The 144,179-nt window shown below is 39.0% G+C and overlaps 2 protein-coding genes across 3 annotated transcripts; one reads left to right on the plus strand and one right to left on the minus strand.

The window, feature by feature from the left end:
* The first annotated feature begins 34,876 nt into the window (after positions 1–34,876).
* On the plus strand, positions 34,877–44,267 carry CCNH (cyclin H). Of its 2 annotated transcripts, none has more exons than XM_063423863.1 (9): positions 34,877–35,052; positions 35,130–35,252; positions 36,423–36,496; positions 36,699–36,909; positions 37,216–37,379; positions 39,096–39,166; positions 41,501–41,612; positions 42,168–42,214; positions 44,085–44,267. In XM_063423863.1, exons 1-9 carry the CDS (start codon positions 34,936–34,938, stop codon positions 44,096–44,098), a joined length of 933 nt encoding a protein of 310 aa, XP_063279933.1. In that variant the 5' UTR covers positions 34,877–34,935; the 3' UTR covers positions 44,099–44,267. The 2 variants fall into 2 exon arrangements, with proteins under 2 accessions (XP_063279933.1, XP_063279932.1); XM_063423862.1 differs by having other exon boundaries at positions 34,879–35,052; positions 42,168–42,228.
* Positions 44,268–45,448: 1,181 nt separating this feature from the next.
* On the minus strand, positions 45,449–99,154 carry RASA1 (RAS p21 protein activator 1). Its single transcript, XM_063423861.1, has 25 exons — positions 98,551–99,154; positions 82,998–83,147; positions 81,529–81,664; positions 80,701–80,771; positions 77,748–77,865; positions 76,852–76,883; positions 74,487–74,539; positions 73,701–73,851; positions 70,662–70,740; positions 67,573–67,693; positions 65,377–65,533; positions 63,670–63,757; positions 61,572–61,649; positions 60,262–60,419; positions 59,899–59,975; positions 55,780–55,952; positions 55,410–55,569; positions 55,096–55,238; positions 54,243–54,358; positions 52,978–53,064; positions 50,926–50,993; positions 49,211–49,299; positions 48,322–48,399; positions 47,034–47,168; positions 45,449–46,432 (listed from the first exon to the last, which is right to left on the minus strand). The coding sequence occupies exons 1-25, from the start codon at positions 98,946–98,948 to the stop codon at positions 46,349–46,351; spliced, it is 3,000 nt and encodes a 999-aa protein (XP_063279931.1). The 5' UTR covers positions 98,949–99,154; the 3' UTR covers positions 45,449–46,348.
* Between the last annotated feature and the right edge of the window lie 45,025 nt (positions 99,155–144,179).

The following is a 144,179-nucleotide window of genomic DNA, read 5'->3' on the forward strand; positions in this document are numbered from 1 at the left end:
GTGAAAATAATACAGAAAATATATAAAAGAAAAAAGGCAAAAATCAATTCTACATCAAAACATTATCATATTTTTGATAAGACCCAATATATATAAATAGAAACACAACTTCTAAATTGTAGTCTTTTGCATTTATTCCCATCAACAAATTACACTTTCAAGAGAGGTTCCCATTTGTAGATAATAATTTATTAACAGTGTCATTGTAATTCAAGAGTTAAGAAGGATCAGATGAAAGCGTTTCATATACGACATTTGAATTGTGTATCCATAGGTACATCTGGCTTTTTTGTGTGATTTTCACTGATATATCGTCTGCTGTTAGCAGATAATTCTTCATCTGAAATGAAGCAACAACCTCCACAACAAAACCCAATGGCTCCTCCATGGGCATGCATGAACTGGGATCGGTGGTTTTTATAGGAAACTCATGGTAAGGTGAATTGAGAACAAATGAGCCTTCTCAGAAAGCAGAATGATGGACCCACAGGAGGAAACTGAGGTCCACCCCTGGCATCATCACTGCTGAGGCTTCACTGCCAGTTTTGTTTGGCTTGTGAAGACCAACCATTCCATTGTACATTTTCTCTAGTCCTAGAGGGAACTGGGGATTTTGCCATACCAGCTTATGACTTGTGAGCTCTTGCTTATGAGATTTACTGGCTGCAAAGTGCCGGTAGATATGTTACCACAGGATCACAGAATGGGTCAGGTTGAAAAGTGACATGGTGGGTCATCTGGTCCAATCTCCTTGCTCTTGCAGGGTCATCCCAGAGCACATGGCACAGAATTGTGTCCAGACAGCTCTAGAATATCTCCACTGAGGGAAGAGAGGGGATATAATCGCTAAAGGGTCCAAATAGAAAGTCTGAACTTTTTAGATGCATGAGCACTGTCTTCTGTACACACTACCAAAATGGATGTATCTTCTGAGAGCAGCAGTAGTTTTACAAGGCACGAGGGTTATTTTGCTCTTCTCATTAAAAGAGACAATGTTCCTCATCCAAGCTGTGTAAAACACTTCCCTAACACAATGAATAAAGGGAGTTTTTGTTTAATTTTCTTTTTTTTTTTTTTTTGGTGGGGGGGGGGGGCGGCGGGGGGAGGGGTTGTGACCTGAGGAAAAAAACGCTGAAGTATGTCGAGTCTTCATTTTCTTTGGAAATAAAATGCAATACTGTCTCTCTTCTCTTATCATACACATGGAAGGGTTGATGTTCTGATGAACAGCCAGCTATGACAACAAAACTGAGACATTTTATACCAAAAACTCTAACAAAGTACAAAGTATTCTCAGATTTCAGATACTTGTCTTGTTTGGTTCTCAAAGAAATTTTTTTCACAGCTAAAGCAAAGTGATAGAAAAAAAAAATCTTTATCTTATACAGAGTATATAATAGAACAAAATCATCTATCCGTTCAGAATAATTTTTCAAAATGCAATGTCCCCTGAATGATGGAGCCATTCAGAAAAAGCCATCAGAAACCACTACACTTTTATATAATTCTTTTTTTTGTTTCTTTACTGAGCTGTGCCTGAAGATAATTCTTCCAAGGAAGATGTATTTCCCATTTTGCCACAGGAGGTGAGTTGAGAGGAGTTGTAGCTCCCTCTTTCCATAGACAGATTAACAACAACAAGGAGAAAGTGTGTAATAAGTCACTTGACAGCAGGTGGATGCCTCAGCCAACAAGCCTCAGATACTGTATGCACCATGAGCAGGCTACTCCACAAGACATGGTGGTGACAAAGGTCACAGTGGAGGCCTGGCTGACATAAGCAGACAGATCTTAGTCTCTTGAGGAAGCTTTCAGGGGAAGGCAGCAAACTGGCCAGAAGAACATATCCAATTAATGCTTAAATAGTCGTGTGATTAATGCACTGCTGATTCAATACCAATACGTCACTGTGTGTAATACCCATAAAATGATGTTGACAACCATACTTCTGAGAAAATCTTGCAAAAAAGGAAATCGATTGTGTAACACCTGTCAACTAACATGCCTTTGATAACAGTCAAAAAGGACACAAATGATAAAACAAATTTTTGTGTCTGAAACAGATGAAAAACAGTAGCGCCTGGAGAAACTGAAGGTGGTGTTCATAGGCAGAGCTGTGCAGTGAGAGCAGGTTGGATGTATGTTTCTTAAATAGTTTATCCCTGACCAGTGTTTGAAACTCTAGGAACCACAGACCTAATAGACAGCTGTGAAGGTCTCAGGCTCTGGTGCTTAGTCACCACAGCTATCAATGACACAGAACAATTTTAATGAATAAATTACCTTTACTACTTCAGTGACAAGAACAGAGAAGTGAACTTTCATGACCATAAAATGGGAAAAAAAAATTGAGTGGTGAACAAAGAAACCTGCGAAGATTTTTGTAATCTATGAACATTATGCACAGATTTAAATGCTGTCTGTAGGTGTGTTGGATCCTTCACATCCATCAGAACTGAAGTTAAAGGTACTAACTATGTGTCAGAGTTCAGTAGGTAAAAATAACAGCATTATTAGTTAAAGGAGTGAATCCATTATAATGTCTAATTTGGGAATTATTTTAACACTGGGAGTTTGCAAAGTGCATTTGAATATTTCAGAGTTCGTATCCTCTGTAGGAAAGATTAGAAAAGAATAGAGTGTGAAGGAGAGAAGAGAAAAAGGTGTGCAAAGGAGCCTTTAAAAGAAAAGAAAGTCTTCAAGTCACCATGATGTGTCAAGGGCAGGGAAGCCACATACACACACGTGAAGGTGGTGAAGCAACAGCCCACATTACTGAGACCTCCTTATATAGGTGAGAAAGCACCTGCAGTTAACCTGCACTGGTCGAGCTATTTGCCCCCCAGCCAACCAGCCAAGAGCAGCCTGAACCCTCAGGGGCCTGGGCCTGCTCTTCCAGTAAGGGGCCTTACTGGTCAAGTTACCTAATCAAGGTAATTATATAATCAACCACATTTCAGTTATAAAGTTGGAATTATTTATAACTGTGAAGCCTCCAGGCCAGCTGCAGGCCACAACAGTGTAAAACATAAACAAGATTTTTTTTTTGGCATAAGCAAATAAGAATTTTTTACTCAGCCAAGAGGCTTTCTCTTCTGTTATGATAGCTTTACCTGCATGCTTATGACCAAAAAATGCTTTGGAGTAAAACAATAGCTGAAATAAATTAATTTTAATCTAGCTTTTGAACATTTTCCAGGCTTTTGTAGGAACTTACTCTGTTTGCAATGGTGTAAAATAACTCAATAAATGCCCTATTTGCAAATGGCATTCACAAATGAAGAAGGGGAATTCATGCTGTTTCGGTGTTAAATAATGCTGAAACGAGTCCGACTCACCAATCCCAAAGTTAAACATCCTGATAGTGAGATGAAGATGTGGTAGATGTTATAAAGGACCCAATAAAGGAAAAAAAACCAAGTGTTACTAATAATAACTTATCTATAGCTACAGAACTGGCACGGCTGATCTGGAGGCATCTGACAGACAGTCAATCACTTTATACTATACAACCCAGTCCTGTATTTTGACAGCCACAGCTGGTCTGAAGCCGCACAGATAAATTTGGCCATAACAGAACCCCAGCTTGACCAGCAGTTCATTAAAGAGTAGAAGTAAACAAGTCCCTGGATGAGACAGTGATAGGTTGGATTTGAACTCAAGCAGGGGGCCCTAGCCTGAATTTAATCCCGAATGCAGACATCTAGCTGGCCAGTAAGCTGGGTGGTGTTGAGACCCCGACCAGTCAGGTGCTCAAGCGTGGTAATTCTGAAGCCCCTGTAAAAGGGAGTGTCCATCAGCAAACATCGGCTGTTGTTGCACGGCCTGCGGTGTGTTTTGTCATGTCTCCAAAACTGTGCCCAAACGAAATACTGAATTTTAACATCAGGGTCTTCTAACAAATCACTTCTTGGAGTGTGTGTGGAGATTTCTCCCTTGACCATGGACACCCCTCAAGGTTAGTACTCAAGCCTAAGTGAATGAGATTTGTCCACAGTTGTTGGTATGGGTGAGTAACACCAGTCTCTATTTAATGATTGTTTTTGTTGGTTTTGTTACAATTGCTTTAATACACTTTTTTCAATATTGCTTCAAAATAGTGCACTATACTAGTAGTTATACCTCCTATACTGTGTAATAAGAAATTCTGAATATTTCCTCTTGTCTAATCATTATCTTAATAAATCATATATATTTGCATAAATATATATGGTTTGCCATCCTTAACCCTGCAGGACAAAATTGTATAAACGTTCAATTGCACCTGTATAATCCTTTAAACATAAACCATTCACAAAATTTGGGGCTAGGATTAGATCCTGCTGCACCTTGACTCCTCTCTGTGAAGGAGTTCACAAAGCAAGGGGGTTCTTTCTTCACCTTCACCTTTCTTCACCCTTCCACCTCAGTGGAAGGGATTCTCTAATAAACTTTGTCTGAATCTCCCACTGTCCCCAGGACAGCTACTTTCCAGAAATCTTGCCTCATAACATCGAGGAAAGAAATTGCATTTTTTATAAGACAAGAGTCAGTAACAAGATGGAAATGTCTTTTCAAATGGGAAGACTGGAGTCAATAAGATACAACTACTGGCAAGGCAGGTGGAGCTCCAGGCCAAGAGCACAACACATGCACAGCAACACTTGGGAATGTGCCTGGAAAGTACCTTTCTTTTCTGATGACAATTTACGTGTCATACAAAACTCTTCACAGCTCCATTCACAGACAATTTTAAGTAAAGGGCAAGGAAGTAGTAGTCTGTCTTGAAATGGAGTGCCAGTGGAAAATGTGCTTTTTCAGCCCAAGTTCTATTCCATTTTCATTTACACAGAACTGGAGTGAAGGAAAGGATGCAGAAAAATAAGCAAGTTATTACTTAACAGCATTAGTAGCATTAGGGAAACAACCTCAGCTTCAAAAACTTGAGCTAAACTTACAGTTAAACCTCTGAGATTAAAGGGGAAGGAATGACTGTGAACAAAGGAATGTTTTAAGTATTTGGCTTTACAAGGAGAAGTTTCAGAGAAGGGACGATTCCTTGGCCATATAGTGTAAATACCAAGAGCAGTCTGGATGTCTAAGACATCTGCCACAAAAAGATAAAATGCAAAGAAAATACACTATTCTTCTCCCATTCTTGCACAAAGAATAGGGAAAAGGGTATATGTATTGGAAAGCACAGTGTAGGCCAACACAGATGTAACATATAATCTTTCAGCTTCCTGCTCGGATGTGGTAAGACCCTTCATAATCAACAAATTTCATTTATGCCAAGGAAAAGAGGAAGCCTGAGCACACCAGTAGTTTCTTAAGACTATGTAAACAGCAAACGAATGACTCAGTAAGTCATTAACCACATGATCCTAGATTTCTTCCAAGTTGTGCTACCCATCTGCTTGACAAGGCAGGATCACAGTGATGCTGATGATGACAGCTTCTGCACTGCATTTTTTTACAGGGCTGGACTGAGATTGTCCATAACTCAGAGTTCTGGTACTAAACCAGACATGACCTGCAGGAACACAGCAAACGACAAACCTCCATGTCTTAATACGACTTCAGACCCTCTGCTAATCTTTGGCTGGAGAGTGTGAACAATCAGATTAATCTGCTGATAGTTCCAATAGCCCGGAGCAACTGTAAAATTTCACTTCAGACTCTATCTCTTATGTATTCTAGCTGGTTTTTGGAGGTTTTTTTGGGTTGTTGTTGTTGTTGTTGTTGATAATGTAAAATCTGCTATTGCTTCTGTATAATGAGTCTCCTTTTCCCCACAGCAGTCCCAGCCAACAAGGGCACCACACAAAAGCCAATGGATTAAAATAATAATGTGAAGTGGCTGCAATTTTCTGTTTATCATATGAATAGAAGCACCCCTGATCGCAATAAGCAGGGCCTTCACAGGAGGACATAAAGAGCACACATTCACACACAGCTTTGTGTCAGTGTGCTATGAGCTGTGCAGAAACTGAGTGGAAATAATTGCATCATATGTGTCAAAAAAACAGCAAGCCTGGGAATTATGCAGATTTCTAGTAGTTTCACAGCCACAGCTTCAGGGCAAATAGGGAAAATATGCACGTTTATGAGGAAATTATCCTCTGTAGATTAAGAAATTTTAAAATCAAAAGGAATTCCCTCATCATCATCCCTTTATGGGAAATCATATTCAGATCAAGAAAATGTTTATGCAGCAAACACAGCCAGCAGATAGAGAGCTGACTTCGGTTCAGACTACAGCAGTCATAAAAATGGATCAAGGTGAGCTGCAACCCATGTAGCTGAAACATAAGATCTTGAGAATTGTGGATCAATATTCTCCTGGACATCACCATGGCCCAAACAATTTCATGATTCTATTATTTTATCATGCTTGACACCCTCTTTATTAACTTGAATCAGCATACCTGAACCAGCACTGGTTATATTTTCTGCTTTGTTCTGCTGCAATGCATAATTCTCAAATTAATATCAACAAGGTCAGGTTCCACCAAGGAAAGTCCTTGTCATCTCTTTGCATTAGCACAATGACAGATAAAATACATGGAGGTGGCTGGGGCAAACCCCTCCTATCCACTGCAAGAGGACATGAACTTTCTACTGTGATGTAGTTCAAAGGTCATCACACAGTCAGACAAGGTTTCCTCAGTGGTTCAGCCTCAGGTTTCCCACAGCAGAGTCTGAGACACATCCTTAAAGCAATTTATTCACAGCACAGTAACATGGAAACAGCTGGAGTGAATGCCTCAAAGGAGGGCCCCCCAACCAAGGAGCCCTTGGGCTTTTATACCCTCACAGTCTATACATGAGGTAGCCTGGAGTTTTTCTGGTGAGTCATCCTCTCCTTATCCCATGGCTCATGCCAGAAGTTGCACCCCTTTGCTGTGCAATTGTCTTTGCACTTTTTTGTCTTTGTCAGGATAGAAGCAAGAAAAATAAAGTTTTGCTCAGGCTACCTATCAGAAATGGGCTGCCAAGGACTTGAAATACTAAATGTTTGATATCACCTGTTGATGTTACAAAAAGACATTTCAGCATTGTGTTTTAGTTGCTTAGATGTGATGTGCAATCAGCAGATAAAACTAAAAATTTACAGAATTATTTGTATGGGTAGCAGATGGTTATACAACAGTATCCTCAGCTGTTAAAAACATTAATCAAACCTAATTCTGAGAGCTTGTACATGACCTCATCTTCTACAGCTACAATTAAGCATGTTGTGAAACTGTTTGCTACAGCAACTTTAGGTACTCCCCTATAATATTGAAAGAAAGCAGAAAAAAAATTCAAGTTATTTACAGATACAAAAATACCTAAAAGAAACATTTTTTGTACATCTGACTAAAAGTTAATGATGTTTATGGGTGAATAGTTAGGCTGGCACACTGACCTTCATTATATTTCAGGAAAAAAACTCATGTTTGTCAGCATGCCTGAAAAGCTTGGAAAATTATTCTTCAAATCACAAACTGCAATAGCTTTCTCCAGTCTGGTTAATATATGAAAGTTGTTTGAGGGGATAAGAAGAATAGGAAAAAAACTCCTATTTTCTTTCTGCATAACTATATAGACTAAGATATTGCTAAAACAAAAGTAAAACCTTTGTGTATCTTGGTTAACTAACACTATCCTTGTTCTCTATTAAAAATACGTGTTTAATGTAAGGATAATCTACATGCTATAATAGCATCAACAGACTTGAATGAAAATGATGAATGTACATTTCAGAAGCCATTTCATTCTCCCGGCAAAAAACCCAAAAGAATCTAAAATCTCTGAACTAAACTAAAATCAAAAGTAAAATCTCTATATTTTAACTTTCTAAAGTCAATATATTTAAACTTCTTCAAGTGTTTGTTAGCACTGTCTTTTTACTTTCATTGAGAAACCCTGAGAATCTAATGGTTCTTTACTTAGTTGTAGAACATGCTCTCGTTTATGCAAATAGGAAAAAAGTCCACCAGTATCCTCAAAAAAAAAAAACCCCAAAAACCCAAACAAACAAAAAACAAACAAACAAATAAAAAAAATAAAAATAAATAAAAAACCAAACAAGCAAAAAAAACCCCCCACAGATCTGACTCAATCTACAGGTGAATAGTCACAGACCTTCTTTTAATGCACTCTTTGGAGGGAAAAAAATCAAGGAGCAATAATTTTACACAAAACTTTGCAATACAATTGCCTTGAAAAGACTATGAATATTTCTCACAAAATGAATACTGTCCATTCCTGACAGCCTTTTCAGCCTCTGTTGTGTTCCCAGAAATTATCAGTAAAGAAAACAGAGCAGAGCAAATCATATTGTTGTATAGACTACTGCACTGTGGGAGCCAGGAGCCTTGCATTTAAAATAAGTCTTACGCATTATTCACATGCTATGTATTTTTATGTAAATTATGAAAAGCAGAAGAGTATACAAAAGCAGAATAAGAAGCAAAACAGTGATGTTAAAAATATGTTAAGGGTTACATTATGTAGAGAGAGAGAGAGAGAGAAAGAGTGAGAAAGAGAGAGATGTGTATATATATATATGTATATGTATATACATATATATAAAAATATAAATACCCCTTCTAGGCCTCTTAGTTAAAAGAGTGCAGACACATGTTATATCCTGTACAGAACACATACTCCCTGGCTTCCAGGACCAGACATATTTCTCAACAAGTATATAAATATAAAACAAGGTATGTTACCATTTCATTCATTCAGAAAGGCACTGGGAAGGTTTGGTAGTGCTATTTCTAGAGAAGATATATAGGTATTTAAAACTACATAAGGGAATGTGCAGGAACAGTCACCTGCAACTTTACAAAAATTGAAAAAAATCTTAAACTTACTCTTTCCAACAAACCCAGAACATCTCCAGGTAAAAGCTGCTTTTCCTGTCTATTTACACTTGCTATTATCAAAGTACATATCCCATCTGCTGAAAGGAAGAGTGTTAAAAAAGATCACATTCAGTACCTAAATGCAGGCAAAGATTAAAATAGTAATTTCATTCAGACATTTTGAGCCACAAAAGGAGAAGGAGCATTTACATAAAAGGCCTTTCTACTTAGATGTCAACCCTGCAGCCCTCTGCAGCTAAGTAGCACACATGGCAGAAATACATTGATGCTCTTGTATTCACATATTTGCATGCAAAATATAGTATCTTCCTTCTAAGGCATGTAAATTTTACATTATATTATTTAAAAATATACATATATAGGTTATCTCCATGCTATCTATTATATATATTAAGCAATATAAATGAATATAACACATAATATGTTAAGTGAATGTTATATTACATAGATCATTCTCCTTTTCATTCTTTAAATAAAACTATTGCTTCTCCTAAGCTCAGAGTATAGTTTAGTGAGTGACTACAGCTACAGAATTAAACATTTAGCATGAGCAGGAAATTGTTTTTCTCATCTGTATTGCAATTTTCCCTCAATGCTTTATAACAAAACCACTGTTCAGAATACTGCAGATTTGTAACTTGCACCTCAAATAATCTCAATAATCTCTTGCAACTCAAATAATCTGAGTTCCTTTAAAAACATGGGTATTCTGAGTAATGAGTTACTCCACACAATCCAGAGGCAGAGCAGGAAACTTGGGCTCAAGAGGACTGATCAGAAAAGTAGAGTTTTGAGAGACATTTTTCCATTCTACCACAGTGCTGATTTTTGAAAGTTAATATCAGGATTATAATGTGGCGGTATCACCAAAACTTTATTGCTGATCTTATTTTAGCATGTAGAGAATACTGAGGGAGGCAGCTGGACCCATAATCCTGCAGGACCAAAAACCACTTGGTGAATAACTTCCTTCTGATGCCAAATGTCTCCCTCCAAAACACTGCACCATACACTTTTTTTCTACTTGTACTTATAGGTGAAGATCCTCTCCATCACCATTTTCCTAGAAGTGCATTAAAGAGGTCATTTGAAAATGCCAATAATGAAACATGTAAGTAAAGGCTGTTATCTATGCATTAGCATAAAAAATCCCTCAGGGAAAAAGGACCTGAGTCACTATGTCAGTTTTCATGTCTCAGGGTTGTAGACAGAAATGCTCAATGCCATTAAGTCTGAGAATAGAGCACTGTAATTAGTTTTTACTGTTAACCCAGTGATAAGCAGAATCCACTCAAAAGACTCTTCCAGAGAAGAATCTTCTGCCTTCAGACCTCTCTGAAAAGACTTCGTATCTTTGAGGAATATGTTGTACCAAACAAGCCTTGATCTCAGAGAGCAATTATTTGATACAAGCATCTTACAATATTTCAGTGACACTGAACTGGACATCTCTGATCCTAGGATATAAAATGGTTGGCTACAGACTTTACCTGGTATTTCCTGAATATAATATATAGAAACATCAAATCTATCTACATCAGATGTGTGATATTGTGTAATACATTGTGTAATAGAAGATAGAAGATTAACCTATACAGCTTCCTGATAATATTGTGTCTATAAAAGGATCTATTAAGTAAGGAGATCAAACTATATTATCCATTTTTAGGAAGAAACATGGATATTTAATCCTCTGCTGGGGCTGACCTAAGAAAAAGAAGCACAGTAAAAGTTTTCTTTTGACTAGAGTGTGCAAAGTTTCTTAAAGAAAAATTATCAGTATAACTCTTAAGAGGTAGAAAATCCATACTGATATCTAGAATTTTTCAACCTTTGCTCTTCTTACTGGGTTTAGTTAATTGGTATTTAAATTTATGATTGTGTTTCTTTTATGTTTCTGCTATAAATGCCAATCCAATTCTAATTAATAAAATTGAATTTTATTATTTAAAGAATTACAGGACAAAAATTTTGGGCAAACCAACAATCGGAAGCACAGTGCCGATGCCCGGGATCGACACTGGGTGAACCTCAGTTACGGCCTCTATCACACCGTAAGCCCCTCATTCACGAATTGGGCTTTTTCGGGATCCCCTTTTCATACAGTTTATTTGGCCAGCAGCAGAGGATTTCCCAAAGTTCTTTGGTTTTGAGTTGGTTTCTTCATACTCATTTCTGCCGTCTGGTCTGCTGAATGGGGTTCCCCGCGGAAAGATGAATGTTAAGTTCATTCCTCCGGTGTATGAATGGGAGGTGAAGTCCTGAATGGGAGGCGTTCTCCTGATGCGTATCTCCCGCGAAGGCTGGGCACTTCACAGTTCCACCGCCCCCGGAGGACTGATTCCTATCACCGTGGAGGCCCAACCAGGAACACAGACTGGGGACACAGGTCTGGGTGCAACAACAGCAGCAGGGCAGAAGACCCTGCCCTTAGTTTATTTTTCCATTATATATCTGTGGCAAGGTGACCATGGATTGGAGAAGGGTATCGCCACCTCTCCTGTCACATTGGTCCAGGAGGCTGTCATTCAACCTCCCCTTGTCTTGGAGAAAGTATTCATAACATTGCCAATATTTACAAAACATGGTCCTGTGTTTACAATTCACCAGCGTGAGAAACTGCACGTTTCTCCTTTAATATGAACGCTCAGCAAACCAGGAAAATTCATGGCAACATCTCACCCTTTTAAGTATATTAAAAAGAAAACAGAAAAAGAAAAATGAACAATTCTATGACAGGAAAAAAGAAAGAAAAAAAAACCTGTATAAAGTTCACCGACCTTCATTTAGGTGACGGTGTGAGGGCTACATGTTGGTCTGATTCTGCCTTTGCTACCCAGGGTTTCACCCTGAACCCCTTGCAATAACCTGCTCAAAATATCTCGAGCATAGTCTAACATAATTCAACCAACACCCTCATATTTTTAAATTTTTATAAGATACAAGGGAATATACGGTGCAAAAGGCAGGAGCATTCCAAGAAAAATTAATCACTCAATTGAAAATTCTGAACCCCAAAAGTTCTGTCCCAAAACCACAACCCCCAAACAACGTGCCCTTTCCCCACAGAGGTCACAATGGCTACCATACATAAAACTGAACCAAAGCAAACAATTCCTCTGAGTCCGTGATTAACAGTCTGCTGGCTCTCAGCATCACACTGCTTCAGTCTGTCCTTGTCCAGCAGCTCCACAGGATCCAAAGTCTCTATGGAGGCCATATAGGAAAAGAGAGGATGCCAGTCCATGTCCATGTTAATCAGATCTCGAAGAGGCTTCTGTGATGGGTGGCACTAGGGTGGCACAGGGTGCACAAGGTTTCAGGATCAGTCCAATGCACCTGAGGCAGCTCAGCAGACTTTCAGTGGCCGCCTTCTTAGCATGGATCGCAGAACCTGAGGATAGAGAACTTAGAAAACACAAATTGAGCAATTGACTTTTTCTCAAAGAATGCATGCAACATAGGATGTGGACGTAGAAACCCACTGCAAGGTCCAAGGAAAACTGACCATAGCTATGTGGCAACATCAACACTTCCTACACTTGAGATGATGGCTGTACACCAGCCAGAGAATTTTGCTCTTGTTCTAGAGCTTGGGAAACTGTTTCGTCCCCCTGACGTCTTCGTCTTTTTCTTCGCCTCCGAATTTTCGGGCTTGGCGTGGGCTCAGCATGACCCACTGCCTCGCATGTTTCTGCAGTATGGTCTGGACCCACACCTTGTGCGCAGAAAAACAAGGGAGTCACTTTCTGTGCCTCCTTTTCCTGTTCTCCACTAGGCTGAATATCTGCCTCTGTCTCTGTCTCATGTCCATCATTCTGCCTCTGTTCTGCCGGCTGTGAAGCAGCCGTTGGGGTCATCACCATAGAATCACAGGTGTTTAGAACTGCACAGGTCTGGACCATCTCCAGGATATTAGAAGTCTCCGGAATGGTTTCCAGGAGCCTCTGGCAAGCAGAATTAGCATGGCTTCTTGCTAATTGCTCCAAAATTATCATTGTCAAAGTTATATCCTCGACTCTCGTCTTTAAAAAATGCATCAGACGCGATATAAATTCATTAAAAGCTTCCTCTGGCTTCTGTGCTATGTCTAAGAAGTCTTCCTTTGGGGAGAAGGATAACTTGGTTTTTATCAATGCAGATATCCCTATGTATCTGCACGAATCTAAAACCCTGAAAGAAAGGCCAGCTTGCACATCAGGGCAAGCATATTGACTCCTCCCCATAAGTAGGTCAACTCCGACCCCAAACAAGCGATCATCTCGAGGCAGGTGGCTATTTTCGACAGCCATTTGTCCAGCTAGGAATTTCCAATTTCTTTCAAAGGTAAAAACCTGTTGAGGTTCAAGCATCATTGTTGCAAGACCTCTTATTACATAAGGAAAGATCAGATTCTCAAATTCTGCACTGATCCATTGAATTGCCTCAGTGAAGCTTGTATTATCTTCTGCCACGTCCCTTGATAAGGGAAGCGGGACTGCCCATGATGGGTCATCATGGCTATGATGCTGCGGACCCACGTCCACAGGTCCCTGAACTGGCTCGGGCAAAGCTGCATCTTCAGGCAGCAGCTCTCTTAGGTCAGCAGCCTGGTTCATCTGCGGACTAAAAGCCTCATCCGATTTCACGACAGGGAAAGCGTGCACATCAGACAACGCTTTTTCCCCGTTATCATCTCCCACAGCCGACCCGGCCCCGTAGGGGGGGTGGGCGGGGGACAGTGACTCGCTCAGACTCCTCTCTGAGCGGGGGGGGCGATTGTCGCGCTGGGCAGGGAGGCGTGGCCGATCGGCCACAGCCTTCAGCTCCTGCCCCATCAGCCGATGGGTCGGTGGCCGGGGCCAGAGCCGGCAGCAGCTCTGCGGCTCCAGCGCTCGGCCCCGTCCCCTCTGAACGGAGGGGGCATGCGGCGGGGCCGCGCGGCGGCGCGGGGGGGCTGTCCAGCGCGGGTGGCCCCGCAGCAGCGGGCAGCGTTGCGCCCAGCCCTCCCCCCGCGGCGCCGGACCGGCACCGGACGCGTGGGGCGGGGCGCGGCGCGGTGGGCGGCGGCGGCGGCTCCGCTGCGGGCACCGCACGGACCGCCGGCGGCGGCGACCCCGCGCACAGCATTTGGCGCGGCGGGGGGACGGGGCAAGGAGGGGCCGTCCCCGCCGCTCTCGCCTGCCGAATCCTGCGCGGAGCAGGTCGCGGCGGGGCGGGGCGGGCCGGGGAGGCGGCGGCAGGGGGCGGCGCCGGCAGCGCCAGGGGCGGCGTGCACGGCGGCCCCCCCGGCTCCCCGCAGGGGGCCCGAGGCCGCGCGGCTCCGCGCGGCAGCTGCAGGGCGGACCCCGCAGCGGTGGCGGGCAGCGGGGGGGTCGCCGCGGCACGGCGGCCCGGGGCGGCGCGGGCGATCCCCCGCGCTCGGCGTGGGACCCGATGCCGAGCGCTCCGCCCCCTCGGCACCCCAGCTCCCCGCCCGGCAAACCGCGCGGGGAGCGGACCGAAAAAAGCTTCCCCGCCCTTCCAAAAACCCCGCTGGGCGCGCCCAACCCCCGACATGGGGGTGGGGGTCTCCTGCATCGGCTCTAACCCTGCATCAGAGCAATCCTCGTCAGAAGCGACGGAGCTCACAGGGGAGCCAGTCCTGCTTCCTGTCGAAAGCCCAGAATCAACTTCAAAGTCCTCTCCAGCCTCTTTTAGAAGTGGGAAGACTGTTGTCCATGCCCGTAAAAGAGTGCCTGCCTTAGAGTTTCCGTCAAGGACGGCAGAGAAAAGGCTTTTTCCCAGGGTTCTCCATGGGCCAATATAAAGTGCCTTTTCAGCACTATAAAAAATTCCAAGTTTCTTTCCCCAGCTAAATAGTTCTCTCACGTGTTTCCTGGTCAAGTCAGCGTCACAGGACAACAAAAAGGAGTGGAGCAGTTCCATCATCAATCGTTCCTCTGAGAACATCGTGGGTTTCTTCTTTTTGCAGCTGTAGAAGGCAGATTTTTTTTTTTCTTTCTTCTTTTTTCTTTCCTCACTAGCTTGCAACTTGACCACGTATAGGCGCCAGTTATCACCGTGGAGGCCCAACCAGGAACACAGACTGGGGACACAGGTCTGGGTGCAACAACAGCAGCAGGGCAGAAGACCCTGCCCTTAGTTTATTTTTCCATTATATATCTGTGGCAAGGTGACCATGGATTGGAGAAGGGTATCGCCACCTCTCCTGTCACATTGGTCCAGGAGGCTGTCATTCAACCTCCCCTTGTCTTGGAGAAAGTATTCATAACATTGCCAATATTTACAAAACATGGTCCTGTGTTTACAATTCACCAGCGTGAGAAACTGCACGTTTCTCCTTTAATATGAACGCTCAGCAAACCAGGAAAATTCATGGCAACAGATTCCAATCTTGATTTACCCTTTATTCTGGTGTTAAGAGTGGGCTTCCTGATTTCCCGCAGGGGTATTGTCTTTCCCGGAATCGCAGCCTCTGGGTGTTGCCTGTCCTGAAATTAGCCAGTTTTATGCCTGACCTACTTGGGCATTTCATTTTACAAAACATATTCACATTTTATATATACCATAACATGAATTAATAGACAATATTTATTACATTTCTAATCTCTCAAGTAGTGTTATAAACGCCAGGACAAATTTATTGCCAAATTCAATAATTTGGTTTATTAAAATTGAAATCACAAAATTTGGAATCAAATTATAACAATTTTAAACAATAAAAACAAAACAATACGAACCCCACAAACAGCGACACTTGCTTGACAGAAGTTCTCCCGGGAAAAGTTGAGCCAAGGGTGACCCCAGAGACACAGGACCTGGCAGTCGGTGTCTCTAGCTGGGTTCACGAATTTGCCATGTTCGAGGCTTGGTTTTTATACTCTTTATTCTGCCTCTGGCAATATTTCCCCATACTTCCCTTTGTTTCTTGGTTAGTTATTCAAACCCAAATTCGTCTCCGGTCGGATTGAAAAAGAGCTCCCCTCCCAAGTCCATGTGTTAATGTTCAGTTTCTATGGATCCTTATAGTTGATGAATGTTCGAGATATGGGTGATATTGCTTGATGGTCTGTGAAAGTGGCTCCCGAGGTGTGAGTTGCTGATACGGGCTCATCTCAACAGGTCCCCTCCCAATACTTGAGAAGGCTGCAAAGTCTTTTGTTCCCTTCTGAATGGAGACGCCTGATTTTCAGGGTGCTCAGTTTCACTATCTGCTGCAGAAACCTCCTGAAACATAGACTTTTACCTGATATAAATTTATACAGCTTTATAATTTTCCAGTTTATCATAAGAACATGAATTAATCATCTCACGTTTTTCACAAGTAGCAACACTAGCATACTCATCATGGTTCAAAAAGGCAGTCTTCTGTCTGTCTTCAAATATAACATTCTTCCTAGTGCTGAACGTCCTCACTGAAAACACTATGACCTGTCAAATTAAAAAAAGAAGTTCTGTTCTTTCAGAAAATCCTCCCTGGTATCCAGTCTGTAGCTTGGGAAGACTGCAATAGTTCACTACAAAGCAGAGGCATTTAAATTAGTGTTATTTAGTACAGAAATAATGTAACAATTACTGTGCACTGATCCTCTTTCAATTTATGGTGAGTTTAGTTCCACTGAATACTCTCCAGAGGCAGGCATCTCAGAGGATGGTTATTAGTACAAGGCACACTCTGTGGGGCTGTACGGGGCTCAACAGCTCTTCAATAAAATTACCTCCATACTCAGTAGTAAGTGATGTAATCTAAAGGTACTTGGACAGGTATTCTATGTACAATTTCTCATCTTAATTTTCAAAAGATTTGTAGAAGTACCAGTCTTGGAGGTTTTATTTGGACCACTGCAAGACATTGCATTTAAAATAAGTTATTCTTAGTTATAAAATAAGTTATTCATAGTTATTCTGCTATCAATGCAGAATAACGAGTCTCTAATGCTGCTCTTTCAGGTGCCCAAATGGGGTAGCAAAGCAAGACACTGTAAAAATATAAATGTGTTGGGGGTTAGATTTGGGTTTTTTTTCTTCTCACAGAACTTTTTCCCATAAGTTTCCAAGAGGCCTTGATGACTACTTAGTCAAAACAAAAAGGAGTACTTGAGGCACATGGCAGCACAAGGCTACACCTATTGTTTCTGAGTCCCTGGGAGTGTCCCTCAGAGGGGAGAGATGATGAGCTTTGGGAAAGGCAAAAAGACAGATCTGGAGGAAGAGAACTCACTCTCGGTCTCAGCGCCGAAGAAGACCGTCAGGCTGCCCCCTGCTACAGGAAGAGTTCGCGGCCCTCACTCTGCCTCTGCCTCGTCCTGGGAAATCTACCCTCATCTGCTCCTGTACCCGGGAATCCCGAGCTCGCTTTCTCCAGCCCTCCCCGCACTGCTGCTGCTTCTTCAGAGCTTTGGGGCTCTCCTGCTACTTTGTAGCCCTGCCCTGCCCAGCCCTGCCGGGACACCCCTGCTGTTCCAGCTGCCAGCGCAGAGCTCCTCATCTCATCCACCAGCCTGGGACTTTCCTCCCTTCCAGTTCGGCCTCTCGGAGCCCTGCAGGGGCACCAAGATCAAACTGCTCTGGGCTTTTGTAAAAGAAAGCCCTCAAGGTTCTTGATTCTGTTTATTATTGATGCTGTAGTTGTTGTTTGTTTGTTGTTTTGTCATATATACTAGTAAAGAACTGTTATTCCTATCCCCATACCTCTGTCTGAAAGCCCCTTTAATTTTTTTTTTTATTAGAATAGTTTGGAGGGAGTGGATTTGAATTCTCCACCTCTAGAGAGGTCCTGCCCCCTTCCTAGCAGATTTCTGTCTTCCAAATCAAGACAAAATGCTAGACAAAGGGACAGCACTTGGCACCTGTCACTTGAAACTCCCGATGACACAGCCAGCTCAAGTAAAAAGGATTGCCATCTTGTAGTTACAGGAAAAGGGGTGCCCTTATGGGTACAATCAAATTATGTCTTCTACTTCCATCTACATCATGAGCTGTTAACAGCGAGTCATTTGCAATAGCTGGCCCGGTACACGCTCCACCACTCAGACTGGAAGCTGGGTGTTTGAGACAAGGCCAAAAAAGAGCCTACCCTGAGAGACAGGATAATGACTCAGACCTGATAGTTCTCTGTCACCGTTGAGGTGGCCAGGACACACAGAGGGATGCAGTAAAACTTCAGAAGTCTTCTTCTCTATTTTGGCAGCATGCTGTCTTTTATACATTTCTTAACAAAGTTTATACTTATTCATTGGTTACAATAAATTAACACAGTGTTCATTAGTACAAAGCAGTCTCCACCACTGCTTTCAGTTAGCATTCACAAAACTTTTCTAAAAATATTTTTTCTAGCTCTGTGTTTCTTCTGCTTATCTTTTTCTTCTCAGTTTCCATGTCAACTGTCTTGATAAAATTCCTTTCAGGGGTAAACACGGATCTCATTAATAAATGCCTTCTGGCTCACAGACCAACTGTCAGCCCCTTCCACAGTCCTCTCCGAGGATACACAGTCACATCCCTTTTGAGCAGGTCATCCCTGTTAATGGGACATCGAAACCTCAGGGCTACAGTGATCATCAAGAACTCCAAAAATATCCTATGACTCCTAGGATTACATCATTCCACTGTGAAACTCCCTGCCCTGGGTGAGTACCACCTGAATCTGACCACAATAATCTTGATGTTTGAGGATGTGGCACACCACCACAACTGAACATCCATAGGTGGACCCAAACTTCCACAGGAGGACCAGACCTTTCCACAGGACAGCTGCTTTCGACAAGACCACAACCATCACTCCAGTGGGAATGTAACCACTGCTTAAGTGGACTGTGACCACCACCCTGACCCACAGGGTGTCAGGTTGTACTCTGACTTTGTTGGTTTAAGCCAGTGTTTCTGCACTGTTGCATTTATTGTAATCAGTCAAGTTGGAAATGAAGCAATGTGACACGCAAGACTTCAGAAACATCAGACAACCTCACTATAAATTCTACTGGCACCAATAAATAAATGCTGCCACTTATGGATCAAAGGCAGCACTGCAATTGTTATGTGTTCACTGTACAACTCTAAAAACCCTTGGCTTTCTTTTTAATGAGATTAGAACTGGGAACTCCAAGATGATAGCAAGGCAATAATTTTTCAAATAAACTAAAGGAACATGCTTTTCAGTTTATCTTGGGAAGATGCACATAATTTCAATTAGACTGCCAGGATTTTTTGGAACAATAAATTGTGCAGTGAAAGTGATATAGGGAACTTACAAATTAATTTAAATAGATTATAATTTGCTGTGTAATCAAGTGTGTTAAAAACAGATAATCCTTTGCCTTACAAAAACAAGACCTTGCTCATTTGTTTAAAACTTGTAAGAAGAAACCAGTGCTCAAAAAACGTGAAAAAGTTAGATTTGCAGTTTAGACTATGCCCATGAAAGAGCCTTGGAGGACAGTGAGAGGCCAAGAGAGCCTGTGCACAGACCAAGTTCATCCACGGGACATCTGAGGAAGACTATTTTACTTCATCCAGCAGTAATCCCCGGCCAGAGACCACCAGGAGATAATGAGCAAGCGAAGACCAACAAAAGCTGATTAAAATATGGAACGAGAGTAAGCAGGGATAGGTTCTGAATATGTATAGGTGATGTTGAAACTTTCATAAATATGTGTGAGTTTAAATGCATTTCAACAAGAGCACCTGCTCTGTTCAGTGCACAAGTCTTTGGCACCTGGCTGCGGAGTAACTTCATGACCTTTGGTTGTGGAGTCTTAGTTCTGCTTCAAAAGGATAAAAAGTCTTCAGGAACTGGATACTCTGAGCAAACAACATGTACATCATCTCATAATGCCATATAAACAGCATTACTATAATAACAGCTTCATCCTGAATTGAAGGATTGTGATGAAATCACAAGGTTTTGTACAGAAGTGTCCTGTTTTAAATATGCTGAAATTTGTATACGAAACAGTGGCTGTTCCAAATCATGCATTAGGAAAGTGTCCTTGAATGCTGTAACACTGATGCCATTTCAAGAATAAAAACACATAAAATTTATTCACTTAAAATACCAGAATAAATCCATGGTAGATGCATAAGTTACTCTATGATTTCTAATTTCAAAAAATCATAAATGGCTTGGGTTGGAAGCAACCTGAACTATCATGTGTTTCCAAAACCTGTTCCACTAGACCAAGTTGCTCAGAGCAACAAAGTGTTTCCAGGGACATAAACAAAACAGATTAAATGGGAATGTGATCCCGGATTCCATGGATACAGAAATTCGAGACACAATTGTTACTGTGGTACTGGATACTAGATGATATTTGTTAGTTTATAATTGATAGCAAACAAGTGTTAGTATTGGCCTATGTAAATGAGACTACAGAGATTACCAATGCTGCATCTAGCAGTAGTCAAGAAGGATGGAAAATTGTGAATGCAAAATAAAATTTAAAGTTACTTTTGTATATTACCACTGTGTAATCTTCCTAAATTTCCAAAGTGAGTGACCCAGGTGCCTCAGCTGCTAAATATTCACAGTCTCATGATATATCAACAGGGACAAAATTAGCAAGGATGTAGCAAGAAGAGTGGTTGTGGTCCTTTGAGAGGATAGGACAAACATGGCAAGCATAACCACACTCTTCTGACTGCCACCACCATTGCTACTGATGATGAAAGAGCTAGTGTTTAGGCAATGGTGGAAGGTAGGAGTCAATCAAAAAATTAGGGAACACAGCCATTTTCAGCTGGAGGATCCCAACAGTACTTTAAGGACACGTCCTTTTGCCTCAAGAATAAACTGAAAAGAATTTTGAAGACTAAAATTTATTCCTCCTGGATTATCTGGAATACCACCTGCTTTGACAATGAGTCTTCACAGTTCTATGTTTCAGGGATAAATTTTAATACAAAGCTAACATGTACCACGGTTCTGTATTAAATAATTAAATAATTAATTATTTGGTTATACAATAATATAATTAAATAATTAAATAATTAATATTGAATATTAAATATTATTATATTATTTAAACGTGTCATTAGATATTAAATAATTAAATAATAACATTAAACAATCTTATTCCTTACAGTATCTCCTGAGTTTTATTAATTTTTTTATAATGCACACAACTGCACACGGAGGAAGGATGACCAGTAACATTTCTGTCCTGCCTTTCAACATACAAGAAGCAACCCCGCATTTTCATTTCAGATAAACCTGTTTTAATTTGGGGATAAAGATGAGTAGCTTCAATAAAAGCAGCCTCTAACACCATGAATACAATGTAGACAGTGATTGAAGAGGAAAATAATTTTTTGATTTACAGATTTTATTGATTTACAGATTTTACAGGGTGTTTTGTTAATTTGTGTTTGAGCAGCACCGTAATAGATATGTGACTCTGATTAACAGTATCAATACTCTGACTCCAGCCACTCCAAATGACAGCCATCAGCATGGACTAGTGGTGGTGAAAGAAGGACAGTGCAAGTTAAATTTTGAAACAAAACAAGAAAGCAAAAACCAAACCCACAAACAAACAAACAAAAATTTATATGAAAGGGGAGTTGGTTGAAATCTGCTACCCTTTGGTGTCCAATGCTGTTTCAGATGCTGCAGGCTATCCTGACCCAGGAGGTGGAAATTAGTGGTAGGTGCTTGGGAAGACTGTTTCATTCTTCGTGTCTCTGGATGGGACAGCAGGGCTTCTGAGATCTCTTCAAGAGAGGGCAGGCATAAAATCTGATCATGTAGAGCAAATCTGTAAAATCTGTGTAGTTTGCGGAGTCTGGGAATAATTACTGCAGCCCACTGCATCATAGAAATGCTGGAAAAATGTTTAGGCACAGCTAAACGGACCTTATTGTATCTAGAGAAAATGTTTTTGGCATACTTAATTACCAGAACACTTATATCAGCACTTATGAAAAACAGAATCATCACATGACAGCAGAAATCACAACTTTTAGTTCTGTATTAGGCTTATAGTTTTGTTATATAGAACTTAAATTCCATTAGGTTGTGTGTTATTCACAGTAGTAAAAAAAATCCATAATAATAACACTGCAAAACACAGGGTTTTAAAATTCTTCATGTGACAGACACTTACATGCAAGACACTGACTAGATTTTTCACTTTTTTTCTTTTGCAAATAAAAAGTGTGGAAAACATTAGAATTTTAATACAATGAGAAAACATGAAGAGAAAATTTTTGAATATGCATGAATAGGCTACAACACGTTTGCTAATATAACTGTCATCTAACCTGCTTCTGCTGACTTTCAACAACACACAACAGCTGATATCTCCTCACGTCTCCAACAGCCGAAATTTCTTCAGCAAGACCACTTTGGAAAGTCAATACTCTCTTTGAAAAAACCTTACTTCACTGTTCTGTGAACTCACTCAACACTTGGCAGCAAGGGCAGACGATAAAATACTTCAAAGGCCATAGATTCATCCAACCATGGAATCACATTAGATTGCAAAATCCAGATTTTCCAAAACAATAGAAGGACTGCAAAATATATGGAATTCCAATGAAGGACAAACCCACTGATACCCTAGTAACCTGTAACCTGCCTCACAGATACCTTTCCACAGGAGAAGAAAAAATCACCAGGTTTTGCTGCACAATATAACCTGTGGATTGCCACTGTCCAGCTCACTGCGACTCCCAGTCTGGTCTGGCCAGGCGAGCGTGGCAGAAATAGAGAGGTGGGAACTATGGAGTTGGTCAAAAAATAAAGAACTTCAATAGAGAAAATAACAAACCTCAGAAACCACATGATCTGAGAGGCAACATCCAAAGATTCAGGGGCATGGCGAATTTAACAATATATAGGGGTGTCTGAGGGCAGGGGTCCAGCCCCAAATGTGGGACAGGAACTTGACCTTATGTATGACAGGTCCCAAACCAACTGAGAACCAGAACTAGAAACATGGCGCATTATGGAATGATTCTATTAGCATGCTAACTTCTATCTTTTCAGTATCCTTGGCACTCTAAAGCCTGGCTCTCAAACAATACTGACCTTCCTGGTGTTCTCTTCTGCTGGCCCACCTCAAAAACGATGTCTCTGAGGGCAGAGCCTCTTGTGCTCTGCCCAGCCTCCAGCACAGATTCCTATCTATGAATTCCTATTCTATGAACTTCTCATTCCTCAGCTTCTTGATTTCAAGAGAATGAGAGCTTCCCTAAACCTCCAGACCAAATAACACATTAAAAATTACTCCTACTATTTGGTTAAAAAGTACAGTTTTGAAAATATGGTCAATGAGCTTTTACAATTCTTACTTATGGATGCTGAAAATCTGATCAGAGAGAGAAATCAAGCAGCAGCGGAGTTTGTGAGAAACTGAGACACATAACTTTCTCACACTGGCCTGAGAATTTGTGAGGAGGACTGTAACAGTCCTTGAGACTCAAAAACAATTTCCACAGGTGTTGTTATTCATTCTTGCAGACTGGTGTTATTCCAACTTGTTTACTTGCAAGTGTGTTCGGGGAGTGTTGTTCTGATTGTCCAATCAATTTTCTCTTGATCAGAACTGGATATAAAAAAGGACAATGCAAAATAAAGATGCTCTTTGTCTGAGAATGAAGAGTCCATGTGTTTTTTCTACTGCCATCCCAAATCAGACGATGACACTTACTCATTTTTTATATACAAAAGCACCACACAGCATCTTATGTATTGGACCCCCCTAGTGTGAGACTAACAGGGATAATCAACAAACACACACAAAACAACCCTCATTCATCAGCAGACAAGACACATAGGTGCAAAATCGAAGATGCAAATTATTTTCCTACTGCTGAATCTCATGCAGTCTTTGGGTACCCTGGACTGTATTAAATGAAGGATGCTCAGCAGGAGCAATGTGATTCTCCCCAGCTACCTGGGGAGAACCAAACTGTACATTTCTCCCTAAGGCGCAGAGCAGAAATGGTTCATGACATGCCCATGGTTTCCATTGCTTGCTTGAGGAATGCTGGTCAGCCTTTCACTTATGACTCCTTTCTAAGCATCCACCCCAGTATTTTCTCAGGAGTTCTTTCATCATTGTGGCTGCAGCAGCACTTGCTGGGGGAGGCGGCTCTGCCAACCTGGCCTTGGGGCTCCAGAAGCCTTTGGCTGACACTTGGGTGTAAGGGTAAAATGCTTCAGGGGAAGAGGAAAGAAAAAGTAACCTGAGACTGCATTAAGGAAATAGCCATTTATTTTCTTTTTCTTGAGTAAAGGCTTGCTGCAGTCTGTCTAGAGCTGGCCACGGCGCTGCCTCTTGCTATAATGGGAGGCATCTGGGGACCCGAGGGTCCTCCTCTTTCGGCGACGCTGGGATGTTGCAGGTGCGGGGCCACTGCCCTGGCCAGGAGCAGAGGAACCTGCAGCCACTCCTGTCTCCCCCAGCTCATCCTGGGGCTGCTCCTGCTCTGCAGCAATGGACACAAAAGGGGAGTGGCTGGAATGTCCATGGAGGGCAGGCTCCAAAGTGCTGGCTTCCCTCTCTGTGTTGGAATTTGCGATGCCACTGGATGGGGCCTGGCTGAGGGTGGCAGCACCCTCCTGGGAGGCAGGTGGATCAGAGCTGGCAGCAGGGATCTCATCCTCCTCCCTGGCAGTGTGAGAGTCCCGCAGCCTCTGAACCTCCTCACTGCACTGGGTCTCAATGATATTGAGGATGCCATGGACCAGCGATGCAGTGTATTGCTGGAGACGGGGCTGCAGTCTCTGGATCAAGACTTCCCTGTCTGGGCCATAGACACAGAGTGCAAGCACGATGCCACTCTCTGCACTTTTCACCTGATACCACTCGCCCCCATATATCATCTCCAGCCCCTGGCGCAGCCACAGCCGCACGGGGTCCAGGAGGTTCCGTCGTCTTCGGAAAAGTTCTGCCCAAAGCTCAGGCAAGATGCCACCCACAGCCTCTGGTCCTGCAGCCTGCTGCTGAGCAGGGGCTGCTGTTCTTTGTGGAGAGGAAACAAGAGAATCTGCAGGGCCATGGGGTCCATTTTCAGCCAGCTCTCTAGGAGCTTCTGCTGCCTGGCTGCCGGTCTCTGGCATCTCTCTGGGAGGTGTGATGACGCAGTGTAGGTAGTCATCTCCACCATAATCAGAAAACTTCACTGTCAGGATGGATCTTCTGCAGAGTGGGCAGGCAGGATTTCTTTCTGCCCAACGCAGGATGCAGCCAAGGCAGAATTGGTGACCGCAGGGCATGGAATAAGCGACATCATCTGGTGCATCACAGCAGATGGGGCAGCTCCACTCCTTCCCCGTGGCCATGTGTGCTTGTTCCCACAGGCTGGCCCAGGCTCTGACAGCATCTGAATTTACAGCAACAGATGTGAGGTCACAGTCATAATCTACCACCAGGATTATGATTATTCCTAGGATTATTTTAAGATTATTGTCACCTCCATTACCTAGTGATGATACAATGTGATGTCTGCCCCTGTGGCTCTTGGAAATACGCTGCTAGTTGGAGGCTGCCCTCTACAGGAGTTCCTGCTGCACCCCAGAAAGGAGGGCATCACCAAACCATGAGATCTGAGTTAATGGATCCATGGCTGTGGAAAAACAGCAAGGTTATTAAAGTTTGGTCTGTCACAGAACATCAGAAATTCAGCAAAGGGGGGTTCAGAAAGCAAGGAAAAGTTTCAGGTGGCACTATGAGGAATGGCTGGATTTCACAACTCATGAAGGAGTGTTTCCTGAAAGATGGCCAAAATGCACAGATAACCTGGACAGGAGAACTAGAGACATGTTGGGAAGGGGAGCCTTGCAGGAGAAGAGCATCAGCACAGTTATATCTGCAACAGCATGTAAGTTTGACATTGCCTAAATAATGCTGTCCCAGATCCCAAGTCTGGGACCAGATCAATCCATGTTGGAAGCAATGGGGAAAAAAGGGTCATTGGGGTGAAGTTGTTTATGTCAGTAGAGGCAGGACTGGAGAAAGTGAAGTGCAAGGGCATCTGAGGAGGGGAAGAAAAGACAGAGTCTTTTGTGACTGGCATGAAATACCTATCGTGAGCAGAAGACATGGGTGAGGAGAAGAGAAAAGAAAGTACATTCTGCAGTAGGCCCAGATGTGTGCAGACTTATAATGGAACATTGGGAGAGACATCCCTAGTACATCACATCGCTGTGGAGGCTAGCGTCACAGAGTGGCCAATTGTGACCTGCCCGGTGTTCTCTGCTGCTCATGACTCCTCTCCAAGCATCACCCCAGTGCTTTCTCAGAAGCTCTTCATGACCTGCAGCATTCTGGCAGTCCTCCATGTCTAGTTTCTTGTGACAGATTGGAGATAGAACAGAGAATGAAGAGCTGCTACTCCTCACTGGTGTTTCACATTGCTGAAGAGTCATGGTCTTACTTATGGTCACCAGCTCACCTGGGAATGGGAAACAAATTCAAGAAATTTCTAGACACTCAGTAATGACATCCTCCTAGTTCCCCAAGCCTCAAACTCACCCCAAGGCCAGCCTCAGGGAGGCGTTTTCTTGCACAGCTCACCTGCACTGTTACAAACATTCTGGCTACCTGAACTAGGGGGAAACATTGATGGGGAAACTGAGACAATGGCTCCTGGATGGGCAGTGGTAGCTGATGGCAACATCCAATGCACCACCCAGCACCAGGAAGATCATGTATCAGTCATCCAGACCCTGCATGCACACTTGGCAGGAGTCCACAAGGCCTCTTGCAAGGCTGGGAACACTCGCCTTCATTGTTTTTGGAGACTATGAATTAAGAGGTTCTCCTTAATACATTTCTGACTTGACAGAAGAGAGCTTCAAACTTCACTGAAATGAAAGGAAACTTGTTTTCTAACCTGAAGTATTTGATGTTTAGGTTGCTCAAAAGTCTTGTTTCAGAAGCAAGAGTTTGGTGACTTTTTCCTCCTCACGTGTGAATTCAGAGCCAAAAAGACTTTTTTCTGCATTATGAAATAAAAATATTTTTACTAGGGATCTGTACAGACTTTGTTGTATAAAATCACTACAAGGACTGCAGCTCTCCAAATGCTAACTATAGCTCTAACCCTAGTGAAGCTGTTAGATGCACTTTTAATTATTTGTCCAACTTTTTACCAGTTTTGGACATAGTAGAAGAACATGATGGAGCAATGTCCAGCTTTTGTGTGTGTGTGTCCGTGTGTGTGTGTGTGTGTTTGTTTTTGACATTTATTAAGACTCCATGATCTTCCTTATTAAGACTACAGGACCTGGAGGGAAATTGCAGTATTCTTAGCTTCCTTCTGTAATGAAACCAGCCTCTATTATTACTCAAGTATATAAAGCTTTTGGTAAACATTGTACTTTAGAATACTTGTAACTCTTCTCCTAGTTTTTGTTGATCAATTAGTCTCCTATCCTATGGGTATATAAATGTATATTTCATTACATATCACTTAAAACACAGAAAGGTCTTAAAATAATTATGGTAGTCAACTAGATCCAATTAATACTGCTGTGACTTTAGGATATACCGTTAGTACTTGAGAAAACTGAATGCTTTGTGTTGTTTAAAAAGCTCAGCGGCTGTTCTGTGGCCACCCACTGTGTCCATTGCCAGTTACCTGAGATGCTGTAGCTTAATTCACTCTGATTACCTAAGCAGCTAGATAGATACCAATGGCAATCGATACAGTTTAGCCACACCTTCATTTAAACATGCAGTAGTATTCACTTTGTATTGATCGCTAAAGCACGGGTCTAATTGAAAAGCCCCTTTATGTTAGTACACGTGGCAAGAGGCCTGTGAATTTATTGAAGGTTAGCTGAGGAAGAGCTACTTGCTAACTCAGTGTCCAGGCCTTGACTTCAGACATGGTTTACTGCAACCATCGGCCACTGTTACCACACAGAAACTGAAAATCACACATGGATATTTCTTCACTCAAATGAACTTCAACATCAAATGAACCCTACACAAAGCCATGTAAGACAATCTAAGAAAAACAGGGAATTTAATTAGCTTGAACAATCCTTTGGAATGCACAGGAATTAGCAAAAATTGAGGTAGATTTTGAAAATAAGGATTTGTCTTCCTCAGAAAAAAAAAAGGCTGTATATGGATAATTATTATGCTTACATATTGCTGTCTTTGTATCAGAGTAAAGCATATTGACAATATTTTATAAAATGCACAAATTCTTTATGTTCTTCTTATCAGCTTGTGTTTATGTATGATGGGATTGCCTCATATAAGGCTCAACATTTGAAGTATGTATATCTTTCCTTAACATACTAATACCAGATTGTATGGGGTGGGAGAGGTAGGATTTACTGAGGAGATGATTAGGTGATGGATGCATATTTTTAGAATCTTTATTCTTGGGTCTTTTGTGGCACTCATTTCCATAGTAACATAATAGCTCATGCCCTCATTCTTCATTTTTCTGAAAGTAAACAAGTAGGAATTGAGATTCACAGTTGAAAAAACTAAAATATGTCAGAACTGGATTTCTACACCAGAGATAGTATTAAAATTTAGATCTCTATAGCCCTAACCCATTGTTTTAATCCAAATTCATCCAGACCTTTACTGGAGGTCAAAGTAATCAATCAATCAATTAATTAATTAATTTAAAATATTCACCAAATAAAATAATGATAATGGTTTTAAATTTTTTGTGTTTTCCAAATCGTCTCCACTTCACTGATGTACCTACACCAGGGAAAACAAAGAGACAACATCTGTCATTTGAAATACTTAGAGAGAATTTTTCATAGAAGTTTTCTCAGAATCTCAGATCAGGAATTCTGCCTCAGTATGAGAATGTAGAACATGAACTGGATAAACCTAGAAGAAAAGTATCTCTGGATTATGTGGAATGTCCTTTTCTAGAATACCTGATTGAGATGCAATCTGAATGTTATAAGACAAAATGCCCTGAAGTCATGGAAGAGTAGGTGCAGTATCAATAAGTTCAGACCATGTATCTTTTCTCGCTATTAGATTTTTCTTAAAATTAATCCCTGTGGGGAAAACTCAGCATTGTGAGAAATGCATATTATATGGCTCTATGCAGATATTTACTATATGTATTATGCTAGGTTGAAAAGTTTTGCTATATTAACTTGTGAATAGTATAGTGAATGTAGTTTTGTAATTAACATTAAGCTGTAGTAATCAAAAATAAAAACTATGTGTGTGAGATATTCTTTTTAGCTCAAGAGAAGGAGAAGATAACCAGGAAATTCTTTGCACAGAGATAACAATTGCAGAAACCCCTAAATTTTCCAGAGAGAGAGAGATGTATGTCTTCCTGATCAACAGAGACCACCGCTTCACCCAGATCCAGACTCAAAGGCACCTAGGGGGATTAGCAGAGGATTTTTGACAAGAACCAGATAACTTGTTTTGTTTTAAATAAAATATGCATAATCATGAAGTGACTCCTCCTAAGAGAAGAATTCTACTATAACGGCGTCCTTCTCCTGCTGACTTTGGTCCAGTGAGAGGAGACCTGGCCCGGGCTGTATCTCTTTGCTATTATTGTCTGATAAATTGTCCTACTCTAAATTGTTTAACTTTTATTATTGTATTTGTATTACTATTTTTATAACCATTTTTATTTTTATAAAATTTCCAAAAATCCCCAAAGCGAGTGATTGGCGTTTATTACAGCATCATATTGCACCAATGAGCGTGAGAAATTTCAGCATCTGCTACCTTTTCTTACAGATGACAGAGACCTGCTTCTGAGGAAACGATGTGTTCTAGAAACTGTGTGTTCCAGAACAAAGCACACGTGCGTTGCAGCATGACTTGGGTCTCTGTAGCACGGCAGCCCCTTTCGTAGGGAAGCCAACACAGTCACTGCCAGGAGCAGGCAGCTGCACAGCCACCGCCTGCTCAGCCACTGCACTCGGTGCCCGCAGGTGCCGCAAGCTCCTGCTCTCCCGCCCGGGCAGGGACCGCTCCTCTGCGGTTCGGGAGGCTCCTGAGCCGGTCCAGAGTCTCTGCCTCTGCTGTCACCGACATGTTTATTGTAGACCTGATTCTTCCTCGGGGGCTCCCCCCAGAGCTGCCGGATCCCCGCGGGCTCCCTTGCCCTGGAGCTGCCCCGCCGCAAGAGAAACCCCCGGGATCTGGCCCACCCTCCGCTCCCGAGCCGCTCCCCTCAGCGAACCAGGAGGAACATCGGACTTAGTTAAAAAGCTTTTTTGTTTTTGGCATCTAATCTCTGCCAGGTGACAGTTGTCCGGGCTGCCCATGTCCCTCAGAGAGCTGCTCTCATCGTGTCCTTAAGCTGAGAGACCCTGCATCTAGGTGCTCGAGAAGGAGATAATTCTAATTCATTTACTCGCTTTGTATTGAAAGTATGCTTATGTATTGGGTTCGTGTGGCCAGGTCTGAGTAGTGGCAATGGAGAAAGGAGAGAAGGAGTGTGGGGTGTTGCTAAAGGGGTGGCTCTCACTTTTAAATTACATTTCAGGGACGCTTGGTTCCAAAGAAACCTTTGCAAACATGCGACAACTGCACTTTCTGAATATGAATACCATTGCATGACTTACTCAGAAGTCCACGTTCTCAGTTTCTTAACTCCAGGGAGTGCTCAGTCTCTTAACTCATCCAGAAATCCAGTGATGACTGTTTAGCATCGGTATCAATAATTACATTATAATCCCATGAGATGACATATTGGGAGCGAATTGGGTGGCAAGAATGGAGTTGTGAAGAAATTAAAAACACAGATCCAGAACACCAAGGTAAATTCAGTAATGGTGAAACAGAGAAGAAAAAATAAACAACAAGAGACAGAAGCAACAGAACTTTCTCCATGAATGACTGAAGACACAACATTGAAGAATGGCAAAAATAACAACTCCTCTCTACAAAAGCCAGCTTTGGCTCTTAGGCTTTGGGCAAATCTTGTGCAGATGTTTTGCATGGTCTCCAAAGGAATATCCAAATCTGATTTCCTCGTAGGAATTCAGCCCTCTCTTCTGAATGAATGGAATGCTCCAAATTTAAGAATAAACAAACATCTCTCCATCATATTTCAGTTTTGCTACCATGATTTGTGATTTCTTTGAGACAGTACATTTAATGTATTTTTTTTGAAATTGTACATTATTAAATGCAAAATACTTTCCTTAGTATTTAAAAATCCAAAGGTCACAAATTCCAAACTGTTGTTTCTGGTCCTTTCTTGCTTATTTAAAGTCTGTGTTTCTGCTGAGGATTATAAAGTCTGTGTCCCTGTATTGCATATTCAATATAAGGAGTTATAGCTATATATGCGTGCTTTGCAATGCTTTGAATGACAAGACATTTTAAGAATACAGAATAAAGCTCCTTTAATCAAATAATCTCACTGATATCAGTGAGATCAAATAAAAGTAAAACACCACTTAGCAACAGCAAGAAGGTAATCTGATTTTAACTAGGTTCTGTGCTAGGACAATGGATAGCCAAACACTGCAAAATCAAGAAGTCCTTGTGATATTAATACATTCAAATAGTGAGAACTAAAACATAATTTAATTTAGTTCTACTGATAAATTCTCAGCAGCATTAAATATAGTAAATATTAATAACATGAGAATAAATCAATGTGTTTTCATCTCTAAAGCTTTTGATTCTCAGTAGAATCAGCAAAGTTAACCCTTTCTTCAAAAGTTTTGGGCTACTGAGCATCTGCAATTAGGCTTAATAATAATAATAATCAGGAAATTTATTATGTTAATTTAATTGCATTAATTATAACTCAGGTGCAGGCTATACTCTTGTGTTCACAATCCCTTTCCTCAGATTTTATTCTAAGACACTACCAACATCAAAGTTGAATGGTTTTATGAATGTTTATTTTCATAAACATTTTCATAAATTCCACAGACTGAGTCTCTTTCCTTCAGGTACCTTTCCCTTCTTAGATGATGTGTGTGGTGCATCTTGGTTCTTTTTGGTCCCCTCTAGATCTTCCAAGAGATTTTGATTCACTATATCCCCCTAAGCAGAAAAATAAAGAACGCTTACAGCAGCCATGGCTGCCATAAAAACATCAGCAGGAATACCTCTATGGTATTTGTTGATACAAGGAAGCAAATTATGCTGTGTTCCGTATTTAGGTGGTAGATATTTATTTACACCTTCAGGTAATTTTTCTGAGAAATTGCTGGACACATTAAAATGCTTAGGCTACTGGAGAGCTTTCATATGCTTGTAAATTTTGCTTGGTTACATTGTGTCTTGGTTTGAAAGAAAGGTGTCTGCTAGGGAGGGGCAGGACCCCCTGGGATCCCAGGGATGGAGACTTCAAATCCCCTCCTTCCAAATTATTATAATTCAGAAAATCAAAGGGGCTTTCAGGCAGAGGTATGGGGATAGGAATAACAGTCCTTTACTAGTGTGTCTAACAAGGCAAATAAACAATAACAACTACAGCATTAATAATAAACAGAACCAGGAACCTCGAGGGGCTTTGGTTTCACAAAGCTCGGGGCAGTTTGATCTCTTGGGACTCCGAGAGCACCAAGCTGGAGTGGTGGAAAATCCCGGGCTGGTGGACGAGACGTGTCAGAAGCTGGGTCAGTGGTAGCTGGAGCGGCAGGGATGTCCCGGCAAGGCAGGGCCACAGAGTGGTGGAAAGCCTCAAAGCAGCGCCGAAGGAACAGCGGCGGCAGGAGGAGGCGAGCTCAGGGTTCCGGCGCAGATGGCGGTCGATTTTCTAAGACTGGACGGGGGGGTAACAGTGAACTCCTGCAGCGAGCAGCAGCCTGGCTGTTCTCTCTCCGGTGCCCAGAGCGAGAGAGCGAGAGGCCGCCAGCCCTGTCCTTTACCTGCCCCAAAGCTCGCGTTATGTCCTCCTCTGAGGGAAACTGCCAGAGACCCAAAAACAATAGGTGTAGCCCGATGCTGCCATCTCATTTGGCCACTTCTTTTGTTTTAGACAAGTACCCGGTATCAGCCTTCCAGCAGTTTACAGCAAAAAATTCTGTAAGTGAAAAAGAAACAAATCTAACCCCCAACACATAGCTTCTTGTATAATTCTGAACAAATATCCCTGCACATGACATGTTTAAAACCAGCATAAAGGACAGACCTCAAACATTTACATTTGACTGAGCTGAGCAACTGATTAATAGCTCAGACAGCTACTCACAATAATTCAGACAATATCTCTAATTTCACAGCTGCCCATACACACTTGGCTCAACATGGTTCTGTATTTCACAATAAAATTGATATGTGCTAAAGCTTTAGACTTCAGTTCCAAAAAACCTTTCAGTTCTTGTAATTATCCTCTGAATTTAGTAAAAAATATTATACTCACTTTGCACTTTATTAGTGTATTCTATAGCATTCTTTGTAGACCTTATTACCTGCACAAAAATCACACTATGGTATTTCTACTTTTTATTAACGTCCTTGGCTAGAAGATAGTATATTAAAATTTATTGTGGATAAAGAGATTGGAAAAGCACTATTGTGAAAAAAACAACACAGGACTAGAAACAGTAAATTCTTGGTTCGGCTCATACCTTGGTCACAGGCTTACCAAAGTTCTTTCTGAGGATTTTATGATTACATTTCTAAATGTCCTAGCTAAATCAGCCCTTGTCCACTTTCAGACTGAATTTTAGAATCACTAATAATTCATGAAACCAGTTAAAATTAAGGAAAAAATACAAGTCCATAATTGTTTGGCATCCTTAAACTCACACACCTTTGAAGTACAGATCCTGAAAAATGAAAGGCATAAAAGAAACGGAGTCTTGAAAAAATGAAAAAAAAATCTGCTTTATCCTCTGTACTGCTCTTTTCAGAAATTTTCAAAATTATTCTTCCATTTTACTCTAAGAGTGATGATGTGAAATAACACAAACCAAGTTCCCACAATACCAGCTTATGACAACCTTGATAAATGCTGGCTGCAGTAGCATATGACCAAGTGGAAAATTACACTGCTTCAGAATAATTAAAACAATTAATTAGAAAAGATAATTAAAAGAATTCATTAGAAAAATTATGAGGAAAGTTATATAATTTCCCACACTACCTGGCACAAGGCTTATTAGTCACAGATTTAGAGAGTTAACACAAAGCCACATTAATCCCTGGCATTTGTAGTAAGCACTTTATGATACAACACAAAGCATTAATCCTAGATAGGGATCAATCACTATGGTGTTAAGGTAAAAAGAATTAACTGCTGTATAAACTCATTTTAAAAGACCATAACTTGTTGAGTAACACTTCTAACTACAAGTCTTGTGACCATCCACAGAAATATATTTTACATACTTTCCTCACATACTTCAAATACAAATATTAGATACTACACAGTAATACTTAAAATTTCTGGCTGAAGCATGGAGACTATGAAATGCTGTTTCCTTGAATGCGTAACTGGATTTTACACTTAATGGTTATCCGGAGAGAGCAGGAGACTGCTGCAGGGAACCTAAGGGAGCCGATTCCACACAAGAATCACACCATGGGCCTGAGAGCATTGTCCAAACCCTTCTTTAATTCCTCGGGCTTTGGTGATGTGACCGCTTCCCGGGGGAGTCTGTTCCAGTGCCCAATCACTCTGTGGGTCAAAAACTTTTTCCTGATATCCAACCTAAACCTCCCTTGACTTAACATCATGACATTTATTCGAGTCCTGTCACTGGGCACCACACAGAAGAGATCAGTGCCTGCGCCTCCTCCTCCCTCACAAGGAGTTTGTAGGCTGCAAAGAGGTCTCCCCTCAGTCTCTTCTCCAGGCTGGACAGACCAAGTTACCTCAGCTACTCGTCATACAGCTTCCCCCTCCAAATCTTTCATCATCCTCGTGGTCCTCCTTCGGATGCTCTCTAAATGCTGAATGTCTGTCTTGTATTGCGGTGCCCAAAACTGCCTCCAGCACTCGAGGTGAGGCCGCACAAGCGCAATGTAAACTTAAAAGTTCACATGAAAAAAAGCGAAAGAGAAACACGAAAGCGCCGCTAGTCCGCAAAAGTTTACGACACGCCCTTTTACCAGCCCTCGTCCTTAAAAAGGGAAAGTGAGCGGAAGGAAGCGGGCCCGTCCCTCCCGCGGGGGCGCGTCGCGGGCTCCCGGCGTGCCGCGCGGCGCGGCCCCGTTGCGGCGCCATGTTCCACAGCAGCACGCAGCGCCGGCACTGGACCTTCCGCGGCGAGGACGAGCTGTGGCGGCGCCGCGCCGAGGCGAACCGCCGCGCCCGCGCCAGGGCGGCGGCCAGCGGGAAGGTGCGCGGGGCCGCAGCGGTTGCGGGGCGGGAAGGGGCGGTGAGACCGCCGCGGACTGAGGCTTTGCTTCCCCCAAGGTGCCGGAGGGCGACCCGGTGCTGCTGGAGCCGCAGGAGGAGCTGGCGCTATGCAAGTACTACGAGAAGCGGCTGCTGGACTTCTGCGCCGCGTTCAAGCCCGCCATGCCGCGGTCTGTTGTGGTGAGCGAGGCGAGGGCGGGGCCGCAGCCTCGGCCCCCCTTATTCCTTCGCTTGCTGCCTGCCTGGCTTGTTTATGAGAACGCGGATATCTTTAAAGCCTCTTTTCTCTCTTCTACCACTACAGTCTGGCCGCTCTTTATCTTTTCTGTTTCATTTTCTGACACGTGCAGCCATTTCAAAAGCTGATGTTTTTCAACGTGATCTGTTGCTTGTGGCTCTTAAACTTGGGTGACTGAATTGTTTTGTTTCCCTTTAGCAAGGAGTAGAAACAAAATAGTCGTCGATGGTTGATAGTAATGTTTGATGATACAGAGAAACAGTCTCCCAGTAGCTAAAGAAGATGGTCTCAGATTTGGGCTGTCGTTCTGAAGTTTTCCAGCATTAATGCTTCTCTGACCACAAAATAAGCTGGACCATGTACTGGTAAAATATTAACCTGCAAAGGAAAAACAAAATTACCTTGAACTTACTTGTCTTGAATGCAAAAGAGCGTATTTCAGAAGGGAGAACTGTGGACTTCAGCTGAAGAACGGAGTGAAATTGTGCCTCTCTCTGGCTAAGCCATTAAGATGTGTGATTTACGTTGTCCCTTGTTAGTCCTCCTATTTTCAAGCAGGTGTGGTGAAGAGTGCCATGCGTGAGGATGTGTTTGAAAGGTGGCAGTCACTGGCATGGCATGTTCTGTGAAGGCAGACTGATGTTTGAGAGGTATCCCCTGCAGAGTCTCATTTTGGAAAGCATCAGCTGTCATGCTGATAAACATGCCACAGAATTTACTGATGCAAAAAGTCAAATGGTTAGGATTGCTTGCAACTTCCGGGATGGTTTTTTTTAGCCTTTGATTTTTAAATTTCATTTTAATACCTTTTTTTAAATAAAGATACGGTTGGCTTTTTCAGCATTGTGTTCCAAAACATGTCTAAAAATAAAGAAAATTATTTTGCATGGCAGTCGTTCTAGCATAAGGTTCTTGCAGGCAAAAATAAAGACTTTGAAATACTTAATGGCATATAATGGCCGTATGTGTCTTTGTGCTTTAGTGTATCCTGTGTGCCTGTAGTATATATCCAAACTTGGTATGTATCCATTTTCTGTTTTTTTTCTTTTTATGTACTTATTTTTTTCTTAATCCTTTTTTATTTTTTCCCTCCCCGTTTTTTTTTGATTTAGGGAACAGCTTGCATGTATTTCAAACGTTTTTACCTCAATAACTCGGTGATGGAGTATCATCCTCGGATAATAATGTGAGTTATCAACACTTCTTAAGTTACTCTACCAAATGGAATATTAGAAGTATGATATTTATATTTGTAAAGACCTGAAAAAAAACTGTCTTCAAAACATGTTGTTTTAAAGATACACAAATTTTCTGAGCACAGGTCTTGATAGGAGAATGGATGATGCATATGTCAATTGTTTTATTTTTGGGTTTTTTCCCTCCTCAAGGTTAACATGTGCATTTTTGGCCTGTAAAGTAGATGAATTTAACGTATCCAGTGCACAGTTTGTTGGTAATCTTCGAGAAAGTCCTCTTGGACAGGAAAAAGTTCTTGAACAAATACTGGAGTATGAACTGCTACTCATTCAGCAACTGAACTTCCATCTCATCATCCACAATCCATACAGGCCATTTGAGGGATTTCTAATTGATATTAAGGTAATACTCTCTGATACGCCCTATGCTCTGCATAGCAAAGTAATAAAAGTCTGTATGCATTGTCTTAAAAAACTTCATTTGCTTTTGTGCCTGTGATTTTAAAAATCCAATTTCTAAAGTGATAGACAAATACTTGGAAGACAGTTTTTTTACTTGTGGTGTTTAAGTTATTTAGGATATTTTTGGAATAAAAATATGGTCTGCTTCTTTATTGCTTTATAAAATACCGTTGAATAAAATACTGTGCGTTTTAAGCTCATGAAGAGGAATGACAGATATTTATTTTCCTAAATCATTGCTTTTTAGACTCGGTATCCAATGCTGGAAAACCCTGAAGTTTTGAGGAAAACAGCTGATGACTTCCTTAACCGAGTGGCTCTGACAGATGCGTATCTGCTCTTTACTCCCTCACAGATTGCTCTCACTGCCATATTATCTAGTGGCTCAAGAGCAGGAATTAATATGGAAAGGTAGTATTTTCTGTCTTGTATGTGTGATTTAAACAGTTTATTTGCTTCTTTTTGTATAAATAAATTGTTTTGCTCCAGACATTCTTAAGTACTAGAATTGTGTATTTACTGATTGATAGCACTTGTCTGTTCTTTATGTTTTAGAAGGGCAGTGGTACTGATCATTTTCACAAAGAGGTGATGAAAGCAGTTAGTTTCTGTGTGGTTTTTGTATTTCTTTGGAAGAAGTTAAAAAAAAAAAACCCTGATGACTTTGCCTCAATTAGAACAACATAGGATTTTCAGACTCAGTTTGAGGGTTACACAGGGAAGAAAGTCAAAATGTAGGAACAGAGTCAACTGAAATTACACTGAGCTGATAGCTAATGGGCATGCTGTAACATGCTGTGTTTGGCTGCTGCAGCTGTTCAGTTTCCATGAATATGAACCAGGGCTAAGGTGTTGATTTAAATCAATCTTTTCCTTTCTGTGTACTTGCCACTGGTGTTTGCACAGGCATTATCAAACACTTACATACCTTTGTTGAAATGTGTAGTTTGTTCGATTTAGTTCTCTTGTGGACAAAAGCATACACTTTTCTTCAGATGAACGACTGAGGTGGTTGCAGTAAGGAGCTGTACCTGTCATGTGTTAATACCATGCCACGGCCTGCGAGCATTTTGCATCTGGAGTGTAACACCTGCTCTAAATCCAGAAAGTTATTTTAAAATAGAATCTTCCATCTGTTGTAAATTTATCTCAGATCTCTCTAGTTCTAAAAGAAAGAGTGTTGGGAATGTTCCCTACACGATTCACTGTCTTCTCAGAATTGTGTAAAAACATTCAAGTGCTTACTTTAACTTGAAGCTTGATCTACTACATTCTTAGATCTGTATTCTGTACTGCTTGTACCAAGATTCAGAAAACCATGATTACAAAAACAACTAAAATATTTTGTAGATAGTGTGTGATTTAAGGTGTCTGAACTTTGTTTGCGTGTTAAGGAAGAATTCAAGTCTTTGTTACCTGTCTGCACCATACAGTTGTTTTTTTTTTTTATTTACTGTTTGATGTGAGTTTTTGCTGCCAGACATGAGAGCAGCTGATGGTGCAGCTGGTGGTCTGTGGACCTGGGATCAGGTGCAGGTGCAGCTGCAGAGGTGCTGCAGAACATGTTGCTCTCATGGAGGAAGGGATAGAAGTCCTTGGTTGTTGTGGGTGTTGGTGAGGTTGCTCGTGTGTGTTTTATCCAGGCAGTGTGCATTAGTGTTCTTACTGAAGAGAAGTTTGATCTCATTGGGAAGAGGAAGAGACCATAGGCTCATGCGAGACAGTGTTTAGTAATAGCTTCCAGCTGCCAAAAGAAGCAGGTCTGTCTTGCAAGCTCTACTGTTGGTCAGTCTGAAACCATTTGAGTATTTGCTTGTTCTGTGGGCATATTGTACAACAGTGTGATGTTGTCACAGAGTCTTAAACTTAATTTGACTTAGCTCCACGAGGCTTAGAAATGTCTAATTTGGCAGTGTTATTTCTATGTGGCTGGGAAACACTTAAGTCACCTTCTTACTGTGGCAGATTTGCTTTTTTATCACTTAAGTAAACAAAATGTTCTTACTTATGTAATTACAAAGTTCTAGGAGAGGTTAGTAATAAATAATACACTTTTTATTAACTCCCAGTAATTGCCACAAATGGTTATAACATTCTAAAAATTTATTCTTCCATGTCTTTTTGCAGCTATTTATCAGAAAGTCTTATGCTGAAAGAAAACAGATCAACCTTATCCACATTACTAGATGACATGAAATGTAAGTAAACATTGGAAATGTATGATAAAGAATATCTTGAAAAGAGGAAAACCCATATACTTCCAAATTACAAAAACTTTGGATAGAGAGGTGTGCTTCATACGGTTCTCTTCACCTTAAGGCATGCATAAGTAAACTGCAGACATTAGAAAGAACTACCCAGCATGTGGATGGAAGGGGGGAAAAAGACTTGAGACAAAACAAACAAATTATTTTGAATAAATTAAATAAATTAACAGGCAGAGAACCTGCCTCATTCTTTCAGAACATAAGTGTTAGAGTCAGTTAATTGTGAGAAATCTCTTTTGAGAACTAGATAATGGTAGGACAGAACTAAATTACTTTTTAAGTCAGCATATCTTAAACGTTACAGCTTCAGGCGAAGCCTGCATATAACAACTACTACCACCAGAAGGTACCTTTTGTAAGCTAAATGATTAATGTGATATGCTGATATTTATACTGCACATCTGTTTTGCAACTATAAGATGTTTCAGAGGATGCTTAGCTTCACTAGTGTGAGAAATCTCTTTGTGTGTGTGTATGTGTATTCTACAAGTATTAAGAATACTACCATGGTTTAGCTGAGCTAAAAGGGAGTGTAGTACACTGATTATTAACTTTTTGTATTTAAATGAAAAGGCTGTGATATGAAATTCCCAGTAATTAATCAGAAGTAATCAGTTACTGAATGTGTTAAGTTAATGCATGCATTTCAAATGGGAGTGGGCAAGTTCAATTCAAAAGGGAGTGGCTAAGCTGGCTGACATGAGCAGTGAATGCACCATACAGGTAACCAGGGTCTACAAATTCAATTTACCTTTAATTTGTAAAACTTAAGATGTCCTTTACTTTCTGGTCTTCTAACAAATTGAGTCTTCAGACTTCAGTTGCTGAGATGGAAGGGAATGCTGTGATCACTTACTTTTCACTGTAGTTACTATGGATGGTAGCTTTAGCCCAAAGGCAGCTCTTCCGTAAATGTGAGATGGTTGGAAGGAAATTTTTCAAGTATTTGTAAATAACTTCTCCAGAGTACTGGTGGTAGAGAAAAAAACTTATAATGCGAATTATGCCATAAGGAAATCCAGAGTTGATGATGCTGGAGACTTGTTTCAGTGTAGTTACAAGGAGGGAAGGAAGGAAGAAGTGTTGGCTCAAGCCTGACTATGAGACATAAGCAATGCTCAGCTTCACCAGACACTGGATAGGGTTGTGTGACTCACAAGTGTGGTGGGTTGAGCCCAATTCTATGCCAAGTGACCACCAAAGCCACCCTATCACTGACCTCCCTAGCTGGGCAGGGGAGAAAAGAGAAAATAACAAGTTCATGGGCTAAGATAAGGGCAGGATGAGGTCACTCACCAGTCACTGTCGTAGGCGCACAACTGGGGAAAATTAATCACCAGTCAAATCAGACTGGGGTAATGGGAATTGAAAACCTAATCTAGTAGACCTTTCCCCCACCTCTCCCTTCTTCTTGGATTCAGTTTCACTCCTGAAGTCTCTTGTCTCCAGTGCAGGGGGACTGTAATAAGCTTACCATATGCTTCTGTTGCTCCTTCCTCCTCACATTCTTCCCCTGCTGCGTTGTGGGGTCCCTCCCACAGAGACAGTCCTCTACAAATTTTTACATGAGTCTTCCCACATTAGAGCAGTCCTTCATGAACTGCTCTAATGTGGGTCCACTGCACAGGATAGGCTGCTTCAGTGCAGGGCTGCCCTGGGGTCACAAATCTGACCAGCAAACCTTGTGTAGTGTAGGTTTCTCTTCCCTACATGGTATGGTATACAGCATGGTATTCCCAAGGGGTCACAGCCTCCTTTGGGCACATCCACCTGCTCCAAAGTCACCTCCTCTATAGGCTGCAGGTGCATCTGCACACTCCACATTCCTGTTGCCCTCCATGCAGGGGCACAGCTGCTTCACCGTGGTCCACACCAGGAGCTGCAGTGGAATCTGTTTCAGTGCCTGGAGCACCTCCTTCCTTGCCTTCCTCACTGACCCTGGTAGATGTAGGGTGCTGTTCTCCTATATTCTCAGTCCTCTTTCCAGCAGCACTTAGTGTTGCACTGACATTTGGGTTTTTTCCTTTAAGTCCGTTATCACAGATGCACATCCACTGTCACTTAATAGGCTTGGCCTTGGCCAGTGGTGGGTACAACTTGGAGCCGTCTGGCATTGCCTCTGTTGTGTGTGGGGAGAAACTCTAGCAACTTCCCACAAGTAAGCCCCCACTACCAATACTACCAATATCTTGCCATGCAGACCCAACACAACAAGACAGAGCAGAAATTATCCATGTGCTTAGAGCTGTGTTGTTGCCATTTCAGGCATGAAAAATCTCATTAAAAAATACGAACTGCCAAGGCCCGAAGAGGTTGCTGCTCTAAAACAGAAGTTAGAGACGTGTTACAGCTTGGACCTTTTACTTAATACAAACCTGTAAGTATATCTTGGATGTGCTAAACGTCAGGGTTTTTTATTGGCATAGGAACATCAGTATTTTCTTCGCTGTGTGAGTGATGGAAAATGAAAAACCTTAAATGTTCACAAAATGTTCACCTGTGTGCTGTTTCTACTGGGAGCTGAGACCCAAAGTAGCGCTTTCAGTAACACATAAATAGATTCTTTTTGTGCCGATTTGCAGGGCAAGCTGATTGTTTTTTAACACAGAACTGGAATACTTGGTGGCTTCTTAGGTGTGGCCACTTGATGTTGTATGTAATGAGAACTAAGGGCTTTAAAATCAGGTGATTGAAACAAGAATGTTGTGAAGGCTTAATGTTTTCTTAAAAATTATGTGAATGGCAAAGGACTTGCTGATTTTTTTCTGCCCATTTCACTTCAATATGCACCTTGAACTTCCAGCAAGCTGCATGCCAAGGCTTTGTTAGTTTTTTTATGGAACAGGTATGTCCATAATGTAGTCCTGGGGTCAAATAAACGGAGTCTTAATTCATAAAAATACCTAAGCATTTCACTTTTCTTCTGGGTTAGGAAGAAGAGGAAAGGTTATGAAGATGATGAATATGTCGTAAAGAAAGGTAAAATGGATGAGGTCAGTAAACTGTTGTAGAAGTTTTTCCTGAATTTTTTCATCCTCAATCCCAATCTAAAAGTGACACAGCTAGTGAGATATATTTACCTATCTGTAATAAAATTTTGCTTGTTGCTCAGACTGAACCTTTTTCAACTTCTTTTTCACTTCAGATGAGCCAGATTTCATACTTGCCTATGCTTGAAAGTGTTCTTGAACACCCATCTTTTGTGGAGAGGGGCATGAACATGCAGACCATCCTTCCTTGTTGTTCCTTGTGCTTTGAAAATTTTTATTTACTTTATTTGGTTTCTTGCTCAAAGCAGTGTTGGACTAAATTTATGTCAGACAATTTGTTAACAAGGCTGCGTGAATTACAGATGCTTAGCTAGTACTTCGCATTATAAGACCAGGTGTAAATAAGGTGGAGGTAAATTGAGAAGGGTGACCCAACAAATAAAAAGTGTTAAGGTTGTCCTTCACATCTGAGATGAACACCTTCCAAAGCTTTGTTTGTAACATGGACAGGAAATTGGAGTCTGCATCCTGGCAGAGGTGAAGAACTTCCCTTTTTAACCGGACTTATATTGATACTAAAGACAATGGATACTGATAGTCTAAGACACACTGGCATTTGGAAAAATGTGCTAACATCTGAAGAGGGTCACCTATCAAAATCTGAAGATAACAAGATTTGTGTCTTTTGCTATTAGAGGTTATCATAGTAGGTAGATGCTATAGTGTCAGATTAGAATCTGAAAAATTATTTAAACAAGATAATAATAAAATCAGCATTTGAAGGTATGTTCTAACAAAATGTGAGACCTTGAACTTATTTTATAACGATTTTATTGCTGAAAAAACTTTTGATTAGTTTTTATTCCAAATGCCAGTCTTGAAAAGTATTTTGAAACTGGCAACTCTATATAACAGGCCCTTGGAAGACTTTTCACTTTATGACAGAATAATGTAAAAAACAGCTTCATATGAAGCTTTACTTGTTCCATGCCCCAGTTTAATTTGTATTAGTTACTCTGCTATGGTTTGAGGCAGTTTTGATTTTGGAGCTTCCTTTTAATTCATGTCTGGAACTATTTTCCAACAGAATAACCTGACAGGATGTTCACATAGCCTACAGCACTTCATGATACTCTTGTACAGTTTGAAAGATCCTGAAACGCAGAATTTTTCATTACTGATGTATCTGAAACTTGGTTTCTACTTGTGTAATTTCATTTCTGAGTAATTATCACATGAAAGAGGAGATCTCAGCTGGCCAGGACCTACAGGAGAAAGTGTATTTTTGAAAGCTTACAGAGTGTGCAAACTGCTCATACTTTATTAATGGCTTAATTAATCCTGTACTTAGCTGACATTAGACAGTAGTCTACACATGCACAGTCAATTCTGATCCAAGATGTTTTTGGATTTAACTGTATGCAGCTGAAGGTTAGTATCAGTAAGAAGGCCAGAAGTGGTATGGCAAGCTCATCAGTTTGAAATGGTAGGGAAAACATACGAGGAAATGGTTGAGCACAGGTGGCTCAGCTGCTAAGGTGACAGCCATGAACAGCACAAGACATTAGCAGAAGGTGCAGTATGAGCTCTTTTGGAAATACCTGCATAGTTACCTAACATAAAGCTCATGCTTCTTTATCTCAGAGAGATGCTGAAAAGGGGCTGCTAATATGACTCTGTGTCCATCACTGTAAGCACAGGTATGGATAATTAGCTTTAAGGTTTAAGGCCCATCTTGCCCTGAGTTAAAATATTTTCTAGTCTTCTGTCTTTTGGAATCTAAGTTGTTAAATCCAGACCATAGGGCGCACACCACACACAGATGTCACTCAAGGTGTTGTGTTTTTCCCTTCCATTAGGAAGAGTGGACTGATGATGATCTTGTGGATTCAGCATTACTTTGAAGGAAGATGGACTCCTACCACTGCAGAACTACTCTCTGGTGACAGGTGTGACTCTGCCTGCCACAGGTTCCTTTTTATGTGTCATAAGGTCTTTGTGCTGTTAATTTTTGTCAGTAAAGCTTCTACTTTGTAAAAAGAGTAAGTTGTGGTTCCATTAAACCGTCACCCATTACAGGTTCAACACTACCAAGATTTGCTTCAAGAAATCTGGCCCTTGTTTTTGGTTCAGAAACAGTTGGATGTGGCTGCTGTGTAGTGTTAGAGCACCAGCTGTTTTATTTCATTTTCATACACCCTGTTAAGAGTTCTACAGTACACACACCTACATGCGGCTTTGAGTGTTCCCCAGTTTCACTCTTTGCTGCATTTTGTGTGTAACAGGTAAATTGGGTAGGCAGCTCTGTCTTCCAGTTTGTATTTTTACCATGTTATATTGTCTGTACCAAAGCAGCTAAATGCACAAAATAATCCTGTTTATACACTCTATTAAAGATCTAAGTAGGGCAGAAAGAAAGGTTAATTATTCCTCTGAGATGCATTTTAGTAACAGGCTTAACAGGGTTACGGTATAATCTAAGAAAATACTTCTCTAGTAACAAAGTCTTGCAAACAGGTTTATTGTCACTGCAGAAGCGCATCCCATGTGTCTGCCCAGTGCCATAGGTGTGACATTTGGAGGCTCTAACCTTTAAGAATCTGTTCAGCTGGAGACCAGGGCAACACAGCAAGAACCACTATAACACTACAGCAAAGGTGCAAAAGTCAAGTCTCTGATTTTATATGACAGTGCTCTGGCAGTTCTGAAAGACAGGAAAAATACTGTAGGTGTATAAGAGTTGACAACATATGATTCATATGGTAAAATTATTTAAGTGGTCATCATATTAGTCTTGTCACTGAATCTTTTACTCCCTATTATCATATCACTGCCTGATGAAACACCCTCTGTATCAGCAGCACATTTTACTTTTCAATCTTTTAAACACTTCATGGCAGTGCCATGGGCAGGGACACCTTCCATTAGATAAGGTTGCTCTAAGCTTCATCCAGCCTGACCTTCAACACTACCCAGGGGCATTCCTGGCTTCTCTGGCAGTCTGTCAGTGCTTCACCCCACTCACAGGGAAGAATTTCCTTTTATTAAATCTCAACCTACCCAAGGTGTTTTAACTCCTACTTCCTTACCCAGTGCTGTACAAATTAAGTTATACGGACATGGTAATGTTGTCTGAGGACTCATGCTCAAAAAGTGACACAGTGTGAACACTGCAAAATACACCACCAGTGCAGACACTAAAAAATTTGCACAGCAGCCAGAGTTAGCCAGTTTCCATAGAGACAGAGATATGCAGCTTGATTTATTTTAAAAACTTATTTTCACTTATAAAAATAATATTTATGCTAGACTTACAGTACAAAAAAGACCAAACAATACCTATTTTATAAAATGTTTTAATGAATGCATGCATGTCTGATATAATCAATAAATTTACTGAATTCAAATTATTTACTGTTGTAAACATTTTACAAAAGCATTGTGATTTATCTGGATATACGGTTCTTGATGGAAGAACTATTCAGACTGAATCAGTGGTACATCAAAAAAATAAAGCTGACAAGACCCATTCTGCATATTCTCTTTCAAATGTCATTCCAGCAAGAGAAACAGCATGGTATAAAAAGTGTACAGTAAAGGTTGTTCCTACCATAACATCAAGTTCTGGAAACTGTAAATACAAGTCAAAAGTGGTTGAAACAGTCAAAAGTCATAATTATTGTAACCAGTCAGAAATTACAGTAAAAAATGTTATCCAGTTATAGGTGGTTGTCAGAACAACGCCTTTCTTCTCATGTCAGTTGATGATTCTTTTCCAATCAGACAGCAAAAACTTTGGCAGAGGTGCTGAAAAATTTCAAAGTCCTAGACACGGTCACAGCATGTTCTCTGTGGAAGATGAACTGTACACCAAGGCTCAGAGGTTGTGAAAACGGTTTCCAAGTGGAAAAAAAAAGTGCAAATGTCCTGCACAGATAGCTTAAAAAAAGCTGCTGGTACAATCATTCACCAACAGGATCTTTGTTTTCTTTTTGCATAGTTCACACATCACTGGGAATGTGACAGGGTGTGCTATTTTTGGCAAGAGCAAGAAGAAAGTGATACTGGTGAGAGTTGCCATGTTGGGCATGCTGGATCCATGCAGAATTCAGGTATAGGGCTGCTACCTGATGTTGTTAGACACTGAATACTGATTTTGTTTTTGTTGTAGCAGTTCAGTAATGGCCAAAAGCTTCTTAAGAACGTGCTGTAAAAGAGAATGTAAAACTACGTTAGCCGCTGGAGACAGAAAAGGCCTCCCTGAGCAGCATTTTCAGCACCAGCCCATCAGACCTGTGACTCCATGGTTTAAATATACTACCAAAAAGATAAAATATCTGATTCCCTAGCCACTAAGGGTAGTCTTAAAATAATGTTATGGACCTTGCCTCTCCTCCCATGAATCTTCTTGCTTCTTTATGTTTAACAGGAAGGCGGAGGAAGTGTACAGCTAACATACTGTTACAGTTTGCCAGCAGACTTTGCCAAGCATACAAGTGTACTGGCAAACTAGAAAACAGAAATAAGGTATTAATAGGAAGCTAAAGAAAATTAATTTGGTTCTCAACTTAAAAAATTCCAAATGTGAAAGCTAAGACGCAGAGTCTGTCAGGAGACAGTAATTTTGTGGGTTTAAGGCTTCCTCTAGAAACTTAACAAAAACCACCCAAACTCAGTTGGTTTTTTTGCATGAAGGAACAAGACTATGGGTTACATATTTGCTACAGCAATACCACAAAAGAATCCCAGTATTGAGGAGTAATTCAGGGCACAGCACCCCTACCTGTGATTTGTTTGTGTTAACTCACCTGCATCACCCCTCGCTCATTGCTGAGTGTCCGGAGCTCATCTGAGTGTGCCACGCAGATCTCGTGCAAGGCCGCCAGGTCACGGGAGAGGTCAGTTCGAGAGTGCTCGGCAGTGTCTGGAAGCTCGGGAACATTCTTCAACAGAACACAGCACGTTTAGGGTGCCAAGACCAATTTTGGTCTTTCCAGCTAAACCTTCCGTCCATCTTTTATTATGAATCATCTGTTTATTTTCTCTTCACAGGCATGTGAAGTATACTGCAATTTGCAGTGCTAGCAGGATTCTCACTACAAGATCTGGTATTGCTCTTTGTGTTGATCAGAAACCTACAGCATGATGAGAAACCTACAACTCAAATCCTCTAAATGAAGAGGAAATCCATCCATTACAAGCTTTGTTATATGAATTACAAAAGAGCAACAAAGTGCAGCAAAATCTGCTGTTACCTATCACGTAACTCATGAAACTGATGATAAACCAATAACACTGCAATTAAAAACAGCAGAATAATCCAACAGGTATTTTCAAACTAACAGTTATCAGAGACCTCATGTAAAATCTCTCATTTAAAGAGAACTGATGTATCATAATATGCAGAAGTTGCAATTTAATAAGAAAAGGATGACATCTAGAACCTACCCAAATGCCACACTTGCTAGGTATTCTGAAATATCTCGTAGGTCACTTCTGAAGAATTAATTCAGCATGCTTAGCACAATCTTTTCATCTCAATTTTAAAATGAATTATTTGGTTTAAAATACATATACATAAAACAGGAAGACATAACTCCTGTTACAGCTACCACACAAAACAGTCACACTTTAAAACAATGAAGTGACAGCAGTTCGCTTTCAAACTAAAATATATAGAATGCATGCATTGAAGCTTTTGTCAGTGTTAACTGAAATTCAACCTAGTATATTTTTGAAGAAGAAATAATTTCAGTCTCTGGTCAAAACCACGTGACAAGTTATATATAAAAACTTCTGGTTTAAAAACATATTTGTATTTTTGCCCGAAATTTCTTATCTCGTAGTTATAGAATCTACTTCAGCTTCTCACATTTACAGAGGCACTAAATTAATAAAATCTTAGGAAGATACTTGATGATTTTAATTCCATATGACAGACCAGCAATTTTTAAATAAGTATTAAAAAATGTACTCAGATAAAAGCATTCAAAATTATGTGAGAGCTGATGCATTGCTGAGCTAGTTAATAAGTGTAAAAAATGAAATTTGCAATCATGCTTTGTAACTTCAGCAAATACTCTTCTTACAACTTACCCCAAGTTCATCCAAGAACATGATCATGCGATGTTTATTGCTCTTGATGAATGGATTTACCCCTTCCATATATGGCTCCTAGTAATTTTAAAAGTATTAATTAACAAATCAGTGCCAAGATAATTGTCATATCTGAAGCAACACAGTGCAGTCAGGCAGATGACACTGCAGAACAAGTATGTAAATTGGAATAATATTATATTTTTTTCAAGTATATTTCTAGTGTCTGGTGTGCAGCCAGTCAAAAGACTACAGAATTTGGTATTATATTTAGAAGATTGAGAACCTGTGATTAAAAATTTTTCTTACACATGCATACAGATACAAATCTGCATCAAGGTGAGTGTCTCTAAATACCTGTTTGCAGTGAACAGACGCTTTGTGTTCAGAGGTATCATCAAGAACAAATGCCTTCTTTCCTGTTTTGTCATTAACTCTTACATGCCAAGTTCTTTGTGTCAGAGAAACAACTTTCTCATGCCAGCCTGAAGTGATGTTAGTTATGCTTAAGTCAACAGAATTATTTTTAGATGGTTTTAGTTATTTTTATTTTCCCAGCGGAAGCCTGGAAATTGAGACCAGTCACTACTAGCATTCTGTTAGCATTCTGTTTATTGAAAGCTTGGGCTTATAAGTGCAACAGGTATCCCTGACTTACAGTTTCATTATGTCTAGCACTATTATAGTTCAAGCACGAGAGCTTTGAAGTGCTGTACCACAGAAAACAATCATCCAGTGATAAATGAGGGTCAAAGTGGAGGAAGAGAAAGTCATACATTCTGCATGAGAAAATAGCAAAAATTTTTTTGCATGCATTGATCAGGAACACGTGAAAAGCGTACTGAAAACACAATTCTAGTTTGTTCTCTGTATGTACAATTATATTCACCTTAGCTCCAAATTCAACCAGATTTGCTAAATTCTGCACAGACTTGGCGACCAGCGTCAGTGTCCTTGCAGCAGTGGGGGAAGGAGAATCTGGCAGGAATGCAAAGTAGAGAGTCACTGGCCATTACATTTAAAATTAACAGCAGTCACATGAAAATAAATTCTTTTCCCATTCATGTTCTTATAGATTATTTTTTAATATAAAACAACTGCATGTAAAAGATGTCTTTACTTGAAGTAAAATATATTGCTTTTTGTAATATCCAAAAGCCATGTTAATCTGATCATCTTATTTTCTGTAATAGCAGCACACAGAACAAGAAGGCAAAATAAATAAGTGTTACTAAGAGTTAGGTGAAATGATAACCGTTGCTCAAGACTTGAGTTCTGTTGAACAGAGGATTACTTTTTAAAAGTTTTACCTTTGAAATTAAGGAAGAACGTTTACATTTTCCTTATCTGTTTATACCCACATAAGTGGGCAATGACAAATTATACTTTTAAGTTACTGGCAGCAGGAGAACAGAGTGAATGTTACATGCAATGGTGGCCTGTATTTCCATGAACCTCTAGTCCGTAATCACTGTGACCATAAACATTTTACATTAACCACTTAAGTCAGTTAGAACTTCCTTTTCCAACAAGTAATGTTACTCAGCAGTATCCCACAAAATTACTTTTCTCCAGTTAAGGTAAATGGCTTGGTTGAAAGCATTCCACTGACACAGTTTTAGGGTTATATGGTCTGTAAGTTTCCCTCAACAGTAGTCGAGGATACTAGCTGTAGGTAACTCAGCAGGACTGTAAGGGAGAAGCTCAAAAGGCATTACTCAAATTTGTAATTAGTTCTTTACACCTGCAGTCAGAGTGCAACCCAAGTTAGGAGGTACCTAACTTGCAAACTGCCCAAAGATAATAAAATGCCAAAGAAATTATCACTTGTTCCAGGCCATGTTTCTTAAATGCTTTCTCCAAAGCGTGTACAGAAATGATTACTGTGTGACAGAAAGGAACTTCATTTGGCACAGTCCTTCTCATTTAGTACAGTTTAAAGACTGATTGTAGATAACATGCCACATTGTCTTAAAAACTGTCTTTGAAAAAAGAAAAATGCTTTTCTGAACCAGATTTTTAAAGTTTCTCTTGTATCTCCTATTTTTCAACCTTTCTGAAGGCCATCCCTCTCTCATCTTTAAGATTCTAAGATCAATTGAGTCAAAACACCACTCGAAAGGCTGGAAGCCATCTAAGCAGGACATTCAAATAAACTGTTCACAAATAATTTTCTAGGTGCACAAATGTATTCCAAGCTCTGTAGACACATACCAACTTTATAATCTTGTACATTTCAGAGATACCATTGCATTCAGCTGTTAACTCTGCCATTGCACTGCATTGAAAGTGACATCTGAAGTTCCCATAATTACATTTTTCACGCTGATAAAATACATAAACAATGCTAGACTTGACTCAAAATATTATTAAATGTAACAATGGATTTTTTTTTTCTGGACCTTGAAATTATGTTGGGGATATCCACAATCAAGCCTTTGAGGGTGAAAAGCATATACCCTAAGGAGAAGTCAGCCAAATGACATGGATAACTTGACTTGAAACACAGCATTCAAAAAAATTCCTTTTGCTACATTAGATACTACAGTTATTTCATGACTCCTGCTGCATAAAGTATAGATTCAATCTAAAGCACATAGTCACCTGAGATGATATTAAACATCCTTGGGTTCAGGATAGCAGGACAAATCAGTCGAAGAAAAACAAAGCCACTGAAATGAAACAAAATTGTATTTTGTTCAAAACCATTAGGACAATTGATGTAAAATTGTGTAATCTTTCAGGAATAAAGTTAATGTGGGATATTGTTGAGACAAACACCAGTAAATTAGCCTGTGCTCTGTAAAAATATAAATTAAGTTCATCATGCTATGGACTGCAATGAAATCTGAAAGAAGAGGCACACTGATTTCCCAATAAAGCTGAACTGTTGAAATTGTGTAGGAAGAAATTAATTGCCAAGTTATAATGAAGACAATCCCACACCATGTTTGGCTCAAACAGGAGCTACCCTTGGTCTCTGGCGTCCCAAAAATTCTGCACTGTCTGCTACTGCCAAGTCATCCATCCCACAGCCACCCACTTCCTCAAGCCATTTTAAGCTAGAGTGCAGGAATGGATGGGCAAAAAGATCTCTCCTGGCAGAACACACCTTTAGGTCAACTTCAGCTGATCCATTATCCTGATGATAGTACACTTCAGTAGAAAAATAAGGGATGTGCTACTTTCCACCATAAAAGAATTGCTGCCATTTTAAAAGCTGGAAAAAGAGTGCTCTTTTTCTGACTGCAGAGTCAGGAATTCATTCAACAGGAACACAGAACAGGCTTTAGCAGCGTGAGAAAAAATCTGTCTTCCTGTTAATACCAGAAGTAAAAACCATCATTCAGGTTAACCTCAACTCCAGCTAATTGCTGTACATTGAAGTGACATACAGACCAATCAAATCAATCTAAAATGTCTGTAATTTTGGCCTTAGACACCACCAGCACGCTGGATTTCACCACAGTAATACCACAGCCTCACTCCTAATGAAAGGAGGAAGGGAATCTTGCCTGTTGTAAAGTACACAGTTAGGGAAATCCCCACATTTCTTTAAAGTGACAAACTATTGAGGTTGATGCATCTTCTGTAAGTCCAAGACACCTAGTATGTTATGTTATAGATGTATCTTATCTCTCTGAGAAACAGAAGTTATGGGCTGGTAAGAAAACAGTTCTTGGCCAGAGGTTAGGCTAAAATACTTTCTATGGTGAGAATTCAAAGCTATGAGTCAGTAGTTAATTCTGAAGACACACACACCGATCACTCTTTTGAAGTGCTGAAATTTGAAGGCCAACAAGGTACACATGTAGCAGAGTACCTGCTGATAGGGAAGATCTGATGTACCTTACCTTTGTCAACCTTCCTAAATTAGGAATGAGCAACTATCTGCATGGGAGTTTTAAACCAGAGAGAAATGGCAGCACATTCTGACTGATACAATAGAAAAGATACACAGATATCAAAAAATTGTCCATCTGGCTCTGAATATTGAATCATTCTTAAACCAAAAACAATGCAATGAAAGGTAATAAACATCACTGAAAGCTGTGAAACTGCACTCCAGAGAGAAATTTCTAGTATTCACTTGTGAAAACGGAAAACCACAAAAACAAGTGATAAAGTATTTTTAGCATCCAGTGGAGACTACTGGAAAACTCTGAAAGTAAGCTGTTGTGTCCCCCATGTTCCCCCATCAAAACATTTTTGTTTGACCTGCCCTGGCAATGAACAGAGTTAGAACTTTTGTATTGCACTGGTTTAATAATGTAGATTGGAGTTTTGTGGCTGCTGTAAGTTCAGAACAGCCAGGTTCTGTAACCTCCAGCAACATTTTCAGAGGAGCTCCAGAATATTTCAACATGATTGGGCTCCAGTACTGTAAATTCAAAGCTAAAACCATTAAGTAAAGCTATACTGACCTCTATACTACATCAATTCTGGCAAGGCTCTAAGAACAAAACCAAGACTCCAGCAAGCTCTATCGTTAATTGGGACTTTGTGCTTCATCATCATAAATATCTTAAACACTGCAGTAACCTGTCTAAGTTCATACAGTTTTGTCACTGAAAGAAACATAGATAAGTACGCTGAAGTATGTCTTCAACAATGCTTGTTGACATACTTCCAGAATAAGGTTGTCAAGTAACTTACCTAACAACTCTGGTTCTCATGGTAGTATTAGCTGGCCATTTGTTTTGAACAGACTTCTGTAGGCACCCATAAATATACCTCAATGTCCTGCAGAAATAGTTGCTAATTACTTATTCCATTAAACTTACAGAATCAAAAAAGCTGGGTCAGAAAGGACTTAGACCAACCTCCTACTTGATGCAGAACTATTACCAACTTTGTATTAAAAACTTAGACAAATCTTTAAATTATAAATAAACTCTCAGGTAAAGTTAACAAACTTATAAAAATTCTATTTTAAAAGTATGTTTTAGAAAGTAAATTTATAAGTAACAAGGAAAACCCATTCTGTGCAATTCTGTGATCATTCAGATGTGCACTAAGTGTTTTGTAACTTAAGTAGTTTTGTTTCTTTAAGTAGTATTTCCTTCTTGAAAAAGGACTGTTTTGATGGCTGATCTTTCTTTTAGTTTCTCTCTTAACTAAAGAAAAACTGTTCTTTCCATACATGACACATAGTGAATAAAGCTAAAAAAGTTAAGCACCACAGCAATAGTCCTCTCCCATTTAAAAAAATGGAGATTTGTGGTGTATTTCAGAAAATGTTGATCACTGCATCATATGCTTAAAAGGACTGCGATTTTCAATGCTAACCCTGCAATCACTAATACAAAAGAAAATTCCACGCTACTCCAATGACTCAAAATTGAGAGTTTCATATACTTTAGAAGCTAATGACACTATGAAAGGAAACTCTGTACTATCCACTTTTTATTAGATGATTCAAATCTGAGGTATGAAAACGAGTTACTTCATCAGTTAAAAGAAGCGGGGAAAAACGGCCTCTGCATTTTCCTAGTGGACAGAAATAGGCATAGCATGGTATAACTATTGCTACTTACCTATATTTTTAATATGCTGTTAATAATTCCACCTCTTTCTCAGAGGAGAAAGACTGAGAAATACATGTCATTGTCTGCCAAATACCTCTGCCTTCTACCTTTTTGTAAAGATATGAGATTAATAATTTAATTACTATTTTGTCCCTGATCTCTTGAGTCTAGTACCTTCTGCTTTAAAAGAAAACCAGATATGGCAGCCAGAGGCTTTTATAAAACACTATTAATTATGCAAAATGTTATTTTCCCCTACCTATTTTCTATTTTCCTCTGTGTCTAAACAGTAACATTAAGATAAATCAGTAAGAACACAATTTTAAAGTGCAATGTAATTAATTGAAATGGGAATTTTCGAATATAAATCTGAATAGAAAAGTGCAAACTTACGGGGGTAGTATCTCTGCAGCCATGAATATCTTCTCCACCAATTCTGAAAGTATACTGAGTAGATGTGCCAAATTAGTGTTTACATCTTCATTTTTTTCTAACTTCGAGGGATTTAACTAAAACAGAAAAAGATTAGGTTTCTTCTTCTATCTAGAACTACATATATATATAGTTTCTGACTATTAGACACTGAATTTCAAAGAAAATTAAATATTCTGCTGCTGTACAAGTCTCTTACAGAATACATGCATGTTTCAGTAGCTTATCAGGAAATGTGAAGCAACATTTTTAAGTTCTAATATACATATCTGGCTTTTATCAGCTTGGATATTCACCTCTTCTCATCTCTGTGACTTTTTTGTCTCGCTCAATCCGAATTTCTCATGACTCCCATCTTTTCCACAATGAAGTGAAACACAAGATTTAGGAGGGTCATTTTAAAAAGAGTTTCAGGATCAGTAACAACCCTTTAGTATAAGGAATTTTACAATTAAAACAGAAGTTCAGACCTTGACTTCTACAGTATCTTCGGTTTAACAGCAGTTACCTAGATTAGGAAATTCAGTAACAGCCACACAATGACTGATAAATAATTAAAAGAAATTTTGAATAAAAACCTTAGTAACTCTACTATGAATAACATTTGAAGCCAAAATCCACGAAAAAAATCAAAAAAAAAAATCAAAATAGCTCTTAATGAACTCAGTTCCTCTATTTCTGATGAAAACAAAGTCCAGTTCTAAAGATCATTAAATGTCGCTACAACTAATACTGAATGTAAACACAACACAACAACCAATGGATTATTGTGTCAACAAACCAAAATATTTAAAAACACAGTTTAACATATCACCTCACAGGACTGCTTGCTCTCCATTATCTTTAATATGGAGTCTTTCAGCGCATGATGAACAAAACTTGTTGCTGTGGCTTTCATATACTGCTCCATAAGTGTGCTTGCTAAAGTGGTGGCACGGAACAAGGTAGTAGCTTCATCTGAAAAAAGAAATTGGAACAACTCAGACAAGGAGCCATCAAAAAGAGAGGAAGAACATGGTTACTCTTTGACATAAGCTAAAGGAGGAGGAAAAAAAAGGTAGCACCAGAACCCTTTCCTCCCCACCTGCCCAGAATCCCAGTAAACTTTTGTGTGATTTGGTGCAGTACCTTCCATACTTATCTCCCTGTCATTTAGTGTTCGTAACAACAAGGACTCAAGCTTTTCATGAAGAAAAATCTTCAGTAAAATGCCAGCCAACAGTGTTCTATCCTGTCCACAAACATGTGATAAGGCATAGACTACATGAAGTTCTTTCTGGAGTATAAGCTGAAAGAAAAACAATTTTAAAATATTCAGAAGCTTCTCCTTACATATAACAGCTTTGGAAAAATATTAGATATCTATATATATAGCTGTCTCTTAAAAATATTTGATTCCATCAACCAGTGTTACTGAGAAAAGTCCCAAATCCTCTCAACCAATGAAAAAAATTGGTTTTGACAGATAAACCATAGATGGTTAAACTTAAGTTCATACCTCTTTAAACTCACTGTATTCTTCTTCTGGCATGATCTTCTCCATGGAATATCGTGCTCGAACACGCAAAGATCCTGGCTCAATACCCTTTAATGGTACATGGGAACTGAGCTGAAACCACTCATCTGTTGCATGTCCTTTTTGTAACCGGCTTAATTGGCAACGCATAAACACTTAAACAAAAAAAAGCATTGTTCAGGTATGTTACCTCCACCAAACCAGTGCTACTATTGAATAAAAAAAGGGGGTTATTTTCAACACATCATTTTATTTGCTGGGAAAAAATACCAGCAAGAGTAAACAAAACATTTTCATCAATATATTAATGGAATAATTCTCTCTTCAATGGCTTAACAGTGTCCTGTAAACTGAAGAAGAAATACATGGCAATCTGTAAAAAATGTATACACATAAATTCAAAAATACCACACAAATATTGATATCATTTTCCTTATAACACCCCACCCATGTAAGTAGGTAAAACAGTGCTACCCTGCAAATCAAGGTTGCAGCCACAAACTAAAAAAACAAATCTAAATCTTTAGAATTCACTACTCCCTTTCTAGCCTTGGGCTGACACCACCATCAGGGTCTGCTCCTATTAATTATTACAGTGTGTGGTATTATGGTATTCCCAAACACTGACATACGTATTACTTTTATAGTAACTCCAGTCTAAACAGTTAATGTGTATTAGGTTAAAAAGTGTTCCCAAGCACTTGCTGACTAGATAATCAAAGTCAGCTCAAGAACAGCCAGATCATTAACTGGTGATGATGGTACACTGAAATTGCCAAGCAACAACCCAGACTGCAGCTGAAGTCTGGTGCAGCAGCTGGCTAGCCGGCTACAGCAGCTGGGAGGGAACAGAGGCCCATCCAGAGCACAAACTTGTGCTCCTGAGTGGAGGGGCTTTTTTCCCAGAAAGAAAGGCCCAGGCACTGTCAGAGCCAACAATGTGCCTGTGAAACACCCACCACGCTCCAAGAGGAATCCACAATTAGTTTTACATTCAGCCTATCAGTCTGCACCTCCCAGTCAAATGCCCTCTCTTTCCATGACAAAAATATTTGCTTTTACTTTTCTCACATGAAAAATAAAAAGGCCCTTAAAACCAAGATCTTTTTTTCTTTTACATCTCTGCAAAGCCAATACACCAATCTGCCTTGCAGGAATTGTCAACAGTCCCAGGAGATTTCTCATTGCCCCAGTGTTGCAATACACAGCAAGATATAATTTGATGCTGGAACAGAAAAATATCATATTTATATTGTCTTATTCAGGGCAATTCTGCTGCCTATTTCATATTCTTTGGAGTTGATGAACTGATAAAAGTAAATGCATTTACATCAAACAGCATGAAAATCAATCCATCACCACCTGCTATTTATCACCAGAGTGGAGGGAATGTCATTAGACTACGTAATAAATTGACTTTCCTAACATACCTCTCCCTGCCATCAAAGCTCAGTATTCATAACTAAGCAATGTGCTTTTCTTCTTATTTGCTTGCACATGTAAGGAATGTGTACCAAAGTGAAAGGAATGGGGAATGAGATACAGGACCTCAAACAAGTGATGATTTAGTTTTTCCCTGTGGTTATAGTAGCACTTCATAGTTATAATATAAATAATATTACTTGACTTTGATTTTTAAAAAATCATACCAAATTTCTGTACAAGTTGCTAAGTCTACAAAATAGTTGTTATCACAATTTATATTAAAGTAGTAAGACTTCAAAGTAATAAGATTTTTTTCCTGTTTATAATGTTACATTGAACTGGTAGGCTCCTTTCTGTAAGAGACTTATAATCAACATGAATTAATCTGAAATTAATCACCGTTGTGCAAGACCAAACCAGAATCTCCACTCCACCTCAACACTTTGTGATGTTGTCCTTCAAGCCCTACTAATTTAACTGTCAATAGCAGCAGATGGAATTCAACTAGTAAATTCTAGGATTTTGGATTTTTCAAGCCATATTATATATTTATTTGAGTAAGCCCTTATGCAATATACAGAAACAAAAAAGTGAATAGAATTGATGCTGAACTGTTTAGTATCATTTCTGACTATCTGGAATACTTAAACTCTAAAGTAACTATTGAACATTCATAGTAGGCAAACTTCAATGTAAAGACCTGAAAACTAAGGAAATATTTTAAAATACTGAAAAGTATTCATCCATGTATCATTTTGGTATTTAAGTTTTACGTGTTACAATGAAAGAAACAAAGCAGTGAATCCAGAAGTTAAATTTTAGAGCTTCAATCTGCACTACATGGAAGAAAAAGCAAGCGGAATAAGTGAGTTAACCCAATTAACAAATAGCAAGATGAATAGCATCAGCTGTACAGGACTGCCACTTCATAGCATTCCACAGGTAATATGTGGCTGAAAACGAAAGGAAAGATGCCTGGTTAAGGAAAGGTTATCTTGCTTTTGAAGAGTTACAGGTTTATTCTGGCACTGCAACATAACATATGTCAGAGAAGATGTGGTTTTAGCTCATTTTACCCCAGTGAACTTCACATACTTCATAGGGTTGGGGATGTATGCAGACATGTATGTTCATTCAAGCTGACTTAATGTAATATTTATCTCAAAGGAGTTATGCTGGATTATGCTTATGCCTTAAGGAGTGCAGATAACTGCAGTAAAGAAATGCAGCCAATCCTGCCCCTGACCTAGAACATGAAGCCTTCCATAACCTGAATGCACAAAACTAACAGCATCTCTTTAACCTGGACAGAGGGGAAGAAAATAAGCTGCTGAAGTATTCCACACAGGAATTACCCTTCTAAGATTCTTTTCCCAACCAAGGCTTTGGTGTAGATAGGTGATCAGTTTTCCAGCTCAAATGAATTCAAGATCAAGGTCACAACTGTAATTACAGCCCTTTAATCTGTGAGAGAGAATATATCTTTATTCCTCCTGCTATGCAGAAATGTTTCTAGTAAGAGGAGGAGAAGATATGAAATTAAATGAGGTTCTGCCAGACCATTCAAAATGAGTTGTAAATACCCACTTCAGCTAAGGTCTCCCAACAGATTGTAATAAACTCCAGAAATGAAAAAAATCAGTAAATTTAGCACTGGCCTAAGTTACAGGCCAGTAAAACAATACATACGAACTGAAAACAATTGCACTAGATTATATATACTCTGACTGCCTTGGAAGAGACAGTTTAGAACATAATGAAAAAAAAATCTTGGAACAAAATTTGAAGACAGCAGAGAAAACCATCCCACCCTGCAAGCAGCAAAGAGAGGCACAAGGCTGAAGTTGCTCTAAAGCAAGTATTGGGAAACAAGATACCTTGAAGAACAGAAAAAGAAAAAAAAACCACAAAACAACACTAAAAGTATTGTTTGGGAAGAGACTTGACCTTAAAAAAGTATTTTTTTCTACTTAACAGCTTCAAATTCACATTCTTCAAACTTTCTTTTCTAGGAAGCTGACAGACTCTACCACCTTCTTGTTGATTTGCTGGAACCAAAACCCACATTAAAGCAGCACCTGTCTGACTAACATAAGGAGAAGAAAATACAGATCTTTTCCTATTCAAAGTGATATTGAGCTAACTTCAGATTTAAGCCGAAGAGTGGTAGTAAGGGAAGAAGACAGATGAGGTAAAACGGAGAGAAGAAAGGGAAATTTTTTTCAGAGACTGCCAAGATTACTTATTTTGATAAAGAACTATACCTTTCCCTATCTCACTGGAAGCAACCAAAAACCTGAAAAGAAATTCCATGTAGTCAGATTCCAAGGAACTTACATTTTATGAAGCAGACTAATACAGAAAATTTCTCCTTGTTCTTGTTTTTTGGTAAGCACAGTCATTGTCTAGCAGATTTACAACAGTTATTGTAAAGCAGAGCTATGCGAGACATACAGGACTGGAGTACAGTGCATTTTATGACTAAAACAGTGGAAGTTCTTATTATAAAAACATTAATGGAAAGCCAATACCAGATATCAAAACTATATGCAGGCAGTATGGTGAACCTAAAAACCTACTTAATTCTCTTGTGACAATCTTTGACAAAAGCAATGATAACCACACAAAGTATCCACTGCTGTAATGTAGAAGCATCTTTTACAGAAAAATACTTACATATATCTGGATCTTTACTTTTCTTTGTTTTGTTACTAAGACTTATCTCAAATCTATTAATATCAGATGAAAGATCACTAGGAGAAAAGACAGAGAGCCTCAATTAATACTATACATGGCTGGCATTTAAGCTTTTCCTAATTTCATTTCAATCCTGAGTTACCACTATCAGCCACTAATATTAGCAAAAATAGGTACCTACAGAAAATTCTGCCCATGCAGAACCTGTCTGAAAGGTTGCTGCTGTATAAACACATATACAGTATTTTTTAAATACTGTAAAACAATAAACAAGTGTTAAGAATCTTAACTCTGATACAAATTAAAAGTGAAATTTACTAATTCAAGATAATTAAGACTTACTCAAAGACAAATTCTTCAGACCATACAGGATTCTGTCCTTCCCTGATGTGTGTTTTTGCTACCTGGACACTGTTTAGGTAGATATTACAATATGGATTTGTAAAATGCTTTACTGGGAGCGTATGAGCTTCTTCTACATGCAAAATGAGACTGCTGACCTAAAAAAAAATAAACAGTTTATTTTTTGTTGCTAAAATACAAAGCACATGAATGAATTATTTTTAATCCTCTGTGCAGAGGCTTAATGTTAATATGAGAATAGTGAATACAAAACTCCTTACTAGAAGAGTGAAGACCAAAGGTACTGGAACACTTTAAGAAGCACAAGGAACAAAATAAGAGTAACTCAAATTATTACTGAAAACAAATATCCAGACCCATGTTTCTAAGGCATCCTGGGTTTTTATTTTAAAATCATTTTAGAAGCATTAGGATTTGCAAATAACTTTTCCAGCCACAGAAAATTCTACTGAAACAGAAGACTAGCACTTTGAGTAAGAGCCATGAACAATTCCAAATACAGTGGTTTATTGTTTGGTGCTTTCCTAACAGATTATGTAAAATTCTCTTGTGCAACACATTACATTGTATTCCTTTATGTAGATAAGCACCGTCTTTGCTTTTTGAAGAAAAGAAATCCCTTGTTGCTTTGCTTTTGCACCCTGAAGCTCCCAACTGCACCTGTCACTTTATCTGTAAATTCATCTAATTTAGTTCACTAATTCAGAATTATCCAAACTTCTTTATCATTCACAACCAAACAGTTGTGGTTATAACTTTTTATTCACCATTTTATTCCCTTCTCTACGACCTGTAACAACTACATTCAATGTTCCTAAGATTAAATCATGTCAGGAATTGTTAAGTATTTCCCTGTTACCTTCAATCATTACAGACACAGCTATTTAAGACTGACTGCCCTCTCTCTCTGAAGAAATTCTGGCATACATGACACTTTCAAAAAGTCAAGAGAAATTAAGACAAAAGCATGGCTCAGCATGTATCTGCTACATAAAATGAGTATCATTAGTTAAATAACATGCATTTATATGTAAATAAAATGTAAATAAGGAGTATTTTATCTATGTGTCATATAAATTTTTATATTTTTTTTCTGTTTACATGTCATACTAATTTTTAAATTTTCCCGTGTGAGGCATATGTGAAAAGCTGCTGACTTCTTTAGACTTTTATTCACAACATGCTACTGTTGAAAGGGAAATTCTGAGATTTATGAATATCATTTTGCACAGAGGAGACAAAATACTTCTCCTCCACATGCACCTCCAACCCCACAGTATCAGCTTTACCTGACGCAGACGTTTATTTGATGTTCCTGGACTGGTTTTTCTTAAACTGCAAAACACCTGCAGAGCTTTCATCCAGTCCTAAGAGAGAAGAATGCAGAAGAATGTAACAAAACCAAGCCAGGTACAGCTTCTTGCAGTGGAACAGACATATCTGCAAAAAGTATCTGAATTTTCACTTTAGCTTGGCAAAACCGAAGTTTTCTGTAATTCCACAAATATTAAAGCAATATTAAAGCAATTTTATTATCTTTACTAAGCAAAACCTCATAAAGAATTTGCAAATCTGAACAATTTTCTCTTTCAGAATTATCAAGCCTTAATAATGGATATACAGTGTGACCTCTGCCAATTTTCCAGTGTAATGATACCACAAGAAATTGCAAATTGTATATAAAATTAAGCAAATCTTGTTTACTTCTGAGAAAATTGCATTTAACAAGCCGAAGTGGTCTGATTATTCTCTCCAGCACTCCCATATGGCAGTTATAACACTGTATACGTCAAACAAAAACTGAACAATTAACAGAGAAACACAAAGCATATATCCAGCTTTCTCTGCTTTGTCTTTGGAAGGTAGAAGATATATTATAGCCTCATTCTCTAGTTACTGTCTCCCACTGAATCCTGTACATTTCTTGCAAAGCACAAAATTTAGGTTTTGACCAACAGTCTTCTCTTTAGTCAGTATCTCAAATATCTGCCATCTACTCTCAAAGTACAATTTAACAATGTCATTAAAACCCCCACAACACTGCTTCAACCATTCTTCACATTTTAACATTCTCCACATTTTAAAAATACAGGAATATGCAGCACTGCATCTATTCTCAGCTTTGTGTTAGGCTTGAGTTAGGCTTCAGCTTTCAAATCCTTCCAAGGAAGAGCTTTCAGCTACACCTCACCAAGTTTCTATTTTTCTGTGAAATGTTAGAAAGTAAAGAAAGTCGAGCGTTCTCAAAAGAGAAATATTTGTAAACTTTCCTGGGCCAAAGACATATTATAAAGAAACCTGAAACAATTATGTTCTGTATTAATGCAGTGAACAGCTTGTTAAGCAGCTTCAAAACCAAGAGCAAATTAAACCAAATGTTTAGGAAACAAAACAGGATATTCTATCTTCTACACGTTCTTAATTCTTTTACTTTTTAGAAAGCAAAAAATTTTACAGATATGACAAAAATTAATTAAGGAGCATGGAATTTAATTTATATATTCTCAACTATGATACAGCACATTGCTTCTCAAAGACAGTATACTGACAGTTGTATGACAAATGCACTACATTCTTATGTCATCTCTGCATTTAACTGTTTGCATTAATTTAACAAGAAAATCTGTGCTTTCCTTTATATACAGCACACAAAAAAGACTATCTTTATAGACTTCACACTAGGGTGAATACAGTCTGAGTGCTCTAGAAAGCTTTCATTCCATTCAAATAATAATAATCAAATGCAAAGTTTAACTTCTAATTCAACCTATACATTAGAGCTGTGAACCTGTAGAGCTTAAAACTTCATAAACAAGAACATTGTCATTTTAGATACAATCTGCTGGTAAAGTAATTTTTCAGAAGCAGGCTTCTATCCCCCGATTCTTAATCAGTTAACATTACTGTTAAGAGAGCTAGTAACTAAAGACACCATACAAACCCAGAAAACCTTACACTGTGCACCATTGGGGCTATGCACAACTACCAGTTTATATACATGGCAAATAACTGGAAAAAGTTCAATCCACTTTGGTCACTGGGCACATATACATGCATTGACATTTTTTTTCACTCTAAAGTAAAACTCTCACTTACTATGCTGTGTTTTATAACATGGAAAAGACTTGAAGGGTATATTTTTTCTTCTGAGTTGAACTATATCAAAAACATGTGTGTTCTACAGAAACAGAAAACATAAAGTAATGGAAGTTCTGTGCATGGCACCTGACTGGAATTTGTCAAAACTGAAACCCTGAAGAATAGGTAATACAGATGCTGTATTTTTAGTACCAGTCTTGCCCCTCAGAGATCTGCTACTAGTCCATTTCAACAACATATGATAAAAAGTTACTTTTTTTTTTACACTTAGCAAATAAAAGCTCTCACCTGTGCTTGTTCTGGAGTTTCGCCTGCAAAGTAAAAGATGTAATGCTCTTCACTAAAGTGCTGAACTACTATCTGAAAACAGTTTGGCCTTAAAGATAAAAATAAAAAAAAAACAACAAAAATTAAGTTTAATTAATCTTCACATATTAACAGACACCTTCAATTAATCTGTGCCAAAACAAAGTTTACACTGAACTAACAGATTTCTGTCTGTAAAGGTGCATTGAACAATTGCATCCATTTTTATTCATCTACATGTTACCATCACACATGGAAACAGGAAGAACTCCAACAAAATTTCTCAGATCTTCAAAACTGTATTTTGTTTTTAAATGTATTGTAACATTTTAAGAAAACTAGAGTATATGCAGTCTGCTTCAGAATATTGATACATTTTTAGAATGGTATGTACAGAACAGGCATGTATGCTGGCTTACAGTCAAGGCAAAAACCAGCCATCTGAAAAAATCTGTCAACAAGGATTATTCCTAGAGTTTAAAAGCAGCAGAGATTCAGCATTATTTCACAATCAGTTAATTGTACATTAAGGATTTTTCTTTCAGGAAACAGTAACCTAAGGAGTCCCCTATATGAATGTGTCCCGCAGCTCTCATGACCAGTGAAATGTGTACTAGATCATACACAAAGCATTTGAGTCTATGTGACACAAAGCTCTACAACCTTGAATGCTGCAGAAGTACAGACTTCACTGCACTCCTGAGGAAACAGCAGAGACTGTTTTTTATCAGCTACTTGAAGCGCAGGAGGAACTCTGTGTCAGCTGCAGTTCCTCACTAACAGCTTCCTAAGCTGCTGCAACCATGCATGTCCTCCTACACACCTGTAACTACCACCGAGCACCCAACTATGCTCTAACCCACAACACAGGGTTTCTTAAAAGCTGTTAAGAGAAAAAATCAGAATGTTGATTGATTACAATATATACCAAAGCTTCCTGCCTAATTGTCAACTACATAGGGAAAGTTTCAGCAATTTTTTTCATACTCTTTACCTGTATTTGTGCTCCTCATTCCAGTAGTTAAATATTTGAGGTTTTTTTCAAAATGATCATAAAGATTTTAAAAAACCCCAAACAGACAGAGCAAAGCATCAGTCTTTGCAGATCGAGAAATGTCACTAATTTTAAGTTTTACTCTGTTTTTTCACAGAGTAACTACAAGGTGACTGTATACAATTTTTCAATGAATATTAAGATCCTTAGGATAACTAGAATTTCTCACTTCTATCATTTATTATATAAATAAATGTAGTTATTTCTTCTATCAAACACTATAATACAGGCCAGCGGAGTTGGTTTTGTAACTGTCAATGAAAAAATACATAAATGCTCTTCTTAATTTCTAGCAGTATCTAAATGACTTCTGATTCTCAACTTTCTTGCTGATAGTCACCTCCCTTGTGGTCAGCATATTTTGAATATCAAAATATTACAGTAAATAAGATTCAATGTGTAAGTAACTCTGAGTATAGTAATTGTGCAAAAACAATCTCTGAGGATGTTTACTTACATGAACTAGTATGCCACAAACAAAGTACTTGTTTTTAAACAGAAAAGCACTTACCGACTTCTAACCAAGTTAGTTTTCAAATACCTATCAAAATAATGTAGAACTTTTAGAACTTAAAAAAACCCATTTATCTTATTAAATCTTGGTGCAACAGGATTAAAAAAAGCTGATGTCTTACCTGCCAAATAAACTGTCATGTACTCCATAGACAGAACAGACGCTAAGGTCTATTAGTCCTTTGGGTTTTGTGGCTCGTTTTTCACTTTCAAAATAAATAAGTTGGGCATCATTTCCCTCTAATATAAAGTACAAGTTTTTCCATCTTTTTCCTTTACCTGTACAAGGATCAAGCAAACGGTTACAATACTGTCTAAAACAACATGTAAATTCTGTAAATTAAGAAAACAGAAGAGGGCAGTAAAGCTTCTGTCAAATTCTGAAGAGAAGAACAATGTACAGATAATCCCACTAATCCCAGTTATAGCATCAGTATACACATTCAGTTTTATAAAAAATGGGATTAAAACCAGCTCCTCTTCACAAATGCAAGCAGAGTTGCAAAAGGTTCTTCAAACATCTTCAGTGCTTTCAACTGCATTATGCAAGTGCACATGAGCTGTCCCTGAGCTCCTCTCAGTGTTACGCCTGTATGTACAGTGATTGTAAACAATGACAGTGTGGACCGCATTCACTAGGTTTTTTTTTAAGAAATGGACTCTTGATATTAGAAAGTTACTCCTAAACTCTGACCAATGTTTAACAGATTGCATTACAAGACCTTAAAACATATAGCCGCAGAACAGAAATTAAAATATTCTATATGCAAACTTAAATCAGAATCAACCCGCAAACACATCCGTAGGTAAGAATTTCGTTCCACTTGCTGCAAAAAAAGGTGCTTTGAATTACAATGGATTAGGAGCATTCTATAACAAGTTAATGCTTAAATCAGAGTACCATTTAGAAAAAACTTTCAGCCTTTATTTTATACTTTATTCATCATAAATCCACTGGGGCCTCAATAAACTAGTAGCAACATTGTTTTCAAAATACAAATGTAACACTCATTTATTATACTATGACTCCTGGATGGAAGAGTGATTTTATTGCACTTATTCCATATATACTACGTGCATCTCTCTACACGAGAGTACTCCAATTTGCCTCTTTTAGCCTAATTTTTCCAAGTCATTTGCATTTCTTTCCTTACTCTCTACACCTCTCATAATGACATCTCTCTACACCTCTCATAATAAACCTTACCAACAAACGAAATGCTTCCTTTGTTCTGTTCAGAAAGTGTAGTTTGGGGTTCTTTAATGTCTCTTGTATTAGCCTATATGTAAACTCTTACCTTCTTTCTTGCATTAGGTCACTATCCAGATTAGCACCTTAACTTATCCTTCTTGTTATTTGCAGAATTTTTGTTATTGATATCATTTTTCTGCATGCATTAATGTTGATCTTTTCAAAAAGTAGAAATATAACACTCTAGGGACTAGCTTCCTCAAAACTTCAGAAACTTGTTCAATGGAAATTTCTTCAGGGTAATACTGAAGGTTACACTGAAATAAGTCAAGCTGTCAGCTTTTAATGTGCTTATTGTATGTTATGCTGTGTCAGCACTGGAAGCATAAAAAGTCACTATATCCTTTGTATGGCAGACTGCATTTTAAAATTATGACTGAAAACATAAAACCAGCTGTTCTCTGCAGTGAATGTACAGATTTGCACTATTCTAGCTCTCTCAGACGTCTACCAGCTAGAACTTAGTGAGTTCCATATTAAGTATAAACATTTCATGAAAATATATTTCATTTTGTGATTTTGAATGGTACCTTTGACAAGGATTCCTAGTTTTTGTGCTGTGCTGATTTTTTCAGAACTGACAACCAAAATTTTTACGCTGCACATAATTTTATGTATCATACTGTTCTATTCATCTAGTACCTAAGGAAAGAGATCTTTCACACTCCTTACACACTTTCTAGAACCTTTTCCCCACTTCAATTTTTTGCACTTTCCAGTACCAGTAAACTCACGAAATTCAGCTAGGAGGTGATGATCTCCACTCTCTAGTGACCAACAACAGGGCACAAGGAAATGCAACAAAGCTGAATCAGGGAAAGTTCAGATAAGACTTTAGGAAAAAGTTCTTCATTGAGAAGGTGAACAGGTACACAGGAAATGCTCACAGCCTGTCAGGGTTTAAGGAGCATCTAGATGATGCTCTTATTCTTGTGGTTTAGCTTTCAGTAGACCTGCAAGGAGCACAATCTTTATGACTCACTTCCAATTTAAGATACTGTATGATTCTATGATCCTTATCTGCTTTTTCTCTTCCTTTAAAAAAATAGAAGCAAGCATAACTCACTTTTTTTCAGAAGATAACCTTTTTTGACAATATTTTTATAAAAAGCATCCTTTGTTTTCCGACGAATTGTGTTGTAGATTTCTTTTCCATCCACTGTATCATTAAGCACTTGTTCTTGGTGCTAGAAAACATGTCAGAAAAACATACTGTAAGCTCAGAAATGGTCATTAAAAAGCATCCTATGAAGTTGTGATCAGGATCATCTTACTGAATGCTACCAACTCACTACTGTTGTTCTCTCATGCATTTTACTAAAGCATTCATTTTTCATGCAATACACTTGCTAGAAATGTATTGTAACGCTTTCCATATTTCCAAAACTGAAAGAAAATAGGAGTTTTCAATACAGACCAACTTCTACAAAGTAAGTCTTTTCCATGTAAAAATAAAAAACATGATCTTTCACTGCGATTTCATTGTGTTAAAATTTATGCCAGTCTTTGAAGATTTATCTAGCTTCTAACTGTCTTCTACCAAAGCTCAAAGGTCTCAGTAATCATGGATAAACTCTGAAGCAATAAAAATTGTGCAGACCATAACTAAAACTGACTTGATGTGGCACAGTCCTTCATTAATCTCATTAGAACTCACATGTTGTAACTGAGCACAACTCAAGACAAGAGAAAAAAGCAGAAACAGGAAACAGAAAAAAGATGAATTCACACAAAAAATAGTAGTATCTAGTAATGCAAGTGATAAATATGACCAAAACCCAAGCTAGGTCTGACCTTACTAGGTAAGCTCATTCATGGAAGTTCTTTAGCCATAAAAAAATACAAGAAAAGGAAGACTATAACATAGTAAGGACATTGCTGAGATAAAAAGAGACATATGAACTGGTTCTTCTGTAATAGTCTACTTTTCTGCCTGTGCATACGTCTACAAGAATTATGATTTTGATCAAAACAACAAAAGCAAGATGAAAAAAAATTTGGTAATACTAACAGATATTGCAGGACCTGCAATGGAAACTATATCCACATGTTATGAAATGATAATGTAACATAATTATCTGTCAAGATAATGTCTGTAACCTAAGTACACAAGGAATAGTGCATGAAATTAGAGATCTAGTGACAAATATTTTTAAGTAAATATCATATTAGACACAGGAATTCCATCAGATTGACCCTAAAACGATGCAAACTTTTGAATTCTTTTTTCCCTTTGAAAACACGGCGCATAGTGCTATGTGGAAGGGAAGTAGCAAAGCTGAACATTAACTATACCACTGTGCACTTAATTTTTAAATAAAGTCAGAAGTGTATCTGGTTAGGTTAAAAGATCTGAAGTACTCTTACATGGAAAATGAGTCAATGCAGAGTTTATTAACACAGTTTTTTAGGAATACTGACTTCATTAATTTACATATTAATACTGTAAGTTTCACCTATGTGAAAAGCTAAAATGAAGACTTACTGCCATGATTAAAGAGGAATGATGGAGGATAAAGAAAGTTACTAATGAAGCTTTTCAAGGAGCAATCTGAGAACTCCTATTTGCTTTCTGACCCAATCACATTACTGAGCACAAGTTAACAGCAGGAAAAAACAGGGAAGCACCAATGACACAACACAATTAGCAGTATAGGAAAGATTGCAATAACAAGCTATGCATCTCCTTGTACAAGACAGCAGTTACACTGTTGACACAGAAAATGAGACATTAACAGCTGAGTCACTCATTGGAGGACTGGGCTGTGATACTGTTGGCTATACCAACATAATGGTCTTCCAAGGATGGACTTAACTTCTGTCACCGCAGTGCCTAAGGTGCTGTGTTTTGGTTTTGTGACTGAAACGGTATTAGTAACACACCTGTGTTTTTTCTGGCTATTGTTGATCAGTACCTGCATAACCTCAAGACGTTCTCCATTTCCCACTCTGCCCCCTTTCTCAGTGACGTGGCTTGGTGGACAAGATGGCAGGAGCAGAGACAGCCAGGACAGATGATGATGACTGATCATGGGGTATTAGCATACCCTGTCATGTAACATCATGACCAACAATAAGCATGTGGGATCAGGGAGGTCTCAGAGAGCAGCTGGGCATCAGTCTACTTGTGAGAGGTGCTGAGTGATGCCTTTGCATCACCCCTTCCTTTATTATGAAACAGTATTTATCTCAACCCACAATTTTTTTGCCTTTTCCCCATTCCACAGGAAAAGGGAGTGCGCAAAGGTGTGGGTCCATAGCAGCATCCAGGGTCAACCCACCACAGAAAATTACATGTATAGTCGTTAAGTGCTTTCCAGAGGCAAGGGAATTATGCATAACATGGTACTACTCTAAGTTGTTCTGGTACATGTTCAAGAAAGGTGAGCTCTCACCAGAACTGGTAGCAGCAAGGCGACTATGAAAACATTACAAGGAGACAGGATTAGCTTCTGTGTGCTTAGCTTGGTGAACAGAGGAATGCTCTCATATTAACAAGAAAGATCCCACAAAGAGGTATGAATTGACTGCAGCTCTCATTAGGGAAGACAAGAAGATTAAATTTCTCATTTTCATTGAAACAGAAAAGCTTGGAAACAGAAAAAAAATGTATGTAAATTTTTTAACTAGCAATAAGCTCATGAAAAGCTAAATGATGTGGTGTGCTTATTACTGGTGATGTCTTAGAATCAACTTCTGCTATGGGGCAAGCATGCCTCAGAACAAGTGCTGCAAATCCCAGCTCTGTAACCATCCCTGAAAGTTTTTGGTGTGTATAGGTTTCTTGTGACAGGAGAAAAACCCCAGACACAGAAGAGAGAGGAGCAGACTGGTTCCCTTTAAAATGGGACTAAATCAAAGGATGAGCCCAGAACAGAGATGGGGGCACAGAGCAGAGGTCGAACACCTCACAGCACAGACAGAACTTACCACACTTTCTGTTGACTACAAGCCAGTCTTCGGTAAGTGTATGTATTTGAGGATAAAACAAAAGAAACAGATGAGCTGCAAACATTGAAACTGTTGATGACTGACTACTGGAGATGATGCTGCTTAACTACCACTGGTACCTCTGCTGTAATTTAGTTCATAAATTGGTTTGATAGTGATTCAGTCTGTGACTTCAACATCAAAGGCTCAGAGATGAAATCCTACCTGCATTGGAACAGGATCTTTTAAGTAATATCCTTCAACAATCTGTTCTTTTCTGTAGTGCTCAATGATGTCAGCAATACTGTTCCAGTAAGAAAAAGAATATTGAAATGTTAAACACATTAATTTTTCCACTGTTTGAGAATCTGCTTTTCCATAAAACCAGAGAAAATTTTCCCTCAAAGTTTTAATAAAATCAAGTGTTAATCATCATAATCTTATTTGCAAGAATGAGGATTTACTAATATACTAAAGTCAAGAAAGTTCACGAAACTGTATTCAGAATGTACTAATCCTGAACTCTGCAAAATATTTTAATGACTTGCTTAAAATGTCAAATGAGGACATTGCACTTCCCACACTCAGGCAGTACATGTACATTACCCACTTTCCAACCAGGCTGAAAATTGCTATTTCTTTGGCAATAACTTTCCAACTAAGTCCTAGAGTAATTAGCTAAGTGGAATGGGACATACATTGAGTGAAGTGCAATCTCTTTCTAGGAGGAAAGGTTTGTAGCAGGGCTTATACATATTATGATTGGACATCACTGAGCTATCCTTTTAAATACAATAGCACTCCTCTATAGGGAAGCATTCATTCTAATCACCAGATTCAGACTGGAATTGCACTTGAAAGGCTCAGGAAAGAAGTAGTGACAGATACAAGCTGAAATTCAAGGCATTTAAGTTGCTCTAATTATTTTTGCAGTACTGAAATTTACGCTGCAATAAAGAATGGCAACAGGGACATCAATAGAAATTAATCATTTACATGCAAAATATCAATCTAGAAAAAGAGCTAAGTAATTAAGTAGATAAAAATATACTCGGTGTGTCTTCTCAGTTCATGCATACTCAGCTGTGTGTGCAAAGATACGAATAAGGCATATGTGTAACACAGGAACAACAGCTGTAAAAATCTCAAAAACTTCTAAATAAGGCTGTATCAAGGCATCTTGGTTGGCTTTTCTGTTTCATTCTGAACCTATGAACTAGTGCAAATTTGATAAAATGACCTTCCCACAAGTATTTTTATTTTTCAGGTACATAAAATAAGACTAATGTTTCTTTCAGTTTTAATGAAAAAAGTAATTAATTTCAATTTTTACTGAGATGCTGTCTGCATATACTGTTTTCTACATAAGAATTTCAACTGTGTCACACTACAAAAAATAATTACTCTGTCCTTATATTTCACAGGTTGAATAGTTACTACCAATCCATTTTCTAACCAATAAAACAGCATTGTATGAATTTTCTCACTCCTCAAATCAGGAACACCTTGACCTTCAATGCACCATTCCTAGATTAAAAATGTCATTAGGAGTTTCTCAATGTAAGAGCAGGTGCCTGCAAAATTTCTGCAATTTTGTAGTATGGGCTGAAGAATAAGCTCAGTTGTATTTAAAAACTCAATCTGTAGTTAGAGTAACACATAGACTAGGACTTCAAGCCCTGATGGAGCACCTAAGGGCTGCATTCTTCATTACATGTTTGAACTTCCAGCAAATTACTAACCTGATACACATAGTCAGGTGAACTGAATGTGAGCTTAAAAGTATAATGATAGTTCTCCCAGACATACAACAAAATCAAACATTTTCTTTCACACTGTGGAAGATCTCTGCAAACTAGGTATCAAAATACTAAAGAATATTCTTATAGTGCTTTGTCACACTTTATTGCTGCTAAACTAAAATCTGGATTTCTGTTCAGCTGCATAAAACCTCTTTCAGATAAATGTAATCTATACCGGAAGTGAATCCAGCACTGTATTATAAAGTAATCTGAAGTAACAACAACATAATAACTTCCTGAAAGTATACTATTTAAAGCTACAAACCCATTTGAGACTAGTAAGAGCTCCACTAACTTGATGATGAAGTCGACATCACTAAGGGTAGGAGGCTTCTGACCTCTCATTCTCCTAATAAGCCACGCAACTAGACATCAGCATTTACATTCATGAAAGGCTGACCCTGCAGCTAGCCTGGTTTCCAGCGAGGATGGCTGGAGACCAGACTGGTTAATGAAGAAGGTATTCAAGCAGCCTGGGTGTGAAACTGGCATAGGTTCTTAAGGATCCGATTGTTTAGCCTCACAGCATCATCTGAGTGAAGTCATATTAGAAAGTCCACTAAATGTAGTGAGGAGACCATGACATTTTCTCAGACACACTAGCTGCTGAATCTCCACCCACTCAGAAGCCAAGCTAGAAGTGACAGAAATTCTCTGTTGGGGTAAGAATGCCCTGGTTCTAGGTGAGCAGGACTGGAAAAATGATGATTTTTTTTTTTTTTTTTTTTTTTTTAAGGCAGGCAATGACCTCTGTTTAAGGAGTAAAGTGAATCTTCACTACTGAAAAGTCTTCCAGATACAACTCTAAAAACATACTATCAAAGATGGAGGTTTACTGATAGTTTCTCCCACAAAATGGGAAACACCTCATTATTTCTTTTTAGTTTTGCACAAATTACTGTATTTTTGCACCAATGGCAAAAGAAATGTATTTTAAGTTTATTCACTCTAAATGAACTGATCTATGTTTCTGTTCCACGTACCATGCACATATTTCAATGCAATTTAGTAGCTCTTTCCAACAATGGTGTTTTTCTCCTTTCTTGTAAATACCCATTCCTATTATTTGAAAACTCTTTTGATTGTCTCAGATAAAATTAGCATTTTTATTTTCCCCTTTTCAAATAGACAAGAACACATGGAGAAGCTTCCAAGCTGCTTCGGAGTAATCTTTTAATTACAGATACACAATTTATGCATCCACATGATCCATTCAAACCACATTTTACAGAGTGAAGCAACTGGTTGGCAGAACATGCACAAATACTTCAAGAGAAACAAGTTACACTTAAGCTATTTAAGCTTTAAGAATTTGCTCAGTTAGAAGTATATACTAAGGAAATTAGGGAAAATATTTAGTATAAAGGAAACTACAATCTTAAAATTATAGTAGTAAATGATTATCAGGAGCAAATTATACAAGCATAAAATATGCACAATTCCTTTTGCCACAAGAACTCACCTATTATAGTATCTGCCTCCCATCATAAACTGATTGTTTGATGTTGGACATATTTTAAAACGCTGAATATTTTCACTGGTCCGGAAATAAAGTGAATAATCACCAGGGGTATTATCTGAAGGCCTCACAAGAAAACTGCACACCTGACCAACTGAAAACACATCACAGTAGTGTTATTTTTCTTAGTGGTACATGTAAACTCTTACTAAATCTATTTCTACATAAACTAGGAGGAACTGCACACTTGAAGAAATACAAGCCCTATAAAAGTAAATTCCAGTATTGATCTCAAACTAGAAGAACTAGTACTATACCACCAAAATTAACAAAAAATGGTTCAGCTGTAGTCTGCAACCTAGCCACATCTTTGCCATCTCTTTAAAACAGCATACAAAAAAAGTTTGATAACATTTTCAAAAAAACATGATCTCTGTTTCAGTATTTAAAGTAGGGTATTAAATAATATGGGTCAGAAGTACTGTTTTCATTTATAGAAATACCTGCTTTATGAAAGTGAAATAATTGATTCCACATACAATAATTTTAAAATTAATGGAATCAAAAATTATGAAATCAACTTCACTTGAAAGCATACTCAGAACTGACAGCCGTGAAAATTTTTTTCCAACGTAGTATTGTGCTGAGGTAGCAGCCAGAGGAGTTGGGGAATCTAAAACACTCATCTATGTTCAGACAGTAAAGGAAATTTTGCCACAGTTTAATATTAATAGGGTCATTTTGTGCCATTTCACTATCACTGTATTTTGACATAAGAAATACACGTACCTGTCATCAGCAAGTTGTAAGCTTCTTGTTTGGAGATCTTCCCATGGAACCATCTTAACAGAGATGAAGAGAAAAATTAGAAAGCAAGACTACCAGCTCTTTTTCGGTTGTGTGACATCCAAGGCTGTAGCACCTATTAATTAATCTTTATTTAAAAAGATCTAATATATATAGATGAGACAATCAATGTCTATGCTAGTTAATGATTCTCTTCTACCAACAGCATGAAAAGACTAACACTAATAGGTATATAAATAAATTACTTTCAAAAAAATGAGATACTTGGAGATGATGTTCAAATACAATTCTGTTTTAGAGATTGATATGAATTATCCAGAAAATAGGTAATTTGATAGGCATTATCTGAAGCCATACAGCAATGTACTAGAATCATGAAATCTGAAGCTCAAACAAGAAGTGAAACATATACACAAAACCTCAAACTCAAATTTGCCAGAGCTGTGGAAACAAAGCCTAGCTTTGTTAAATTAATGAATGCAAACTGCTTTGATCCTACACCTTGTACTTTCCCAGAGTTCTGTGTCAGAGAAGTACCCCACAAAAGTTCACACCCTCTGCCTAGTCTCGGCCTGGTACCTAACACTATTCAGAAAAGCTTGACATACTACAACTTAATAATTTGTATTTAAAGGAAAGCTAAAGATACAGTGCTTTTATCTATCAGAAAAGACCCCAATTTCTAACTTTCTTTCTATACTACCTTCAGATATTAATTTACGGATTCCTCTGAAAGGCAAACAACCACTGAAAGACAGAATCAAAGCTCTAGGTATCTCCTATAAGCTACTTTCCAAATATAAAATTTCCACATTTGTAGACATCCATACTGCCAAACTGACTAGCAGAACACAGTAAACCAAGTAAGACAATTGAAATGCCTCCTTCTGCCACCAGCCTCTTGGAAAGTGGGAAACAGCAAAAAAGCAGCAAGCACAAATATGAGAAACAAATGAGGACATCATATTAAGTCATCAAGGCACTAGACATTTTTCACAGCTATCTGTCACTCATCTTCACTTGTAAATGTACTCTATCAACAGACTGACATATCAACACACTGTTGATTCTAAGTTGTATTCAATTTTTTAAAATTTTTGAAGTATTTAAAAAACAGAAGGAAACTTATAGTCCTGAGACTTTTTCTTCAAACTTAAGTGTTATAAGAATCACAGAATTATAGGAGCACAGAATACTTTGGGTTGGAAAATACCTTTAAGATCATCACGTCCAATCTTAATACAGCACTGCCAAGTCCATGTCCCCAAGTGCCACATATACACACCTCCTAAATCCCTCCAGAGACGGCAATTCTACCACTGCCCTGGGCAGTCTGTTCCAGGGCTGGACAACCCTTTCAGTGAATACATCTTCCCTAACATCCAGTCTAATCCTCCCTTGGCACAACTTGAGCAAGTTTCCTCTTGTTCTGTCACACACCACCTGGGATAAGAGACCTCTTCTGGCTACAACCTCCTGTCAGGCATCTGTCAAGAGTGATGAGATTCTCCCTGAGCCTCCTTTTCTCCAGGCTCAGCACCACCAGCTCCCTCAGCTGCTTCTCATCAGACTTTTGCTCCAGACTCTTTCCCAGCTTCGTTTCCCTTCTCTGGACACCTCAGTATCTTTCTTGCTGTGAGAACCCAAAACTGAACCTGAACTCAAGGTGTGGCCTCACCAGTCCTGACAGGTGGACGCTCACTGCCCTGGTCCTGCTGGCCAAACTGCTGCTGGCCCAAGCCAGGATGCCATCGGCCTTCTTGGTCCCCTGGGCCACGGTGGCTCCTGTCCAGCCACTGCTGACCAGCACCTCAGGTGCTTTCTGCTGAGCAGCTTCTCAGCCACTGCCCCAGCCTGCAGCACTGCAGGAGCTGTTGTGAACCAAGGGGAGGAACCATCACCTGGCCTTGTGAGATCTCACACCACTGGCCTCACCAACTCAGCCTCTCCAGATTCCTCTGCAGAGCCTTTCTACCCTCCAGAAGGATCAATGCTCCCACCCATGCGACAAACGGACACACTGCTCTAATAGTACTTTGGTACAGTATTTAGAGTTATCTCCAAGGCAACTGTGTTCAAGAAATACTCCATTGTGCATATTTTGGCTGAAAGTGATTATACATGGCCTCACGTAAGATTTCAGGACTGCAATACCCATTAGCAACAGACATACCCATTACAGGAGCTGCATTACATCTGCATTACATCTGCAGCAGCTAGTATATAAATTCGTCTTGAGATTAAAAAATAAATCTCTTTAATCACTTTCTCAAAGACTTAGAAGTCTCATAGTGGAAGTTTACAAACAGTTATGATCGCTTTTAAACAACAAAACAAAAATCCTTACATTTTGCCTTCATGGGGATCTTCTTCTCTTCCCTATGAGAAAATTAACATATCAAGTGAATGACAACAGTACAACTCAATTCCAAAAAAAATCTTGTTAGTTAAGATAGTCTGTAGAAAAAAAAAAAGACATTTACAAGTCTTTTTAACTAAAGGCGTTTTTTAACTAAAGGGGTTCTGCACATCTGTGAAGTTTTCCTCTTCATACATCAGGTGAAAACTCAGCAAAAATGTTATTTCTGATGACTACTTCAGTCATGATCCAAATCCTTTACAGGTGGTAACTTTTTGGAAAGTTTCAACCTTCTCATCCTTCCTAAGGTTAAATTACCACTGACCTATCAACATAATAGTGCCACTTCAGTTTAGCTATTCACATCCTGACAAAGATCATCTATGGGAAGCATCTCAAGTAACACTGCTATTAGCAAAACACATGTACTGTGTAAGACGGTATTATTAAAAAATCTTATTTTTTCCTTTTTTTCTTCTCACCAATAAATTTTTAAACCAAATTTCAGCCTTGAGTAATGAGAAAGACCTAACACAATGCAAAATTATACTCGGTTGAATTAGTGAATATTTCATGGCAACTGCAAGAAAGAAATGCAATTTAATGATTCTTCACCAGGACAGTACATTTTAGGAAAATGCCTAGGAAATTTACAGTACCATTCATTTGTACTTATCCTTGAACAACACGTGAATAGACATTTTTTGATAACAAATTAGGCTTAAAGGTTTGTTTTCTTATTTTAGAACTACTAGATTTATTTACTAGGTTTAGAAAAGTACATAATTAGAAAACATGCAATTAAATGTCACTAGTTTTTGTTCAGTATTAATTTATAAAAAAATCCTATTCATTTAAGAAATCTGAATGCAAAAATTACTTACCACTTCTTCTACCAGGTCTTCCACAATGAGACCTTGTTCATCTGTCCGTACATTGGTAACCCACATCCAGCCATCTTCCAGCTCGTTATGGACAATAAACATGTCTCCTTTAAGGAAACTGAGGAGGGTTACAGCAAGATTTAAATCAGAGGTACAACCATAATACAAAGCTTAATGAATATAATGAATTCTTGAGTATAATTTCCATAAAATATTTCGGAAAAACTATCAAAGGAATTGTTATTCCAAGCCCATGTGTATTTTTCCTCACAGTTAAGTGGCTATTATATACAAGTTTTCATACTTTTAATATATGTTTAGTATCTAATATATGCTTCAGTGCTGTCAACTGCAGTGTGCTAATGTATGAAACAAAAATAACACAGCAATATGAAAATACAGTAATATTGTTCTTTTATCAAGAGAAATCACATATGAAACACAAGTAAAATAACCCTTAGTAGGTTATATCTTACATTCCGTAAGAAAATAATATTCCTTTAATTGAAAAATTAGCTTGAATAATGTAACATATCTATTCACTATGTTTTCACACATAGAAGACAAGTGATGCAAAGAAAATACAGAGCAGTTACCAGAGATGCCATGCAATTAGCTACAAGCCTAAGAAGCATTAACATTCAAATTCTGAGAATCACAGAATCAAATAGGTTGGAAAAGACCTCTGTGATTACAGAGTCCAATCTACAACCAAATACCACATGTCACAACAGCATGAAGTGCAATATCCAGTCTTCTTAGACACCTTCCAAGACAGTGGTTCCACCATCTCCACAAGCAGCATTTTAATGTCTAATCACCCTTTCTGTGAAAATTTTTCCCCTAATGTCCAATCTAAAGCTGCCCTGTAGGCTAGAGAGGAATTTAAGATTATGTCTTCTCATCCTGCCACTGGTGCCTGGCAAAAGAGACTGAACCCTACCCGGTTACATGCTTCTTTCAGGCAGTTGTAGAGCAATGACATCTCCCTTGAGACTCCTTTTCTCCAGGCTGAGGCCCTGCAGCTGCACCTAATAGGACTTGTACTCAGACACTTTCCCAGTTCCATTACCCTTCTCTGGACACTCTCCAGGACCTCAGTGTCTTTCCTAAACTGAATGGCCCAGAAGTGGACATAGTACTCAGCGTGTGGCCTCACCAGTGTTAAGCACAGGGAAAGAATCACTTTCTTAGTCCTACTGGCTACACCACTGCTGATCCAAGCCAGGATGCCACTGCCTCTTGGCCACCTGGACACAGCTGGCTCTTCTTCAGCCAGCTGCTGACCAGCACTCCCTGGTCCTTCTCCACTGGGCAGCTTTCTAGCTACTCTTCCTCTTGCAGAGGGTTTTACTGTGGCCAAAGCGCAGGACCCAGCACCTGGTCCAAGGAAGTTTTCATTTCTGGAAGACTAGTGTAAGTTACTCCTTAAATGTTAAGAACGCAAACTCAGGTCACATGAAAACCTTCACTGCAGCACAAAATTTTCAATCGTGTTTCATGATGCATCAAGGTACAGAAAAAACAGTAAAGAGTTGAAGCTCATTAACTACCATTTCAATTCAAAATTTCATAGCAAATGTCTATGGCATGGCTCTCCTTTGAAGTAGGCTAACAGAAAAAAACAAAAAGCAACAAAACACTATTGAGAACAAAGAATAAATTCAACTGCTATTCAGCTTTAACAGGTGACAGACAACAAGAGCACCCTCCATCACTGTACAGTTGCTGCATGGAAGACATGCTGAAATTAACTCAGTAATACTTCGACCTTATTAAATATTAACTATGATATTAAAATTTTAAGTCAATATTCTCTGAAAGTCAACGTCTTCAAGAGCATATCAATTCAATCTCGAACAAATTCAAAACTTTGGTCTCAGCTATCCCATGAACAGAATTATTTTAGCCATGTAGACTCAAAACCCAAATACCAACTCTGCATTTCAGCTCTATCCTAAAGAGGAAGAAAAGGTTTAATTGCCTACAATTTTTGTTATGATAGCAAACAATAAAATGCTATTTCCTCTTAAGCTGATAGGTGCAATAAGGCATGTAAAGGACTCAATTTTTTTCTGTTGGTCTCACACATAATAGGAAGGCTCAGTTGCAATGTGCCATTAGAGAGCCCCTTCCCAGTCCTATTACCTTACCAAAACACATAATTACAAAACCAAATATCCTTATATCATCCTTTAAAGGATCAGACTGGACTGTGAGTCTTGGAATAAATTTCCGTCTAAATGAGGATATAAAGCTCTCATAATCTTTCTCTACATTTTAAGATAATAATCCTAAACTTAAGAAAATTCCCAATTCAATTGGTGTACTATATCAGCTTATGAAATCTGTCTCATAAGAGAGATTAAAAATCACCATAAATCACTTTCAAATCCTCCTATTTTTTCATCTGGAAAAAAATATCTCAGGAAAGCAGTATCAATCCCAAATAACCAGAAAACTATCTTCTACTGAAAGACTGACTTTTTCCATTGTTAAATTTGTAAGTAGTCAAGGTTCACTTTCTCTTTGTAGTGATCTGAATTGTTTCCCTTAGCTACACATCTACTTACTGTGGCTGTTCAGAAAAAAGCCTAGCTCATTTCTTTCACACACTCAGGTAGCCATTTCCAGATAGAATTCTCTGTCAAATAAATTTATCCTTTTGATAAAAAATCTAGGGCTTTACAAAACATATTTCATCATTATAACATTACTAATTTTAATTCTGTGTACCTAATGTACCTTCCCTTAAAATTAGTACAAATACACTAACAACAAAATGTCTTATTCTTACTTCCAACCAAAGAACAGAGAGATATCATCTTTTAATCTAACTGTGTCAAGTTTAAGATGCAACTGGAAAGTATTTGCATACGAACACCTTCCTAAATTGCTACTATTTAAAAACACTATTGCAGATGTCACAGCTACTATGGTTATTCAAACATACCTTATTTCATCAGTTTCTGGCACTTTGGTGTAAGGTAGAATTGCTCGAACTCGCCTTCTGTCTTCCACGGGCTACAGTTTAAAAGAGAGCAATGTTTCTTTCTCTATACTCTGTACTGTATATTCTATACTCTAAGAATGATTCTCCCCAGCATTACGCTATTCTGAGGCAAAGAACTTGTAACATCACTTGTATCTGTCTTGCCAGTTTTATATTTCCAAAGCTCAAAACCACTGTCAGCTAGAAACACATAATTTGTTGGCTAAGAGAGCAGCTGTTTTTATTTTTTTTTTTTCACTTAGAGCAGAAGGAATGTTCAGAATTTTAACATTCAGCAACACTTTTATTCAGGTTTTGTTACAGGGAATATTTTGCAATGTTTTGTTTCATTTTAATTACTTTCATTGTTTTAAAGATGGGCATGTGAAAGAAACCATGGTTATCTCCAGGATGCATATTTGAAACCACTGTTAGATATGCAAAATGTCAGAGAACAGTGAAGGCTACATTACAACGGTGCTCTTTATTAGCCAAGAACTCAGCATTTTCTTGTTTCTCTCTGTCTACTTAAAATGATGTTACTACATTGGGCAATAACTGCCATATCTCTATTTTCCTTATTACATATTTCTATTAAATAGCAAATTTTTTTTAATCATTACTTTGTTTCACTAAAAATGCATTTTCTTACTCCTTATAGTTCCATGTATGCCTATACAAAACTACAGGAAACTTTCTAAATTTTTTTTCCCCAAAGAAAATTCTGAATAGTGATCAAAGTTACAAACATTTCATTTAATTATTCTTCAGAATTTTCTTTTTACTTGCCTCTGGAGGTGCTACTGGAAATAAGAGCTTTTCCCCTTTCAGCAAGCAGGACACATGACTGTAATATCCGATCAGGTCTGAGAGTGAAGCAAAGCGACGCCCACCAATATAATAGTCTCCACACATGGCAATAATCCTGTTAATAAAAAAACCCAGAAGCTTGACATTAGAAAAATTTTTGCTACCAATTTTTTTTTTAACAAAAGGAGATTAGGATCATGTTTAATTCTTAAAACAGTGCCTATACTCAGCAAAATGCAGTATTACAGGGTCTCTGTAAACATGTAAATAAACCTGATGAATATTTTATCAAAAATACTCATATATATATTATATGATTCACAAGTTTTTTATCTAAAGAAAGTGCTAATTCACAGAAAAAGACAGTACATTTGTCAGAACTAAATTAAATCAAAAAGAAAAAAATGTAAATGGAAAACTGGAAAACTGAAATAATACACTAGCACATAACAACATTATTACTTGTATCATACACAACATACACCTTTTATAATAAAGTAGCAAAGTACTTTCAACAAAAAATTACTACACTTCAAGTGTATGCAATGTAGAAAACAAACACCATTGAAATTTAGTCATTTTGTTACAGTTAGTTTAGCACCCCTATTAAAAGTTAAGAAACTACTTTGGAATAATCAAAGTATCTCCTTAAATATCAATTTAAAAATTTGGTATCTAATAGGAAAAAGCTCACATAATCATTTCAGCAGTTTAACAAAACAAGGACTTTTTACAAAACTGGTTTGTTTTCTTTAATGTTTGTGTGTTTACTTAAAGAAGAGGTTCTTTAATGCATAATTTGAATTAAACTGTTTCTCCCAAGAACTAATATAAAATGCATACAAAGATGAATCTTCAGAGATTAAACCCAAGCTCATAAGCATATAGCATTGCAAGGGGAATTGAAAACAATGCTCAGGATATATGCTGAAAGCTGCTTCCAGCAAACCTTTTGATTACTAAACATATAATCTATTGGTGTTTTTTGCTTTGGGATTGTTTCTGGTGGCTTTTGTTCGTTTGGAGGGTGGGTGGTGTTTGTTTTGGGGGGTGTTTGTTTTGGGTGGGGTTTCTTCCCCTCAAAATTAAGGAAGCAACCAGATGTGCTAGCACTTTAACTGTGCTAACTACAATGACTACCATGGAACAGACACAAAATCTCCTTGACTGACTGAAACTTGCATGGTGCTTTAAGTCTACTCAAACCACTTTACGCAAGCTTCTCTATCCAGATACTTTTGGTTTCCTCACAATTCCATTCTTCACCCTATAAAGTAACTTTAAAGTAGCATGTTTTGAAACAATCAAACCCAAGTAAAAAGCTGTAACCATGAAAGCATAAAAATTCAAAAATACTGCATTATAATACAATCATTGTTTACTTTATTGTGTTCTGAAAAAACAAGTAGATAGATCACAGTATTCAAAATAAAACACTTAATTCTCACCTAAAATGATTGACATTTGTTTTACTAAGGAATGAAAGCACAAATGAACCTGGTCTCCGATCACTCTCTCGAATAAGGTAACTTCCAGGTTTTCCTGCTTGTCGAAGACGTTCTTCTGCAATCGTTCTGTCAAGCTTTCCATGATACCACCTGAAAAAAAGAGTAACAATGGGTGTCCTTAGAACTTGCATGTTTTATTTACTCTCACAAAATAGACCCATGAAAGGAAAAAAATCAAAACCCATATAACTCCAAAACTTAGTTTCAAATCCAACACATTGTTACAAGTTCAACTTCCCAGTTTACTTACTGCCAATAAACAGTATTTTTAACACAGGGGTTTTTCAGATAACTTTCTTTTCCCAAGGAACAACCCTAAGTGGCAGAGGCTCTACACGTATTATCAGTTTTTAGCTCCTCCCTAATTTGTTTACTTTAAATAAACAGAAACTGAGGTTTTAAGTCTAGACAGGTGTCAGCTCATGCTGGGTATTTCAAAAGCAGCATTGGAGAAGTGAATTCTATCAGACTGTTCCTCAGCTGACAGAGATGCTGCTGCAGCAAAACCAGTAAGAACTGGAGAGCAGTCACAGGCCACTATCCAGCCCCAAAACCACCTTTCCTAATCACAATGTGCACTCTTATCAATCAAAAGTGAGTGCTGATGCATGGCAAATCACAGACTGCAAAATATGACAAAGGAAATCTTTAATCTACTGCTACCATTCAAGCAGTCAATCACCTATCTCCGTCTACACAGACTTTGTCAGAACACTCGCCCTACTCCATATGATCAACTCTTTTCCAAGAAAGGAGTGATGGAGAGCAGATTTCAAAGGCAGCCATTGCTCTCATTACCTTTACCAAGCCACAGCATGTTCCAGAGCTATATATTGCAATAATTCATTAGCTGCTCCACCTAATTTAGCTTGACTAAACCTTTAATTTTACACTCAGAAACTGTCAGCTTCAAAACAGCCACTGTTTCAGATAATTTAAATCCTTCACCATTTCAGAACACATACCATTTAGTTCTAACAGTTCACAGACTGTTCTGCAAGATTCACAAACAATGCAATTTAGAAGATATGTAAATGATCTCTTGAATTAATATATGCAAAAATATCAAATATTTCACAGCACACAGCTTCAAAAAAAATTAAAAGCTGAGCTGTTGATAAAATCTGAACAAAGGTATTTTTTTTCTACAAAATAGAAACAAATGCTGTGAGAGATTTTATCAGAACAAAACCTTGATAAACTAAACCAAAAAAATTCCATTTCACCCATAGGAGCAGCACAAGCATAGATACTGTTTAACCTGGCAAAACTGGTTAGTTTTGCCAGGTTAAACAGAGCAATGCTTTCTAGTATTGCTCCCCTTTGCTTCTCTTCCTCACCCCGATCAAAACAAGTTAAACCAGCAGAAGCACTGCTGTATCCGTACAACGTTTAAAACTTGAAACTGCTGCAGGCCCAGTTATATTAGCAAGAGCCTGTGTCATTCCATTCCAGAGCAAAGCAGCCTCATGAACAGAAATCTGTTGTTCAAAGGCAGTCCACGAAGAAGTGGATCACACCTTCCCTACCAGGAGGGTCTTCTAGGAAACGAAGCCAAGTCAAGACTGTTGATTTTTAAGTAATTAGGATGAAATATTCTGTGTATCAGTGTGCACTGCACAGCTGAAACCTGAGCAAGTTTGTTCCCCACACATAACAAATGGGCATTGCTTTCCTGGGTAGACTGACTTTCATGAAGTATAAAACTCTTTAGAGACCCAAGAAACTTCCCTGATGAAGAAATCAACATTGCATTTCATGAAATCTATTTTACACTAAGAACAGGTTTACTGAGCTTTTATTTGCTCCTATCATCCACTTGAGATAAATAATTCTATTGTGAGACACATTGCATTGCAATGCCAAACCTAAAGAAAGGCACAATTTCAAAATGGAGGCACGGGAGTCTTAATAAGAATGCAAATTACCAATAAAAAGCTTACAGACTAAACAGAAAGGCAGGATCATATGCAAACAAAAGATTTTTTCTGTAAGGGACCAGGATTTCTAACAACAATAGCACAAATTTAGGTGCACCAATTTTCAGTCCAGAAGTTTCAAACAAAAAAGACACCCTCCTTGCTGGTGACAGCAATATTTATATTGGTGGATCCCACACACTGGAGATCACATTCTCTAATGCTGAACAGAATATATATATAGAGAGAGTCCCATTCAACACTTTTATATCAAGGATACCAGAAGACATTTATTACCTGGTAAAGCATTTAAGGAAAGGTTTATTTTCTGAAATAAAAATATTAAGTTAATTTCTGAGTGCAATTAAATTCAGTGTGACTGAGCCCATATATAAAATGTTAACTTCTGATGGCAAAAAACCACTGCATTTTACAGCTCACACTGCATCAGTGACATGTACCAAATTATAGTACTAGCCACAGAAATAAATATTAACACTAAATTTAATACAAATGCCAGTAAAGCAGTCAATATTGAGCAATGATAAGAGAAAACAGCTCAGGTAATATCCTCAGGAAACCTCTGAATATTTCACACAGCTTTTAAAAAAATAGGATACACACTTAAGTGCAAGCTTGTATAATACCATTAGAGGATGCAAAATGGTTGTCAAGAAATAACTGCATTTTTTCAGAGAGCAGTTTCATCAATAGATAAAAACAGTTTATTCAAGCAATATATAATCTAGGTGCACTGTAAAACATCACTGTCAGAAGTGCAAGTCTAATAATCCATCCTGCTATCACTAGTTTTCAGCATTATAGAAAGATACACTCTGCAACTTCCCATCATTATCTTCAAGGATTTTGATGGCAAACAGTAAGGACTGTTTTACAAAACTGCAGTATTCAATCTCATTTAAGGCTATTGACTAATCTAATGAGTACTAATGAAAGATTTTAAGATCCCCTATGCTGTATTATCAACTGATAATACAAATTAAGATCCATCCAAGTCAGTGCTATCCAAGGAAAGGACAATAGAAATGAGTAAACTGCAGAGCTAGTCATACTCCTAATTTCATCAGAGAACAGAGTGCAGAACACTTTGAAGAATATCAACAGGCTACCATAACTTTGGAAAGGAAATAAAGTAACCCCCAGATCCTTTGGTTTTAAGCTCCAATCAGGCATCCAAGTGAAACCTGAGCTCACTCATTTCTGCAAAAATACATCTCAAGAAACCAGCTCTCCCTCCGAGTTTTCTAAGTCAAGATGTACAACTTAAATATTTTGTAATCAAAACAGCTTCGCATTTAATGTTTTCAGTCAGAAGCAATGCTAACCATAGGGATTCGAAATGGATGCAAAAGGAATTTCTATTTATGGTGTAATAAGTCTCATGAAAGGAATTAAGGTTTGGATAGGAAGGCATCACATTAAGAACCTGCCTAGCTGTTCATAAATAAGTTGCCAAGTGACTGTGACTTACAAGTGCCTGCACTCAAAACTCTAGCTCACTGCTACTTAGATGTACATCTTCCATCAAGGCCTTTGCCTTGTCTTTACAACGTCCCTATAATTTCTCACCAGACATCTCTGCTTGTTTGCCTAATCCTACCTAGGAACACTTCAGTATTTCTAACACTACCTTTGCATGTTTCTAAATGCTGACAATCCACTACTTTCATAGTGTTTTGAGCAAACAAAATTCAATGACATTCTGAATCACAGCTAGTACTCTAACAATGCAGTTGCTGTTATGACATGCATTGAAAGAGAATAAGTAACCTTGCAAGCCTATGCTATGAAACTATTTAATTATAAAATGTCCTATCAATTATAGATTACAATTTAGGTGGGTTTTTTCTGTGACCACCAGTTTAATTTGCCTGCTTTAAGAAACTTGTGTAGTTGTTCTTTACTTTGCTTCTAAGAGAATACCAGTAAAAGGTTTGCATTTTCAGAAACCTGTCAAAACTCTGCACGAAAATGCTCCCATCTGCCAGTTTATTTCAAAAGCAGCATGTTCAAAACTCCAACCCTATCTATCACAATTTAATTACAGCAAGCAGACAGAACAAAGACACAATATCACAAAGACCTACATCCACACAAGAAATATACAGGTGTGCAGAAGAACGGTGCCTATAGCACCGCCACACTGAATGGCTGACAACTATAGGACAAGTCATGAACCTCATGGAATGAGCTGCACTGCAGTCACAGTTGTGACCTCTGGTCCACACATAAACGAGAGATCCCTGTACTTTCCCATGCTCCACGGAAGATGCTGGGTAGTCACACCAGCTCCATTAGGCCCAACCAGCCCTTTCTACTCTGAGGAGGAACGCAGTCACACTGCATCCCTTTAGCAAGTTCACAGTACAGCTATGAGGCTCCTGACCCCCAACGTGGCCCCAACACCACAAGGCCCATGCAAAGAACACGCCACTCACAAAGCGGTGAGTGATGGTGAATTTACCGTACGGACGGAGGCAGTTGCTGTTACATGTGGGAGCATGTCACATTGTACAACCAAATCTTTATTTACATACTTCCTTTTTTCATATGAGAAGAGCAAGTATGAAACTTTGCTGCTCTAATAAAGGATCCTGCACTTGGAACACACTGCAATTTTTATTTAGGAACACAGTAGGTAAGGGAGAAGATAATGCAACAGGAAGTGTTGAAGGGGAGTAAAAGTGAGTTTCAGTAACTTAATACAAATATAGATGTTGGTAACAGCTGTAGATTTCTTTATTTCCATCTAGAAAAAGCTATGGTGCACAGGAAAAACAGTCTTTAAATGCCACTTCACTCAAGGCTCTTCTCAGCTATACCATGACGCTCCAAGAACACCTGTAGTAACTGGAGAATTTGTAGGAATCATGGTCAGAGCTCCTCTACTATGAGTCCAGACTCTGCCTTAGTGCCTTTCGCACATTAGAGATTCTTGTAACCACCTCAGACTATGAGCTCTCCTTCAATTAGAGGCAAGAGAGAGCAAAGATTACTTTGAACTGGGAAAATTCTCAGTTATCAAAAGATACACAAAAATCTCAAGGCGTTTCATGAAGGAGAAAAAGAACACAACAAAATATCATGAATCCTAGTTTTTGTCTTCTTATTCTATTACCATCAACCATCCTCCTTTCAAGCTTTCCATGTGAAGATTGTCTTGGGGGTGAATCATGGTTATGGGGATATCCCACAGTCATTTGTGTCAGGAATTGTCACTATTTCCCCCTGAGTACTCCATGGCTCAGGGAACATCACAAGAGGTGTAAACTTAGCCTGGAATCTTGTGGGGCATGGGGCTAGGATTGCCCCTTCCCTTTGGCAATAGAGGAGAGGGACCACATGGGTGACAGTGAGTGTGGCTGGCCTAGGATATTGCTATCCCATGGGTTTTGGCAGTGCAACCAAAACCAGCCTGTTTGCTTCCTTCATTCCTTGCTGCAAGGGAACACAGAGCCAATGCCTGGGTGCTGCCAGAGGCCAGGGCCATCATCACCTGGGAAAGTCCCACTCTTGTATCGGAGTGCCCCTGCTGGCCACAAAACAGCGACAGCACCTTCCCTGCCCCACCAGAGCCACTAGCATCTCCTGGCAGTCGTGATGGTAACTACTCCAAAGGGGAAACGTGGCGCTTAACAGACGAGAAAATGTCAGCAGTTCTGTTTGTTTGCTTATTCTGAGATATATATATATATATTATACATATATACCTCACATATATTTGCTAGTAAACAACCATTATTCTTTTTCCCATATTTTTGCCTGGAAGCTTCGTAATTTTTGAGGTCACAATCATTTGGAAGGAGGAGTTGTTTTCCATTCCAGGAAGGTTTCCACATTCCTTGGCAGATTATTTGTCTGGCAGATAGTATCCTTAGCAGATCTTAAAGTAAGACAACATTCAATGCTCCTATTCACTGCTGAAGTCTCATTTCAGTCTTACAGCTTCTCTCAGCCTACACCACACTCTCGGTTTAACTATTTTTATCCAGATTCTGCCTTTAATACTTTATTCCCCATTTCTGTCATATTTGTAAGGTGTGATACTGCCTTTGTGCACCTAATTTGTAGAGATAAGACTAAACTAAATTTCAGTTAGATTTTACTACATTCACCTCCTTCTTCCATCTTGTTAGTTTCTATTTAGTAGTTACTAACTTTTAACCAAGTCTTTGCAGTTCTCCACACCACAAAACTTTGCTACCAGAAAAAGATCTGCGAATATACTGCGAATAGAATGGATGCACCTTTAGATAAGATAAGCAGTTGAAATTAATTTCCAGCCAAGTAAGTGCTCTTTGTCCAGTGTGCATGACCCTAAATGTTACTTATAGTTCTAGGAACATGCGGGAGAGATTTGCATCCCTTTTACTTTCCAATGCATCTTTCTAAGAGGCATTTAAGCATACCCATGTAATCCTAACAGAGACTCATTCTGCTTTTCTCATTTGACTGTTTCAAAATCCCTCAAAAATAGCACAGGGAAAACTAAGCTGTGCTGCACTACAAAACCAGGAACCAGCCAACTAACATGGAAAGTCACCACCACAGGCACTCTGGCACATTAGTTGTGCCAACCTGTTAACTGTGGGACTTGCACACACCTCCACAAAGCAGCCACTAAAACTCAGCAAAGTTTATGTCAGCTCTGAGCTAGAGTAAACAGATCAACCAAAAACCTCAGTATGTCTTAACAAAGAGACTAAGAAAACATGAAATAGCAAGGTAAGTATACAGTAAAAAAAAAAATACATTTCAATAATTTCACAAAGGGCATAAAGCTTCTAAAAGTTTCAATTGCTGTAGCAAACAATGCCATAATTTTAGAAGAGGCAGAGGTGTGACAACAGTATACTATCCAACACTGAGAAGAAGACTACCTATTTCATTTTCACAAGAACCACCAATAAGCAAGTGAAATACAGCTAAACTTCATGAAAAACAGCTCTTGAAATAGCTGGCATTTTTCTTACTGAAGAATCAGATTAGGAACTCATTTAAGGCCTTAGCAAGGAACTTTCCATTTTTACATGATAGGCATTTGTGCTCTCAGGTGAAAAGTACACCTTTTTTGAGTAATTAGTTCTGATACAATGCTAATAAGGCTACATAAATGAGCAGATACTCTTGAAAATAACTAAGGAATTTCTAAGATGTTGTTCAATTTGTCTGCCATTACCCTCACTAAATGTACCAGAGGCTCTTTCACCTTCCTCCTCCTCTCTTTAATCAAACATAGATTTTTGGTTTTGTGCTCCCCTCTCACCTCCTCCTGCAAGCTGGATTGTTTCGAGAGAGAGATGTATCATACAATCCATGGCTGGATTAACTGCTTCTATAATGAGAGAACCCTGAAAGTTATTTATACAATAGAAATCAAACCCTCACCCAAACTGTGAACATTTGAACATGTTCAAATATTCCAACATGCACTAGGAATCAAGAGTACAAGCCACACAGAACAAACCTCACAGCATAACATAAAAAAATGTGTATAAAACTGAGAAAAAGAAAAAACCCACCTGTTTCTAGACTGGAATATAGGTTGAGATGATTACTACAGAGGCTTGGTAACATGCTGCTTTTAGAGGAATAAAGACATTTCTCTAGCATCCTTTCTGTTTTATTTTAAGGAACAGAAATAACAAAAAAATTCACAAATGCTTAGAAAGCACAAAAATCCATTCAAGAAAAAAAAGGTGGAAAAAAATGTGGTTTGAATAAGACAATGCAAGCAGTTCCTTCATGTTCAGTATTAGGCAAGTATCCAACCTTGAATCTTGTAACATCTCTAGTGCTAACTCTACTAATACATGGCAACATTGAATCGAAATTGATTGGCTTATGAATGTTCTTAAATTTTATTAATAAAAATTTTAATGCCATTTATCTATAAAATAACCATACAATGGCTAATGAGCCATAAACAGAATTTTCTTTATATGGCTAAACATTTACATACAGATACATAATTTTATGGAAAACAAGAGACAGACTCAAAACAAGAACAACAAAAAAGATCAAAATTTCAGAGAAACATCTCACACAAGTCTATACATAATTACCATATGATTCCTGAGTTAATTACCAAAAGTTGGCTAAATCTACATGGTGATCATCCCAATCCACCCAGCTGTGCAGCTGCAGCCAGAGTACTGTGCCCAGTGCTGGACCACATAATCCAAGAAAGATGTGAACAGGCCGGAGAAGATCCAAAGGAAGGACACTAAGATGAGCAAATGGCTGGAGAAACTGTCCCATGAGTAATGAATGATCTAGACCTCTCCTCTCTGAAGAAGAAAAGGCTCAGGGGCATCTCATCACAATGTTCCAGTAGTTAAAATTATTCACTGAAACACCTCCTTCAGTAGGAAGAAAAACCTCACTGGAAATTTTCAAGATGTGACTGAATGGGTTGCAAGACAATCTCAGTTATACGCCCTGTGCCCCAACAGTTGAGACATAAGAACTTTCAAGGTCCATCCCAATCTGGGCTGATTTATGGTTCTATGATTCTATATATTCTTTCCCTGATGAAATTTTATACTCCCAAAAACCCATCAACTATTAGCACTTGAGGATGAACTATTGCTATTTCAGTTTAGCAAAAAACAGAACACCAACAAAAACGATTGGTATGGTGTGAAGTTGGCCTGAAAAGTAGCTGAAAATACTGAAACTTGAAAACAAAAATTATATTTCTGGGTCTGATCTTCATAAGAATCAGACTGTAACATGCCATAACACATTGTGTACACCAAGAGTCCTGGAAACCTCAATACTCCACACCTGAAATATGACTGGAGCTTTGAAATTAATCTAGCAACACTGGGTACATTAATTCGTACATGTAAATAATTATAATAAAAACATACTCTAGATGGAAAAGTTTGGTATTTGAAGCAAATTATTGAATATTTAAGAGGCACTGTTAGCTACTCTAGAAAAACCTTTTTAAAGGCAGATTCATCTTTTTAAAAATGAGCTTCTACCAGAGAAATTAGGATATAGGTCTATACAGAAAGTAATGAAATATTCTTTTTGCCAACCTAAAAGTTTCTTGTACTTTCATTACAAATCTCCCTATTAGCAACTGTCCTGACTTTACTCGTGACAAATTACAGTAAGAATTTTCAGCAAATAGGTCCTGTAACACGGATCCTCACCTAAAATCCTCACATAAATAGTATCTTTACACATATAGATAGAATCACTTGAGTTGAGATGACCACTGGGGATCATCTAGTTCAACCTTGCTCCCCTTTCACCCCCAGCTTAGGTAGGATCAGCTACATATGGTTTCTCAGTCAGGGCTATCTTCCACTGGGTCATGAACATCTTCAATGATGGAGACTTCATGACCACTCTGACAATCTTTGTCACTGTTCGATCACCTTCACCATAAAAAAAATCGAAACAAAGCAACAAATAAACAAACAAACAAAAGCATCCTGTTGTATTTAAATGGAAATTCAAGTTTCTGCATTTGTCTCTACTGCCTCTTGCCCTGTCACCTCACATCACTGAGGTCAGTCTCGTACTCTCATGTCAACCCTTCCCACACGATGTTTACACTCTTGTTTAAGACCCACTCAACTTCCTCTTCTCCAAGCTCAACAGTCCCACATCTCTCTGCATCTCTTCATCTGACAGATGATCCAGTCCCTCCATCACCTTGACAGCCTTGCACAGACCTCTCTCGAGTAACTCCATGTTTGTCTGGTACTGGCGAGCCCAGCACTGAACACCCCAGATGTGCCTCACCAGTGCTGAGCAGAGCAGAACGATGATGCATGCCTCTGAAGCTGCTGACAACACCCAATGACACCCGAGATACTGTCAGCCTTCTCTGCCACACAGGCACACTGTGGGCGTTGTTCACATCCTCATGTCCACATGCTTCTCTGCAGAGCTGCTTTCCCCCACGACATGCTTGGGGATACTACTCCCCAGTGCCAGAGCTTTATGTTTCCTTTGTTTAACTAAACAAGATCTCCTGCAGCGCAATTCTCCAGCCTGTCCACATCACCTGGGATGTCAGCACGATTACCTGGTGTTTCAGCTACTCCTCTTTCAGTTTTGCATTATCTGTGAACCTGCCAAGGGTGCCTGTACTCTGTCCAAGCATCTAGGTCACAGTATTGCCCCTGGAGGCACCCTAGGGAACACCTCCAGTAATCTGCTTCTATCTGGACTTTGAGCTGCTGATCATCACGCTCTATTCTCCGTCATTCAACCAGTTCTCAATGCACCTTGTGTCCTTTTACCTAACCTGTACTCTGTCAGTTTGTCCGTAGCGGAGACTATGGAAGGCAGTGTCCAAAGCCTTACTAAAGTTATGGTAAACTCTCTCCCTTTCTCCCTCAAGTCAATGACTACATCACAGAAGGCTCTTAGGTTGGTTAAGCACAATTTTCCCATTATAATGCTGATTACTCCTCAGCACCTTCAGCATTAAATATGACTTAAAGAAACTTCTTTCTGCTCTATCACTATTAAGAGTGATAGAGCAGGTATTTCATGTAAAAATAAAAACTATTAAAGACAACCCTCAGTCTTTAACTAGTATATAAAAGTAAATAAAGCAGGTCCAGTATATAAACTCTGTCTAGCATGTAACATTTTACTCTTAGTGACCATACTGTAGAGGGACACTGAGGCATCAACCCTGCAATACTTATGTACAGCACAAGGACTATGTTAAAAGTAGATGCCTTCTCCTGCCTCCTACTGTGCCTACCAGCAAGACACATAACAAGACACTTGTTTTGTTTGGGAGAAAGATATGAAAGAAATTGGAAAACTACTATGGGAGTTTTATGAATTTAAGCCTGAACCAAAATATGGAGTCCTACACTGAACAGACCTAAGCCCTCAACAGACAATTTGTGTTCCTCTTCCCAACCACAAAACATAGACAAAAAAGTGTGAAAAACACAGCACGGTATTATGCTTCACAATGGGATAGGCTGGTAGATGAACTGCCAAAGTCCCACACTGATATTATGGGATTCAATCTACGACATGAAATAAAAACTAAAAGAGCGGGTCAAGAGACTCTAGTCACTGTTTAAAAGAAAATTACATTATCTGATGTTAACCAGACATACTGACTAAACTACTGAAAAATCATCCTCAAACTTCAGGTTTCAAATGTTGTGCTACTTCTAGTTTTATTTATCTGAAGTTTTCATTTACCTATGAACTAACGTACTTAGTTTACTTACTGCTTCACTTTCTGCAGTAGGTTAGGTACAATGTTGTTCCGCTAAGATTAACCACTCATTTAAGACACTTCCAAGACCACACATCCAGCCAGAAGTGGCCCACAGTACACTACCCACCAGCTTTAGAAAAGTAAGCTCTCTTTCACACACAACAGGAACTAATGGAGAAATTAATTATCTAAAAAAGAAAATATTCAATGCTAACTACACTAGCAGCTGAACAAAGAAACCTCATACACTAAAATCTACTGACATCATGTTTTATTTTTAATACAGTACCTAACTGAACACACCAACATTATTTCCTCACAGTTTACAGTGAAACAGATTAATTCATTTATCTGGAAAAAGGCCCTCTGCAATTATTCAGAAAAAGAGCTTTTCATGAGTTACTGAAACAAATGCAGAACTCTCAGCTTGCCACTTTGAACACTCACATGAAGATACTAGAACTTCACTCTATGATCAGGCAAAAAAATATTCAACTTTAATATTTCTCTACCTGTCTTCATCTGCAGTGCCTTTTCTTGTTATTATGTTGCCTGAACAAGCACCAAGAGAGACTAAGAATACATCTGCTTTGGGCAGGATTTGTTTCAACCAGACAGTATTTTAACAGCCTATTATTATTTCATTTTGTGTGATCACTTTCAGATTTCAACTGATTTCCATTTCAAACAGATACGCACTGCTCAAAAAACACCATATGAAAATGCCACTTTTGCTGCAACACTGGAACTGCTCCTGCCACATTACTGCAACAGTTGGGTAATATAATAATTTTGTCAGCTAAGATTTTAAATCAAATACATAACAGAATCAGCATTCATTCATTAAACCCAAAGGCATTTCCTTACTCTGTTTGCACCTCTGTCATTGAGCTCTGCAAATGCGGTAGAAAGCAAGGGAAAAAATTACCTAAACAGGATTGCCCACTTTATTCCCTAGTATCCTGTGCTTCCACCTAGCATTAAGCTGCAACATAAACACACCACTGCTGTACCCCATAAAAATGAAAACACACACACAGAATAGACAAACCTCAAGTTAGTTTCAGTCTAGACTGAATACACTCTAAAGAAGACATATTCCCCAGACCTCCCTGAACAAATTATATTTAAAACATCCTGATGAGAAGTGCAGAATCTGCATGTGCTTCATTTCCCATCTCTTTGTATTAGTTACTATGAAAGCCAGAATTTTAACTTTACACTATTTAAAAGTGCATTCATGTTTAAAAAAAGCATTTGTAACATCTTTAGAACCTAAAACTTGGAAAACTAGGAACTCATATTTTGTCTTTGGTTTTTGTTTGAGTTTTTAGTTTGCTTTGGGCTTGTTTTTTTTACTTTGCAAAACAAGCTCAGAGAAGAAGTGACAAAATTGTGCCAGAGTTTATGTAGAATGTTTTATTTTATTCTCAGAAGTCTAATCTAAGATTGGAGATTGAAACTGGAAAAACCAGCACCAACATTTACCAGATATTTCTCTCTGGAGAGAGAGAGAGAAGCCACTCAGGAAATCCTAAATTGCAATGTATGCCCATGGGAAGACAAAGAAACCTAGTGAGTTGTTACTATTACAAAAGAAGTAACACCTTTGCACTCTTATAGAGGAGAAAAGTAGTTTTCTACTAAGGCAAGGCCAGGAATGAAGAACACTCTCATATTTCAGATATACACATAAGATAGTGTGAGCAATTAAGACAAACAACGCCATGTGACAGAACTGTGGAGTTATCGATCAAGTCACTCTGCATTCCTTCTACAAACACTGAATGAATAAGGAAGAAGTGGGAAATGGTGGAGCTGCCAATCAAACAAATGGAACAGCAGTCCTGTAATCACATCCAACCGGAGAAATTTAATACAAATCTAAATTGGAAAGAACAACTAGTCTTTTCAAAGACTCATACTGGAGCATCCCTTATATATTATGACAGATTAATACTGATCTCTGGTTTTGGTAATAAATCAGGAGTTCAAATTTATAGAAGCAGATGATATCATTACAAAGAAAGGGCATTTCCAAAATAAAACAGCAGTATCCAAACTGAAATGATAGAATTTACTATTGACATACACTAATTTTATGACTTAACTGAGAATGGTAAAAAGTAATGCTGCATACCATAAATAAGAGATGAATGAAACAGAAAAAAGCTTCTAAATCGTCAGACAACTCAAATAACCTATGGAAAAGTCACACACAAAGAATAAAAATTACTAAGATAAAGCTTAAGTATTTGGAAGGACAAACCTCTGAATCAATTTCTAAATGTGTTTTTCTTCTTGTCTGCTCCAGTATTACATTCTTCATCAGAAGAGCATCTAACTCAAGACCTCTGCCCTGGTGCTGTGTAAAGTGGCTTTCTCAGCCAAAACAAAATCAGGACTGAAGTCTTTGCCTACCCTGTACTCCTTGCCAGAAACCTTTACATTCTTTTCTGAAAGCTAACCACGATGTTTGCACATGTTTACAGTATTGCATAAGACAATACTTTGACTGAAAAATTCACTCAGAATTGTAGATTTAACAATTAATTCAGTATCAAAAACTGATAACTTATGAATAATTGCCCTGCTTCACAAAAATATTGTAAAGAGCTTGATGTTTGCCTTTTTGCTCAGTTCTCTGAGGAACTTAGTCAGGTTTGACAGAAGCGCTCTGCTTTTCAGAGAGACAAACCAGAAAAGTAACATCCTGTCCCTCACATGACTGGCACACAATCCTGAAGAAGTACCTTTGCTTTTTATGTGCTTCTATTTTCCAGATTTCTTTCAAAACTGCCTAATCCTATTTCTAGCTCATTAGGGACTTCTACAAACTTAAGCCTATTCAAACACTGTCTTCAGAAAAAAAGGCTTTAATGTTTACAAACTTTCACACATAACTTAGAAACTAAAAGGATAAAGGACTGCTAGGAAGCCTGTCAAGGTTAAAGAGAATAATTTTAAAATAAATCCTGTAAGATTACAATTATATGTCCTACTTAAAAAGACAATGGCTCCTGAAATCTTTGAAGTACGCAACATTATGCAGAAGTTAATTCTGTCAGTCATGTTATGAATATAAAGTCACACAGACTTTTAGGTTAACTTTCTGACATATATATATATATATATATATATCTTCAGATAAAAGTGTATATTACCCCCTAAATTATCCCCTATACTTGTGAGAACTCCGGGAACAACTTATACTTATATGAATGATACTAATGAAAAATTTAAGCCTCTGAAACAACTTCATTTTGGAGAGACTATGACAGGGATATGGAAGGTTTATTTTCTATTTTAATACACATCTTGGAAGTGCTTCACGTAAACCTGCAGATTTTCCACACTGTAATCCAAAGGCTGTGTTTAGAGAACTTTCTAAATACATGGACTCTATAAAACATTATCTGATCTTATATTTCACACCACATAAACAAAGAACTGGCCTGCCTCTAGTGCAAGATTCCTTCTATTACCAGCACTGTAGGAATCCAAATTAACCTGATGCATGGATAAATACAATAAAACCTAGCTATAAATTTACAGTTTATTCCAAATGTCTCCTTCCTCCAAGCATAACCTAAATTAAAACAACTTTAAATTGGTTGGGCAGCACGGCAGTAAAACATTTCAAAAATATCCTTCTGTTAACACTTTTAATTTTAAAGCCATGATACAAGACTGAAATTTTTAAAAGATTCAACATGTGGGCATTACTTTAGCTGTGTTTCTATATGAAATCGAAAAGATAAGTTATCTCTTTTTTTTCAGCAGAAAGCAATGCACTACAAAATGACACGGTAAATAAATTATTTTATGCCATAAATAGGGCTTTTTAATCTATTTACAGAAATTAAGTTTATGGCTCTACTAAGAAAGGGCTACCAGTGACCGGAAAAGTCTCTCCAACAGGTAGTTTAAACCACAACCAGAATAGCTCACTCACTCTTCCTGGCAGCCTACAGTACTGCTATGAAAACTTGCAAAAAAACTAACCCAAGCGCCTTTTTCCCTTGAGCTGATCCCACTCAGTACCGGAGGACCAGCTCCCGGCGAAGGGGAAAGAGCCCGACCTCCCTGCTGCCGCCGCTCACCCTCCGGGGCTGCGGGTGGGCTGCCCTCCGCAGACCCCGGGCAGGGTCCCCGTGAAGCAAACTTCCTGCTGGAACGGAACCGGAGGAAGGAGGGAAGGTGAGGGGGTGGGACGCAGAACTTGTGCGGGACTTCCAGCCGAGTTTGACACACACTTTCCCCGGCTAGCGGTGGGGGCCCGGCGGCGCGGTACCCACTCCCCACAAGGACTGAGGCGGGGGCGGTGGGTACTCACTGATTCGTGGGGGGCGCGTTGAGCGGAATGGCCACCTCCTCTTCCTCGTACTCCGGCCCGTCCAGCGAGTCTCCCTCGTCCACTGTCCCCAGACCCCCGGCCAACGGGGGCGGCGGCGGCGGCGGCGGCGGCAGCGGCAGCGGGGGGAAGCCGGGCTCGGCAGCCCCAGCGGCCGCCGGAGGGGCTGACCCCGCGCCGAGCTCCAGGAGCCCCAGAACTGAGCACAAAGCCGGCCCGCCTGGGGGGCTGCCGCCGACAAGGAAGGGGCCTTGCGGCTCCGGCGCCCGGCCCCGGCACAAGGCGGGGCAGTGCCCCAGCTGCCCGGCGGCAGCGGCTCCCGCCGTCCCGGCCTCAGCGCCCGAGCCGCCCTCCTCACCCGTGGCCTCGGCCGCCATCATGTTGAGCCTCGCCCCCCCTTCCGCCGGCCGCCTCACGCCGGGGAGGAGGCGACAAAGGGGCTCCGGGCCCCTGCCCCCACCCCGCCCCGGCACGCAGCGGAGCCGGGACGCGGCCGAAACTTCCCGGCAGAGACGGGCCGGGAACAATGCCCGGCTGGGCGGGGGCTGGGCCGCTCCGCAGGGCCCCGCGCGGCTGCCTCGGCCCGCGGCCGCCCCAGGGAAGCGCCGCCCGCCCGCCCGGGGAGCTCCGCGCTTGCGCGGCTGCTCTGCGCCTGCGCGGGCGGCGCGGCCCCGGCCGGGTGTGCGGGCCGGCGTGTGCGGAGGAGCGCGGCCGTGCGGGCCAGCGAAACAAAGGGCTCCTTCCGCGGCCGAGGGGCTGGCAACGCGCGGGGCTGGGGTAGGAGCCACTGGATCAACCCACCGTGAGCACTGTAACTCTGAACGCTATGATCCAGCGCCAGATCTACTTGCCTTTTGAACACCTCCAGGGATGATGACTGCATTACCTTCCTAGGCAACGTTTTCCAATGCCTGACCACCCTAACAGCGAAGAAACGCCATTGGGTGTCTTCCACCTCACCTTATGCTGTATGATTCTGTGTAATCTGAATCTCCCCCGTCTCGGTTTGAGGCCGTTTCCCCTGGTCCTGCCACTGAAGGCAAAGCAGAGGAGACCAGTCCCCACCTCCCTACGCCCTCCCTTCAAGTATTGATGGAACAAGTGGAAACAGTTTTGTCAAGGGAGGATTAGAAGGGATATTAGGAAAAAATACTTCACTGGAAGGTTGGTCAAGTACTGGAACAGGCTTCTGGGGCTACGGTGGACTCGCCATCCATGAAAGTGTTAAAAAATCATGTGGATGTGGTGCATGGAGACATGGTTTCATGGTGGACCTGTCAGTGTTAGGTTGATGGTTGGACTCGATCTTGGTGGTATTTTCCAATCTTAATGATTCTGATTCTATTCTAACAATTTAAAAAGTACATTCTGGTGGTACTGCTTACCTTGTCAGAACTGTGACACTGTTGCTATTCTACTCTGTACTTTTCTGAAAGTGTATTTTTTTGTATTACTCAAGTTTGTAAGCTCTCAACCCCGCCTTCTGCAAACCTATACCCACCTTCATCATCAAACACTTTTCTCCCTTAAGTGTGTTTACTTGGTACATCAGCTTCACTTCACACCTAAGTACCTCTGGGATCAAGAAGACATCATGTGATTGCCATTATGAGGTAATACAATATGTAGATATGTTTAGATTATTTTCCCTCTCCAGTGTTAAAAGAGCGGACAAATAACGGCACGTTTACACTTGCATGTTTCTCTACAGTTCTCAGAAGGCATCTTAACATTCAGGTTTTCAAAGCTTTGCATTACCCAAAAGTATTAAGTGAATTTTTCCTGAGGCCACTAAAACAAACTATTGCTCCCACTTTCACAGCTCTCAATCTCTTTTTATCTGCTGCAATTGTTTCATATCTTTCCTTTTGAGGGCAAACTCTGCTTCCAGCTTACACCACTAAGACATGTGGAATTATGCTGGTTTTGTGCCCAGGGTCAGTGGAAAGAGAAACTGGCTCTAGCCCTCAGTTTATACCGTTGTAATATGTCCATTTGCTGCTGTTTTTCTACTTTAAGGAATTGTAATTTCAAATATTGTAGGCTGCTCCCTCTGTGGGTTTCCCTTTACTGCTTCTTCCTTTCCCTCAGACATTTCTAAGCAAAGTAATTTTAACATAGCCTTGTCACTGTAGTAGTAGCAATAAGCCTATAGAAATGCAGTGTAAATATTTTTAAGATTCCGGTTATGAGGCAAGCTTTTTTAAGTGCCTTCCAGGGCAGCTGCATGTGTGTGGGGGAGTGGGCACTAGAAGGACAGCTAAGAATTTCACTCAGGAGGGGGTAATGTGTCTGCAATACTCTTTGGGGAGGTTTATTCTGAGGAGAACAGTTTTAAATTTGAAAAGGATTCCACAGCGAAAGAGTTCCGAGTAATATCAGCTGAGCTGTTACGCCCCTGCACCTGACACACCTTTCCTGTTCAATTTGCAGGCAGAGTTGCCATCTGAAGCCACTTGGAGCTGGAGGTTCTACACATCACCTCGTGTCACTTCTTACGCCTTGGAAGTCGACTCCCTCTTTGGAATCATGAAATAGCTCAGTCTGGAAGTGCTCACTTTCAAAATTTCAAAGGTTTATGAAACCTTAACAAAATACAACAAAGGACTGAATAAAGAAAAATTGCAGCACGGCTACCCCAGAACCAAACTGCCATGTGCTCACCCACAAAGTGGCTGCTCCGCCTTTTATACCCCTGGGGGGCATCACGTGACCCTGCCCCCTCCCAAACTCTGCCAATCAACTCTTCCTTGCCTTCCATTGGTGGAGGCTGCCGTCTTGCAACTTGACTGGAGGCCAGGTGCTGCCATGCCCCGCCTCCTTCCGCCAGCCTGCCCTCCCCCAAGTGCCCCCTGCAAGGGGCGCAGGCACAGCGCTCCCTCTACATGTCCCGAGTACCAAGGCCTTCCCTTGGCAACCATGCAGGGAGAAAGGGACTGTGGAGAGAACAGAGCACATCCAAACAACAAATCAACATAACTATACATCAGTCTAACTTTTCTTAGCATACACGTAATATTCTTCCCTTAATTGCAAGAGCTAACCATTGTGTTACTCATTTACAACAGAAGTGATATATAAGGATTTTTAAGTCCAACTCCCTGCTACCCTCAGGACTACTCAAAACTACAGCTACAAGCCTTCATGGGACTTTTTTAATGGATGTATTTGGATGAAGGGGCAAATGCAATGATATTTTTCTTGATACTTTTTGAGCTTCTGCAAATACCTCTTCTTCTGGTGTAAATCCCTGGTATAAATGATGCTAGGATAGTCAGTCCTTCCTCCCTGCAGTGTCAGAATGGTGTCAGGCTAGTTTCCCTGAAAAGCACATTTGCATGTTCTCTAGTTTGAGCTAATAGTTTGAGGACGATCCTGGTAATTACAGGGCAATTAGCCTGACCTCAGTACCAGGTAAGATAATGGAGCAGTTCATACTGAGTGCTATCGCACAGCACTTACAGGATGGCCAGGGTATCAGACCCAGTCAACATGGGTTTACAAAGGGTAGGTCATGTCTGACCAACCTGGTCTCCTTCTATGACCAGGTAACTCGTCTGGTAGACGCAGGAAAGGCTGTGGATGTTGTCTATTTAGACTTCAGCAAGGCCTTTGATACTGTCTCCCATAGCATACTCCTAGATAAGCTGGCAGCCCACGGCTTGGACAGGAACACTCTTCGCTGGGTTAGGAACTGGCTGGATGGCCGGGCCCAGAGAGTGATGGTGAATGGTGCAGCATCCAGCTGGCAACCAGTGACCAGTGGTGTCCCTCAGGGGTCTGTACTGGGACCAGTTCTATTTAATATTTTTATAGATGACATGGATGAGGGCATTGAGTCCTTCATTAGTAAATTTGCAGACGACACTAAGCTGGGAACTTGTGTTGATCTATTGGAAGGGAGGAGGGCTCTGCAGAGAGACTTAGATCGGTTGGATGGATGGGCAGAGTCCAACAGCATGAAGTTAAATAAGTCTAAGTGTCGAGTTCTACATTTTGGCCACAAAAATCCCCTACAGCATTACAGGCTGGGGACAGTGTGGCTGGACAATGTTCACGCGGAAAGGGACCTGGGGGTGCTGGTCAACAGCCGGTTGGATATGAGCCAGCAGTGTGCCTTGGTGGCCAAGAAGACCAATGGCATCCTGGCCTGCATTAGGAATTGTGTGGCCAGCAGGAGCAGGGAGGTCATTCTTCCCCTGTACTCGGCGCTGGTGAGACCACATCTTGAGTACTGTGTCCAGTTCTGGGCCCCGCAGTTTAGGAAGGATATTGAGATGCTTGAGCGTGTCCAGAGGAGGGCAACAAGGCTGGTGAGGGGCTTGGAACACTATGGAAGCCCTATGAGGAATGTTTGAAGGAGCTGGGGTTGTTTAGCCTGGAGAAGAGGAGGCTTAGAGGTGACCTTATTGCTCTCTACAACTTCCTGAAGGGAGATTGTAGACAGGTGGGGGTCAGTCTCTTCCACCGGGCAGCAACTGACAGAACAAGGGGACACAGTCTCAAGCTACGTCAGGGAAGGTACAGGTTAGATATTAGGAAAAAAATTTTTACTGAAAGAATAATAAAGCACTGGAATTGTCTTCCCAGGGAGGTGGTGGAGTCACCGTCTCTGGATGTGTTTACAAAAAGACTGGACATGGCACTTAGTGCTATAGTCTAGTTGAGGTGTTAAGGCATAGGTTGGACTTGATGATCTTAGAGGTCTCTTCCAACCTCATTATTCTGTGATTCTGTGATTCTGTAATATAATAGTATATTTTGGGAGAACAGTGGCAGTGGGGAGATGTTACAGGGAGATGTATGCCTGATTAGGAGCTCAGGTATTCAGGCTGGTTTTGTCACTGATTTGTATGGCGTTGGGCAAGTAATTTGAGCAAGGTTATTCCTTCTCTATCAGTAAAGTAAGAAGCTATTTCACAGATGTGTAAGAGAATCAATTAGGGGTTTTTACAATACTTGCAAGCTGTTAAACATTAATGCTTATTAGGGTGAAAAGCCACATGAAGTGTGACACAGTGTATCAGTTATTACAAGAGAAGATGTTGTTTGGATAGTAAATACAAATACCTCAAAATCTTCCCTTTCACTCCTTATTTCCTGCTTCTCTCTTCTGGCTGAGCACAGTTTATTTCCGCTTTTCCAAAGTGTTGTCCTATTTCAGAAGTTAGTAACAGCAGATGAATTTTCAGTCTTTCTGTCACGGGACAGAGTGATAAGAAAGCAGCTTTCCTGTAAGGAAAAACCTGGAATGCTCCAGCTATTCCAGTTCTTCCCCTTGTACTCCCACAGGTATAAAACAAACAGTTACAGAGAGTGCTGTTTCTTCCTACCTGCAAAGCTGTCATGCTACATATTTTGCTTTTCATATACTTGCCATGCTGGCAAAGAAGTTGGATGTGCATGGGGGCTGGGAGGAGACACAACCAGGTCAGATGACTGCAGCGGACTAAAGGGGTATTCCAGAGCATGTGACATCATGCTCAGTATATAGAGATAAGAAGGAGGAGGAGGGAGAACATTTGGAGTGATGGCCTTTTTTTTACCAAGTCACCATTATATGTGATGGAGCCTTCTCTCCTGGAGGTGGCTGAACAACTGTGTTCCCTTGGGAAGCAGTGAATTGATTCTGTGTTTTGCTTGTGTGCACGGTTTTTGCTTTCCCTGTTGGACTGTAAGGAAGGGTAAGACCAACCTTTGTTCCTTATTGCACGAGGGAGGGAACTTAGTGACTGCAGGTTTGGAGAAGGCGGAGGTGCTTAACGCCTTCTTTGCCTCAGTCTTTAGTGGGAAGATGGCTCATCCTAAGGACAACTGTCCTCCTGGGTTGGGAGATGGTGTCAGGGAGCAGAATGGTCCCCCTGTTATCCAGGAGGAGGCAGCCAGACAACTGCTGAGGTGCTTGGATGTTCATAAATCTGGGACCAAATGGGATCCATCCCAGGGTGATGAGGGAGCTGGCAGGTGAGCAAAGTCACTCTCCATCATTTATCAACAATCCTGGCTAACTGGAGAGGTTCCAGATGACTGGAAGATGGTCAGTGTGATGCCCATCCACAAAAAGGGTGGGAAGGAGGATCCTAATAATTTTAGGCCAGTTAGCCTGACCTCAGTACCCATTAAGGTAATGGAACAATTTATACTGAGTGTCACCATGCAGCACTCAAAGGAAGGCCAGGGTATCAGACCCAGGCAGCACGAATTTAGGAGGGGTGGGTCATGCTTGACCAACCTGATCTCCTTTTATGACCAGGTGACCCACCTGGTGGATGCAGGAAAGGCTGTGGATGTTGTCTATTTGGATTTCAGCAGGGCCTTTGACACTGTCTCCCACAGCATACTCCTGGAAAAGCTGGCAGCCCAGGCTTGGACAAGAGCACTCCTTGCTGGGTTAGGAACTGGCTGGATGGCAGGACCAGAGAGTGATGGTGAATGGTGCTGCATCCAGTTGGGGGCCAGTGACCAGTGGTGTCCCTCAGGGGTCTGTGGTGGGGCCAACTCTGTTCAATGTTTTTATTGATGACATGGATGAGAGTATTGAGCATTTCATTAGTAAATTTGCAGATGACACTAAGCTGGGAGCATGTGTTGATCTGTTGGAAGATAGGAGGGCACTGCCAGGAGACCTGGAATGGTTGGATGGATGGGCAGAGTCCAATAGGATGAAGTTTAATAAGTCCAAGTGCCAAGTCCTGCATTTTGGCCACAATAGCCCCCTGCAATGCTACAGGCTGGGGACGGTGTGGCTGGACAGTGCCCAGGCAGAGAAGGACCTGGGAGTACTGGTAGAGAGCTGGCTGAACATGAGCCAGCAGAGTGCCCTGGTGGCCAAGAAGGCCAATGGCCTCCTGGCCTGTATCAGGAATGGTGTGGCCAGCAGGAGCAGGGAGGTCATTCTGCCCTTGTACACGGCACTGGTGAGGCCACACCTCGAGTGCCGTGTCTAGTTCTGGGCCCCTCAGTTTAGGAAGGACGTTGGGACACTTGAGTGCATCCAGAGGAGGCAACAAGGCTGATGGGGGACTTGGAGCACAAACCCTGTGAGGAATGACTGAGGGAGCTGGGGGTGTTTAGCCTGGAGAAAAGGAGACTCAGAGGTGACCTTATCACTCTGTACAACTGCCTGAAAGGTGGCTGTAGTCAAGTGGAGGTTGGTTTCTTTCTCCAGGCAGCAACTGACAGGAGAGGACAGGAGTCTCAAGCTCTACCATAGGAAATGTAGGCTGGATATTAGGAAAAAGCTTTTCATGGAAAGAATAATAAAGTATTGGAATGGTCTGCCCAGGAAGATGATGGAATTACCATGCCTGGATGTGTTTTAAAAAAGACTACATGTGGCACTCAGTGCCATAGTCTAATTGAGGTGTTAGGGCATGGCTTGGACTCATGATCTTGGAGGTCTCTTCCAACCTAGTAATTCTGTGATTCTGTGTCTGTATTTAAGCCCATGAGTTTTCTGGCTTTTACCATTCCAGTCCTCTCCCTAGTGCTACTGGTGGGGGGCAGTAAGCAGCAGGTGCCTGGGGCTTGGCTGCTAGCTGGGCTTTTAAGCCATGACAATCTGTCAACCCAACACCCCTTTAACTTTAGTAGCTTACAAAAAAAAGTGCTACATGATTGCTCTATCAGTCTCTCTTAATGGCTGTGATCCTTTTTTAAAAATTCCATGTTATTATCTGTGTTTACATTCAAGAGAAAATTTAGAATTTATACTTATGTATACTTATAATTTATGCCTTCATAAAAAGCATGTTTGGATTCTCCCATGAGGCTGCATATACTGACTCCGTGTATAGATACACTGAACAATTATGTTATGTTTTAAGCAACACTAAAATTATCCTCATATATGGAAGCTGAATTGTTAGTTATTGAGTTTTTTCCATAAGAAGAAACGAAAAACTGAGTTGCAAAGGACAGCTTTTCTTTTTCAATTTTAAACATAAAAATATTTGCATGTAGTAATTTCCATGCTTAATTAATTACATCTAACTTCTGTAAAAGTTCTCAGTAATGATGGAGCTTTTGTTTCTGCAGTATATCTCTGGCTTGTTGATGGACAAAAGTTACATGTTGACAAACATCTTCATAGTTTTGCAGCTGCTTAGGTATCTTTTGGATGTTTGTATAGGTGCTTCTACAGCTGCTGGGGAAAGGGAAAAAGCATGATAATAATGAACAAACAGGAAAATATAAATACACTCTTAATACCTACTGAACTTCCTCTGATACCCGTGATGTAACCTGCGCAGGGTAAACCCAGCTGTTACATGGAGAACTGTCTTTCATTTCAAAATTGGCTGGAACTTTCGTGCTGTTTACTCTGAAATTTTTAAATAAACAGTTAATAACACCATTGAGGAATGCATCATTCTTTCTCATTTAAAATAATTTCTCAGTTTGTGGTTATAAGTTCCAGTGGCTTAATATAAAACATGTACCGATATCTTATATTTAAATAAAGGATATCTCTGTCAGGCATAGCTATATGTATAACCTATAAAAATCAACAAAAAACTTTAATGCAAGTATTAGTCAGCAGACTCATATTCTGCATTGATGGTAGAAATTGATGTACTCCTTAATAGAACAATTAAAGAGTAAAACTGTAAATGTAGCTGTAATATAAAGTAGTACAATATATAATTGGTCATTTCAATGAATGTTTATATAAAGAAGCTTATAAAATAATAATAGTGGAAGTTATTTTGAATTTAAAATTTTCATGTGGGTTTCCAGGGGAAAAAAGTCCATGTAACTTACAAGGAAAAAAACCCAAACAATTCTTTTTGACCTATATTTTTAAATTAACTTTGTGAATTGTATCATTGTCTTTATGAATTGTGTCATTGAAAACTGAAAAGTAAAGAGAGAAAATGCTGATTCATGTAAGAGATGCTTCTTTAACATGTAGCCAGATCTTATTTCCTGGGCATCACATCAGACCTGTATGAAGCCAATGAAGTTTTTAAATGTCTGCTGACATGGTGCCATCAAATCTTTGGTATACACTTGCTGACTGTACAGAAACTAGTATTTGCATGTGAGACATAAAAAATGTATTTGCAAAATGAATAACTGTCTAAGGTCATATTTACACATCTAAAGCATCCATTCTGTATATAAAGATTCCTATTTCCTTATGTATATATTCACATGGAACAAGTTCCTTCATATGTTACACTGGGATAGTTTAGGTGTCCTATTGTTCTGTTTACAGTTTAATTTATTTATGTTTATTTTGGCATTTATTATTATCATGGAATAAATTTTTCCATTAAGATATGTTTCCTAATTAGAAAGAAGAAATTGATTGTTAAAATCCAATATGATAACTCCAATTCTTAACTATTTGTATTATAGGATTCTATGACTTAAGACACTAAATTAATCTAACTGCAAGATGTAATAGGTAAAATGCTGTGGTTTGTATTATACCCATGGAAACTGGGCACCTCCCCAGCTTCCTGATGTTGATTTGTAGGAGACTTTTGGCACTACAAACACAGCCAAGGTTCAACATGTGGCAGCTTGTATCTGGGAGAATTCCTGATCCATTCATCATTTTTGCAGGCAGAAGCCCAGTGCCAAGTCCAATGCCAGGCACAGTGCCCTGGATACAAACAGCAGCCCTTTTCCATGGGAAACAAAACTCACTCCCCCAGGTTCATGATGTCAGTTTTAACTACCCAGACTCCTAAACTTCTTGACCTTACAATGTGTTAATCTAAACATTTACTTCTCACATAGTCTACTTATCACTCATTCCATTACTATTATGCCTGTTGCTTGTGATGGAATTTACTTGTATGAAGCAATTTGCTTAAGCTAGTTGTATTTCTGTTGTTGACTTTGAAATCACTTCCACAGCATGAAACTGCTAGGAGTAGGAACATATGTAGTCTATAGTTTTAAGGTGTGATGCAACTCATTCTAGAATAACCTAAACATATTCACACAGTGATAACTCAATTTTAACTTACTATAGATTGAATTCTAAAAGGTATTAAACTAGTTGCCATTTCACTATTCTATTTAAATTAGAGTTACCTAAAGATTTCATGATGATAATGCTGAACCCAATGGCTTTGAAAGGTGTGGAAGTCTTACATATGTGCTTCAACATGATGTTCATGATGATTAGGAAAAAGAAGAAGTTTAAACATTGCATCTGATGTATGGCATCTGCTACATAGGGGGAATAATTGTAGCAGCAATTAGCTACAAATAATACTAGTTTAATTTGACATTTAAATGATAACTTATTAACCCTCTTTAAATTTAATCTAAGATTTTCCAAGATGAGCTGGTATATAGTTGTTCATTTAGTGCTTCTTCAGCACCTTTGAATAGGTTTGCAACCTTCACTGATACTGCACAATTTGCAGGGATATCCGTTTCCTCATAATGAGCAATGACACACTGATTTTTCTAACCTTATTGCTGTAAAACAGTGAAAGATGAGCTGTTTGGAGAAGTATATCAATCACAGACTGTATCATATGATAGCATATACACAAGGCTTTGGCTGTATTTTGGAAATTCACTGTGCTTATAATAGTAGCACGGTTTATCACAGTGAATAGAAAATTAGGGAAGACTAAATACTAGTATCCATCTAACCAATGAGAAATTGCAGTGTACGTGGTAAAAAGGAAACAAGGAGCTTCCTTGGCGTACACAAGGAATAGGCCCATCTAGTCCCTGCAGCAGGTGAGCATAGGGGCACTATGATGGGAGTAAAGCATCCTGGCTTCTCCTTAAATTTGTGCCAGATGGTGGTTAGCAATTCCCAGAGCAAAGTCAGACTGGCAGATTTCAGACAAGGTTACAGTCTCTTTCTAATGGATTTAGAGCTGGCAGTGGTCTTCACTGGTCTTCGCTATGTAAGTATCTGAGCCTACTCAAATCTTTTAAATCTGGTTTTCACTGTAGGGGTAGATCTCTCTATAGCAGCAGATTAATTCATGTTACATCTGCACAAGAGGAGACAGTACCCCTTCTCACTCAGAAAGGATGCTTGTCAATATTGATGCTTCTGAGGTTTTGTGTATTAGCAGGAGAGTGGAGGACTGACAAATCACCTCCTATGGTAACCTGCTACTCTTAATTGGACTTGCCTTTGAAAGCCTGACTATACCATTTCTGAATTAAAGCAGATAATAATTGAAAAAGTTACGGGCTTGAGTATGTGATTTACAGCAATTCTCAAGGTAATGCTACAACATTACAACTGAACTCACATATCTGTAACTCAGATTTCCTCTGTGTAATGTATTCTTGTGGGAACAGAAATTTGCATTGACATAAATTTGTTTAGTTACGTCTGTGCCAAACTGTCTAGTAATCCTGCATTTGCCTTCCTTCTGTGCTTTCTCACCCTTCCAACCACTCTACTGTCCTAACCAGCCAATCCACCTATTGGCATCACCTCTGTTTCCCAAGGAATAGAGTACCTGGACAACAGGAATGCCTAACATTACCTCCTGGTATGAATACCAATGTTTGGCCATATTCTGCTTTTTTCTATCTCTCAGTTTGGATGCCAGCACAGCAAGAATACATACACTATTTTTGTTAGATCTTTACCATGCCTCATCACCTAACTTAAGATCATGGATCATATCAGAGTCTAGGAAGAAATTAAAGCAAATCCTGCCTTATCAGGTACAGAATATATGGCATATTTGAGAGTAGTACCATGGCAGTGGAGAGGCAAGGTCTCAGATGAATTGCTCTGCAGTGCTATAGTGAGGGTATTGTACCAACAATTCCATAAGCAGCAATATGAAAACTTTTTTATCAGTGTCACATCAAGAGTTTTACACATTACCGACTGCTTAAGATCTTAAACTGCTGAGACATTGAAAAACAGCAATCCTGATAACGTAGACTTTAATCCAGTCACAGGATACAAGATACCATGTTTCAGATGTAAAAATTGCTGTATTAAAGCAGTAGGAACTGGCTATCTCCATCTTGGCTTTCTTAAATACCTTCCAGAGTGATAGCAATTTGTATGAAGGGCCAAGACAGCATTGCTCAGATATGTCATGAAACCCGTTATCACACTTCCCCCCAATGGAGGGGGGAGAAGGGAGATGGGAAACATTGTTCTCTTAGTTTTATTTTTGTATGTGTTTTGTTTGTATATATACGTTGCTTGTATTTTTTGTACCTTCAGTTATATTTTTTGTCATGCCTTCCTCAGCCTTCATTAAGAATTACATTTTTCCTTTGCTGTTTTGTTGCACAGATTAGCAAAACATCTTTTGATCTTAAGAATCATGTATAATGATGAATTAAACAAGTCTCAGAAGGAAAACTCCTCTTAACTCAATGCCATGCTGTAATTATTTTTTAATTCAAAGATAACACTAAGAGACCTATACTACCTTTCTGTATCCTTATTTTAGATGAAGAATGGCTCGTCTATACTCAAGATATGTATCCGATATGGCACATAGGCTGTACTCTGCTAATGGAGGTATCTCTGAGATGGCTGGTTCCACAGCATGTTTTAAAGTACACAGAAAGAGAGACAGAAAAGGATGTACCTTGAATATTTAAAAACAAAGAACTGAACAACACAAATGGCATTCTGGGAAGACAGAAGTTGTTACAACATTCTCCAGAGTCTCCAGTGTTATGGAAATTTAATATTGCAGACTATTGTTCAAATCTAGGAAATCACTGATGTTAACTGTAGCTCACTGCTTTATTTTGTTTTTAAAAAGCAACAGCATAAAAGAAAAGGCTAATAGAAATACTGAAAATCATTAAAAATGTGCAAAGTTAACTCAGCAATTCATGGAATCATAGAACCGCAAAATGGTTTGGGTTAGAAGGGAGCTCAAAGATCATCTAATTCCACCCCCTCTGCCATGGGCAAGGACATCTTCCACTATCTCATGTTGCTCCAAGGCCTGTTCAACCTGGCCTTGAACACTGTGCCAGGGCCTCACCACCCTTGCACTGAAGAATATTTTCATAATATTTAATCCAACCCTGCCCTCTGACAATTTAAAGCCATTCCCCCTTGTCCTGTCACTCTGTGCCCCTGCCAGTAGTTTCTTTTCAGCTCTTCAGCCCCTTTAGGTGCTGGAATGAGATCTAAGGTTTCACCAGAGCCTTCTCTTCTCCAGGCTGAACACCCCCAACTCTCTCAGCTCATTTCCATAGCAGAGGAGCTCCAGCCCTCTGACCCTCATTGTGGCCTCCTCTAGACTTGTTCCAATAGATCCACATCCTTCTTCTACTAAGGACCCTAGAGCTGAACACAGTGCTACAGGTGGGGTCTCACCAGAGCAGAGCAGAGGGGGAAAATCAATTTTTTTGCCTATTCTAAGTAATCTCATTTTTCAAGAACTGATTCAAACTCCCTCTGCTTGCAGAAATGGAGGATGAAGGGTGAAAGAAACCTAAGAAATCCAGATGAGATGTGTCATTCCTTAAAACCTATATAGGTAAGATAAAGAATAAAGCCTGCTAACAGCATTCCTGTACAGACCCACTCAATTTAGAAGAGTCATTTCAATGGAACGTCAGAGTAATGCAAAGTAGTCAATACTGAACCATTTTAAAAGCTTGTGGGAGCATCACATTTTCAAGCTCTGGAACAAAGGAAGAATATCAACTCACCCTTGTTTTGATTGCTTAAGATTCTGTTGCTTTGGGAAAGAAATGTTTGTATCAATTTGAAATAGTTTAGTTCTGTTCTGATTCTCATGTTGCATAGTAAATACAATATGTTGTCATGATTAAAAGGATTAATTCAGTCCCTTGAATTTTGTTTTTCAGATGTTTTGGGAGGCTAATACAGAACAAAGCCAACTGCCAATGCCCTTAATGTATTTTAAGAAACATTTCCACCTTTTCAGATTTTCACTCAGTATACATAAAAATGGCATTATAGTCTCATCCAGATATAAGCTGTTTTCAGAAATTTGTTTTCAAATAGAATCTGATCCACTACAGGTTCTCTGTAGTGGAAACCACATGCAATTTGACTCACAGTTAGAGAGGATGTGTTGCACAATTCCTAATGCTCTCTGAATGTATAATTATGCTTTTTTTGTTGTTTGTTTGTTTTTCAATGAAGATCCATGTGTCTATTATTCAGAATATGCAGACTTCTTGATAGTATGCCATGAATATTTCTCCCCCCATGTCATATTGGCGGGGATTTACATAGAAACAAAAGAAGAGATGGTTGTAAGAGCTGAGATTGAAATAATCCTAAATACTGCCTGGAAGAAAAATTTTACAAATGCTCTATCTGAACTACCATATTGCAGTCTTTCCCTTTAAAAACTGAATTCTTTGAGTGCAAGTACCTGTTAAAAAAACCCAAACAAACAACGAAACCAAACACCAATTTATGTGAAAACATTCAAATCCTGTGCAGTGAAAGATGGCACTAAATTCTATTGAAATGTTCCTCTAAGAGCAGGTTAGATTCTCTAAAACCAATACCTAAAACGATGGTTATTTGAATAGCTGTGAGATGATAAAGTACTTAAAAAGAAGGTGACTGAGGAGGATGAAGAGGAGACTAGATAGAGTGCTTTAAATCTATATACTATTAGAAGAAGAACAACAATAAAAAAATTATATACCTTGAATGACTAACATCAAGTTAATTTTCTGCTTTTGGCAGTCAATACTTAATTCTGATTTCATAAAAGGAACAATACTTCATGATTAATCCTTGAAATGTAGAAATATTTTTTTTAATTAAGAAGTGTTATTGCAATTATTTAATATAGATTATAACAGATACCTGGAATTGTGTTTTAAGCATTCTCACTCAGGCAAAATCACCTTACACCAAAGGAAGAGTGTATCTGTTCTCTTTAGTTCTTGGCTGTACATACTTCATGTATATATGTCTATACAGATATACACACTTCGTATACTTGGCTACACTTGGCAATTCTTCAGTATAACTACTCCATTGAAGTAAGACGGAGGAGACATGAAATTTTCTTGCGTAGAAGGTGAATGGACTAAAAAATAGCAGACTGATACAAAGGTGTTTGTTTAAAGATTTTTTTCTGCTGACCCTCTGGCATTTGTCTGACAGAACCATATATATACTGGTGCCTGGTATTTTTGTTCCCAGCTTTAGGATCTTTCATTTCTTAAACTACACAACCTTCATGTCAACCCATTTCTCCACCCCTCTGGATGTCAGCACAACCCTCTGGCATATCACCCACTCCCCTTAGTATCTGCCTGTCCTCACAGTGTCATATCAGCAGCAAATTGAGGGTGCACTTTCCACCACCATCCAGAGCATTTGCAAAGATTTTAACTTGTGTCATGTAATTTGAGGTGGGCAAGCATTGAACTAGTGAGTTCTTATATAACCTGTTCTTATAAGAAATCAGGCATAACAATACCATCACACAAGAATGATAATAAATGGCTGGTTTGACAAGAAGTTTGTGTATAAAACTGTTGATGTAAAAATTTTACAAATGTTTAACATTTCAAAAACAGTTGATATACAAAATTTTATAATAACGTTACCTTAGTGTGGTCTTCCTTCATAGTCCAAAGATAGAAAGTGAAAGCCTGACCTTATTTCTGCAGGTCTATGTGCAAGAGAGAATTCAGCAAGTCCTCCATCTAATTTGGAACTGTGAGCTTAAACATTTGAAACCCACCAGGCTAGAGGTCTAATTTGACAAGGTAAACTCTGTCCCATTGCTGTATCCATTGATCCTGGTTTTCTCTAAGCAAATGGTTAGGGAGAAGAATTATCTATCTTCAGAAAAGTCTGGCACTTCTTTAAAGCCAGAACTTTCTGATTTTGAGTGTCAGTGCCAAACAAACAAGGGAAGATATAATTTCTTTGTTGCAGGACAACTAAGATTAGATTAAATTTAAGGGGTTTTTATCCCACTCTTGTAATGGCAAAATTGAGAAATGTGTTAAGTACTCTGTGCTTATATTTTGGCAACCATAGGTGATTTCATTAGAGCCCTGAGTACAAGTATGGTGAAGTGTCATGAACATTTGATATATTCCCCTCCATACAGAAATAACCACTTCCCTTTTAAAAGTAATTCAGAATATCTGAGTCATTAAGGGTCTGTCTCAGAGTGCTATTTCCACCCTGTTGCTGTTTCTGTGGTTTGCCTAAAGTGAATTATCTACACTAGCTTTTCTTCAGTTTCAGATTCATGCCCTTGTCATCTCTAGAAGAAAAAAGAAGATAATATTTTGAAACAAAATATTATAAAATCACAGAATAATTAGTGTTGGAAGGGATCTCTGCAGATTCAAAGTCATTGTGGGTTTTGAGTATCTCCAGACAGAGACTGTACAACTGTATTGAGCAGCTTGTCCCAGTGCTCTGCTTCACTCCGTTGTAAAGAAGTTCTTTCTTATGTTGAGATGAGACTTCTTGTGTTTTGTTTTATGGTCATTATTCCTCATTCTGTTGCTGGGCCCCACTGAAAAGGGTCTGGCACCTTCCTCTTGGCACCTTACTTCAAGATGTTTATATGCATTTAACAAGATTCCCTCTCAGTCTTCTCTTCTTTAGACTAAATAGGCTCAACTCCTACATTCTCTCCCCATGAGAGACACTTCAGACCCTCATCATCTTTGTGGCCCCTCGAGACCCTCTGCAGTAATTCCTTGTCTTTCTTGTACAGTGGAGATCAGAAGTGATCATAATAGAATGTGACCTCACTCAATATAATATACTATGAATTAGTTTAGATATTTGTTCTCTTCCCCTCCACCCCCCCCCACACCCCAGTATTGTTACCTGACTTTCTCAACAATGATTTGTGAGGAGGAGGCTGCTCTCTATAGCAGGAGTAAAGCTAATCTTAAATAATCCAAAAAACCTATTGAGCAACTCAGCTAGCATAATTTCATTTTAAATAAATTTAATTAGTGCTACTAGTTAAACTTCTTTACTACTGATATCATCCTCAACACTTAATCATCATTATTAACTATATAATAAATTATCAATAATAATATAATAATAACTAAAAGTTACATGTGCCATTGCAGTACCAAACTGCTTTTAATTTCCTCCAGTAACCTTTCTCTCCTTTCTTTTATTGTGTGTTTAGTGTCTTCACTATCTTTTTTATATCAAAGGCCCAAAACAATTAAACAAACAAGTAGTGCAGCCTTTGAATCTTTTCTCTATATTATTTCCTGCCCAACCTTCTGTTTAGACATACAACTTCCTCTTCTAGGAAAGTGTTTTGCACTTTCTTACCTAACTCAACTGCTTGAGATCTGATCCTTATCTTTTACTTAAACATTTGCCCATCTACCAGTCAAGAGGTCTTAAAGTTGTTTCCTCTCTCTTAGTGTAATTATAATTATATTGTCATACTTTCTGTGCACGATAACATTGCAAGAGAATATTTTTGAAAACATAACTCCCCAATAGTTATAGTATTACCTTAAATTTTTAGCCTGAAGTTATAAGAAGTGTGAGTAGAGACTCACTGCCATTGAGGTGCATATCCCATGACCATGCACTCATTTTAGGACAGATTCAGGACAGCTAAACTGTAGCTAAACTTAGAAACTTGAGTCAGGACCTGGAAATGTAATAGATTTCTGAAGGCAGCAGAAGGTGGTGCAATGCATTATAAAGTGAAAGTGTAATTCCACTGTGAAACAAATATGTTAGATCTTCATAAGTAAATGATTCTCCATAGGTAGTACTGTATGCCTTAACATAAGTAGCTAAACTTAGGCACAGAATCTCTGAAAATCCATGGAAGCAATTTCCAGAGGTATGTGTTCCTCAAAACAAGTTCCTGGAACAATCCCAATGAGTTAAATAAAGCAGCCCATTTCTTTGCATCGGTGGTGTAGCGAGTTATACTGGAAATGTTCAAGACCAGCTGGATGAGGTTTGGAGCAATGTGGTCTAGTGGAAGACATCCATGCTCTGTCTTAAATAGCTACAGCTAAATGAGTCCAACTCCATATGTGTGTGTATGCATACAAGTACATGTACATCTATTGTGATATCTCTTTGAGCACAACCATATCTAACAGACCTTGAAGGGAAGTCTTTTTGTTTGAATCTTGGAATCTATGCTAGCATCTTTCAGCACTGCAGTTCTTTATCTGACAGAGCTCATGTTTCAGTGTTTTATAGACATACATATATATATAACTTCTACACCCTTATGTTCTCTGAAGCAAAGATCATAGATTATCATCACACATTATTTAAAGTGTAGGTATATAGATGGTATTGTAATTGAACGACAGAAAAGAGAAGACTGTTAACCTGTCCAATGTAATTGAAGGAATTATTTTTAAAATCAGTAGAGGCACATAAGACCTCCAGTGTGTCATGAGATAGATATTAAAGAGGGGGTGAATCACCCTTTGGAGATTATCTAGTGAAAATATAGGGCACCACTATAATGTAAACCAAGCCAACTTCTAGCTTGCTCTAATATGAACTCTATTTCTTTTCATTCAGAAGCACTAAAACACTTATTGCCAAGATGTTTTGATGCTAGGAAAAGGGAAGAAGCAACTTTTTGTTTTAACGAAGTATGAATTAGGACTTATAACTGCAACAAAATGCAGAAAAAGGAAACATAAATTGATTTCAGCAGGCTTTGAATCTTGTCTTCAGATTTTGTCCGGAGAGTTCACCATGTGCATAGATGTCTTGACACTGTCAAGTACTAGCTCTCACTATACAAGATTGGTGAATGCTTTTTCTCATAATATCATTCATCTTTGAGACTTTTATGTTTTGGGGTTTGTGAGATTGCTTGAACAGTGGAGTATCATATCCCAGCAAAAGAGGAAATGTTCCTCTGGGTGAGGCTGAATCAAATCATGTGTCTGTTAGTCATTGAGAGGCTGTCTGGGTACAGTACAGTAATAAATGTAAAGCAAGTAATCTTTCCTTTGCTTGTTTTGTAAAGACATCCGAAATATTTATATCTTAAAATGTACCAAAGCCAAGAAGTAGATGCTAACATTCCATAGGTATGCAGCCCAGTTTCTTAAGATTTGTTTCATATAAAATGAAAGTGCTTTTGTTTGCTTCAAGCATGACATGCAGCCTTGCATACCTTTTAGTAATACTGTTAGATTCAATCTCTCATACTCAGTGTCTTTCACAATGTAGAATTGTTATATGATTTTAATTTTATTTATTTTATACTTACTGGAAATAAGTACACACCTAGTGAAAGGTGTCCTTTACCACGACATACAGTTTGGAACAAAATTATCTTTAAGATCCCTTCCAGCATAACCTATTCTGTGAAATCTGATCTCGTTTCTTTGCGTATTTGTAACATATATACATAACTCATTTGCTTCTTTAGCCTGGGTGAGCCAGATACAAGCCTAATACATGTATTATTTTTAATTACTCAGAGCCATAGCTATCTGCCAGTCTTGTAGACCTTGTGGTTTTGTGTTTTTTCTGTAGAAGAACCAGTAATATTTCCAGATTAGCTCTAGTAGAAAATGGTAATAAAAAAACTCGAACCAACAAGCTTTCTTCTCTGTGATGCTATTCTTACTAGAAATTTGATTTATCAATACTTTACCACTTGTCAACTAAACTCTGAGTTATGTAAGAGATTTATTTGGATAAGGACTGGGGGGTAGTTGTGGTTTTGTTTGCATTTTTTTAGTATGGCAAGTAAACCCCATTAGGCTTACTCCAGTGGTGTTTCTGGGGCTGGCTGCAGTACATTCCAGCTGTCATTGCTCCTTACAATTCTGGGTTTTAGGTTCTGCTTTCAAAACAAGATGTGAAGCCTTAAGTTGGAATGTACTGTATATTCATTCATGTGGCTGTATATTCACCCTGATGTTGATTTACAATGCCGTTTGTTTTACAAGACTGGCAAGAAGCAACACTTTAGCACTTAAATTCCCTGCCTGCACGCAGCTCTGCCAAAACAAGTTACAGATTTGTTGTATCCTTTTTTCCCCCCTTTCAAATGCAAGTACCTCTGTAATCATCTTTTGCAATCAAGTAGGAAAAAATTCCACAAGCTCATCAGACTGTGCTTGACCTTTTGGGCCTTTTCTTCACTCTGAAATATTATTTAGCAGTTATTGAGATGAAGTTCTCTTTCTTTGGGCACCCCTTGCTTTCCTAATATTTCAGTAATCATTTCTTCTCAGGCTTTGGCTCCCACTATTTATTTATTAACCTGAAAAATATCTGTCTCTTGTAGTGATTTTTCTGATGCAACATTTGTCCTGTAGGGATGCTGCTGAAAGTATTCCTGAAGATATCAAAGAGTCAACTAAAAGTGAATTCTTGTGGTTAACATGGTCTTATGTGGTGGCTAACAGGTGGCCTGGAGGCCTCACAGCTATAAATAATCATAATTATAATATTATAACTGAAATATCAGTAATTATATAACCACCTTAATTATATAACTCAACCGAGCTGGGCCTGGGCTGAAGCTGGCGGCTGTCGCACGGACCTCGGGGCGTTGTGTCGCGTGCCTGTCTCCGAAATTGAGACCGCCTTATCTGCTGAAGGGCTTTTCTCTCCACAGCTTGACATTTTTCGATGTAAGAGCTCTGCCTGTCTTTATCTTCCTCCCTTTATACTTACTTACTTAGTGTAGTCTTGATAATATTTAGCAAAATAAATCAGTGAGATACTTAATTGGTAACCCCAAGTGTCTGTTACCCTCTGCTTTTATACAAAATATTTGCTTGAAGGGGATCACTAGGGCTAACTGACCATTGGGATCAGTCATGTTCTCAGACATGCAAACATCTCCAAAAGTGTTCTCTCTTGCCTGAGCTAAAGCATTTTTAATGCTGTCGTGATGTCATATGGTGGGAGGGTATCACTTCGGTCACCTTGGATCAGCTGTGCTGGCTGTGTCCCCTCCCAGCTTGTTTGTTGTGGGGCAGAGGGGCAAACAGAGGAAACACGAGTGCACTTTAAGCACTGTTAACACTGGTCTGCTATCAAAGCTCCTTTAGCCTGAAATCCAAAGCACAGCACTTTATGGGTTGCTGCGAAGATAATGATCTCCATCCCAGCCAGACCCAGTCCTATCAGTAATAACTGAAAAATCACTTACTACAGGGGAGAAGAGGAAACTCTATGCAGAGCCCTACAATTCCTTTTTTAGTGATGTGCCATTTCATTTTTCTTAAATAATAAAAAAATATTCCACCAACTTTGTGTGGGGCAAATGCCAATTTTTTGTGGAGGATTTCAGAAAATCTTTATTTTTTCAGAAACAAAGTAATTTTCTTAATAGTGACACAGGATAAATTGCAAAGCAAGTTCATTACTTTTGCAAGAGGATGCTTGCAAAATTAGTTATCTTACTCCAAGGTGAGCTAGAAGCAGTGTATTATTTTAAAGAAAAAACACGCACAAAATCCCTCAAAACTCTAAACAAAAAACATATCCCAAGAACTATACAAATAGCATAGAGGGCAAATGTTTAGGATAAGGTGTACAGGTACAGTGTACAGCTAAATCATAGCTTCATGTTGTAACCCAAGTTAAATTTTGTGCAAGGTCCACAGGTGCTGATGTCAGTGTTTAAGGATACTACAAAAACATCTTGATTACTAACCTAGGGACAATTCGTAATTTAAAATTTTAAACTTTCATGAAAATTCACCTGATTCAGCTTTACCAGGCTTCATATACACTTAAGTTTTTCCAGCTAGTAGTATTATGGCTTCTCAATGAAAGATAAGCTGTTTCAGTGCTGTGCTTCAGTGCTGAATGTCAGAAATTTGAAGAACTGCGTCCAAGGCAATGGAAAATTAAGAAAAATCTATTCCTAAGACCTAAAAGTCACTTCAAACCCCCAATGTACAGTGTGATATTTCATAAACTTGCACTATCATAAAAAGATAGAAAATTGTCTGTTTTCTAACAAAGGAAAAATCCAAATGAATACAATTTTGATGTTGAATTTATTTTCAAGTCAGGAAAAGGAAATAATGTGGAAATAAGCAGAACAAATTACTACAGAATGTTTCTACTCAAACAGCAGATATTTTAAATTACTATTCATTCATCTGGTAAGTTTGCAATGCCCAACCTGTTTTTTCCCTTGCTTGAAGGACATAGATATTTAAAATTTGCAGTATTTTTCATCCTTTATAAAATTCTATTTGGAACCCTGTCAAAACCTCAGGGGGAAAAAAAAAGATTTTTCTATCCTTTTTTTATTGTCCTATTTTTTACTGACCCTGAGAAGGAAGTCAATGTGGCCTTTAAGAGAAGAAAAGTTACAGCAGCTTTTTATTTACAACATTTTATATGCATGTTTATTCTCCCAATAAGAATATAGCAGTTTGCTTTATTAGTAAATTGCAAATGAAGGGGACTTTTCAAGTTAGACATATTCACATGTATATGTAGATATTCACAACCTCAGTTCCTGATGCTTCAAGTTGCAATAATTGAGAAATATTGTTTTGTTTCATATGTGGGCAAGATCTAATTTTTCCGAGTTTACAAAGCTGCTTTTGAGAGGGAGGAAGAATTAAAATCTAAATTCAGTTTAGACAACTCTGAGTCTTTTCAGAAATATCTGAATTCCCTCACCAGACAAAAAAAAAGTTTTTAAAAAATAAGAGCAGTTCTTTCTGTTTAGGTATTTATGTAAGGAGAGGAAATAATGTGCTTTCTAATGCCATATTGATTACAGTTGGCCTGTGCAGTAGGACTTGGTTTCAGAGTTACGTGACCATAGCAATGCTAGTGGAAGTATTGAATCCACCCACATGATGGATTTTGAATTAACAAAGCAATTAACAAAGCTGAATTAACAAAGTAATCTGCAAAGAATATATAAATATCTGCTTAGTTTAATAAAAATCAGGACATGAATATTTTATCTTCTGCACACAAGTCGGAATTGCATTCCTTTGTTTTCCCTTGTCCTGTTCTGAAGCCTCAACCAGTTGATAGGTAGGATGTGCCTTTATTGTTAAAAGTTACTGCTCAAAAATCTTGTGCTGAGTATTTGCAGCCTGTGGACATCCATATACTTAACAGAATCTCTAGAGTTGTGGGGTAACAACTCTAGAAATACATTTTAAGGGGGAAAAGTGAAAACTTTAAAGTCGTACACACATCATGTCTCAGTAATTTTTTTTATCAGTTTACTTATATTTAATTAGCAAAGATTTTTGTCACCACCTAAATACCTAGGCCTGCAATCAAAGGATGACGTCTGTGTTGCTAGCATCTGTCTTGCCTTCAGCCACCATGGTTACATACACTGAGCTGGCCTTTGCTCAGCTGCTTGGTGCATATGAGCTAAGCCATGATCTATCAAAGGGCTAGAGGAGGAGGTGAGACTGAAGAGTCTCCATCACAAGAGGCTTTCCAGATGTAGACAGGGGGCTAGACAATCTCATCTTGGTTCCTTTTCCATGAAAGGTTGGACCAGGTGCTCTCTTGAGGTCCTCTTCAGGTGGAGATATTCTGCAATCCTCATTAACATATTGAGTGGAGCAATGTTAAAGCCAGCCTATAACCATCTTCTTCATTCCCAGTGATATTCCTTATTACCCGTGACCTTATTTAAAGGTGGAAATGATTACAGAGAAGCCTCTTGTACATCCTTGATAGAAAAAATCAGTGTTGTCCTCTGTTTAATTCTATTAAATAACATGTAATCTCTTGTGTGGTTGTGCAATGTTTTTGGCTCAGTTGGTTTTCTCTCAGAACATATTGGTGGAGGTTGCTTTGGGAATTTCTGTGTTCACAGTGGTCAGATTTAGAAGAACACAAACCTGATATGCCTGTCTTGGTGCATTCTGTCACTAACTGCAATGCACATGCTGCACACATGGTGTTCAACGAGAAGAATAGCAGGTGGCAATAACAATTTGTAGTCTTTCATTTGAGAAGGCAGGTGATCGGAGACTTACACAAGGAGTTGGCACAACTGTGCTGGTATTGAGGTTCAAAATTTATTGCAGTTACTGTGGTTTTAGTTCAGATCTAGCCATTTTGTAATGGGGATATAATTTTTTAGGATGCTTGTGATAGAACCTTGATATGCCTCCAATTGTTTATTTATAGACTGTGGTTGTTGGAAACATGCATGGAATAAAAATTTCTTTACTTTTTCTCCCCAAAGAGCATGTATTTAAATGGATTTGAGCATCCATGAAGGCAATAGAAGGACACAGAATGATGAATTATACCATTTAAATTAAAAATGGCCTGTGAGTTTGAATGGACAGAAATTTTACATCATTGCTGTATTAAATTGAAGGGTTACATACAATACCAGTCAAAACTTTATATCCCTCCTTCAGGTAATATACTTATTTCAGAAAAATAATCTTCTTAAAATTCTTAAATATGAAATTCTTTTCAAGCCTTTGAAGATGACTTCTCAGAGAGTATGATGAAAATTACACTGACTAACGATCTCACTTAGGTTCTGTCTAAACCACCCAGAAGCAAAAGCTCTCTCAGTTTCACAGCTACTGATATTCAAACTCCCTTTCCTTTAAATGTTCTCTATAGAAATAATGGTAGCAGACTGCCCCTTCTTTACTGGAATTTAATTCCCAGTTTGGGGTTTGATTTGTCATTTCAAAGCTATTCAGACTTTACATTAGCACACAGATTTCTCCTTCTCTCAAAGGTCAGGTTTTAGTTTCCCAAAGAACATTTATTCCACCCATTTGTTTAATGGCCTTTCATAGGACTTGAGTGTATCCTTTCTAGGGTAACCAGACAATTTCCATGTTGTCTGAGTGTCTGGACTGAAAACTCTACAACCACCATAAGCTGCCTTCAAAATAAACATTATGTTATGGGTTTTGCCTGAAAAGGAATGCCATTTGTGGTCCTCAATTATGTTTCTAGCATAAAGAGGAAATTTATTGATATGAAAAGAATAGTAAAGGTACTGAAGACATTTATGCTTAGTATTCTAAGTTCTGGTGTTTTGTTTGGATATGATGCAAATACAAAGGGCTTTTTGGAGGAGTATGACTGGAATGATTTCTCTTGCAAACAACACCAAGATTTATGGGTTTCACTTGTATGTGGGTCATCTTCTATTTAAATATTATCTTTATGCTGAAATTTGTACAAGTCCTAAGTGGACATAATAAAATCAAAATTATACTGCAAAAAAATAAACAATCCACAATTACATAAAACGTAAGGTATTTTATAGACATATAACAAACAACTGAATGTTATTCTTCAGTGCACAGTGTCAATAAATCCCTAGTGAGAGTCATCTCTAGCTGCATGCAGCTACTGTTTTTATCTTCTCTGCTTAAATGGGTTCCTGCATGGCTGCCAAAGAAACAGGTTAACCACACCTATGGAAGACTTTATATTTGGGTTTAAGAATGCATTTATACAAGATTGTTGTGTTTGCTTCAGTAGCTACTGTTAATATTTTGCTTTGCTAATAGTTTACCTTTTTTCCAGGGGGAAAAATAAACCTTTAAAGTGACAGAAGTTAGCAGTCTTACAAGTATCAAAAATCATGCATTGGGTTTGATAGAATTTTCATTCAACAGACAGTAATATAGGCAACTATTTGCATTTTTCAAGCTACTGATGTAATATTGCTACACAAAACTCAGTAAAAATCATCTGTGTTTCCTGTTGAAATGTATTTCTAGGGGAAAGGTTCTGTGTTGCTGCACTGTGGAAGTGTGCAGTGTATTGTGTCATGACCTTTCCTGGTGTATAGTCTCCAAGGGCTTTCACTACTGAACTTTTTATTCCATTTGACAAAAGTAACCTACTGTCAGAGTGTGGCTGCTGTCAGCCTAATGAATTGGAAAATTATACTGTTGTGTACCAGCAGGGGATACTTAACTTGTCCTTTTAGTTCAGAAGAGCTGTGGCTTGACAATAAAGCTGGTGGGTTGGGGTTTTTTTTGGTTTTTTGTTTTTTTGGTTTTTTGTGTTTGTTTTTTTGTTTTTTTTTTTTTTTTTTTTTTTTTGGTTGGTTTTTTTTTTTTTTTGTTGGTTTTTTTTTTTTTTTTTTTTTTTTTTTTCTCACTACTGGTCTTTCAGTTCTCTGCACAGTTTGTTGGTTCAGGGTGATGGAAAATATTCACGTATTTGGATGAAATTTGCTGACAGCTTTGACCACAGTGCACATTTCCTTTGTTCAAAACTGCTCCAAACCTCAGACCACAAAAAGATTCAATGCTAGTCATAAGATGAATGAGCAGCTCTGGGACTGTAGGACACTGAGATCAATGAGTCTCACTCGAGTAGGTGAGAAGTGCTACCTGTAGGATGAAATGGATCTTTTTTTGAAGCCGCACTCACAATCCCACATTTACTGTGAACAGTGTCTCTAAGCTGGGATTGCCCCAAAAGAAACACATAATAATAAGCAATCAAATTACTTAAAGATACTCCTAATAGCAGTTGGGGAAAGTTTTACAGTGTCCTCCCACAGGCTGATACTTATTTCAATGGTCTGATTCTGATCCTTCCAGTTTCATTTATTTAGGAGATCCCATCGTGGGATCATAGTTAGATAATGGAAAATTCTGCTGTTGGACATTCTCCAGCGATTGACTATGGTTAGGTCTGACCTAAAGGTATCAAATAGCCTGGTCTTCCACCACAGAATTGACACTGAAACCCTTCCTCTTGCAGACATTTGAAGCTGCACTCTAATAGCAGAATACTTTTAGTTTCTTAGCAAAGCCTGCTCACACAGGCTAGGATGCAGAATTTACAATGCCACTGTTACCTAGACTGTGGAGTGGTCAAGGTAGCACACTGGGTGTTGCAAGGACCTGCTGTTACCTGATGATGCAGGCTATCCAACTTCTATGTTCAAGTCGCATTTTTAAGTTTTCCACTGTTTTACATAACAAGATATGTTTGACAGACTGTGAAGATTCCAATGTGAAATTTAAAAGTTGTTTCTTCAGTCTCTTTATACATATATAAGTCAATTTCTCTGTCTTTGAACCTAATGTAAAGCAATATCCTTTGGCTCCTTCCAGCAGTTCAAACTGACCCATTGTTGTATTTTAAGTTTTGGGGGGCTCCCGGGGGGGGTCCCCTGGGGGTCGTGGGTGTTCCCGTGCTGGCAGGCAAAGAGACTCAGACGCTGCTGAGGTGCTGATGAGGTGAGGGTTTATTCACTGAGGGAGAGGGGGAAGGGAAGGGGGGAAGGGGAAGGGGGAGAGGGAAAGGGAAAGGGAGCGTCTGGAGGCCTCCAGGGGAAGAGGGGCAAAGCGGCCAAGACCCCTTGTGTTAGCATTCTTATCACAGAGGTTCAAAGGGGCGCGGTAACATTCTCCAGCCAATGAGGTTACAGATACACGATACTGCAGGGAGGGTACAGACTTGGGATAAACCATACATTTTCCAGGGGTGAACAAGGGCAAACCATTTCAATAAAATGCATTTCTACAACCCATAACCACCAGAGAACATCAGGCAGGTTGGTGACTCCATTTCTAAGATACCCATCCCATTTTGTCTTCATTATTTCCTATGCATGCTAGAGGTATAGGCATCAAGTTGAAGCAATCCTATATTTCTCAATTGTTTCTTCTAAAAATATCCTGTAAAAAACAATCTGCAAGCATTGTGTTTAACTACAAACTGTGGAGCAAGTAAGGAAGGATATATTCAGAATAACAGCCAAACCCTGACTTAGAAATCAGCATAACACATCCTTACTTTGCATGAACGACATCTGTCTAGGGAAGGATATACAACAATTATCATTAAGTTAATTCACACCTATGTTTACAACAGACTGATTTCTGTAGATAAGAAAGCTGTGGGAACTAGTCAATAGTAAAAGGCACAATCTTATTCAATAACTTCCTTAGGTTTCCAGAAAGGGGAACTAATACTACATTGAGGAAAAATGCAGATTTTTTATTAAGTCAGGAAGAGTTATGGGAGTTTTAAAAAGAGGAACAACAAAGGGACCTCAAAGGAACATAAACCTCAAATTATGTACTGGTGGTTTCATCTAAAAAAAATTATACCCACTTTATTTTTGGGTGAATTCGAAACATAGGACTGAGGAACCTAAGAGGAAGTGAAGCTACAAAACATGACTTCAGCTAATAGGCATCATGTGAGAAATGATTTTCCAAGACTGCATTATTTATTTACAATCATATTTCAAATCGTATTTCCTAGTATTTATAACCAAAATCACTTTTCATGTCTAACAAGTTGAATGGAAGGCTATAAAACATATGATTGCATTGCTGCAATGCAGGCATAATTTACTGCAGAAGGAAGAGGCCCAAATAATTTTTCATATGGTCACATAAATGCAAGCTATAGGCTTGGCAAAACAATTGTGTCATTAAGAACATCCAATACAATATTATGGTCATTTAAGCCACAAAATAAAGCAAAGAGCATGCTATACAAGATCACTTATTGAGCCAACTTCTTGTCTGGAATGCTTTGCTTAGTGTTGATTACTAGAATATCAGAAATAAACAATACAAATGGAGGACTTAGTTCCAGAAAAAATCTGAAGTGTCATTATAAGTAAAGGTTTATGTGGTAAGAGAAAGGGTTAAGCTAGAAAAGTTGGCAAACTGCTAAGAAATGTAGCTAATGTACAATAGGGAGAAAATAAGGATGGAATCTGTTTAAATTGTGGACTTAGTCTTTTGCACAGATGAATATCTAAGGCTGATGGATGAAATGTAAAAATAAAGCCTGAGTGGTAATACTTCTTTTAGCTGCCAATAAGGGAAGTGATGTAAATCCCAGTTTAAGTTCTGAAGACTAGTTTGAAAAACATTTCTGCAGTGATTCTCCAGTTAACAGACCTGTCCTGAGAGTTGGTAGGTTGACTATTTATGAACTTAATGCCTGTAAACAGTCTTACAGTTTCTGACAAATTATATGGCGTGTCTAACATATATGATCTATTATTCCCATTTGTGTTTTCATCTCATGTGACTCTTTTCAGCTCAGTTAAAATATCTTTTGTTCAGCCTTCAAGATTTGAGTCTGTTTGTTCTGAAGGCTTCTGCTTTGTGCTCAGAGTAAAAAAATCTGAGACCCTCTTTGGGTTACTTTTCTCAAATAGCTTTACTGGTGTGCAAGAAAACAGTGAAAGAAAGTTATATGTATATTTTGAAAGTGTTAGGCATGGATAAGACATGCAAAAGCGAACTAGGGTTTTCCTAGGTGATCGGGCAAAGCATAATTTTCTTAATATTGTGCTAAAAAACTTAAACAGGGATAGGTAGATTGCTTCTTTATATCTGCCTTCTAGCAGGGATGAAAAGATAGGAAAAAAAGAGAAAAAAAGAAAAAAAAAGATAGGAAGAAAATGAAGATGACAAGCTAACAGCTTCAACAAACTTCTGTTTAGAAATAGTGTAAAACAAATTCTTTGTTCCACTACCTGACATCAGCAACATGCTATGAAATTATCCAGTAATAGCAGGAGATTCCAGGAATTTAATTTATGTCTGTAGTTTTCTTTTAGCTTCTAAACATAGAATAGCAGCAGGAACAAGCTGAGATCATCTGAAGGTCAACTCTTGTTCCACTTTTCATTTTTTGGATTTTTTAAAATGGTTTCTGATGATTCTGGTGTAGGCAATGCTGCAATGGTTAATTAGTTTTACACATACATTATTCTTCCATTTAGAAGTGTAAATTTGTCATTCTTGAAGGATTTCATGTCAGAAAGTATATTCAAAACTCATTGATGCATCTGAGTCTGTAAAGAAGTCTGCTGAGGAAAAAGAAAAGCAGGGCCAAATGTTACAAATAAAAAAAGCTTTAAAGATTATAAAATTAACCTCAGCATTAGGGAAGTATCATATGCTTCAAGCATATTGAAGAATGCCTTTCCTCTGGGTCCAGGCTGGTTCTGGCTTAGTTTTTTAAATTATCTCACTCTCAAAGTCCATTTTCACTTTCACTTTAGTTCTACAACCCATTTCTTTCTGAGACTGAAACACAATATCCCACCAAATTCCCCTTTATCTTGAGTGACAAATTCTCAATCTTAGTCTGCATTGCAACCCTTTAAAATGTATCTGTTGTTAGCTGTACTGGGGGTTACTAGAAAACAGCTGAACTGGAAAAGAGTAACAGCCACCACCAGCAACTGCAACAGCAGAAAGAACAAACTCTCTACAAACAGATCTCTCACACTGCTTCATCCCTGTAATTTCCCCTAACAGCCCAATGTTTCATAAACAAAAATTTAATCATCTCATAAATAAGTACTGATCCTGCATCTGCTGTTTAGGTACTTTTTGTGTTAGGTTAACAGGAATATTCATTCTTAATTTATGTCTTTTTTGGTCAGGCTTTATAGTATACTAGAATGGGATCATTTCTATGATTTATTGGTTAAATGCCAGTAGTTTATGTGTCTCATATTTGACTTCTGTACATAAAAATAGGATTTCCTGAAATGTATGTTACAGACTGAGCTACAAAGACACTTCTAAAATATTTCATAAGTGGCAAAGGTAAGAAGTAGCAGAAGAAACAAGGCCTCTACAATAGTGTACCATCTTGCTTTCACAGTTACAAAGCAGAATTTTTCTAAAATGGAAGTCTCTTTATTTGAACTGGTGTTTAAACACAAAATTTAACCACTAACTAATTAAGCATAAAGTATATAATAGCACCTCGTCTCCTCACTTCCTTTTGAAATGTCTTCTAAGAATATCTGAAACAAAAGCAATAAAAGAAATGGTTGTTGGCAAGCCTAACATCTAATTATATTTTCAGAAGAAACTAAGTACTTCTCCCATTTTACCCTGAAATTCAAATTGTCTGTCCGCAAGAGACTATAATTTTTAAAATAAAATATCAAAGGTAGATTTTGTCTCTAATTTGCTATTTGAATTATTTTGGAAAGTGTCATGGGTCATTCCATGAAAACTTCTTTGTCTGAACTCAATAAAATTATTTGACCATAGTGGCAGTTTTTTCACTTGTAGTTAATTAATCACTCCTGATATCAACTTCAGCATATTTAATTAATGATGAGGCAAAGGATTCACCCCATTCTCCAAAATTCAGACAGGCAGAAAACAGTGAAAATTAATGCCACTGAGGTGAGAAACAACTAACATAAAGAGTTAAATTGTTTTAAAACCATAGTCATTAGCTGCATAGGAACTGATGTCCTATGGTCTGAATGTCAGCATAAAAGTTGTCTTTATTTGCTAAAAATAGTTAAGTTCCACAATGTATTTTGTGCCGTAGATAACAAATTTTTGAAAGAATGGTGATAGGTAGGTTTTCTCCAGGTCTGCCAAAATATTGGTCAGCTGGATGGATGAAGGTTCAGTACAGGGTAGGATCTTAAAAAAACATCTTTTGACAAAGCAAAATACAATTATGAAAGAATTAAAGTCTACTGTTGCTCTCTAACCAGAAGTGATCTTGGCTTAGAAGCAGAAACTGAAATAATTATTTCAGTTAGAGACTTTCCTTGTAAATTTTAAGGAGTACATTGGAAATCACATGTTTCCATGTGAACAGAATCAGACCTGAAACAATACTTATGACTCACTAAATCTGCAGGGTTTTTTTAATCTGTTATACTCAAATACTCTGTTTTTGTTACCCCTCTGCTAAAAGGAAAAATGGTCTAAGAAAATCAAAAGGAAGAGCAGAGAATATGAGAAATTAGTTTTCTAAAAATCAAAAATATAAATAAATATACAGATATATAAGTGTCTAGGAGCATCTTATGAGGCAATTTCTTGGACTTGGACACTGCAAAGAAAGATAATGTTACACTGACTTCAGTCCCACTTATAATAATCATTATAATAAACTGTTGAAATTACTAGATTTTAGCCATGTCTTTTTTCTATGATTTTTTTTCTGGGTAATGGGAGAGAAAGAGAGAGAGAAAGAAAGAGAGAAAGAGAGAAAGAGAGAAAGAAGAGAGAAGAGAAAGAGAGAAAGAGAGAAAGAGAGAGAAAGAGAGAAAGAGAGAGAAAGAGAGAGAGAGAAAGAGAGAAAGAAAGAAGAAAGAGAGAGAAAGAAAGAGAGAAAGAAAGAAGAGAAAGAAGAAGAGAAAGAAAGAGAGAAAGAAAGAAGAGAAAGAAAGAAAGAAAGAAGAAAGAAAGAAAGAAAGAAAGAAAGAAAGAAAAAAAAGAAAGAAAGAAGAAAGAAAGAAAGAAAGAAAGAAAGAAAGAAAGAAAGAAAGAAAGAAAGAAAGAAAGAAAGAAAGAAAGAAAGAAGAGAAAGAAAGAAAGAAAGAAAGAAAGAAAGAAAGAAAGAAAGAAAGAAAGAAAGAAAGAAAGAAAGAAAGAAAGAAAGAAAGAAAGAAAGAAAGAAAGAAAGAAAGAAAGAAAGAAAGAAAGAACAGACTCAAAATTTAAGAAAAAAAACCATTTTTTTCAGAAATGAAAGCTTCAATGAACTTTCACATAGAGATATCTACCTGTGTCTGCAAGAGGAAGAGGAAGGGAAAGGGAAGGAGAAGGGCAAAAAGGATGTCTTCGTGATAGGCTGTCTCTTCAAGGAGAAATCAGCCAATACTGTAACATAAAAAAATTATCATTGTAGCCCAGGCCCCAAGGCAGATTTCCAGAGGGAACACACTCCAGCTAAGGTCTTGTATAACACAACTCTGAGAAAAAGGGCAACAACCCTGGAAGAAAATTAATCAACGTAATGGAAAGAGATTATTAAACCAATACAATAATTGCTTATAACAAATTAGTTTTAACACACTCTAGACATATCTGTCAGGTATCTCAAACTTTTAAATCCTGTGATGACTACAAAGAGGAAAGGAGGACTGTTGATGTTTAACCCCAGCTGGCAACTGAGTCACACAGACATATGCTCACTAGTGAGACAGTTGTTCTGGGGGTACCTAGCCCCCGAGCTGGAAGACAGGGATGGGGAGCAGAATGAAGCCCCTGTAATCCAAGGGGAAATGGCCAGTGACCTGCTACCAGATAGACACACACAGTGGGACCTGATGGAATCAGGTAGTGAAAGAGATAGCAGAAGCGCTCTGTGAGGACCTCTTCATCATTCACTATCTGGAGCTACCCAAGGAAATCCCAGTTGACTGAAGGTTGGCAAATGTGATGCCCATCTACAAGAGGGCTGGAAGGAGAATCCAGGAAACAAGAGGCCTAACCTCAGTGTTGGGTAAGGTTATAGAGCTGGTCGTCCTGAGTGTGATCACATGGCACCTACAGGACAGCCAGGGGACCAGGTCCAGCCAGCAGGGGTTTAGAAAAGGCAGGTCCTGATCTTCTATGACAAGGTGACCTTCCTATTGAAAAAGGGCGAGATTGTGGGTGTTTCTACCTGGAGTTTGGTAAAGATCTTAACGCTGTTGCCCACAGCATTCTCCTGGACAGACTGGCTGCTCATGGTTGGTGTGGCTGCACTCTTCCTTGATTAAAATACTGCCTCTGGATGGCTGATCCCAGAGAGTAGTGGTGAATGGAGTGACATCTGGTTGGTGGACAGTCACTAGTGGTGTTCCCTGGGACTCAGAAGGTGAGCCAGTCCTGTTTAATATCTTTAGCAGCAACCTGGATGAGAGGATTGCATGCACCCTTAGTAAATCAGCAGATGCCATCAAGGGTGGGGGTGTTGATGTGCTGGAGGGCACAAGGAGTCTCCAGAGGGATCTGTATTGATGGGCCCGGGCCAATCATATGAGGTTCAATTAAGGTGAAATGCAGGACCTGCCTTTGGGTCACAATCCAAATTTTGGATTTGTGACCAAACCGGTATCACTAGCACAAGACTGTTTGAGGTACAGCTGAACAGTGAGCCAACAGTGTCAAGGCCTTTTCTGCTCCTACATCTGACTTTCAGAACAGTTTTCTGTACCTTTTAGCCATAATGATTTATTTTTATGGCAACAACAAAAGCTTAGGCTCAGAGATGACTGCAAAAAGGTAGTCCAGACATTCTGGGGTATTCTCAGACTGTATGATCCAACTTGGGCAGATGTCCAACAGTTCCTTGAATCAGTGCTTGCTCTGGATGAGTGTATATGAATCCAGGAGCATAATCAAAGGTGGTCTGCAGATGGGCTATGCTATTCAGGAGCACAGCCAAAGATTGACATCCCAAAATAAGATCATAGTACAGACGCAGAGAGGAATACCTTGAGACAGTGTGAGATGAAGTTTTAAAATTCCTGGAGTGAGCAGAAAGAAAAATAATGACTTGAAGTAAAGTGGGGGAATTCAGTAAGGGTTGACAAAGCACCTGATTTTTAAGTTGTTTAGATAAACAAATGAGAATGTATGGAACTTTGAAAATCAGTCACTAGAATTGAGTTAGAATAATTCACACAGAGACCACAGACAGAAAGAGTAAGGAGTAAATTCCTATTGAGTCACAAGGGATCCTGTTGCTTTTTAAACTCCTTATGGAACCTTGGTGCAGCTAGGTGCAATCAGTCTCACTCTTGGACAATGATTTATGCCTGGCAAAATTATCCATACAAAGTTTATTATAGTTTTGAGTAGCTAAATGGATTAGTAATTTTTCATAGTAATTATCCAGCATGCTATCAGTCACTTACTGAGGATTTGTCATGGGTAAAGGATCTTTCTGCCTTGGATAAGGAGCAATCTCTTAATCTCAAGTAAAGTGTTTCTGAACTCAAGAGGCATCCCATCTCAAGGGTAGAGTGGAACAGGCAAACAGTCCAGGTGCAGTCTGGGGACAACTCAGACTGGGCTTGTCCTGCTGGTGATATTTTTAGAATGAAGTATTTGGCTGCTGATCCGTAGTACAGGCAAGAGAGATTTAATTTTACTACTGTTATCTTGTCTGTACTTTGGTTATTTTGCATTTTTTGAGCTTCAAAACCACTTTTCAAATTCTTTTTCAAGGCCCCTTCACTCCCTTCAATGTGAGATGGGGCCTTCTAGTTTGCAGGCACACCATGAGGGTGTGAGGTTTGTTGCTCTTTAGTAAGCCTAAAGTGAAGTATAGCAAGAAGGGAAGTGCAGCTGTTCCTCACCTTCTCCATCAGTTGCTCTGTACGTGTGATACCATCAAGCACCAGCAGGACCAGAGTCTATTCAGTACCTGATCGATGTTTCATCCACCAGTGACATAAACACCAGCATGAACCAGGCTCCCATGTATGCCCTGTGAGGAGCTGTGCCACATATAACATCACAGCCACCTGCACAGCTGAGGTTCCTGCACCTGCCCTGTCAGCTACTGAGCTACCCATGATGTTCTAAGCATGTTGAAGACCAGAATCCATTCAATGTCCTGTCAGCATTCCCACCACCAGTGACATAAAGACCTGAACAAGTGTGGTTCCTCTGCCTGCCCTATCAGACACTCGGCCACAACTCATGGCAGCCCTAGGCAATGCTCCAGTTGTGAAGAAATGTGTCAGGAAGGCTGCCCAGTGGAAAAGGACCTGGGGGTGCTGGTCAACAGCCAGCAGAACATGAGCTGGCATGTGCCCAGCAGCCAAAAACACATCCAGGCCAGCATCAGAGATAGTTTGTACAGCAGAACCAGGGAAGTGATTGTCCACCTGTACAAGGCACTTGGTAAGGTGCAGCTCAAGTCCTGGGCTGTTTTGGGCCCCTCACAACAGGAAAGACATTATCCTCGTAAGGATTATGCTGTCTCTGTCTGCCACCTAAAGCCCTGCTGCGGGCACTCCTTTCAACTGCAGCTGAACACTCAAGGAAAGCTACCTGTATGGTATAATTCCTCCTCTCCACCAAGCTGCTGTGTTCCTGCATGAGGGAGCAGATGCTGGAGGACACATTGTCCTTCCTTCACCCATCCTGAGTCAGAGCCGAGGAAAGATCAGGATCCCAGTCTCCCAGGCACCCCTGGTACCAGCCTTTATCTTGTCATGGAGAAGACCACCCTCTGGTTCCAGTTATTGTAAAATTTGGCTTTGGCACATTTTGAATTGCTTGACATCCTGCCATCTAACAGGGCTGCCCTCCAGGTGATCCCAAAGGTGATCTGGTTGGCAACCAGTTGTCTTAGAACCTTCCCAATGAAGGTGAGGCCTGGGCTGCAGCAAGGTGACTCAAGCACCGTCCTGAGCCGCGAGAACGCAGAAGCCAATGCTTCCAGCAACATCACCCTGGCACCCGATGCCACTGAAGAGGCCATTTCCGAGAAGCCTCGCAAGAGTGTCCCCCACCCTTCTAGGATGCACAAGAGAATCGTTTTTAAGGTTGTTGAAGTTGGGCACCAATTTAATGTGTGTCATAAATCAAAGAGCGCCCGCACCCTGTTTTTCCAACCTGGATGGTATGGAAAACCATGTCAACAGCCGCGCCTGGAGCCATCCCGCATCCCAAGCTCGGTGCTGAAGTTGGCAGCCGCGCTGAGGATGCTCAGCCACCCGGTGCCGCTGTGAGACAAGGAATCGGCGGCTCCAGCTTTGCTTAGCCCCTGCCCGGGCTCTCCAGAGCCCACCATCTCAGTGACCACCCAGAGTATAAGGAAATAACTGGAAATTTAAAGATGGAATTGGTGGCTTACCCAGTTGACATTCTTTCCCCCCAGTTTTAGAAGCTGAATATCATTTCGGATGCTTAAGAGAATAAAGTTTTTTAGGTAGAGCTAATTATTAGGAAAAAAAAAAAAAAAAGAAAAAAAAAAGAAAAAAAAAAAAGACATTCAGTCTCTTCCTTCTCAGTTACTTATGGTAGGGATCCATTTTTTTCTCTGAACCCATCAGTCGCCATACCTGGAAGTGTTTATTAAATGACTGGGTGTGGCACTTACGATTTAACTAACATTATGGTATTTGGTCAAAGACCAAACTTTATGATCTTGGTGGTCTTTTCCAACTTGAATGATTTATGATTCTTTGATTCTAAATGAGGAATTTCCAAACATCAGGAAAGAGTTTTCTCATGGCAAGGAGCATTTTTCAGGAGGAATCATTGTGAGATAGTAAAAAAATGGAAATCTTAGTGCTTGCAATGGCTTTACAGTCTCCTGGCAGTACATCCCATCAAAGTTTGGCATGGGGAGGTACTGCAGGCATTGGCCAATCCTGGACCAGCCTGCCAGGGAAGGTAAGTGAAGGAGGAGAACCATGAGGATAAGACTATAAAGAAAGAGCACACTATACCATTTCTGCAATTCATAGTATGCAAAATTATTTCAGGTTGTTTTCACATGCAAGCCAACATGGGATATACATATAAAAACATGAAAGCCAAACAAATCTATTAAATAATTATTCAGAGAAGCTCTTTGTGTTTCATCCCAGTCCCCCTGCACTGGTACATTTGTTTCATTTCCAAGAATTAGGAGGGGTTTTTGGCATGCACACATTTGTAGTAATGTATCAGGTGCAGCTCTGAACTGCAGAACTATTGTTCAGTTAAGCTCACAAATAAACCTAGTTTTATGTATGAAACTATTTATTCAAGTGTGCAATTTTCTTAACCACTACAAGGCTAAATTTCAGTATTTAGTGGGACTAGGAGCAACACTCCATCATATTATGTGGAGCAGGTGCAGGTGAGGGGTACTGAACCTGCAGCTATGTTGAAAACTGCACATTATATACTAAAGAAAGAATGAGCTAACCTTAAAAAGAAAGTGCAACACAGAAGAAGACTCAAAAGAAATCAAGGTCCTGTTCTTGCCCATAGATTATCCCAGTTAAATAACTGCATATTATAAATAATGGTTATGTCTAATGTTATAAATAATGGTTATGTCTAATCAGAATGAGTTCTTCCTCATATTTTTTCATTCTGTTAAAAAATTCAGCGTCTTCAACCTAATCATGAGAGTTGATATCTTACAACCATGAAATGAACAATAAGAGACAATAGACAGGTTGTACAGGCGTTCTGGGAGGAAGGTAAGAGAGGGCAATGTCAGAGTGTCTGGCAAGGTGTTAGAAGTCTGTGGAGTATGACACAGCAGTGCAGCCAGCATCTTCTTGCCAGAACACACCAGGACTCTCCCTCAGGCAAATGAGAGCTTTCCTAGGGTTGTTTTATCATACTTTTTAAAGGATTACTCCTCTGCATTTAGAGAATGGCTCCTCTGTAGTCCAACTTCTAAAACAATGTTGCTTGTTAGAGTAGGATTTAAAAATAGTTGGAGTTCAAACTACTTAATTCCTTCTGCAAATAAAAAAGGATTAAATGCAATAGACACATCTATGAATTTTTAGTTATAATTTGGGGATAAAATAACCTATGTAATAGACAGCAAGGCGTAAGAATATATTCCAAACTTTATTTCTTAGTATTCAGCACTCTCTCTTTTTTATTTTATCCAAGTACTTGGCACCATAATATCCTACCTGAGGCAAAGTGGTGAGATAAATTCCCTGGCACAGTACATATCTTCTTTTGAACATGCCCAGTTCTTCCAAACGAGTGTTACGCTGTGGCCAGCATTGCTTCAATTTATACTATTTGTCACAAAGAAATGCTATTTCCAGTAGGCAATGCTTTTCTTCAGCTGTGGGACATTTTGACTCCTTACATTTAAGAAAGTACCTTCAACCCCTGTAATCAACATTAATTCAAAAGGCAGTGTTTAACTGGACGATTCAGTCTTTTATGGTACACTGAACTTGAGGATGAAATAAGAATTACTGAACTAAGTAAACAAAGGCTGTTTCTACTGAAGTGAGCCAATGATTTCTCTTGCAGAGAATTCCTTCCAAGAGGCAGAGTTTGGTGTGACTGACCTGGTTGTTCATTTAGCTCTTGCTGCTCAACTCCTGTCTCAGATGTGATGCATTAGACATGTTTTCCTCTCTTGGCACTAGAGCTGGCTGGTAGTAAGAGATCTACCCAGATTTCTTCACTCTGACAAAGCCCTAGTATCAAAGGTCAGATCATTTTATAGGCAATGAGATATTGTCAGGGTAGAGTACAGAATCAGACCTGCCAGCCAAATGCAACCACAACTGACTGGATACCTCACATATCAAATGCACAAACCAAAATCCCATATTTTCTACCTGGTATTTGCCTTATGTATCAGTTTCACCAAAGAGAGGGAAAATTATTGTCATTCCTATTTCAGAACTAAACAGAACTAATATTTTTGTCTAAATAATTGACCACTGACTGAATGAAACACTTGGGCTTGTAGTCTTCCTGGATAAAAAGAAAGACCAAACCTTTCTGACTATTTTAGTTTCTGAACAATATTTTAATCATGGTTTTAAAAATCCATTTTAATTCTTCTCAAATTTCCTATTTCTACCAACAAATTTATTACAAATCCCCCTTCTGTGTTCAGTGTGCTTGCAAGGAGCTTTGGCCAGAGTCAAGAAGAGGTGGGAGAACACCTCCAGTGTTAATCAAGCCTGATTCTCACTAATACCACCACGGGCCTCAAAGTTAATGAGGCAATGTTCAGTGCTTTGTTCAATATCAAATGTTGTCGAGGATGAAGTCACTATGGCATCTCTAGGCTTACTTGGCTGTCTCTCACCCACTCTGATGTCGTGGAAACTGCAATGATGTTTCCATCTTTCAGCTTTCCTGCCCATTCTGCTACATCAAAAGTCTCAAATTGCCAGAGATACGGATGAGGTATTAAAAATTCTGTTTTAAAATTAAAATGTGTGGTAGGTAGTACAGTAGTATAGTAATTGGAACTCCCCTCACAGTTGTACTTCCTTTGACTCCATTTCTTGGAGTCTTAACAAGAAGAGCCTATTTTTCCACACTGATTTTTTTTTAATCATGTTCTTATCTCTTAGCAAGGAAGGAAATTAACTGATGAATAGGTTTTTTATAAAGGTACCAGCTGTGTGTTGTTTAGCTTACAGTAAAATTAAATGAAACATGAAAAAATTGTTTGGATTTTTTTTCTGGCCAGAAAGTTAGATTTTTGTTAAAGTTATACTTTGTTTTGAAAATATGACCTCATTACACATATAAACCTCAAATTTTTCACCTTTGCTGTATTTTTGGTATAAGTTGACTTATATTCATTGAAAAGGAAAAAAAGTTTCCAATATGTGAAAAAGATACTGCATTAAATCTACATATACAATTATATACTGAAATATAAAATTATATTTTAAAAATACTGCATTCTATTAGGTATGCAAACTTTTGTGATTACACGTTTGTGATTATACGTAGACAACAGTATATGTGTTTCAGAGAGCAGTGATTCCTACACTGCCCACGTAAAAAACAATCGCTAATATTTCTTACCTTCAATCATAGCAACAGTCAACCTAAGGTATTTTTTCACTATGTCAAATCTTGTTGTTTTCTTGGTTTGGAAGATCATTTGCCTTCTAAATACAATATTTATGGGCAGTCACAGCTCCCACTAATAAAGCATTTTGTTGATAAGTACTGGAGCATTTTGATCATTCTACCCAAAAGGATGGACAAGAGAGTCAGAAGGACAAAAAGTACAAAAATTTGTGGCTTGAGGTAATTAATAATTGGGGAAAAAAAAAAAAAAAAAAAAGGCGGGGTGGGGGGAAGAAAAGACAAACAGGAGGAAAATACTCAAAACAACACCAAAGCCAAGAAGTGATACAAAAAACCCACTTGCTCACCACCAATTGACTGATGCCCAGCCATTCTTCAAGTATTAGAGTTTTGACAAAATCTCCATCTGCAAATCAGGTTTTTTTAAAGTTTTCCAAGCAGAATAAAAAATAATTTACTTAGATTTCATTTATAATGGTAAATATTCTATTACAGAATATTTTGTTATCTTACAAACTATTTAAATAATGATTAATGAAAAACTCATGTTCTTCTGCTAAATGACAAAATTACAATGAAAAATGAAATTAAAATGAAAAATGGCTCACTCCTTCAATCTCCATTATACTAATCTGTGAAGAGGTAACTATATATTAATATTAGAGACAATCTGTAGTATGATAAAAATTATATGAGTCATTAAACAGAAACAGGCTATGTCAGCATCTTGTTCTAAAAATATGTAGTTGACTGTGTCTGAATAGCACAGACTGGTTGGTCTGGACTGGGGAATAATCTGCATCTTTCATCTGCAAAAGAAGTTACTTCATAGAGAGCACTGTAAGTGTAGGAACATTATGGGAAAGTCTTCCCTAGTAAATTAGTTGATTTTTGTCCACTGAAGTCCATGGATTCACTACAGGATCAGACCCCAGCATCTCTGAAACGACAAAGAAACTACCAGCACTTTAATAATAAATCTTCCACCTATTCTAGTTCAGAAAATCTATAGTGGGGCATACAAGAGTGTGCTTTTAGATGCTTGAAAGAGGTCGTAATAGACAAATGGACCAAGTTTTGAAAGTCTTGAAACAAAAAATTACCATTAGCTGTCTCAGTGGATGTAGCCAGTTTTCATCTGAGTAAAAACCCTTTAATCATGGTATAGAGGATAACGTTATCACCTTTTCACTTTTTCTGATTTCATCAAAATTTCTTTATGGAAATGAATGCTATTCTTAGACTCTTACTTTCCTGATTATCCATGTTCAAATTCATACAGGAGTGCCCATAACCTTTAGAGAAACCTTCATTCATAGTAACAGCTCATCCAAATTGCAGTTCTATAAACTGCCCAACCTGGTCAAACTGAAACCATTCAAACTCACATCCGTCACAAGTGTCATGGTCTGTTTTTAAAAGTTATTAGAAATGCGTCTGCCTGAATTAAGGTGCAAATGAAACCATATGACAATGTTAATGGCATGGGTTTTATTTAATAGTAAATATGAGAGAGAAGAAGAAAAGGACAGTAAAAGGAAGAAGGAGAGAGAAATAGAAGAGAGGTTGGGGGGGACAGAAAGAGAGTGACAGAGACAGATTAAAGGAAATATCACCTCTTTGTTGATCCCACAGGCATCCCAATCATCGTCTCCAGGTGGTCTTCTTGGTGGTGAGGGTCCCCTGAAAAGCACAGAATCCAATGGATTAATATATGTGCAGGCCAGGTGGGAATGCCCAGGTACCTCCCCTGGAGGGGGAGAGGTTCAGTTCAACACAGCATCCTGCAGCACTCTGGGTCTGTGCATCATTTAGCATCATATGCAGTGCTGTGCCTCAGGAACAGGAGTGCAGATGCAAGGCCTCAGGAATGAGTCTGGGGAGCACTTTGGGGGGTGTTTGATGGATTATCACACCCCCTCAGCTGCCTCCCACATGAATGTCCCAGGATGTGGCCTTCCCAGGGTTGGGACTTCACAGCTGGGCCAGTTTGTGTAAGGGAAGATGGGTGTTCAGTGCCTCTGACCTCTGTTACATCACACACCCAAAACCTCCTCCTCCCCCCTCATTTTGGAGGGAAGTCTGTATAAACCTGTTCTCTGTGGGCTGTGCTGTCCCCCACCCCAAACCCAGCCGCGGATGATTCTCTGCCATGTTTTACTTTCTTGTGGATGCATTCCTTTCCCTCAGCCTCGTTTCTTTCTCCCTAGACATGAGATGATTGAACAATAGTGTTCCCTTTATTTTACCTAGGTGGCTTCACTCACAGTCCAAAGTTCTAGTCAGGCTTCTTCAAGGAGGAGTGGGCTGCTGTGGTTGTAGCTTCTTTATATAATTTTTTCTGTAATGGGTGAAACTCCTTCATAACAATATGTAGGCATGAACAATTTCAGTCTCTGACAGAGAGGAAGAGGATGGTTGTTGAAAATGATTGCAGGGTGATCAATTTTCTTTTTCAGAACAATGAAAACAAGCTTAAATATATCATTCTGTTATAATCCAGAATTCAGTTATCACACCTGTTTGTTGTAGGCTGCTAATCAATCTTAGTTTCTCAGTGTATTTTTGACAAATCTTTAGAAAATCTGAGAGCAATAGCACATATTTTGAGACACTTTGCACAGCAGGTCCCCCTGGCAGCCCAATGAATCACAGAGGTCTGCTGAGCACACAGATGTCTTGCACTTTCTGAAAACAGCTGTATTTTGGTTTCTTAATGAGCCCCAAACCCCTCTGAAAATCTGATTTTCTTGCCACAGGTTAAGACCAACAAGGTTTAAAGAACCTTTTATCAGCATTCCTCTATACATTCATAACCCCCTGTTATCCTTCCTGGCTTTGTGCACCACCACAGCCAAAACCACTACAAAATGAGATGTTGTGCTGAATTCTAGGAAGCTATCTGAAAAACCTCCTCATCAACATCTACTTCATAATCCTCTAAGCCAAATCAGCTTCAGGAGGGCAAGGAGAAACCAGACAAACAACTAAAAACCAGAAATAAACAGCAGAAAAATTATGTATTTGTGAAAGGCAGATAGAAATATGTCTTTAACCCTTACTCTGTTTGAGGAGATTTTTCAGCATTACTATAATAAGACACTTTTCTTTCTTTCTCTCTTTACTCTCATTCTTCTTCTAGTCAGTAGCTCAATACATGTAAAGCAGAAGAATATAGTAAAAGAATAAGAGACAGCACTTGCCAGGTGATTATTAAACAATTCCGCACGCACATTATGATGGTTTTCTTTAGTGGGTTGTATCTAGACTGTCCCTCATACTCCTCATCACTGTTATCATGTAGCTCAGGAAGAAGCTAAAATAAAAAACGTAAGAGGACGCAGTCACAACGGAAAAAATGCATACACTGGTAAAATTAGTGATAAATTCATTGCACTTAGAGGCATTGGGATTTCCCTTTGGTAGCTGCTCATTTAGCACTAGATCAAAACTGAGACAATCAATTCACAGCTTTAGCTTTTCTAATTAGTCAGGGCAGCACTCCAAACCTCTGTGAATGAGCTGCTTCTGGAATACCATGAACGAGCTCTTTTACTGCTCTCTTAACACATCACAGAAGAATACAAACTCCTTGCAAACTCTGGATTTTTGTTATGTCTTCCATGTACTCTCAAAAAACAGTACAAGAAGCTTCTGTTGCAGGAGAATTTCACTCTTGCTGGGGATGGGTAGATAGGAATGAAAAAATTGGGCAGAAGAAGTATTTGTTCATAATTTTGTTGAAATGCTGGCTGTTTAAGTGATGAAAAGAAGTGAACAGACATTTTTAAAATGCCAGCAATTTCTTTCCTTTTTTCTATACAGTTTGGTAACTGTCCTTTCCCCAAACTGGTGGAAAGTACATACATTATCTACAGACAATCTGTAGCTAACTTTTAGCCTATCTGTGACTCATCATAAAATCTTACTTGAAAGCTTAAGGACACTTACACTGTTTTGTGATGGTAGCATATTGTTTTTTGCAGGTGGCTTCCAAGAAAATGACATTAATACGAACTGAAGTTTCCAAGCTGTCTGTACTCATAACCAGGCAAGCTTTCTTCCTTGGGCATTTTACTGCTTAGATCTCAACCTCACTGAGGATGCTTACACAGAACAATTGAAGGGTAAATACCACAACAAACATTTCTGGCTTCTTTTTTCTCCCTGACTCCTGTTCTCCGTTGAGCATATCTGCTGCAGATCAGAACTGTGGGCCCTTAAGCTGTTGAAGAAAGATCCTTATTCATTTTCACAAAAATATTTCATCAGCTATTACCTCCAAGTGATGCCATGATGATTTTTTTGCCTTTTCTTTTAAATACCTTTTATGTAGTCTCAGTATTCTCAGTATACATAGTTGTATATTTTTAGCCTGGTATCTTAGCTCATTCTTGTTATTCTGCTAGGCAAGATGACCAAACATCCTAAAGGCCTCGCAGCTGGAGGCTGCCCTAGGGTGACTTTACGATGCTGGTATCTCCAGTAGTCTGTTCTGTTTATGCTGGATATTAAGTTCTGCACCTTTAAGACTGTTTCTGACAGTGAAGGGGGGTAAAAAGAAGCAGGAGTTTGTTTTCAAAACCTGCACTCACTCCTTTGCATTCCATTTCCTGAGCTGTGTTGTCTGCAGCACAGATAAACAGTAGGAAAGAGCTCTCTTTTGATTTTTAGTTAGTTTTTTGGCTAGCTGAGGCAGAGAAGTTCCCCAGACTGTATTTTTTGATTTTTCTTGGAACTGTTTAAACCTCCCCTGGACTGAAAACCCAGAAGAACACTGGGAGCTCACACCTTTGGCCTGGGATGCTGCATTCCAATGCTGGAAGGACTGATGAGAGACTGAGCTGAGCTACAACCCACAACAAGGACTTTCTGAATTTGCCATCTTTTCAGAAGAGTGAGAGGTTTTATTTTTTAATGTTATTCATTTTTTTTATGCTTTTGAATACTTTGCTTGTTAAAGAAACAGGTTTTTTTCCACTTTTCTCCAAGGAAATCTTTTCCCAAACCAGTTGGGGAAGGGGCTGCTTGAATCTAGAGGGACCCCTTGGAGAGTTTCCTCCCAATTTTGCTTTAAGCAAGACAAGACCAGAAAGCCTTATGCTATCTTGAGAAAGCAAGGCTTTAGCCTTCTCTCTGGAATATATTTGTAAACTAGGTTCAGGTCCCATGTTAGGGGGGAATACTTTAAAATAGAGACATGTCACACCATTCAAGCTTCTCATTGGGAAATATTTATCAGAGATGCTAATTTGCAAGGTCTATAAAATTGCACACGCAGTATAAACCAGTGTGTGCATTTCACTGTATTCCACCTCGATGAATTTTTGCTCCATAAGGATCCTTATTATTAAATACTGAGGTAAAAACCCTTTTATCCCTTAACCATGTCTGGCTCGTAATTCTAAAACCAGGGAAAAAGGCATCTTAAGAGCATTTTAAAA

The sequence above is a fragment of the Prinia subflava genome, chromosome Z (assembly GCF_021018805.1).
Source record: "Prinia subflava isolate CZ2003 ecotype Zambia chromosome Z, Cam_Psub_1.2, whole genome shotgun sequence".
NCBI classification, from domain to species: Eukaryota; Metazoa; Chordata; class Aves; order Passeriformes; family Cisticolidae; genus Prinia; species Prinia subflava.

What these genes read in the sequence shown, in the direction of transcription:
- CCNH (XM_063423862.1), top strand. Translation starts at nt 34,936, where the DNA reads ATGTTCCACAGCAGCACGCAGCGCCGGCACTGGACCTTCCGCGGCGAG. An exon ending in GGGCGGCGGCCAGCGGGAAG is followed by an intron (nt 35,053 to 35,129) that starts GTGCGCGGGGCC and finishes GCTTCCCCCAAG; the next exon opens with GTGCCGGAGGGCGACCCGGT. An exon ending in CTTTTACTTAATACAAACCT is followed by an intron (nt 41,613 to 42,167) that starts GTAAGTATATCT and finishes CTTCTGGGTTAG; the next exon opens with GAAGAAGAGGAAAGGTTATG.
- RASA1 (XM_063423861.1), bottom strand. Translation starts at nt 98,948, where the DNA reads ATGATGGCGGCCGAGGCCACGGGTGAGGAGGGCGGCTCGGGCGCTGAG. An exon ending in CATGACAGTTTATTTGGCAG is followed by an intron (nt 63,758 to 65,376) that starts GTAAGACATCAG and finishes TTTATCTTTAAG; the next exon opens with GCCAAACTGTTTTCAGATAG. An exon ending in GCTGCAGAGATACTACCCCC is followed by an intron (nt 53,065 to 54,242) that starts GTAAGTTTGCAC and finishes CTATTTCTGCAG; the next exon opens with GACATTGAGGTATATTTATG.